This window comes from Lissotriton helveticus, chromosome 2_1, assembly GCF_964261635.1.
Source record: "Lissotriton helveticus chromosome 2_1, aLisHel1.1, whole genome shotgun sequence".
In the NCBI taxonomy this organism is placed as follows: domain Eukaryota; kingdom Metazoa; phylum Chordata; class Amphibia; order Caudata; family Salamandridae; genus Lissotriton; species Lissotriton helveticus.
The window spans coordinates 857,434,858-857,579,036 of NC_136059.1; the positions used below are offsets into that span (position 1 = coordinate 857,434,858).

A 144,179-nucleotide genomic window follows, 5' to 3' on the forward strand; every position below is an offset into this window, starting at 1 on the left:
GTCTTGACCCAGATGTTCGGAGGTCACCATCGGCCATGTGCCTATTTTTCAGCCACCTTAAATCCTGTTGCAAGGGCTCTCCCAGGATGGCTTCGGGCGACCACTGCGGCCCTCCTCATGGTCCGTCAGAGTGCGGGGATCGTCATGAACTCCCCGCTGACTCTGGTGGTCCCCCCCTTCTGTAGATACCCTTAATAACACCAAGACACAGTGCCTCACTAGCGCACGACTCACAGGATATGAACTGACACTCTTTGCCAGCCACATTAACATCAAAAGATGCACTGTACTAAACCCCGCCACATTACTCCCACTGGCTACTCAGGATACACGCTTAGACCCACATGAATGAATATTAAGGACAGAGGAAGAGATGAAGGAACGGGTTGACCTACAGGATACCCCGATAGCAGAACTAGAAGGTACACTGTATGTAGACGGATCATGTCTCAGAGGGCCAGATGGTATCACCTCAGCTGCCTACGCCCTCACGACATTAGGGCGAGTAGTAGAAATAGCTCAGATTCCGCAGTGCTCTGCTCAAGCAGCAGAATTATTGGCCCTCACTAGAGCTTGTGAGTTAAGCAAAGGGATGACGGTAAATATTTATACTGACAGCCAATATTCCTTCGGGGTGGCCCACAACTTCGGAAGGTTATGGAGAGAAAGGAATTTCCTTACTTCCCATGGGACCAAAATTCAACATGGCCCCCTAATTCACCGACTGTTAAGACTCCCTGACACTCCCCAGAAAGGTGGCCATCATAAAATGTAAGGCCCATAAGAAAGTGACAGATGATGTTGGGAAAGGCTATGCCCTGGCTGACCAGACGGCCAGACAAACAGCTCTTAGAAAAAGGGAAGGAATGTATGTAGGAGGTCCCGCTAGGTGGGAGGTAGACGAGGGCATGGTTGAAAACGCAGTAAAGAGTGTGATTGATATTCAGTCCCATACTACTCCTGATGAAAAAAGGGTGTTGAAGGAGCAATTAGCAAAGGAGGGAATTGATGGTTGCTGGGTCCGAACGACTATGGAAAGACAATGGATGTTACCTGACAGTCACGTGCTACCAGTAGTTAGTTACGATGGCCCATGGTCCTGCTCACATCAGTGCAAAAGGGATATGTAAACTGTTGGAACCTAAATGGTACAACTCTAAGATACCAGCATATGCTGACAAGCTGGTTAAAACATGCATGATTTGCCTAATGTATAACCCAGGAAACGGCAGTTACTTCTAAGGGAGGATTCTCTCCTCCTACCTTCCCTTTTGAAGTCCTCCAAATGGATTACATCCAGATGGACAGATGTAACAATTTGAAATATGTCCTGGTAGTGGTCTGTGCCTTCAGCCGATGGGTGGAGGCCTACCCCGTCAAAGACTCCACCGGTATCACGACCGCCAAAGTACTATTAAAGGAGTACCTCCCACGATTCGGTTCGCCCCGCTTGGTCTGGCAATGACAATGGGACACACTTTACAGCCCAAATTATGGAATGTCTGTACAGCATTGGGTATAAAACAAACATTTCATGCAGCTAACCAACCCCAGTCAGCAGGTCTAGTGGAGGTGTACAATTGCATCCTAAAAACTAAAATGGCCAAAATAGTAGCCGAGACAGGTGTCACTTGGGTTGATGCTCTGCCCTTAGGCCTACTGTCCACAAGAACAACGGCCCACACCAGGATAAGGCTATCTCCCCATGAGATTGTGTTCCGGAAACCTGCCAATGTATGGGGTGTCCCGTGGCCTAAGAAACTGTCTGATGTCGAATACCCTGTATTAACTGATTATCTCTACAGTCTGACTAATATCTTTCGTACTCTTTATCACCAGGTGCATGAAGCCATACCTGACAAAAGCGAGGGCCCAGGACATGTTATCCAACCTGGTGACTGGGTCCTGGTCCGGAATTTTCAACGGACTAAGAGGCTTGAGCCCCGCTGGACACAACCCCGTCAGGTGTTACTAGCCACCCACACCGCCGTGAAAGTAGAACGTCGGAAAATTGGGTGCATTCATCGCACTGCAGGCGTGTGCCTCTGCCCCTCCCAAATGATCAGTGGGTGAGGGAAGGACTAGGAGACTCAGAAACAGAAACAGTCTCGACGTTTGTCCCATTCAGTGATGCTAGACTGCATTCTACATCTAAGGAAGCAGAGTGACAGCATACTGAAAGGAAGGGTGGAACCCTCCCTTAACTCTGCTCAACACCAAGAACAATTGTTTCCCGACCATACTGTCCCTACTTCCGACCGATACAACTTGCGCGCCCGAGGGAAGGCTTGCCCTTGACTTCGCCAAGTACCTATAGGCTATAAGGCTGTGATCTTCCCCGACTGAGAGTAGTGCTGGTGTGTCAAATAAGGTAAGCCATAAGGGCCCTTGGCACCTGCGCCCAGTGAAGCAACCACCAATCACAGACAGCCACTAGAGGTCCCTGGCTTAGCACAAAGGCCGCCGTCCACACCAGAATCCAGAAACAAGATGTCAGCCTCCGACATAGTAAATGCTTTATGGTCATCGTGGTGACGCTGTTTGTCTCCCTCATCCTGTCTATCCTTGGTTGGCTGTTACTAATCTACCATCCTGTAACCTCACCAACTCCTACCCCGACTCCTGCAGAACACCAGTATTACACGTTACCAGCCCACGAGTTACCCCGCCATGCAGAATTCTTCAACAACACCTTTATCCAAATGTTGCATCATCACCAGCTGATCATGAACACTTCAAACTGCTGGGCTTGTGGACTGATGCCGCATTCCATGATACACCCATTCTTTCCCTACCCCTTTTCCATCTCTGGGTCTTGTCTTGCATGGTGGATGTTGATACAGGGGGCCTACACTGTCAATAGTACTGCCAATTCTGCCCTTGGAACATTTCGGGATGACTTCCGGCGGAACAGGTCTGGCCAAGTCAATGCTCCTTTTTGCCCGACCAGCTCATCCACAACGCTACTATCACCAGATGTACTCGGTGAGATTGTAGTATTCAACTCAACTAATCGACAAACATTTTCCAGATTCCGCACACGAAGGATACTGTCTGATGAACGAGACACTGTGAATGTCATAAATGTGCAAGGCCGTGTCTGCATTCATGGCCTAGGGACTAAGAAAGTTGGTACCAGTACGTGTGATCTCACAAAAACTTTAAACTCTACATCTCACCCGAAGCTGGTGGCGTCCCCCAACACCTATTTAATCTGTGGCGCTGCCGCCTACACTTGGCTCCCCCGTAACTTGTCTGGTACCTGCTATCTGGCCTTCCTCCTTCCACCAACTTATTCCACCCATGGAGGTTACCACCTGTCAATGAAGGGCGCTCGGCGCAGCTCACGTAGGGGCGTCATATCAGCCTAGGATACCGCAGGCCAGGAAACCGGGGACTTCTTTAAAGGTTTTCTTCCTTTTTGGGGCCCCATGGCCAACAGTCGGGCTGTACGAGGACTGACCAGGGTCCTTGAAGCCACCATCACAGTAACAGCTGGTGCCCTCTCCAACATCACTGCAGAGCTACAGGTGGACCGCCTCATAACGCTTCAGAACAGAATAGTCCTAGATCCTTGCTGATCGTCGTGATGTGTGTAAAATGATCGGCTCCAGCTGCTGCGTGTACATCCCAGACAACGCAATTGTCTGCGATTACGATAGAACTACTCAGGTTGTACACAGTGCCTCGCTAGCACTCCCCATATGGACTTTTGTATGTTTGCAACCCACGCTCACCCTCCGGCGCGCCCCTAGTCACAGCTTGAGTACGGAAATGCCGCCCACTCTCATCCGACAATAGATTCACTGCCAGCGCCCTGCACACCTCGCACCTTCGCTATGATATACTCACTACCTATTAGCTTCGCCGCTGTCTTCTATTCACGGCCAGCATATCAATCTGCTCCACAAACCTCGTTCCTATTTCACCAGATCATGCCACTTGATCCCTGGTTCTACTCTGTCTATCCTTTCATCCCACTGCCTTCACACCTTCATCCCCATACATGGCCAGCTCTCATGCACCTTCGGTTTTATCAATACCGTGCATCACGGTTGGTATCTCATATGAGATAACCTCACAAGAATGTCTGTATGGTTTCTCAACTGCCTCTTTTTAACTTCACGTTTTTTTCATGCTTCCTCTTATTTTTCCATGGTTTTCGCAATTACAGTTTATTAAATATAGGCATGTTACTCTAATGTCCTGAAGATTATCCCACTATTTATTTAAGGGACCGTAACGCCGTTGACACAATGTACACCATATACGTTTACTAAACTGTTATGTTTAATATGTAATGGTGTCTCTACAATATTCTTTCTGTTCCATCTGTATTGTGCTCATATACAGACCCGCTTTTTTTTGCCTGAACCCTTTACTTAATGTTGTTTGTCCGTTCGTGTTAGTAGGCCGCAGGGTGTGGCCCACTTGGATTGTTTCCCTTTCTTTGTGGTATATTTTGATTGCATATTAATTACCTGTCCAGCTGAACAGAGAAATATAGTACTGATCGAGTCTATATTAATTTGTATTATACTAGATTATTGTCTATGGACCACTGTCTTTAGAAATCATGATATTTACTTAGAGGAAAATGTGAGGATAATAGAAGAGAAAATACGTTTTTGAACTGCCCATAATGAAATGATATGCTCAATTAAACAGGAAAAAGGCCTTTTGCGGGAACAGTTAGCCTCTGATTGTATTAAAGTTTTCTGTTTAAAATCATGCTTTAAGACTTTTCGGTGTCAGGAACTCATTGGTGTGCACGGTCTGCCAAGGAGCTCCTCAAAATGAAATCTCTGCCTATTGGCAGTTTTATGGGTATCCACATGCTCTGCCTGCCTGCGTGCCTGTTTATTTGTGTGCTGACATCTACTGTTCCCCTCAGAAAAGAATGGCCAGCAATACTAAAAAAGTGTATACCTACAGCCTGGGGTCTGTGGATAAATCTGTGGTGGGCTTCATTGGCCCATATCCATTGAAGCTGGGCTTTTTCTTGCATTTGGTCTTCTTTGTTGAGGGTACGCCCCATTCTTGTATACTCCTCAATTTATTTTGAAATGTCCTAACCCTTAGCACCCTCTAGCACCATCCTTCCCCTGAACGTGGGTTGCAACATGTTTAGAGCAGGGAGAGTAGAAAGTGTGGAACCCCGGCAGGGGCACAGCCAGCAAACATGCTACACCGGCAAATTGTCTCTGTATCATAAATTCACTGTATTAACATTTCAACATCTTGTGCCAAATCAAAGGAATGACAACACACACTCTACAAAAACAACTTTTTAATTCTGATTGCCAAATTATTTAAGGCAGGTATAAAAAAGAAAGCATTCAATATACATTTTACATAAAATAAACTAGATTACAGCATAAAACAAGTAACCAGGCAATGGCATTAAAGTCTCTCTTCTAAAACTGGATAATTGTAAACATTAAAAAAGACTGCAGGACTATTCAAGTAATAGAACAATCACAGATGTCTTCTGGTATGCAGGCTATTGGGTTATTTGCCATTCAAGATTCTTTTAAAGAGATATTTTATTATTCACAGATGCTAATTATTTCCACATTTTTAATTTATACATAATGTACAACACAGTTTTTGTGGTTCTGGCAAACCCATGCCCTTCAATGTATATTCTTCACAATTCACAATAACAAGGAAACAGTGAATACAGTAACATTTTACACGGATGCATCTTAATAGGCACCACCAAATAGACATCTAAATTGTACCAAAGTGTCATCATCACAGTTAGCCTCTCTGAGAGATTGTGGGCAATATTGGAAGAGTATGCAAGACTCAGGCACACCGATACATAATGTTACCTATTTACAAAAATTTATACAAAGCCATTTGTGGCTAACACTTTTCAACCATGACAAATATATTTTCCATTACTGTGTGGCTTGCAATTTAGCAGCAGACCCTGTGTGTGCACGCGCCTGGTTACCAATACAAAAAAAATAAAGAATATATAAGTATATGTACATGTATATACACATGTACATACACATACATATAAGTATACATATGTATATATATATGTATGTACAGAGGTCTAATTACAGCAACATTTTTTACTCTGTTATAAAATCTGTAATTTACAAAAAATTAAATGACTGGTTTTTGCCTGCCATTAAGGCATCTCAAATGAACACCATGTAACTGATGTCTATAATAAAGCGCTTTTCCATGTGATCCAGTCACATGACAAATGTACATTTCCATTGTCTTCACTCCCTACAAAAAAACAAATAAAATACATGTTAGCTTATTTGAAATACAGTTTTGAAAAAGCATCAGAAAACAAGATTTAACTGAAAGATTGTGGGTTCTTAAATAAGTTAAACAACAAGGAGGCAAGCTCAACGTACTTGAGGGCAAGGGCAAAGTCATGAATCCTAAATCTGTAAACTGTCCGATAATATCTGTAGGACGACTACAGAAGGATGCTGAACAAATAATTGGCTTAAGACCTTTAGCTGAGGACTCCCTATAAAGCTGCCAGCCACAATGGGGCAATAAAGGTATATCTCAGAGTGGGGCTCACTACTAAAACATTGGAAAAACTGCTCTGGATTTATTGTGCTAAATCATGTGAACTGCTCAAATCTGGGGACCTAGATTCGAGTCTCGGCAATGACGCTGAACATCCTGTGATTCTGGGCAAATCACTTAATCTCCCTGCGCCTAACAAAAATGAATGTGTGTCCTCATGTAACGTAACTGGTGCTATGTAAAGCGCTGTGATACCTGATTCGGGTCAAGTTTGCGCTATATATATAAAACAAAAACTCTGCAAAAATTCATCAATCTTAGCACTTTAAAATCAGATGTATAGGCTTTGCCGCTTTTCAATAAAAGTAACAAAAAATATTGATTTCTACACAGAATGAATAAAAGAGATAAAATACTGAAACTGACAATCAGTGTGATGATTGAGATTATCAGATGTAAAGTAGTCCCTCATGCATTCCAATGGAAATACTTTCTAGAAGGCGGAAAAAATACACCAAACAGCCAACAAGAGGTGAGAGGGAAATATTCATCTGGGCTGATGCAAAGCCCACTCTAGATGCACTGGTAACAATATCAATGCGCTGTCAAGCCAAACCTTAAGACACCTATCCACCGCAGCTTATAAATTTGCTGTAGGTTTGGCTAGATATCTAATTACGGTCTCATCACAAACTTTTCTCTGCACTTAAATTGAACTAAGGTACACAACAAAAAGTACATGTAGTAATAATTGCTCAGATCCTGATTCACTGAATTGGGATCTTTGGACATTTACGCCCTTAGCTGTGCAGTTAATCTTACTACAGTCAATATAGTGACTAGCTCCATGACAATTTTTGAGTGCCATGGAAAAAGGCGTTACAGTGGAGATCCAAATTAAATAAAATAAGCACTTGGGCTTATATATAGCTTTTGCAGGCAATTTCGTTCCCGGGAAAAGCATATAATATATACTTTTGCTCCTGTAAAAGTAAGACATTGTTCTCACTGGGGGCTATTTGGTAAGGGTGCAAGGAAAAAGTATTTTCCACAGGGAATAACATTTCCCAGTGTAGAAAAAAGATAAACAAAATAAAACAGCAATTGCATATCTCAAACGAGCATGTGCCAGGAGACAGCACACCGTGCAGCTAAACCCCAGGACTATGCAGGGAGGAAAAGGAGTGAGCTTGGAAATCAGTTTGTCTTTGTATAGTCCAGTTTCAGCTTCTGTCATAGTTTGTAGCATTTAGTATTGTTCAGTAGCTTTAGTAGGTTCAGGTCAAAGAGGGCCAAATTATGCTAAGTCACTCTGTTTAAGCTAGTGAGAAGTATCGGTACTGTTCTATAACGGTGCCATTATTTAAATAAAATGTCCTAAACATCACTAACACTGATGCAACAATACGATTGTTAACAAACAACAATTCGGCATAAAAATTATACTTTGACTATTTTCGTGAATTGAAAATGTATTTGCCTGCTTAAGTCCATTTTTATGTGACAGAGGAGTGACGGCCAATCCCACATCTTTTTCACTTTTAATAATTTTATTACCTTATTTAGTAACAAAAACACATAAAAAAACATTGCATGGAAACGGCCAATGATAATTCTATTGCTCCATTTGCTGTCATTAAATAAAAAAACACAGCGCAGGACTAAATCCTTTTTGCCTTTTTATGAGAACAGGAAACATTTAATCCTTCCCGAACGGGTCACAATTACGGTGGTTATTATTTTATGGCTATGTTTCAAATTTACTTAATTTGCAGCTGGAGGCATATTTATTTTAATAATGTCCTGATATTCCTCGGCAATGCAAAGATTAATATGCTGTTCTCGAAAATCCGAGTAAACAAGTAGTCTGATTAGTAGATGCAATTATCTATATTATGATTACAGTATTAGTTTCACAGCTGTATGTCACGCGCAGAAGAATAACATCACAATAAAAAGATCACAACATTAGTTATCTCAGGCATACAGGCCTCCAATTAAAACAAAACGCGTTTTTCTGCCCTCTGATAAAGCAGCTCTAGCAACAGGACCAAACTGCTGATATTTACCGTCTCTGTGCAGGAAATATACCCGATGCAGAAGCCTGAGCAGCGACCTGCTGGGTTACAAGGGCAGCCGAGGTCAACCCTGTGGGAAAAGGAAATACCCGTAAACACAGAGCACGAGGCTTACACCACGCGAAGGAAACAAATGGATTAGGTGGCAAATTGGTACAGTTTACCTCGCTCTCATTTTTAAATGTTCTCAAATGGAATTTGAACAAAATTAACATTTTCGGATAAGCAACCAATTTTTGTTTGAAACTGCTGAAATACACCCTATGATTTTATGTAAAACAGTGAAAGGGAATAATAAGCGTGGGACTCTAGCTACAGATTATAATAATTTATTGACTTAAAATGATGTTAAAAACTCGTTACATTTCAGAGGTGTAAGCTTCCCTCACAACTTTCTTAAAATGTACAATTCCCAATTGGGGCCTTATCAAAACACTTGACATTGTTATTCCTTTTTCTAACTTAAATACAGGATTTCTAAAATGTTATTATCCTGCACCTATATATGCATAAAAGTCCTTAAATGTCTTTCGCCTTTGACACAAAAGGTAAAGTTGAAAACATTCCCTGTGAGACCAAATAAGAGGGTGTAATGACCTAGTCTATGTGCATTATTAGTATACATGACCATATAAGCTGCATCTCCAACCGCTATATGGTTCGTTCTATAAATATCAGAGCAGGGATCGTCGACCCACCGAAGTCTATAGTCCAGTTGGGTTTTCAGAATGACCACTAAATGTGCAAATAATCTCCAATGGTATTAATTTCATGTGAATGCTTGTCACTATGGATATCCGATGTGGTATTTAAAATACAGAGGTTTGGATGAACCAGTCCTGTGCGATGACCCATCTCCATTTCTTTATCTGTATCATTACCCATTTTTATTCTTCCCTGCACCTAAGATTGTTATTTCACCTGTCTGCACACTAATATATCCATTTGTAGTTCATCCTTCTTAGTACTGTGATTGGTTTCATTCACTTGCTTATCTCATCTACAGACCTGAATAGAATCCATCATTGCCAATCACCTACTTTCTTAACCGCATGCGCGCTAGCCGTTTTCCCGCTGTGCGCGGCATTTTTTAAAAACCCGCGTTACATGACGAGCTGAGCTCGTCATGACTGTACGAGAGGCGTAACTCATGACGAGCTCAGCTCGTCATGAGCGTCGAAGGGGTTAAAGTCATCAGCGAGGAAGCAATGGCGTTCTTACTCATAATGTTTAAGTAGTAATGACTGAGGTAAAATGTAGGCAATCTTAAATATTCACCAACTACTAAAGCAGTGAAGTTCATAGAGTGGTTATTATTCATCTATAATAGGAGACCTCATGCTAATGTTGAATTTTAAGAACAGCCTCAAAAGGTATCTGATTTAAGGAAGAGGTGTCCATGGTACACTAAACTCTGAAGGAATTGACTAATGTTACTTTACAGTGTTCTTAAGTAAAATTATGAAATCGCTAAATGAGATAATGTATCATCACTTTGGCCTTTTAATATTCAGTCGCTCATGAAGTCACACAAAGTTTTGCAGAAATAACATACCACCATGATGGACCTAAGAATGTTCAAATTTGAAAAAAAAGAATTTACCTTACCACAGCTGTACTTTATTAACACCCACATGGCTGTCAGCAGGGGTTGAGCACAGTGTTTGGTCAATAGCCAGACCCTGCGGCCACAGTGTGTATCTCTTTGTGTGCAGTGGGGATTGGCCTATTGGCCAGATCCTGCAGTAATCTGCAGTAGCAACTGGACACCAGTGGCCAACACCCACAGACATGGCCAAAGGAGTTGGCTGCACATGGCACACACACAGTGAGTTGGTCTGCAAGACTTTGCAGTGAACTTTCTCAATGCACAGCCAAAAGCAGGCGTGGGCAATCCACTGAGGGTTGAGCACCGGGAACTATATGTGTGATATATTGTTAGACGAGGCATTTTGGAGTGCTTTCCCCTTTGTTTTTGCTTCTGGCCTCCTGCTTTTGATTGTGTGCTGGACTTCGTTTTCGCTGGTGTTTGGACACTGGGCATTTTAACACTGCTGAATAGTGCTAAAGTGCATGTGCTCAGTGTCTAAAATGCAATGGCATTTGAGTTCTCCATGACTGGTATATCTGATTTACTACTAAGTCCCTCACCAGTTCATTACATGTGTCCAGAGCATGTAAACCAAATGCCATGAGTGGGCTTTCTGCACTGACTGCGCCACCCACGAGTAGCTCTCCTAAAGTGTTTCAGGCCTGCTACTGCAGAGACTGTGTGCGCAGTTTTTAACTGCCATGCCGACCTGGCAAGTACAACTAACTTGCTGCGACCAATCCTTCCCTTTTACTACATGCAAATCACCCCTAAGGTAGGCCCTAGGTAGCCCCAGGGGCCGGGTGCGGTGTAATTAAAAGGTTGTCCTGGTCACTAACAGGAATCCCACCTTTTTAAAAAAAAAACGCATTTTCACTACAGCAATGCCTACCTCTACCATAGGTTAGCATTGGAGCTGCCCAGTACCAGTAGCATTTTACATGGGTATCTTTCAATGGGAAGCTGATAGAAAATTGGAGTGTGGTGCCTTTGGGCTCACAATTTAAAAACACACCTTTTAGTGAAGCTGGTTTTTAAACTGCAGATCTGAAAACGCCACTTTTTAGACTGTTGATATTTTCTTACTTTACCCATTTGGTGCCTCTGCCTGTCCCTAGAATACACATTTGGGTTGGATGACAGTTGGGCTTGTGAATTCACTCTAGACAGTCTCACACAAAGGGAGCCCTGCATATCCAGATGGCCCATCACCAGGCTGATTGGTCTTCTGAGCTAAAGTGGTGGAAGGAGTTCACATTGCCTCAAAGTAGGGCTGTGCATGTCCCCACACAAAGAACTGCTTACCCCCTGTAGTGTGTCTGGAACCATGGCCAAGAGGGGCAGGGTCTTCTTCACTACAAAGATCTTTCTTTGCAGACATGCTTGGTGCGCCATGGGCCTCTGATGTGGTCAGTCGCGGCATGCATTTGGATGCACAAATAGCAATGCTTCTGACAGGATTGTTTGACCATGGATTAACCAGATTCTTAGCCACTCATTTCCCAGAGGGCTGTAATGGATCGCCACCGCAACCGAGAGATCGACCGGAGTTCCGTGTGAGCGGAGCCAAGTGGAGCACAACGACGGAGTTGAGCCTCGGGCCAACTGAACCACTGGTAAGCAGTGACGCCGCAGCGAGCATCGGAAACGGGGGCTTAAGGGGAACAGGTCCGGGACTCCCCAGCGAGTTAAACAGCCCCCAAGTGGTCTGCCTGACTTCAAAATGGCAGCCACTGGGACAAATACAGACGGAGTTGGCTTCGCAGTTCTGGGTCGCTGGAGGGCTGGGAAGTGATCCGCACCGTTACAGAGTGCCCATGACCTGGAAGGCGCCTGAAGTGAGCTGGGGCTGCAATCTGAGTACGTGGGACAGAGGCTATGACATCGTGACTCCCTCTCAGGCTATCTACAGAGGCCCCCCACCCCCTCCCCCGTTCTCTTCCCGAGGCGCAGCTCTGCCATTCAACCCCCTGTAGGGGAGGGCTGCCATAACGGAAGACTGGTGTGCCCGCTGCATGGGTACAGAGAGGCTTTGATCAGTGGGGGAGGGGCCCACACACTGTGTTTCACCACGCTACAGACCTCCGTCCTGCCTATATTTTGTATTGTTACTGAAAGTGAACCATGTTAGCCTTTCGCTTGCCTAATGCAAATCATGCCCTCTCACCTCACAAACCTCCGGTATGCCTGTCCCACATGCTTGATCTTAAGATGGCGGACCTTCCTGCAATCAAAGCGCGATCAACACTAACACCCAGAGGAGCACACATTTCCCTGTCAGGATGGGGGCTGGGGCCAGTAAGGGCCAGTCTTAAAAACCGCTGTGGGGGACTCCCGTGGCTTCGGGGCACTAACATTCTGCGCTGTTGGCACACTACAGCGTCCTTCGGTTACCTCTATCCTCGTAGCCTATGTATCTATTCTAAACTGGTTTTCCCGAACGTTGAGACCTGAGCAACATGGCTGATGCCCGGTGGAGGTACTAGACTGCTAATGAGGAGATTGGCCCTGGTTTCCCAATCGACCGTCACCTACCCAGCCAGACATTGGACACAGTTCTCCTTTGTCTCCCTGTTATGGCCCCTTTCCTCACTCCTTTCCTACTAATTCTCTCATCCTCGTTGTTTGTTGACTGTACCTTACTACGCTATTGTAACTGATGTAATTTGTAACACAATTTTCCTCTTGTACAGCGTTCTGATACCTCTGGGTCGAGCAAGCGCTATATAAACCTTTTTAGATATACCTTGTAATGAAACAATCATATGGTTTTGCGCTCTGATACCTCCGGGTCTAGCCAGCACTATATAACCTTTCTCAAATAAAATAAACTAAAATCTGGTTTTCCTGAATGCTGAGACCTGAGCAACATGGCTGATGCCCGGTGGAGCTGCCTAGACAGCTAATGAGGAGACTGGCCCTGATTTCCTCCTTGACCGTCACCTACCCAGCCGGACACAGTTCTTCCTCGTCTTCCTGTTATGGCTCCTTCCTCCCCTCCTTTCCTACAAATTCTCTCATCCTCGTGTTTGTTTTTTAGATATACCTTGTAATGCAACAATCCTCTGGTTTTGCGCTCTGATACCTCCGGGTCTAGCCAGCGCTATATAACCTTCTCAACTCAAATCAAATGAACTAAAATCTGGTTTTCCTGAATGCTGAGACCTGAGCAACATGGCTGATGCCCGGTGGAGCTGCTAGACAGCTAATGAGGAGTTGGTCCTGGTTTCCCCTTTGACCGTCACCTACCCAGCCGGACATTGGGCACAGTTCCTCGTAGTCTCCCTGCTATTACTCCTTCCTCCCCTTCCACCTACGAATTTGTGAATCATTGTTTATGAGTACTGTATCTTAGTATGCTCTTCCTCGTCTTCCTGTTATGGCTCCTTCCTCCCCTCCTTTCCTACAAATTCTCTCATCCTCGTGTTTGTTTTTTAGATATACCTTGTAATGCAACAATCCTCTGGTTTTGCGCTCTGATACCTTCCGGGTCTAGCCAGCGCTATATAACCTTCTCAACTCAAATCAAATGAACTAAAATCTGGTTTTCCTGAATGCTGAGACCTGAGCAACATGGCTGATGCCCGGTGGAGCTGCTAGACAGCTAATGAGGAGTTGGTCCTGGTTTCCCCTTTGACCGTCACCTACCCAGCCGGACATTGGGCACAGTTCCTCGTAGTCTCCCTGCTATTACTCCTTCCTCCCCTTCCACCTACGAATTTGTGAATCATTGTTTATGAGTACTGTATCTTAGTATGCTCTGTTGTCTGCTGCTTCTTGCCTGGGAGTAAGAGGACTGGACTTTGCTCTCTGAATCGTGCTTTCTAAAGGGCTTAAGTTGAGCTTCCATCTTGTTGGAAGTCTCAGGGCCATCAAAGACTTCACCTACATCTTGCTACCAGCAACTGGGCTCCTCTGCTGAGAGTCCTGACCTGCCAAGTGTTGCCAACTCCAGTTCTGGACCCTTTGAAGTGCTTATTGTGCTGCAAACAAGAAATCGATGCATTGACTTCAAGCGTCACTTCGGAACCGGCGCAAACCTGTGAAATTGATGCACCGCCGCTGCCTGCACTGAAGCGTGATCCCCTGACTTTTGAGCTAGCTATCAAACCTACCCTCACTGAGTGCACAACACAATGACTGTGACTTACAACGCAAGCCCTGATGGTGTAGCAGTGCCTCCGAAGTGCCGCCACTGTGTGTGTCTCGAGCACCGATTCACAGAAGTCTGCGACGCACCACTTCGACTCTGACGCAGCACCTGCAACCTGGTGGTATGTCAAACACCGTAGAATCAACGCACTGTGCTGTGACACTGATGCATCATCGACCCCCAGTTGCCTTCAGGAACTGAGGTCTGGCACCTGGAACCAACGCATCACCTCCCCTGCGCCCCGAATCGGGTCTGGGCGTTAAATGGCTCAACGGTCCTGCATTGCCTCCAGGAACAGACACCCCACTCTGCTACAGTGACGCCTCATCTCCTTTGCCCAATGCATCGTCTCAGAGTGTCAGCATGCCAACGACCTGCATAGCAGTAAGCAATCGACACATCACCTGCCTTCGTGGCGCCTCACCTCCTCTGCACATCGCACCATCTGACTATGTGACGCATCCAACGTACTGTACCAGGATCCATGTGACTCCTGTAGCCAGCCCGTGCTCCATCGCGGTGGACTGAACTTGTGGATCTGTCCTTGTCAAGCAGGACCAAATATCCCGAGTTGGAGCTATGGTTTTCTACACCCTATAACTGCATTTAATATTTAAAGATTCATATTTTGACTTGTGTATGTTGGATTTTTATCATCCTGGTCTCGTTTTAATCAGATAAATATTAGCTATTTTTCCAAACTGAAGTGGAGTACTTTTGTGGTGTTTTCACAGAGTTATTGTTTGCACAAGCACTTTCCACATTGCCTCTTTAGTTTATCATGACTGCTATGTGCCAAGCTACCTGAGGGAGAGCACAGGTAAACTTAGCGTGTACTACATTTACCCTGACTAGAGTGTGGGTTCCTACTTTGACAGGGTGCAAAATAGTGCCATTTAGATACCCCACATATATGATAAAAAAAATAAAGTTCACTGAACAGCCAAAGATAAAGGTGAAGTTCCACCTAAGTAACATATGTTAATAGTAATATGCATGTAATCTTATCAATAAGGTTATTTACAATATTTTTAATAGCATTTAACAGATCACAGTTGAGGTTATCAGCATTGCATTTCATGTGTGAATTGTGAATTGCATCTTTGCTGTGCTAGGTATGCTTTTGTAGTCCTAACCATAAACTGCGAATTTCCGTTTTTTTAAAATTCAGATTCATAACACTCTATGTGTGTGCATGTATGTGTGTGTGTGTGTGTGTGTGTGTGTGTGTGTATATATATATATAAAAAAAATATATATATATATATATAGAGAGAGAGAGAGAGAGAGAGAGAGAGAGAGAGAGAGAGAGAGAGAGAGAGAGAGAGAGAGCGAGCAACAATAACTAGAGAGATATAGAAATAAACACAACCATCATGCACTTTCAGCTAGCTGTCGAACCTAAAGTCAGTGTGTGGAATTATGGTAATACAAACAGCATTATTCTTACTCTGAAAACCCACAGAAACATTCATCTAGCTCAAAGTCCTACACACCTTGAAAAGGATCATATTGGCCTGGTATAAGAGGATAGCCCATTCCAACATGCGTATGATGATGCGTATGTAGGTGTCGCTGGCCAAATGGAGAGTGTCGATCTCTCTCCCGCTCTGCTTCTCGTTCTCGCTCCACTGAAGCTTTTTCTGCAGGCTAATGATACAAAAATACACATTAACATTTCATACTAGCATCTTTCACATAGTGATGGTTGTGGTCCACACATAGCAGTTGACAGGCACAAATTAATATAATTATCTCAAACGAATTAATTTGTAGAAATGACATACAGTGCCTGGAAAGTGCCAAATTCAAAAGTAGCCAGTGATTAAGTAAGGTTTCTTTGGATGCGAACCCAGAATCTAGGACTTGCTCCCACCACATCTGAGGGCAACCTCTGATCCTACGATCCTAGGTAAGATCTCAAAAGTTTTTTTCTAAATATCTCTCCCCCAAACTTGATGAAATCATTCCTTCCCTGAAAATCAATATATACGCAATATTCAGAAATAACAAAAATGTGTGTTATATATATATATATGTATTGTTATATTTAGGTGTGAACCAGGTCAGTCATACTCTCATTAATGCACAAATGTGGATGCGAGGACAAAGTTACATTTACTCTTTGCATACATTTGGTAGCTGTTCCTAAACAAACTTTACATTCATGATGGATGAAAGAGACCTCATGACCAGCACTTTATTTAAGCCCTTTTTGAACATGTACAATGCATAACAGGTCAAGGCCCCACCACACCTTTGAGTGAGAGAGTTAAGACTTTCAGAAATTGCACTGAAGATAAATTAGGACTACATGATTAGAAACCTCAGAAGTCCCCCACTTCACACCCACTTCCCAAGAATTACTTCTCTTGCTGATCCTTGGATACATTGCGCAGAAAGGAGGTGCTACTATAAAGACATGCATTTGCAGCCCATTACCACTGCCCAGGTTAGAGATATATGGGAATCACTGTAAAAGACTCTATTCAATCATCATTTCCCTAATATTTAACCCACTTACTTGCATATTTAATAAATATTTCTACTTTCAGCTATTACTTTTTATTTACGAGCCTACTTCGTAGACCTCCACAGTCTTTCCAAAATCACTGCAACACATGCTGGAAGATTTAAGTAGAAAACCAGGAGGAGTGAGCTTTTAGAAAGTTCAAGCTTATAGTATTGTTGTATGCTTAATACACATCAATATCTGGAGTACAGTTTTCAGGTGGGAGATTGAGTCTGCATCCTCAGTTGTGCCTAACACGGTAAGCACACCTACTATCCATCCATGCCTCAGCCTGCTCTTTGCTGACACGGTACTCAGCCTGCTCTTTGCTGACACGGTACTTAATGTTATGTTAAAACACTTACTAAGAACAATGACGCTTCTGTGCAGGGAACGACAACGCATGGGGAGAGAGAAATAAACCTCACAACCAATACAGTCATAATACCCCTAAGAAGTGAAGTCACGTTTGAACGTATTCAGCACAACTTAGATTCAGGGCAGCCCACGGTGCCAACACTCTTCTTCCATAGTCCTTTGCTACTTTTTCTACATAGGTATAGCGGCATAAATGAGAGAATACTCCCAGAAGAAGAGGTTTTTCCCTGTCCATGGAACTGGACCCCTGTAAGTCAGTGGGGGTGAGCAGAATACGCAGTTCTTAATGTAGTCTTACACTACAATGGGTGAGTTAACTATTATACAATATTCATAATGGAGACATTCATCTAGCAATGACACAACAGGCATATATCACATGTACTTGCCTCGGTGTGTGCACAGATGTATTGTACTGAATGTCACAACTGTATGCTCCCGATACCTCAAAAAGTCTGCTTTATGCTCAACAAAAAATTTACGCATTGCATAGAACTACGACCACGTCAAGAAGAACATTGAAATGTCTGAAAATAAGAAACTGATCAACAACAACGGACTGAGGGGGCAAACAAACAAAAACATAAGGTTACGGAAGACCATTAACTGAAAACATAATGAGCGGTTTTATGTCTGAATGTCGTTAGCAAAAAAGCATGTCCTCAACACAGTATGCACAATATAATTTTGGGCGTAGACTTTCTATGGTGCGATATTTAAGAAGACATCATTTCTGTTGGATGTTAGGTTGGTTACCATATTCTGGCACCATACAGCACGGACTAAAGGTCACCCGCCTAAACAAACCTAAAGTAGACTGGTTAGCTCTGGATTTAGGGCAGTTCACCGCAGTGATGGGAATTGACCTGTCCGCACAGACTATATCCCAGGCCAACACTGCTTCATTTTATTTGAATTAGGTTGCAGGAGTTGAAACATACTACCTGCCCACCGTACAACTGCTAGGAGGCACAATTCATGCTTTTCTTGCATGCATACCTGACCGAGGAGTAACTGGCCGAATTAAAAGTTTGAGAAGAGCAAACAAACTCACTACTGTAGCACTATATATTTGAGATTTGGGTCTAAGGAAACAATCATTTATTCAAGGGAAAATATTAACTTCCACTACACCCCTAGGTAAGGGCCGGAAAAATTGTTCTATTCTTTCCTATCACGGGGTCCAGCAACACATATAAGGAATGTTCTTAGGATTAACCGGAATGTAGCTTACTAGAGGTTTCTAGTTACGCTATTTCTAAGTAAATAGGCAGATATGTAGTTTTTAAAATGCCTTGAATTCCAGTTAATATGAATTCCTTTCTTGAGTTTACCCCTCTTTGTCACAACAATGCATGCAGAAAGAAGCATTTCAAAGGACCCCCAATGGCATACTCATGCACCACGTTCATATCACAATCGCACAGTAGAACTCTTGTATGAAATTCGGAGACTCCTTCCTTACCGCAGGGGACTTGCCGCGATACTGATTCGCATGCTGCTGAAGCAGATCCAGTGCTTTTGATTCGGTGGTTGATTTTGCACTGATGCTGGGGCTGGTGCTGGCCTTCTCCTGCTCTTCTCTTCCTGACATCTTCCCATAAACAGGATAGTGATGAAATCCTGAAGACAGATATGCCCCTGTAGAGAATTAAGAAACGTCATGATTTGCTGGCTTCATGAGAGTTGTCTGTCAAATCAAATTACAATTTAGGATCGCCATATTAATCATAGACGTGACTGGAAACGTTAGGAATCGTCAGACTTCTGGTCAGATAATCTACCCAGATAAATAGAGAGTCTTGCAGGCACTTCCTACATTTATGGGTTTTTCTTAAGTGAAAGGAAAAGCGAGTATAATGGTTTACTAAATGGCTAGGATGTTTTAATAGGGAATGCACTAGCTATTGTCTGTTATTCAACCAACAAAATTAGACTTTTGGGACTTATGGAGACAGTAAAGGGAAACTCTAGCATTTTACAAACACCATGTATACAAACAAGTCTTATTCCTCCATGACCCTTTAGTTCTGTACTGGCTTAATAAAGGTCAACAAGGATTTACATTTGTATTCAACCCCAAAAATCAGTGATGCAACGTATTAAACCTGTGTGCAAATTTTACACAGCTATTACAAAGATCATACCTTGATAACTGTGCATCAAAACAGGAGACACTGCACGATAGGTTGGATGGTTGGGGTCATACATCTGCGTATATGGATAAGAAGAGTGCAAATACTGAATATATGATTGATGCTGGCTCATCGGTGAGGAAACATTCACTCTGGCACTTCGCGAGTCTTTCCAATTTACTGGAGTCTTCCGATCTTCGTTCTTATTTTTGCTGTCCTCCACCGATCCGGAATCCGGCCGCTTTGGCTCTTTCATCTCCTCTTTCGTGCTTGGTAAAGTGACTGGAGGAATAGGCACAATGCTTTCCTTGCTAGGAGTCTTTCTGAGAATCTCGTCTTTTAATTTTTTCTCACGATCCATCTCCTCAGATTTTTGCAGTTCTGGATACTTTGGCTGATACACATAGTGATGCCATGATCTCGATTCTGGCTCCTGCTAAGAATGCAAAAACATTTTGTTTTAAATGTCAGGCTTGTTTATAGCTATGAGGTGCAGAGTACAGGGTTTGACATGAAACTATTTTTTAAAGGCAGAACTTCCTAATTCTTAACATAAATTTGCTATTTTGTGCACTTTAAATGTGCATTGCTGCTACAATAATTGTTTCCTATCACATCATACCCAGCATAATAAAACTGGCCTGACATGGATCCTGCACTCACTGTGCCTTAGGACTCATGCTGCACCATACTGATGAGCCCGAGATAGGCTGACAACTGCCTATGGTTGCTTGTGTTCCTTTCCTGTTCAGAAGAGATGTTGCCTAGCAGTTCAGGCTTGGCTGCTTATATTGGACTAGGATGAAGGCCAATTTACATACAGCTGCTTCCTGAGGAGGCATAGTGGGCAGAAAAAAATATTGACTGCATTGAAGCCCACAGTAACTAGCAACAGCTGGGATTAATCCAAGCAATCCTCTCATTACTGTTTGGTTTTCCTCTGAAATTCAACAGTCATAACTGAACATAATCCGGGGCACAACAGCATAGGTGGGGATTTGCTAGTGACTCCCAAGAAACATTCATGTTTAACTTGCTTGATAAAACAGACCAAACTCTAGCTCATTTTTCTGAACTTGATTCTTATAATGCGGGCTTAAGTCAAATGCTATTGTTAATGATTCATTCCTACTATCGGTCACAGAGGACAGTTGCTACTACCACCATTAGGGAGATAAGGATGTTAAAACGACACACCTTCTAGAGTGTCAGCTGAGAAACAATGTTTTTGGAGGGTTGGGAGGATAGTTTTATTTTTTTATTGGATTGCCTCAAACAGTATACAGTATGTTGGCACAGCAGTATACAGTGTGATTAAGCAAAAGTTGCAACGTTGATCACATATACATGACAGTCGTGAATTTACAAATACTATATCATAAAAGAGATTACACAATGAATATAGAGACAATCTTAACGCATTATTCCGGGAATCCATTAGTCTCGCAGTGTTCCACAGATCTCAGATATTGTAACAGTGGCTCTGGTTGGGAGGATAGTAACATATACAGTTCATTGATTTAAGATCCCATACATTTTAAGAATATGAAATAAAGAAGTTAATATTATTTACCTAAAATAAAAATGTTAAAGTGAAATGAAACCACATGCTGCATTAATGCTCTGCACCGACATACCTACCAATCTGCTTGCAATATCTACCCTACAGCAATACACATCAGCATCCTATTCTATTGGAATATATTGCAAATGTTGCAGAAGTCTCGGTTTCTGAGGTTTCTCGTTTAAGAACAGGTAAGCTACCATGGTTTGCTGTGCTGCAGTGTAATGTTCATCGGTAGGGGAGGTGGAGTGTAAGGGTACTGAGAATAAGCATATAGGCAGAGGACGGGTAGCAGCACTTTGTACGGCTGTGGCAATTTACCACTATCACAACAGGTTTTGTCTAAGAAGATTACACCATATAAAATGATTTGATTAAAGACTTCTGAAGATGTTGAAACTAAAGACATATGGTTCACTGCAGTACCGGATACCATGAATTTATGTTTAAATACAAATTGTGTACAACTGTAGCCAAGATTATTTCAGGTCTTTAATTATTTAGTTACCAGGAAAAAACATTTTGCGGGTGCTAAAATCAGGCTCTGCTCACAAACGACTCATGAAATGTGTGGTTCCAGCACTTAGAAGATTCTTTTACATAATATATGGCGTTTGAAGAGGTATTGATGGCGTTCATACTTCATTCTATGCTTTCTTTAAGTTGATTTGAATACGCCTCGTTCAGCCATTGGATTATTTGGCTTCAGAACCTTCAGGGATTGGCCTGAGATAATCTACTGACTTTGCCAATAGCTCCTTCTTTAAGGCATTAGTAGACTTGGCCCTGTGTTACAAAGGGTTAACTCTGCCTACATCTACGGGACAAGACTGACTCCAGGCTCAATGAGAGAACAGTTGTGCCATTCTCTAAGCACACCCCATGTTTGAAGTGTGGGCCACAATATTGTGCACAGACTGGAAGCTACAATTTCGCATTGGAAGGACAGTGGAATAGCACTAGGCAATTGCGCTAGTGCAATCATGCCCTTCGTGGTTATTAGCACAATTTATCTAAGGGCTCAGCAGACAGAACTCGAGAGGATATCCTTATTCTTCCTTGTTAGCAACGTCTTCCTGTAGTCTTTCTTTTCGTGGAGAATTTGCATCTGCTCTTGGGTTTGGATATATTTAATTAAAATATGATCATTATATTCAAATTACACAAAGTCAAAGAATCAATTGACTACTCAAATGGCATCACTTCGAAAATGGTCTATAAAAAACATCCCTACATTGTCCGACATACTTTTACAAACACAGAGTAGGACACATTAACATTGTAAAAGGCAGTATTACTCCTGTTATAAAATTATACAGAAGTGAAGAAAAATACAGTATTGGCTCTCAAATATGAGCTCAAGAGCAGAGGCACTTGAGATTTGTTAAAACTGGGGGTACGGTTCTGATCTAAGGCTAAAGAAAGGCAAAATAAACTAAATATAAAATCTACAATTATGAAAGGCATTCATTGCTGACCATTTTACCTTAAAACAAGCACGTCAGTTAAATGAATACCAGAAAAATCAGCGTGTACAATTATGCAAAATACGGATTGAGGAAAAAAAACATATATCCAGGCAACTGTAACACAGCAGACTTGCGAGCAGCAACTCCTCATAAAATAGATTAGTTTGTATTCCTTGTGAATGTGCTGATGGGGTTCCATTGTTATTACTTAAAGAAACTGGGTGATGTGGCATTGACTTTAGCTTAAAAAAATATTAAATATTAGCTAAAAGATCTCATAAAAAAAACATTTATTCTCAATGCTCTCGCATAAGCAAATAAACAGTTAAAATACAAGTGTGTCTTTAGAAAACAGATTCCCGTCAAGTAGATTAGGGGTTGCACCCTCTCCATAAATGACGGAATTTGGTGGTGTTCAGCAGTCAATATGCATGCTACAGTTGCACCTAATATGATTAAAAAACACACAGCACACCCTTCATTTTTACCTGCTTATATCTTATGGTAGGATCTACTCCTGTCTGCTTCATAGAGTCCATAACAGGTTTCAATTCCACTGCCTCTTTAATGAGCTGGTGGTTCTCCATTTGTTTGGCTTTGTAACTGTCGGGTTGAAGTGGCTGGTGATGATGTGTCAACATCGGCGATTTGCCCGTGTCATCAGTTTTGTTAGAGACTGCTGACCCCATTTTAGTGTTATTTTTGCTAGGCTCTGGAGTGGAAGGAGCTTTTGAGATGGTAGCAGATGGGATGCTTTTCTGCTTGTTCTCCTCCTTTCCTGGCTCGTTTTGTGGGGGCTCACTTTTCCGTTCACAGTCTCTCCCACTTTGTGCCAATTTCTGCTCGGCTAACCTCTGATCCTCATAGTACTTCTCATACTGCTGCCTGTAGGCAGGGTTTGAAGCCATAAGAGACTTTTGGTCCATATAAAGTCCATACGCATACTGACCGTAGTAAAGTGACTGTGCAAGTGCAGGGTGCCTTTGTGTTATAACTGATTGATGCTGAGGCGGTAGATTGCAAGGATTGCTTTCAGTTTTCTTGGCCTCCTGGGGCTCAAGTTTCTCCTTTTTTTCCATTTCTCCATCAGAATCCTTTTTGACCTTCATTCCTGGAGGAGTGCCATTGTTTGCAGCAGTGGGCATCCCGGGTTGTCCAGAGTGCATGTAACTAGGTGAGTAATATGGGTCATAGCCATGGTAATAGGGAGAAGGAGATTCTTTTACTTGTGGGGATTGTGCAGGGGTACCAGGGAGCCCTTTCACCACACTGTCCTTAGTGGCAAGGATATCTGTTGGAGAACTGGTTTTAGACCTTATACCCTCTGACCTGCTGTCAGAGCCACCATCATCAGCAGCATCAGAAATGTCAGAGTAAGCGGGGCTGTTAGTTTTTGTAGCAGAGCTTTCCCCGCCATTTGGAGTCAAAGCATGTAGTGCTGCTACGGGGGACTGGCCGTTTACCACTGGACCATTCTCTACCCTGCAGCCACTCCCGATGGAGGGACTCGGTGCATTGTCAGTGAAAGTGTAAACCTTATCAGCCTCTGCCTTAATACTTGCCATTCGGCTTTCAGGGGTTTCACACAGTCCATTGGTTAGCACTTCGTTTTTGCTGAGGTGCTCCTTGAGAAAATGCCCGGCTATCTCTTTGCCCGATGCTTTTGAGTCCTCTGGCTTTCCCGGCTTAGCATCAGCCTTAGGGCTGCCCACTTCTTTACTTTCTTTGTCCTTTAACTTTCTTTTCTCTTTTTTCTTTTTGTCCTTGAGTGAGGCAAGAGCTGGGTTTACAGTGCTTGGCTCTCCCATAATCGTAGGCTTTGGTTGAATAGGTTTTAAAGGAGGACTCTTTGGTGTTGCCTGAACAACGGTTGTTGTTAGTGAGGGCAATCCTGGTATTGTCCCTGTAGTGGTAGTTGTAAAGGCTGCAGTAGGTATAGCAATTAGTTGAGGAGGGGTGGGAGCTGGGGCGGGAGCAATGGGCCTGGTAGCTTTAAGTTTTGAAAGGTTTTTATCCATTTTACAGTTACTAGGTTTTTTCACTTTATCTCCCACATTTTTCTTGTCTATTAGCCCTTCGGCTTCCAGTTTAGGCATTTCAGTAGCTAACGTACCTTCCGCCACTGAACAATTTTCCAACGTCACTGTCATATTCGATATAACAGGGAGGCTGTTCAACTCACTGCTCATTACCTTTTTTTTGCCAGAATTCTTACCAGTTTTAGAACTAATAACAGGGCTATGACTATTGTTTATCAGTTCCCTCTTGCCCTTGGGTGTCCCTGGGGTGCTTAGTGAGCTTGGAGATGTTGGTGCTTTTATCTGATCAAAGTTTGTTAAATTTGTGCTTGGCTCACTGCTTTCAAGTGCTGCGTTACTTAGTGCTTCCTCACAGTCTGAAACTTTTTCCTCACTGTCCGGCTCAAACTCCAATTTGCTCTCTGAGTCTAAGTGTGCATGAGCCTGGTGATACCGTAGCCCATTGATGTGCTTGTATTTTTTGTTGCAGTTCGGGTGTGGGCAGTCAATCAGTATTGGCGAGGTACGGCCATGGTCCAAAAAAGTTGTTTCAGTTTTGCCCTGTGGCGTGGTTGGAGTGCTCCTTGAGTTGGTGCGAATGCGCTTTCCAGTTTTAATGTCCTCTGAACTGGAGTTCAAGTCTAGCTCCATTGCAGGCTTATTTTTCCTTTTGTTAGCAGCAGAGGGGCTGGTTTTAACATCCTCAAGTGAACAGGTTGGGGGGGTCCGTCGTCCACTCGTGTTAAGGCTGCCCCGTCTTCCCTTGCCATTAGCACCACCCCGGTTCTTGTTCTGCAGCCCTCTTGACTCACTAAATCCGTTTTCACTTCCAGGTGGAAGTGGGGCTGCAGCGGACCTGGCTCGTTTTCCTCTTCCTCGACCACCTCGCATTTCAAGGTCACTTGTTGGTGATTCGCAAAACCTTGGGGTAAATAAATAACAAAAGTAAAAAACAAAAAAATTGAAGTGGAAAATAATACACTTGACAAGAACAAGTATTTATAGTCACAAATAAAGGGAAAGACAAAATAGAAAAGGCAACAACTGTAAACAGAAGTGTGCTATGTTCAAGACAAGATATTCTAGTGAGCTCTCACCTAATACCTGAAAATAAGTGTGTAAAATAAAATAGGAAGCTATTGATCGGCGTACTTCATAAAGAAGAGTGAGCACATCATCTGGAATATTTAGAAAGGGTGAGTTAAAGACAATATAAAGTTAGTTAAGGTGTAAAAGTGGGAGGCTCAATAACTGTGGAAAACATGTATTTCAGTAAACAATCTTTTAAGAGTCAATGTTTTGTTGAGTTTGTTCTATGTGTTTTAATGCATTGTAAAGATCATAATAATTTGTAAGCAAAGTAGTAAAAGCATATGTACTTAGAAAAAAAGCTTTTGTTAAGCCTAGCCAAATAGTAAAACCACAACTGTCATGAATAATTGGCTGCAGATTTGTGGCAAAAAACGCCAAATGCATCACCTTTACAAAGGATATCAAATATAGATCAAGCAAGGCAGATTACAGCAGCATTTTGGATAGCTATACACACAACATTTACATATAGCTAATCTTAACAGAAATCATGTATTTACTCAGTTGTTTTGTGAAACTGATACCACTGCCCTGGGTAGGTGCTTTGTAATAACTGAATAATTGTGTCTTAACTTTTTATCCAATAATAGCATAGTTTACTCCCTAGAAATCCAGCGATGGAATACTATAGCATATAATCACTATGTGTACTTAATGTTTGCACCTAATGGGTTTTAGAAGAGCATTTTTGCAAAATGATTATGTATTAAATACATTTTATTTTTCTAAACATTGGTTTAGTTACTCTGTCTTACTGTGGTTCTAGATAGCATGTATGGCACAGTTAAGATAATATGTGGATTGCCCCAGTACAGAAATAGAGCAGCCTTTAGAAATAAAGCAAACGGTTGATTATCATCTTCAACACGTATAGCTTCAAAGGACCAGCTTAAGGAAAAAGACTCCAAGGCAAGATCCATAAACAACTCCACGTGTGGGAGGACTATAGTGGTCAGGCGTTGGGGCTGTCCTCGGTGTGGGTTAATATTTCAGATTCGTGTTTAAACTTGATCTTTTTACTATAGGACACTGGCATAACGATCTCACTGTTAGTGCACTATACTACATGTTGAAACTACAAGTCTGCATTACATGCCTTAACTAATATAGCCTACTACAATTGGAGGGCAAGAACTGCATAAAATAAACCAGAATGAAGGAATTAGAATAAATGAACTGTAGATTAATGCCATGTATTTTTTTCATATTTTAATCTGCAACCTTCAAAGTCGGATTGTTTCCCCCCCTATTTTTGACTCTGCTCGTTTTTTCCAATTTCTCTCCGAGCAGAATCCTCTTTTTAACGTGTGTTCCTTTTAATCCACGGTCCCTCCTTTCATCTATTTCCCCCTTGTTTTTATTTTTTTCAGCTGACTTTTTCAGTCTTTTTATTTTTTACATTCTATATCTAGCTGGGAATGTTCACTTGTTTTGCTTTTATTTCTCCTTTCATCTTGTTCTTTTGTTCTTTCCAGAGCTTAATGTGCTCTGCATCTGTCATTCTCTTCCTAGTGCCCTCGTTTTCACCGTTCTACAGCTTAATTTGCTAACTTTTTTAATCATTCGTATACCTTTTCTGGCATTTCTTTCTCTTGTCGTTCAATACTCTCCTTCTCGGTCCTGTTCTTGCTGTATCTAATTTTACCATCTGCTTTTCCCATCCCACCCTATCCTCTTCACCAGCCAAGTGTGATGTACTCAATACTGCTCTGACAGCTGGAATTGCAAAGGCCGCCCCGAAAGTGGGCCTCGAGGGCCGGTGCCATAACAGACTCAGAGCCCTGGAAGGATCCGGTTCTGGGTGCCTTTAAGCTCCCAGACGCAGAATTGAAATAGCGCAGCGCCCCACACAGGCGCCAGGCGCCACCCCCCTCCAGCCAATGGGGGTCTGACAAGGTACAAACCTCCCAATGGGGGAACACTACCGGTAGAGGTGGGAATGTGGGGGGGGGATATAAGTTGTCGCTCCCCCTTGCAGCTTCTATCATCGTGAAGCAGGGGAGTGGTGCAAACAAGTATATGCATGTATTCCTAATAAAACTTCGGCCAACAATTACCACAACGCATGTTGGCTGTTTATTCTAAGGAATACAATGATAGGAGAGTGCATGTACACTGGAGTGGGCACTGTGCGGGGGTTATTGCAACAAGACTTGTATGGCTGAGGTGTCATGCAGAGCACTATCTCACGACACGCAAAATGAGGAAACAATGCAGCTTTCTGGTCTGAAAGCAGGGACGCATTAGCCAAACTGACAGGATTTGGTAAAGTTACCATGTTTTTTTTTATAAATATGCCAATAAGTCCCTAAAATTCAATGTAATCGAGAAAAACTCAAGACTGTAAGCATTTCACATCCTCTCGGCTTCGAAGTGGAAGTTAAAAGGCACTCGTCCTTCTGCCTTGGAGCTGACACCAAAAAACCCTTATGGTATTAACCGCATGCGTGCGGGCGGAATTCCGCCCGTACGCTGGGTTTTGCGAAAGCGCATGTTACGTGACGAGCTGGGCTCGTCATGAGCGTGCGAGGAGGCTACGCCATGACGAGCCCAGCTCGTCATGAGCGTCGAAGGGGTTAAGAGAACTTTGCATATATTTATTTTAACAAATATATTTAAATATGTATATCACACATAAAGCTAACATACATGTTGTGGTCGGTTATATTCTATGGTCACACTAAAATAGTACGAGTGAGGTAAAACTGGCAGCATAAATTAGTGATTAGAAAAAAAACCAGACACTGAGGTTTGCTACATTAAACGTTTGTATAACATTTGCACAACCAAGACAAGCTTATAACCCACTCTTTCCCTCTCGTAGTAGATAGTATTCAACCGGCCGTACCTGGGAGGCGCCCAGTCGTGCTTTGTGCAGTCCAGCAGGGTCCCCACATACGTCTTGTTCCGCCATGTTACATTCACCACAAGGACACCTGCAGATGAAGGGCAAACAGAGACTCATTTTTAAAACCCACTTAACACACAACAAACTAACAAAATCCTACATGCTTTCACGCACTGAGGGCCTTTTTCTTCCTCTTTTCTGGTTTTAGTGACCACAAGTAAAAGCCCACAGGAAATGGTCTCTGTGCGAGTGTGTCTATGTGTATGAAAGTGTGAAAGCAAGATAGCGTCGACAGAAGGAAATGGCTGCTGCCCAGACCCCGCTGTAAAACGGTAACACTCGGCTCTTAATTTTGCTATTATTACACGTGATTGCTTTTGTTTGGCAGCCGGCCAGCACAAACCGAACACTGCCTAGGAGAGGCTAAATCAAGAGGGGCTGAGAACAAAGCATTTTGTTTTTAAAACGGCTGTTGATTTAATGCGTCAATGTATATGACGAAGTGCCTCTCTCGAATGTGCCTGTGCCTTAATACATGAAATACGTGTATACTGAAAAATATATATATATGTATATATATATATATATATATATATATGTATATATAAATGTATATATATATATATATAAATGTATATATATATATATATATATATATATATATATATATATATATATATATATATATATATATATATATATATATATATATACATACATACACACACACACACATGAGAAGTACACATAAGTAGCTGGATATAGCATTCATGCTTTGACAGCTGATTTAATGGGTGGCCCTTCAGAGGAGGCTGCACAACCTTGCCTCATACAAGTTAATTAAGCCGGAATTAAGGTACTGGGGTGCACAAATAGCAGCAGATATCACCTGAAGTCATGCAATCATTAGGTCTCAACTTGTCTAAACAGACAACAGACCGAAACCGCTAAGCCTGGACTCAATTGCGCTCCATTTGATCACCCTGCCCAAAATTTCACAGATCGGTGACAAACTGTTACCACTGAAAACAATTGCTGGCCTGTATTTAACCGGTTCTTAGTTTTTTGTGTCCGTTTGTTTCAGTAAGCATTTTTATTTACCAACGTAATGTCCTTTGTTTTCTACTAAGCACAGATATCTTTTTCAAAAACAAATGGCGCAACTGGCTACAGAAGGAACTTGTAAAGGGGCCTCTGTAATTCTCACCACAGCAAACACATTCTATGGATGGTCACAGCTCAAAATGCAATTGGAAAATGGGTAAAATGCTTTATGGCTGGAAAATGATTACATTGCAGCTGCGTGGTCAATGGACTGCCACTGCATTGTATTTACAGCACGCGCTACATTACCTCAGAATTTAAAAAAAAAAGCAAGTGTTGAAGTGCTGAAGCCGCAGGTACGATGGAAAGAAGTGATTAAGAAGGAAATTATTTTAGACAGGCCTAACTAACATCCATCTCTGCTGCGAGGTGGCAGGCTTCCACATCTCGTTTCTCACGATTTGACACATACATAAAAGCAACATGTAGTGCTTTGCTGACGATCTTAAAATATCAACGCCCAACGTCATACTAAAAAAACAGAACAATTCTGAGGAGCAGTGGAACGTCAAGGACAACGAATTATAAAGATATGATTAACCAAGAGAGTACAGCTGAACGCTTCACAGGTATGCGAAAGTCCTTAGCAGTTCCTCTTTTTAGTTGCCCCATATTCCATTACCAACCACAGAAAAACACATAAATTAAAAGCAGCAGAAAGAAATACTCGTTTTTCAGATTCTGTCTTCTACCATAATCACGAAGCCAGGGATTTTCCCAGCTGTTTACAGATAATAACATTTACTGAACTTGAATATACCACTGCCTGGAGGTTGCTGCAACTGTGCTTGTGATTTAACAGATCGAATGGCCCTGCTGCAAGGCCTCTAAAGTAGCACAACATGTAGTGTGATTAAAAAAATTGTGAAATGCTAATACAAAAGAAACAACAAGGAGTCAATTCCCGAAGCAATAACATTAGAAACAGGCAAAGCTCGCACAGACACTTAACATTTGTCAGCAATAAAAGGCTTTTGTTATTGCTCCCCGCCCCACCCCCCTTCGGGGTTTCGCATTGCCAACAAAAGCTGAGCTTGGATTGGCCAGCTGCGGCAGGGAGCGCGTGCAAGGGATTGGTCAAGCTGCTCAGACTAACAAGTCACTATGACTAGAAAGGGAAAAAAATAAATTAAGCAGCAGCACGGTGTGCAGAGGAGAGGAGGAGGAGGAGGCAGGGTGGGCGAACGTGCATGCATATGCAAACGCGGCCTTATCAGGCAGGCACGCATAATCCGCACAATGAGCAGCTTGTCCAATTCTCCCTGACTCTGTAAATCAAACACTGGCTTGTTTGCACGAACAAGGCCGGTCAAGCGTGCTGAAAGGTTATTGTCTCCCAAACGGCATTTTGCCTGCGCCTAAAACCCCGTGTTATTGTTTGGAATACAATGCAAAGCTTTATAAACCTGCAATGAAAGAAACTATTCAGCCACAAAACAGGTTTAAAAACGAGGCTCTCTTTCCCCCAAAACAATGGCTCGAGATGTTGCTGTGGCCAGTATTAGCACTTTCTGAAGACTTCTGGCCATCACCTCTTAAATCTATCGAGAGCAGACTTGAATTTTGTACAACTCCAGTTAAATGTGGATTAAGGATACATTTGAAGACAGTCCGTAGTAGTGCGTCTTGGAGCATTTAGGCAACTGTAATATCAAATGTCTTCAATATAACATAATAGTAAGTTATGATATGAAGGGAAGATCAGAGTGTTCTAGGTTTATTATGAGGGCTATGAAGGGACGACCAGAGTGTTCTGGTTTATTCGTGTAGCGCAAAGTACACAAACCCTAAACCTTTCTTGGAACTTCTGCAAGGAGGGTATTCAGTGGGAAGTAATGCAAGACAGCTGATCGGTGTTACAGAGACCTTGCCTTGCAGTAGGTTTTATTAGTTACAATGACCTGACCTCACTATCTGGATTTTAGTACTCAGCAGCGGTCATTAAAATAGCTCCCTTCCTAGCCATGCTTGGAAGACTATCATAAACTCTTCAAATTCCCCTTGAGGGTTACTCTCGTGATAGATATGAAAATGAATGTGCCATTTCCGGAGTAAAGTCACAAGAGAATGTTTCATTTTGATGTGGTAAAATGAATGGCAAATTACTTCAGAGACATGCTAGGCTTCATCAGCAAGAACCCAAAAGACCCAGAGCTGACAAGCAACATTTGCTGCTGGCGATAGGACTCCTTGAACCATACAAGTGTTCGTTTTTGGAAACACAGGAGGCTTTCTATCTCTAAAAAATGTCACAGTGGTGATAACCAATTCAAAAGCACCCAAAACATGGGACAGATGGAGTTGTAAGTCAAAACTAAACCAACCTATACAAAGGTAGCCTTTGTGGTCTGTAAACCCTTGCCCATCGGCTTGTCCCTGAAGCCCAACTGCTCAGACGCCGTAATTGGCAATTAGGTTAATAAGTGCTCGCAGACTGAAAATGGGATCAAATGCAAATCAGTTCAGCTTCATTCAGATTGATAGGCAATAAGGTGAACAATTATCTCTGGCTCAATAGTCTTCTACATTACAGTTAAAAGAGTCAAGGCTGCATAGCCTGGTACCAGTTAACGTAAAAACATTGCTTTGAGCAGCACATTGAACTCTAAAACATATTTTTTATATTGAGAGCATTTATTGTAGGAATAATTTCATACAAATAATAGGTGACATGCATTGGTGGTATTATGCGCGTTCTCTGCATCGCTGGACAGACAAACACAATCCATGTTCCAAATCCCTTTCTAATGTCAATCCACTGGACTGCAGACTCAGATGATTAAACAGCCCAACCATCAGGAGGGATGAAGGGCTCTGACCACTCGACTATAAAGCAAATCTGTAAACCAAAATAACATCCTTCGACTCAAATCGAAATAACATCATGTATGTGCGATGGCGGCACAGGCCAAAATAATCTGGTCAATCATTTCAAATATCCAATGCGTTCAGTTTTAAAGGATAAAGAAACGTATTACAAGGTATGTAAATAACACATATTTAATGCGGTTTTCAACTGTGCTGTTCCCACAATTTGGACGTCATCTGGATACCAAGCTTTAACTTGCCACCTTGTGCAGGACAATAAGGAAACACACAGAGATTCTGTTTCACTAAGAGTTGTGTACCACACTGAATTGTCTGCTCGACCAATGAACAAACTCATGTTTGCCACTATCAGATCTTTTAATATTTTCTGTGAAGTTGTGATAACAGTGTGAGCTTCTATTTTGCTACTCGCACAACACTGGGATGACTCACGGCTACAGGAATTTCTCATTTTGTAATTGCTAATAGTAGAAGCATAATGTAATCAGAACACCTAGAAAAGCTGGCAGGTTTGGAAAAGGTATTTCCCCATTCACATTTGTTTGAATCCAACTGAAAAGAAAATGGGCACAAAGGAAAACAAATGAGGGTGGCAGGCCTTCTCAGTCTATGCTCTCGGGAAAGAAAAACAACATTCCTACAAACACCTAAACAGCAAAAAACGTTCTGCAGTTGAAACAAAGCTTGAGAATGATCTCTTCAAGGCAAAGTACCCCATATAATATGAACTCGCATATCACCTGGCTCTGTTGCGATCATGAATTTGAAAAGTTGTGGTACAAAGAAGGAGTGTTTCTGTATTGTTGGGAGGGGGCACTATCCCTCCAGAGCACATCTCTTTAGGCATGAAAACTCATCATATGGAAGCAGCTTTTGATGAGAGTTAATAAAAACACATGCCATGGTAATAAATGCCAGTCAAGGATTTTTGGCAGGTCATGCTCATTACCATATTCCCTTGCCTACCAGCATAGAGCACACAAAGCCAGAACTGAGTTCACCAGTACACATCTGGCACCAGTGGTGTATTATGAGGGATTAAACCAGGCTCCAAGTGACAATATTACAAAGCATATCTAATCAAAGGGTTTCTAAAAGTGCAATTCATGTTCTTGAGGGCATTCAAAATATGTAAAGTGCGTGACTTCATTTTTTTTGCATGAACCTAGGTTGAAAGCAACAGAACGCTGAATAGCGGGCATACCCTAGGGTGTAATTCTGTAACATATGCACACCATTTGAGAGAAACAAGCTGGAAATTGTTCTGGATGTGGATTTCCAGGTAGCTCAACTGGCAGAGAACTATTGCTAAACAGTAATTATTCAGCGCAAACGTGCAACAACTAATATGTGTACAGATAGTAGGCTGGCCTCCCTTCGGAATGCCTCAGTCAGTGAACAGCTTTCATGACCACAAAACCTTGGTTCCGCATAGATGAAGCAACAAAGAAAGCGACTGAACAAGTATGGAACCAGCTTCAAATAACTAGTACATAACGACTTGCCTGGTACTTAACCAGTCACAGCACTGCCAATGCAATGGATTAGGGTGTGATCTTACGACATGCCTTGTTGCTTTTCACTGTGGGTGGTAAAACGTTACCACAAACCTGTTCACTTAAATAAAAGTAATTCTGCAATAAGAAGCAGACTTTACTCTTTTGAGGATCTGGTGTATAAAAATCCAATGTACCCCATTATCAGTGTCTCACCTACACAACTCCGGATGTCTTTTAAACAGCTAATCAAAATAAAACACTTCCTTGCGTTAAGCAAGTAAACTCAAAGAGATGTGTTTCTTCAGCTGTCAAAAAGTATGTTTTTTAACAAGAAGTTCGAAATGACAGACAAAAACACCCACAGCATGACTGTTTACCGCAATCATCAAACATCTTCCCATTCAAGCTGTTTTACATGTGGGCGCAAGGCCAATTAGCCGAAGAAAAGCTTGCTGTGAAATGGAGCGGGGACCCGGGGGCACCTCGGGCAGGTGCCCGTGCCAGGCTCCTGGGCCAGCAGGCCTGGGTGTGTAATGAGTGTCAGGTGACCGTAAACGGCGGCGTGGGGACGTCTTCTGAAGCAGCCCCTCTGCTGGGCCCAGTGTTTGAAGAGTCACTTTAACCACATCCTGTAATCAAACCATCTGGAACACATGGCCGCGATTAGTCACCCTGAACACTGGGCTTTATCTGAGCAAACAAGGCGCTGCAATGGAGCTGAGGGGATGGGGCGGGCTCACAGACGCGGCCTAATGGCAGCCGTTCTGCCCCACTGCACGGCCACAAAAGTCACAGGCCGCAGAGGCATATTGCTCTGCTGTTAATGCAGAACGTTGTGAAGGCGCCTTGGGCGGGGAGATGAAAGGGCGGGGGAAGGACAGAAATTGCTGGTTTCCACAGACAAGCAGCGTAGGTGGCTGCAGCGGAGGCATCTCTTAATTACAGCCCCTCCAACAGGGCAGCCTTCTCGGTTCACTTTCAGGCCATTTCTCTAAGTCTGGAAGAAATACTGGCTGTGTTCGTCAGCAGCGCGGTCTATGCAGCAATGCCACTTGTGATTTACAAACCCTCTCTCCCTTACGGTATTGTCAATTCAGAAACTAAGCCTCAGATGATGAATTATATTGCTCGCTGGGAGCCCAGTGCATGCAAAGTGGGTGCTTTGCATGTTTGACAATTGATGTTTCTATGGAATAAATAGTATTTACAAATGACAACGTTTCATACTATTAATTTGCGACACAAATGGAGGCCCAGCGCTACCCATCTTAATTTTTTAATTTTTTAAAGAAGAGCCCGGGCTCTCACCCGCTCCCCACTGAATCCAGGGGCTGAGCCTGCTGGAAAGCCGCAAGCAGAGCGGCTTGGTCCCCCACGGGCCCGCGTCGCTTTAATACACAAAAGCGCACACCGCGCTTCCATCACTGTCACATGGCCCGCAGCCTTTGTTCTGAAGCCTGATGAGCTGTATCGATTTGGGAAAATCGTTGCACTTCTTGGAAAACTAGACTCCAGCTTATTCACTGCCATTTATTTCTTCCTCATGAAAAGACAGTTGGTCAATACCAAGCGTACTGGTCAGCTAAAAGCAGCTTTTGCTGCATTTCATGCACTTCCCTTGTCCATTAGCACAAGCCCTTCCTCGAGGTAAAGCAGGGAAAAGAGATGCCTGTTCTTAAATGTGGGATTGCTGCTGGAACACGCTAGGGTCAGATTGTAGCCCGAATGCTCATTTTCAAGTTGAAAAGGCACACACATTAATTTTACTGAAGGTGATGGTGCACAATAGCTTGACATACTTTAGACAGAGAAAAAACGAGAAATGTACAACAAAATAGGCGAAATGTATAAAGGCAGGATGAATGCATCACTTTTACTGAAACCCATTACAAGACAGAGAGTATCCTTAATTATTAGTATTTTTAAAACAGCTGGACATTTAATATAACCAAGGCACCATAGGAAGAAATAAAACACTCGAGTCCACATCATCAAATATTTGTGAGTTGCTCTCTTTCATGTTCTTTGTGGCACATAAGGCAGTATTATTGTGTTATGGTCTGTTGTTTAGGCGTGCCAACACATGCTACTACATTTCCAGGCAAAATCAGCGTGAGCCTTAACAGTTTCTGTGCCAGGCATCCATTCACCTCTGATTAAGGGGTTAAATATGGCTGCCTCACCTCTAAGTACTTATGACGCCACTCAGCCTAAAACTGTGACAGAGACAGTGTCTGAACTTAGCGCTCCCACTAGTGGCGTAACATAACTAAACTTGAGGGGGTCCCCTTGAAAGCTACATGGAGGGGCCTGCTCCGGATTTAATCAAGAGCACTTGGGCCAGAGTACTGTGCTGAGGGGTCCCCGCTGCAGCTGTGGTGGTCTCCCACGCGTTCTTGGGGGCTGCGGGGGGACTGTGTTAGCCACTGGCTCCCAGTGCTATCTTTGCGTGTTATAACTCTTACCCTTACGTGCTAAGATTTTTTCATTATGACATAGAATACTGGGAGTAGAATTGCAGTAACATGGCTGATTTCTTAGATGGATACCACAAATCGGAGCACATCCTGTGAATAGCGATTTTAGGTCTCGGAATAAAAACATGCAAAGCTGACTTAGGAAATTGGTAGTAGTCAGGTTTGTTATGTCGACAAAGTATATTTGATCATTTATTCCTTAAAAGATATGTAAAATTTGAGGGCATTTTATCAACGCGGAAGAACTTATACCATGCAATGCAGATAGCTTTTGCGGTTCAGTTACCCATACTACAAATATGGAGGGGAAAGATAACAATAAATAAATCAGGTCTTTAGGCACTGCTAACACTTAAGATTGCCAAAATGTATTGTGAGCGAATATGGAGGTTTCACCTAGTACTGCATCACAAATTGAACCCTGCAGGTGCTGATTTCAAGCACAGGGTTATACCACAAAGTGAGTACTGAGAGCACTAAGTTCAGACACCGTCTCTGTCACAGTTTTAGGCTGAGTGGTGTCTTAAGTGTTAAAGAGGCCAAATGGGAGAGTGGCCAGCAGTGATTTAAGTGGTATGAAAAAGGTGAGGGGGTGGGGCTCTGAAAGGAGTATGGCCTAAGAAACTGGGAATAATTTCCAAGAGGCATGGTGTCAGGGGCGGCTCCTCCACGTGGGCGCAGGAGCGTCGCCCCACTGCTTTCTTGCAGTGGGAGAAGCAGAAACAAAGTGGTATTTTAAATGGGAGAAAAGCAGAAGGCAGGGTTTGGTTGGGGGTGGGCGGTCCTGTTCCAGGCAGGGGAGGCGTGGCTAGCCCACTGTTGTGGGCGCTGAATGTTTTGTTTGGTCGACCAAACCAGTCATGCACACTCTGCATTTTCTCTATGTAAGCTGCATGCAGCCTACATTGAGAAAATGGCCTCCCCACAGACGCCTGTGGGGTCAGTGTCCTAGCCAATCACAACACTGCCATTGCATGGCTTAGGGGAGGAGAGGTAGGTTGCCTGCTTCCTGTATAGAGAGGAGACGCAACGCGGGACCGGAAGTGATGGTAAGTTACATTTAAAGAAAAAAATAAATTAACCCCCCTCCCCCGCGCGACCCTCCACAGCCCCACCCGCGAGTCATGCCGGCCGTGACTGAATGGCGTAAATGTTTAATTGCAATGCCTAAATCATGGGAACCAGAATCCTCTACTTCTCACAGCATGATACCTGACCAGCATTTAGGTGCCTCCCTGTGAGTTTTTTGTGATTGTATCCAGACATATCACACAACAATGAACCTACGCCCAAAGCCTGCCCTTTTGCTTTTGCCAATGCGTGTTAGCAATATCAGTTATATGGGTAAAACTAAAAATATTGCTGTGAATAATTAGAACTGAAAATCTTTAAATTCCGAAAATATGACACTGAATTAAACATTACTAAGGTCTGAGTGAGGAGTAGTGGTCAAAATGTTTATATTAGCCGGAGGAGAAAGTACGTCTAGAATACATCAATGCTGTGTCCTTGTGCCAAACAAACCTGAGACAATAAGCCAAATTAGATTCCAAATGTGAACACATTATAGAGCAAGCTACCAGTCAATAAGAGAGAGAGTAAAATAGCTGCGAACAGCAATCCAGTTACTCTTGCAATGTCAGTCCAACACAAATAAAACATCAACATTCTTCTGACATTTGACTCAAAAACAATTTGCACAAGACAAGGACGTGCAGGATAGACTAGTTTGTTATAGTATAATGGTCCGTTTATTTAGTAGAAAGAAGTTATTGTTGTCCGAAATTCCTTTGCAATGTGTTCCAGAAAAAAAATTATACTCATTGTGTGCCCTACAGGAAGCAGCATATTCACCTCAAGAATTGTTTTGTAGCATTTGTTCTTGTATTCATAATTCAGTATGACTTGAGAGGTTTGACAAGTTCATCTACTGCAAGTGCGCACAGAGACAGATATAGACGAGGAATGCACCCAGTTCAGATCTCTCTCCCCCCTTCTTTACAGCAGACTGAGTCATAATTTGAAAGTGTGGCAGACCATGTTCATTAAAACCGACCACAAACAAACCATTTTTAATTTACACAATTTGTGAGAAAACAGGTATTAAAATCATATTTTTTTGATTAGCATTTTCTGAAACCTTTAAGAATTCAAACATTTTTTTAATGCAATCTATAGAAGCACCACTCTTCATTATTTACACTTTGTTGGTTGCATGTTTGGTTACACAGCACTCTGGTACAAATTTCCATTCCATCCATTCACACAGGTGAAACAAACTGCATCCTGAGCTCCCATACCGGACCTCTGCACTACCGCACACTTGTCATGGTCCTGCCCCACCCCAGCTCCCAGATTATAGGAGGTCGACCTATAGCTTTGTGACCTGGAGCTACAGCCCGGTATGCTACATAGCGGTCTGAACCGTTAACCTTCACCCCCAACTCAGTGGCAAACTCCTCCTCCTCCTACTCCCTGGCACATTGAACAGTGACAGTTCTGCAGAGATAATGTGTTTTAACTCTGCAAGAGCCAAGTGGTCATGCTGACCGTGGTGGAAGCTACTGAAGTATAAGGAACAGCACCAGTCACTAGGACCAGTCAGTGATACAGAAACAAGTCTGAAAGCTAGCTAAAGAACAGCAAAATTGGTAAACAGGATAATGGCAAATCAAAAAAAATGCTGGCATCGATAATCCAGGCTTTGTTAAGGAGACGCAGTTGCTTTCACAATGACCCAGGCCAAAACTAAAAGGAATGCACAATCCTGAATTATCAGTAAAAACAAGCAGCCTAGAAATAAAGTTCTGAAAACCATATTCATCAGCTTAAAAAATAGAAATCAATGTGTGAGTGGACCATACCCGTAATGTGCTGTGGAGGATTTGGACATGTTTTTGCAGAATTTATGTTGAATTTCTTTTTCAAATAATTGCAGTCCTTCTAATGGAGCGCTGTGCTCAAGAATATGGATACATTGAAAACTCACAGATAGAGCAGTGCAAGGAAGAAATAGAAAGATAAAGACAGGAAGTGAGAGTAGAAGAGAGAGAGGGATGGGGGGAGGCAATAAAAGTAGTATGTCCCAAGATAGCACCATTTGGCGTAATGCACCTTGTTTGATTTGATATAATCCTTCTGGAAGTGTACATGTGCAGTACGAGCACAGTGCCACTGTTGGCAGTTGGAGGCCTTAGTTGTGATATTTCACAGTAGCCGTACCAGAACTGACGGCAGCAGGTCCATGCTGTGTAGAGCCACCTGCCTGCGGTTACTGCCTCTAGCCCGGGCTCCCTCTTCCACGGACCGGTAAGCACACATATTATAAGTTCGGGGGACTGCTTAAAACATACATTGCGGAAGATGCATGTGTTTCTTGGATACAAATAATACTTTTTCTTGAGTTTGCTTCATGTGGACCATATTTTAATATACTAATATATTTCTCCTCCACATAAAAAGTAGTTCCTCCTGCACTTTCCTAGTCTCACCTTATTCCTGCTTGCATGCATCTAATATCCATAGTGTCTTGTGTTGGGGTGTCATCTGCCGTGGCTCTTAACTGCTATAGGCACTTGACCCGTGACCTTCACCGCCTGGCTATGTGTCCCGAGTTCTTCCTTCTGGATGCCTACCAAAGTGATCCTTGGACCTTCCCCACTGCAAACCCTGCAGATTCTAGAGGAAGAATTTTACTCATCCTTTCTTTAAACAAAAAACTAAAAAATAGTAAACACATTTCAAAGCCAGGAGGGTTCCTTCCAGCTTAAACACTCAGGTATTCTAGCTCATCCATTGATCTGATCCAATGGTTGCCTCTGATAACTGGTTTTGATGTGGTCGTTCGGGTTTCCCTAGGTTTTTTGTTTTATATGGCACGGGGCGATTAAGTGAGTTGCACACAATTGCAGGATGTTACAGTGACGCTGAGTCTCAAATCAGGTTCCCCAGTTCCAACGTCGACAGCTCTGGCCACTACACCACATAACCTTGTCAATTCAGCAGTAGTGTAAGCAGTAGCATCTGGCATGTTCGTTTAGAAGGGGAAAAATGAATACGTCTTTATTAACTGCAATCAAACTGCTTTTGAGCCATAACCTTCCTGTAGAAGGACTGACGCACCACAGCAGAGGTATGTTGCTTTTGGATTTGCTACGGACAACTTAGCCTGGGTAAGTCGCTTGTAGGCACAGTGAAGTCTTCTTCACCTTTAAGAAAGGGAGTCTTTTAGAAATAAGGTAGGCCCTAGTAAACCCCTGAGTTATGACTGAGGCATGCTGTCAAGCTTGAGAGACAATTTTTCTGGGCACTGTAAGCTCTAAAAACAGACTCAATTTTCAGTGCTGCGTGGTCTTTAATTGTAAAGTGCTGTGTATCTTTGGTATGATGCCTGCATGCACATTGCAGATGCTTTGAGTTTCAAGAGCTTCTGCCTCTGGTAAAGCTGTGCACACATGACGCTGAATCACAACTGCTGCAATGCGGCGTCAGAGCAGAGCTGCCTTTGGCGGAATATACAATATTGGGATTGAAGGACAGTTGCAGCTTTCTTCCACTGGTGCATTTATTTCCTGATTAAATGCCCCCTCAATACAGCCTGCAAACGAGTACAAGCTTCCAGTTTGCGTCTAAGTTCTGCTTTCTCCTGCAGGATGCACATCTTTCAACAGTAATATCGTTGAACAAAGAATACATCTTTCGTTAGTGCTCTGTAATTATGCTGTCCTAGCCTCATCCTCACATTAGCCTGGTTTCTCTTGATGGCACGATTCAAATGTTGGAACTTTTTCCTGGTTATGTAGACATTTTCCTGGTTATGTAGGCATATACAAGGCCTGAATTGTTACTGCAGATTTGAACATACACGCTTCTTTCTTGGAGCACATATTTCTTCATGCAGTTTACAAAAGCACAAGAGCAGAATATATTCTGGTGTAAACCAACACAGCTCTTTTCGTAACAAGGTGTATCCAACTTTGATCACACTGGCCGCATTTCTACATTTTCTGTACCTACCCTGCTGCTGACATTACCATACATGGGCCTGTAATGAGAAGAAAGATTATTCCCCATGTAAGAAGTGTTGCCCCTCTCTCCTCATTCGCCAGAGGGACGGAAGTAGGCAGGTTGCTCGGGCTTGCTTTTCTAGTTGGCGGCTTTTATCGCTCCGAAAGAAATATGCAGGTGTATAACTGCAGAGCTTTTATCAAATACTCCTGTCTATCATACTTCCCTTGCAGGAATGCATTGTAATACCGTTAGAGAATAATTATGTGTCCCTTTTTAGTTTGAGCCTGCAAAAGCATGCCCTAGCACATATGCTCTCGCCTCATCATTGTCGCTCTTCTTTGCGGCCTTCTCCATTGCTCTTTAAAAACAACATATTTAACTTATCTCCACTGTACCCACTTTGATCGCACCCCTCCCACCTACATACCGTCCGTTTCTTCTCTCGCATCCAACCCTACGTGTATCAGTGTATTTTCATGATGTTGCTGTTAGAATTTTTTGTATTTCTTTGTTACCATGCCACACTCTATTGCTTTCTTTACCTTATAATTTTGTTTTCTTTGATACACTGTATCACTCTCTCTCGATTTTTCCCTTAACATCACTCTCAGTCTTTCTCTCCTTCTCCCTTATTCTCCTCTCTTACTTTTTCCCCTCCTTCCCACGGTCTCATTTCCCTCTCTTGTACTTTTTTTCTTCCTCCTGCCGCTCACCTGCCCCAATCTTTGTAATCTCAATCTAAAAAGCGCTATTAAGCGGCCAGCACTGGCCTCTTCATAGTGCTCCTTCAAATTATCCGGTTATGCACCCGTCCTTCACTGTCAGCCACCCCCCACCTGAGGCCAATGTCAAAAGCTCTCCCAAGGGCGAGACCTACTTGCTTTGCCAACGCTTGTTGCATATAATGCTCTTCCAAGAGACACAGCTGTAGCATTTCACTGAGGTGAGTTTCCTGAACCCTTACATCACAACTCCAAGGAAAGTGTTACTGACAGACGGATCATGGACCTGAAGTCAGTGTGCCTTTCTTCCATAGCCATCTAGTCAGAAATGCCGCCAGCAAACACAAAATATAAAACTTGCTACCATATTAAACAGGAGTGGCAGCTGAATGAAAACTGCAACTGACAGGCAAAAAGATGATGGATATGACGGGTTACAGCTATCCTTCAATGGGAAAAGGGAGCTCCTTCAACGTTATGCAGTGTCAAATCAGCTTTCCAACACAAATGATAAAGACGGCAAGCGTCTCAGGATAAACCTGTTTTAATGCATGTAATGAAAGTGCTCTTTAGAATGCATACACATTCAAAAGTAAAAAGTGAGCCAAGAAAATGTACTTCTTGTGCCCATTTTCAGTCATGATAGAACGTGCTCTACCTGGGAACTGAGGCTCCTCATCTGTAAAAGTCATTGTCTGCACTGTGGTCTGTCTTGTAACACATTTACCCCTCCCCCAGTTGAAGTGCTTTTTCCCCAGTGCCACACCCTCCCTTCTCTCGAGAGGCGCAGGGACATTATTACTTTGTACTGAGGAGTGATGTGTGCAAACTAATCAGTCAAGGCTGCCTGACAGTTTTCAACTTCCTTACATTAGGCCTGTACAAATTTATGCCAGCCATTGTTCAAATTTATTTTTCCCTGCGCTCTACTGGGCTTATGGCAAGTCCAAGGTTTCCGTGGGAATGCTACGCTATTGTAAATTGTGCATGTGCCTATTTTTTGGACCATCAGAGAAACAGCTACCCAATGGAGTGAATAGCTACAACTAATGTCAGCATGATCCTCTATACAATAAGGAACTATTTTTTGCATTATTGTAGCCGCATTTTGCTTTCTTAATGGAATTCCTAACTTTGGTGTGACCACTTGCCCTTCCTTCAAAAATACTAGTTACCCTCTGCCAGGTACACACCATGAGCTACTGACTTTCCTCAAACATATTTTTAGCTACAAGGCATCACTGTTGGACATTCCATGGGATGACCGGTGTGAGGGACTCAAATGATTTTTGGCGGAATTATCACAACCGTCTCCTGATAAAACATACTAAACTCCTTTGAGCTCCGAACATGAAAAATCCCCTATTTCCTAGCAACAGTTTCCAGACATGGTCCTTTACATGCAACATCTAAGGGGATGTTGTTTTTCATGCTAGCATAAAATTGATAGAAACTTTGATCCTTCATTTTTTTCTGCAAGTGAGCTTAGAGAACATTCTCAGAAATTGTTGTCTTTTTTTATGTACTCCCAAATTTCAGTTTATTGTATCAGTCACACAAACAGTGGTGTAATCACAATGGTACAGCATGTCAAATGGCATAACCCGGTCCCAATCTCCGTACTCCCCTGCTGCAATCCGATCAATTAATCGAACTGTGTACAATACCGGCTTTCAAATTTACTGAAACTTTATAATCTCACGTTTAATTTCAATTTGTGATATAGTTTGGGTACTCCCATAATGAAGTGATTTGAATAACCCTGTAGAAGGCAGCTCTCTCTTGGTAAATTCATGGAAACAGTGGCATGTCCTTTCAGCTGTCATCCTGCTAGAGAAGCTTACTTCAAATTCAGCGGCCTCGCCATCCCCTTTTCATGTCACCATAACTACACGGTGAACAGCAGCGGGCATTTGTCACTCAGCTCATCAGCATGCACTTCCAAATCAACCGGAAAGCAATAGGATCTCGACTCACAGACCACCACAGAATGACAATTCTACGTACTACAGGCAACTCTTCAAATATTACAAAATGGTTCTGCTTTATTCAAAAACATAAAGAGACATGTCAAAGGACAGTGCATCATTGACATCAGAGCCCATGACCCCGGCTCCATTTCCACTGAGCCTATTATTATGTTCTTGCTTTCCCTAGAAAGATGTGCAGTGAAGCAGGAAATTAATATGTTCTGCTGTCATCACGATCAGCTAACAGAACAGCGAATCGGTGCATGGCAATGCAAACACTACCTTGTTTTACCAAGTACTTACATCAACAAATGCCAGATGAACTGTAGAAACAAGAAACGGGGTATCAAGTGATGCAATTGCAAAAATCGCATTGTGCAAACAGCTTGTAGACTACTTTTTTCAATGGCCTCTGTGGACGCAGACGGTCACATTTAACGCTGCTGCCACAGTCATATCCAATGCTGCTGCCAATGGCATTACTTTTTCACACCACCTCCCCCCTTTCTCTTATCAAAAATACTGGGTAGACAAAGAAACTCATGTGCTCAAACAAGAGACGAATTGGACTCATTGTTGAACCAGCAGGAATCCCAAACTGGGTGCAAACTTAGTGGAATTCCAACATATGCTGGAATTACCACATTCTGCATGCTTTTTACCTACCTTTTTCTGTTAAGTAAAGCCTGAAGACTTTTGTTACTCGGACTGGGGCGGAAACGTGTCATATGACCACCTTATCCCCCATTCTACGATGCAGAACTCAGAACAGTTGGGACACTAAAGCTCACGTAGTAAATACTGCACACTGTTGTAACAACATTACCCAGGTATTGAATTATCACGCTGAAATACAGTGGGTCTGAGATCGAGGGCCACTTTTGCCACTACTCGATTGACTGTGGTGATGGAGGCTATGGTGGCATTAAAGAGGCTTACATCGTAAAGCTGCCAGCGTAGCAGGATATTAAACCCTGCTGTACCTGTCAGGATAGTATACCCTGCTGTACCTGTCAGCATATTATACCATGCTGTACCGGTTAGCATATTATACCCTGCTGTATCTGTCAGGATATTATATCCTGCTGTATCTGTCAGGATATTATACCATGCTGTACCTGTCAGGAATTTATATCCTGTTGTACCTGTCCCCGAATTTACCAAGGAAACTGGACAATACGGTGAGGAGGTATGAAGCGAGTGCTAGCCGCTGTTCAGAAGTCTAAATCCGTGGTTTGTCTAATCGCATTTATATTAGCGGAAATTGATTTCAGTGAGCTTTTAAATTATTTAACCTAATGCTCAAATATGCAGATTCGTTTTATGCAAATCGAGGCAACGCCGTGCGAAACAGAATGATCGTTTTCATTTATACTCTGCTGATAATTAAATCACAAAACCCTGGCCTCACTTACATTAAACATACATTTGAAATGCAGAAACGGCAATTTCTCCACGTATTCTAACTGATAGAGTCCGTTCTTCGAGACATAAAGTGGAAGGCTATTCCAGTACATACGTCTCTGGGCACAAAGATGCTAGGACGCATTAAGCAAGAAGACGAACAGGCAATGCTTCTTCTGGACTGACGGATCAGCAGGGCAGCCGCCGCAAAATGTCTAACAAATGGGCTGCCTATTACTGCAATAACAAAGAAAAGATCGGAGCCTGGATAACAGGCGCTTGTCTGAGACGAATCCCTGCTCTGAAGAGGCCAAATCATTTGAAATCAAATAAATGCTGTGGTGGATGGAGTAAAACACATCTGCATCCGTAATACAGATGTGCTCCACAAAGACGTACCTCTGTTCGAAAGCCATGGTACCTACGGATAGCATCAGTATCCTGGTGACCAACAAACCCCTCACTGGTAACTGCTTTTCAGCAAACAACAAAAATAGGGATCATTTGCTGTCTCAAAACAGTGACTGGAAAACATGCAGTGTGAATGTATACAAATTGCAAAATAGTAGATCTTGCATTGTCCATTTATATTAGTAGGAGAAAGCGTGCCAGCACACCGCTGTCAAAAAGGAACAACTCAAGGAGATGCAATTCTGCACCGACTCCACACCCAAAACACACACGGCTGCAGTGGGCAATGAGCTGACATGTGCCGATGCGTGTGCATGAACATGCAATGCAGTCGATGCCAGTGCTAGAAGTAACCCAGAACGAAGGGCTGTGGTTTCAGATAAGCACTACTTTCATGCCTTCCTCAAACATTAAATCACAGATTCTTACTATCTGCAATTGCTCAGCAAACATGGTGGTTGCTGCAACTGGGAGCAGTGTTTAGGTGCTCCTTCTTAACATACCCAGGTGTCTGAGGTTCTTGCTTGGCATGCTCCCACTGCACAAGCGGGTGGAAGCTGCTTCCTCATAGCAAGATACAGCTCGTGCTCTGATTGGGATCGAGCCTGGAAGTACAGCCTAGGAATGTTTTACCATTAGAGGACAAAGAAGGGATCCTCAGTCTAAGCGTCAAGGATAAAGCCTACCTTGACAGGGTGTGAAATTGACAGGTTAACGTTTGCAAACATCTTAAAATGAACAGAACGATCCAAACATCAAATGTATACTATTAGAAAATATTTTGTACAAGCCAAATACAGAAAAAACAGGCCTGTCATCAAAGATACCTTGAGGCCTGGTCTCTTTTCACATATATACAAAACATATCAGTTTAAATGTGACAATATTGGCTCAAATCGAGTGGATTTTGTATACTGTTAAATATGGCTTGTTTTCAACATTAGAACAGGGAATTCAGGTTTCCCTAAATATCACAGGAGGTGTAGACTTTTTAAACGTTGTCTCACACAAACAAGTCAGAAGCACAATTGTACAGGTTCACAAGTGCAGTGTGATATGATGAGAAATCGTCAAAACGGAATCGCAAAAACATGAGGTCTGCAATGTAGAAAGAAATTAGATTTATTTTTTGTAGTGAATATAGCACCCATTTTTTTATGTAATAAGGAATCAGAGAAAAATGACACTCCTAAATAATCACTGCTGATTGGATCGAGGGTAGTATACATTAGGACATGGATAGGAAGGGAGCCATCAGCAGGGGGCATCAGATTGTCCTCTCAAATATCACATGGTCCTTCAATGCTAACAATTCCAACCTCCATAAATGTTGCTAAATGCTTTTAACAGTCATTTCTATGAACCTAGATGCCACAATGGTGTTTCTTGACAGTACCACAAGCATAGCATTGGGATTGGGCACAGGCAACATCCAAACAGCCTGCAAGGGATCTACAGTTGTAGCCTTTTCCTAGCTGTACAAAGGAACAGTGTCGTAAAACAATAGTATACAGTGTTTACTGTTACTGTTACTGTCCGGCTGAAACATTCAGGCATAATAAATTCATGGTTTGGTAAGGGACACGTTAAGTGAGTCAGCCCTTTCAAAGGGAAGCCAGTAAAGGATATATTTTGATTATTGTTCCAGTCTTTCCTGTACTGAAACTCCCTCCACCCCGAGCCTTTGTTCTTCGCTGGAAATGTGGTAACCATAGTTTCTGAATCCTGCTGAGAGTTGATATGTAGAGCTTTATTCTACCTGCTATTAAGCTGCTGATAGCAGTGTTTCTGTTGCAATTTATGAGAAATGTCAGTTAAAGGCAGAGTGTATTGTACACACTAACTTTTTCCAGCTGGAGATCTACGTGAATGGAAAGCAAAAACACAAATACATATGCGCTGCAGATTTGAAAGAAAAATCAGAAAAAGACAGCGGGCTATGTCAATTATGCATGAGCCGGGTGGCAATCTCTCCCTCATCCCCCTGCTGCTCCACCACCCAATAGAAGCCTTGGCTCCACCAGCCACGGCCATTGACTTGTAAGTGAACATCTCGCCCTCTCACTTTCGCTGCATACGTCATCTTCTCTCCATTTCTCGCCCTCTCATTTGGTCTCCCATTTATTTTCTCACTCTTTTGCTCGCTCTCCGATCTTTAACATGAGGACTCATTTACACACACACAATTCTATAGTCCTTTCTACTTACTATGTCATTTCTGAAACAGACTGTTTCTGAAAGCCAGCAATTAAACTCAACGTTACCTGGTTCAATCAAGGAAAGTGTAATTGAGAGCAGGAATAATGTGCAATTACTGCTCATATTGTGATTCAAAACCTAGTAGAATAAATTGCAAACTGTGTAAAGATAGAGATTTTTGCGGCATGGTTATCTTGACAGCTAGTGTTCTATTTCAGTTAAAAAACTGAATATGTCCAAAGGGCAAGGAGCTTAAATTCTGATCAGAAAGCAAATATGAGAACAAGGGTTAGGCATGAATGCACTGTGATTAAGTTATTAATGTCTGAGGAACGGCTGGGAGCGAAAAACATCCTACACAAATATTTTTAGACATTTTTTATCTTCAAGAGATTTTTGGCACCTTCTGGCAAGAACCTCTTTTTCATTTTACAGTATAATTTCCGAAAATCGTTAGCTAGAAAAACCATAGATTTTACTGGCAGTTCTGAAGAGCCATGAAGTTCCAATACTTCAGGCTTTCGCACAGGAACAACAAACATTATTTCTCAACATAAAAATGTGCTCCGCTTTCTCAGCCATCTCACCACCTAAGTTCCAAACATTTTCTCATGATGCAGTTAATAAATGTTGCATACAAATACATGAAGGCTAAACATGTTTAGATACAAGCTTGTGGAAAGCCACGTTTGATGGCATTAAAATACCATTTGCCCTCTATGGAAGGCCGAGACAATGGCATTAACTTTTGCTGGCGAAAAAGTTGATATCTACCTTCCCCTCTAATCTATAGCTATCGATTAGACAACAGACCACATTTATGGTTTGGGTAGCTAGAAGTCCAAGCTGTAATCGGAGGAAAATACTACTCTATTATGAAGCCAGCAATAGTCGGACAATCAAAAGGCCTCAGTTTTATATTTCAGAACACATATTCATGAAGTGTATGCATGGCATTAGAGGTAAATATGTTTGCTCTGCTCCACCAGTAATAAGTTAGAAATTTGAAAAACAAGAATGTAAAAACCTACAATTTGTTCTAACTGAATTTAAAGTAATGCATGGCAAACAAATTTGTATACTGAGTGGTTGAAAACACATTTATATATTAGGAAACATACAGTGTTGCAAACTACCTTAGCACAATCATACAACAGAGATCACCTTTGACAGGACACCCATTTCATGCGTGATTACAACGCAGATTTTTGTGGTACTTGAGAACAATTATGAACCTGGGAAAATACTTATTTCTGAAGAGAACTTGGAAACTATGTAGCTGAAATCATTACCTATCAGCAATATTGGCTGGAACAGTCGTGACACCTGTGGAGTTGCAAAGGTCTATGGCTGCAGCAGTGGTCTAGTAAATAACCTAGCTAATAGACAGTGTAAAAAGGTCATAACAAATGAGATATAATAACTAGCATAAGCACCATACACAGTATGGATTTCTCTGGAATCCAGCAGGTGCTTGGCAATCGGTAATCCTGTATTGTCAACGTTTGAAATAATAATTCTAGGATTTGCATGGCCAAGGTTGGCACAGCCTCTTGTAATTGACAGGCAATACATCTAAAGTCTAATTGAAATAGCATGTCCCTACAGCTTTTCAAAACCCTTAGCATGACTACATAGCTATCGACTTCAGGGAATAGGACCAGCAGGTGCTAAGCGAGTCTGATCTAATTTCAGCGCCAGATAGTTGTGAGGCATCAAGTTAGAGAAATGTTTACAGCAGTCTGACAAGGTGTGATCTGATAACATATGATATATCTCATAGAGGTCTGATGTACACACTTACGAAGAGAATAGACAGCAGAGAACCTTAGCTTAGGCTAAAAGGGGAAACGATAAACAATGCACAAAAGAATCTAAGCTTTATTGAAAGAAGGAAAGGTTCAACAGTTCCTGAAAGGTTATGAGGCAGTATTAGAAGTACTGAGGGATACCAATGTCAAGGGGAAAGAAAAGGTTCAACAGGATGAAAACATACACCGCTTTTGTTCATGGAACAGTCTTTCAAAACATAGGTCACTCCTGGATGCGCGTCAGGCTGTAACCAAAGAAGTGAAACTTGGGGAGTGAAACTTACAACAGCGAAGGACTGTTGGAAACTTAAAGCCAAAACACCAAAATGAATAATCCATTTAAAAAATGGATTTGGGAATACTTACAGATGTTTACCAAATATTGTCAACTTAAAAAAAAAGTGCTTAGATTGAAAGCCTTCAGCCTGCAAATAGTTACGATTTCAAGCTCAACTTCAAGGTGGAAGCCATTTTAGATTAAAGTGATTGTGTGCACTCATGGAAATTCAAAACAAGCATTGGCAAAGTCAACAGGTCTCGGTTTTATAATATGAGTGCTAAGTCATTAACTTTGCCAATGATTACCTGTAAAACATTATAAGAAAAGTGAAAGAAAAAAATCAAAATACAGAAAGAAAAGTACACACTTTTCTTAATGTGAACACTAAATTCATTATTTTAACTTTTTATCAACGATGCATTTAATTTTCCAGATTACAGATAGGAAACTTTTTAAACTGCATTTAAAAAGCCTATTGCACCTGGTCTACCTATAAAATAAAAGGACTAGTTGACAGCACTAACAGGAACATAACTGCTGACTGAGCAAGAGGCCAGTGCCCTTCCATCGGAACCCCACCACCATATATGTTTCCTTTGCGTGCCATGGGCTTTCACACAACGTGAGGCAGGAGATTAAAGATAAATTCATTAGAAAGACTGCACTGTAGTGGAACCTGCAAAAATATACCTGCTGTTATGCATTTATGAATGAGCTAGGAGGAGTGGGCAGCAACATGGAGCATGCCAGAGCAGAGGGCAGGGATGGGAGGGGGAAGCAGCACATGGCAGAGTGAGCAAGGAGACACATGTACACCCATGGAGTGCTGAAAGAAAGAAAAAGAGTCGTTCTCTGATGTGAGCCATGGAAAGATACAAATGATCCATACAAAAAGGTGGTAAAGAAGCTGTGCACCAGGGGAGGGACAGACTCAAAATGAAGAAGGAAAGCCTGTAAATAAGAAATATGCAAACGAGATTGACAAAGAAGCCAACAAACAATGTGGCCTGACCCAAAGCTCACTGTAAGTATTTATATTGTTTACAATATCTCTTTAACAACAGACAGCTAAAAGCTGTCTCTAGGCAAGACCTTACAACTCCTCATTTATTTTAAAGGAAGTCAATACCCCTTGATGTTAAATGAAGTAAGTGACTGCTGAATGAAGGCAGAACCCACTGGAGTTTTAGTAAAGTCTGACATGACCTAGAATGCCTTAAAAAACGGAAAGGTATAGTCTATTATTTTTTGTAAAGGTTGACTCTGACGGCACATTCAAAACCACATCTTTAATTATGTCATATTGTAAACTACATCAATACAATTTTTGAGATGAATAGGCAGCCTGCAATTCCTGTAGCTGAAAAATAGTCCTGTGAACGAGTACAGATTTACACAGGCGCTCACATCGAAAAGCCTCATCCAAATCAAAATAAAGGATGATTATTCGACTTCCATTTACTGTCACCTGATGGACACTTCTTAAATGCCAAGGTTGTAGAAAGGCACATCGCAAACAGCGTGATGGTGGAATGGAGATGGTTCCACATTAAAAAATAAATGTGCCCTTCAATTTTACAAGTCATGTGAGAACAAGGGGTATTCAAAGCTGTATGAGTGACAACCCTCTTATACATAAATAAGAGGAGGAAGTCAAACTAATTTCCCACAGTCTCCGAAGTCTTGTCATTTCTGTATTTATGTTCTAATAGGCCATGAATAATGAAATCTTGTGAATACTGCTTGAGCCTTTGACAGGTCACAGGGCCTGCTGATGTCACACACAGAGCTCGACACAATGCAGAGTCTGCACAGCACACTGCTTGAACATTTGTTTTACAAGTCTGTATTCCACAGGAAACCAAAGGATTAATTTTCCCAAGCCTTACAGGCAGGCACTTCCAAAAAGGGAATAATAAAAATGTTACATATCCGCACAAATCAAAGTTCACAGAATGGTGGCAGGCAGCCAAACACAGCTATTTCAGGTCTGCTCTCCCATCTGCTTGGCCTATTAGCTGAGGGGGGGGAAAGGAAGGAAATGATTCTGTTTGTAGGAACGACTCAAAAGGAGTCATAGGAACAGGCTTCAAGATTCTACTTTTGTAAACGTGAATGGATAATCATGATCAACACGGCCAGGATTCCAGCATTTACAACCAAATGGAGATTTTCACCAATGGGCAGCTGCATAGTACTGGACTCCGAGTACAAAACCTACCCTTCACTCACACCTTAAGAAGACTGAGGCAAGAACCTTTCCGAGGCCCTAAAATCCACTTTCCACACCGATCTGGGCATGCTAATCCAAGCCATTCTCAACTCACACCGATTACTTTAATGAATTTACAACAGCTTGTTAATTTATGGATTGAAAAAAAGAATCCTTACACAGCATTTGGCTACATATCATAAGTAAATTACACTGACCTAAATCATGTGCCACAGTAGTCCATAAGTCAATTAGTTCTGTCAGATTGTACTGCTTAAGAGTCCCTGTGCATAAAGGCGGCATTAATCATCCAGAACCAAGAATGTGACCTTGTAATGATTTGTTTGGTTGGAGGTTTACACGGCTTTTGCCTGCATATCAAAGACCTGGCTTGACGTTTAACTCATCAATGATATGCAACAGCTACTTATTATGCTAGGTCACCTTGCTAGATGTGATAGCATGATGGCAGTACCTAATGAGCTAAGACAAAGCGTCGAGTCTGGGAAATAACGTTATCAGCAATGAATCTGCAGCACCGAAACAATTACTTCATTAATCTCAATGGGAAATCATCTCGAGATTATTAATATTAGTAATGAGCGCCAAGATATGTGTGAGATTCAACACGGAGTCAGATGTCCAATCAAAGCAAAAAATAATATTGGCTTACAATGCAGTACCAAATAACAATGTGTTTTTAAAGCTATCAGGGTTGAGAAAGGACAAAGGCTGAGTAACTGATGCCTTTCTAAACTAAAGCACAATAAACAAAATACATTTATAAACAGATTTACTGTGTATGACACACACACGTATGCATATACAAGCATGCTCATTTATCAAAGTCATACTAGATTAAAGTTGACAGTAGAAAAAACACACCCATCTCGCCCTAAATCGGGGAACCTTTCGCATTTAACATCTTACGGAGTGGTAGGAGTTCATCACTGCCTTCAACAGCTTTTTATATCTTACCAAGCATAGCCAGCAAGTATGTATCAATATATGTGTGTATCTATCTAGAATTGAATTGGGGCACGATTTCAAACAGAAATTCTCTTACATGAGGTTCGTAACAATGATACAAAAATCAAAATGACATTCAGAATGGATCAACATAGACCATGGTATATTGTGGTGAATGGGACAAGGACAGAGAACTTGCTCATAACACGTCAAATCTGAGGGTTGCTAGCTAGGTGTGAATGCGTTGCGGAGACATTTGAGTTTACACATGTCCTCAGACAGAATTCCAGCTTAAGAAATGGGCCATTACAGCAGCTGCTCCTTTCATTACAGCATTGCTGCACTCTCCACCAAATTTAGCTTAAATCCAATATGTCATACCGCACACTGAACACTTAAGTCTTGCAAAGTGGCCGGAAAGGATTGCCTGCATTTTCCAAACTAATGGGGAAAAGTTTCAATTTTACAGATGATGCAACAAATACGAACATGATGTATCTGAGGTTACATGGGTCCTCCAAAGTTTTCTACCCAGAATCCCAGCAAACCTCAAAATTAGCTCCAAATCTAAACAACGTTTTCCTCACAATTCTGGCTGGGATAACCACGCTCACACAAATTTCCTACCACCCAGTGTTCCGTTCATGCTCCCGATAAAAATGATACCTCACTTGTGTGGGTGCCCAAAGCAGAACCAGCCTAAAAACGTATTAAAAGAAATTGTGCTCATGAGCACGCTGTGATACCCGCTCAATCTCTACATGTTTCTGGCACTTCCCTGGCGCAGGCCACACATGGGAGGTATCATTTTTATCGGGAGACTGAGGGGAATGCTGGGTGGTAGGAACTTTGTGCCGGCGTGGACATCCCACACAAAAATGTGAGGAAAACATCATTTTTTAAGCTAAATTTGAGGTTTACAGGGCATTATGGGGGAGAAAACATTTGGGAATCTCTCTGGACTCCTCAGGGTGTCTAGCTTCCAGAAACATCTGGGAGGAAAGATGGGGAGGTGGAAGTTTGTAGCTCCCCACAGATTCTAGAACTTTCCATCACAGAAATGTGAGGAAAATGTGTTTTTTTGTTTGTTTGTAAAGACAATGTTTGAGTTTTGCAATGGATTATAGGTTAAAAAAAATATGGAGTGAGCCACACAGCTCAGTCCATCCTGGATTCCCCAAGGTGTCTACTTAATGTACAGGCTACTATAGATGCCGGCTGAGCTGGCACATTGCAAAAAAGGGTCCGTTTTCAGTGGAAAAATGTGATGTGTCCATGTTGTGTTCTGGGCCATTTCCTGTAGCGGGCACTAGGCCTACCCACACAAGTGAGATACCTTTTATATCTGGAGACTTAGAGGAACACGGAATTGTAAAACAAGTGTTATGATCAGTTGTCTTTATCTGCATTTGTGCCTTCCAAATGTAAGATGGTGTGTAAAAAAAAAGTCCTTTTGAAAAATGCCCTCTGATGCGCATGCTAGTATGGATACCCACAAATGCAGAGATGTGCAAATAACCACTGCTTCTAAACTCCATATCTTGTTCCCGTTTCAGAATACATAGGTTTGATACCTATTTTTCACTCTTTATATTTTACCAAATGAATTGCTGCATACCCAGTACACAATGAAAAACCACTGCAAGGTGCAGCTCAGTTATTGGCTCTGGGTACTTCGGGCTCTTGGTGAACCTACAAGCCCTATATAACCGAGCAACGTGAAGGGCCCAGCAGATGTACTAGTATTTTGATTTTAAAAATCTGCCATAGTTATAAAAAAACTACAGGTGAAAATGTATGCACAAATGGATGATTTTTTCAAACAAATTTCAATATTTTTCATTTCAATTGTCTATAGAAAAAGCTTGAAGGAGCTACGCAAACGACCCCTTGCTGAATCCAGAATTTTCTACTTTTCAGAAATGTATAGCTTTACGGAGTCCACCTTTGGTTTCACACCTACTTCTACCACTTACTGGAAGGAGGTTAAAAGCACACAACAAAATAGGAAAAACAATAATCGGCTATGTCCCAGTAAAATGCCAAAACTGTGTAGTAAATGTTGGTTTTCTGACAAAAGTCTGCCTGTTCTTGAAAGCTGGGTAAATGGTGATTTCAGCATCACAAACCCTTCATTGATACCTATTGCAGGGGAAAAAACAGGCGCCTTCATCTGCAGCACTTTTTCCCCCCAATTTTCCCCTAAAATGTAGCTGTATTTTGGCCAATTTCTCGGTCCCCTCCGGGGGAATCCACAAAACCAGGGTACCTTTTGAATGACCAGGATGTTGGGAAAAAAGAAAGCAAATTTGGCTTGGATACCTTATGTGGACAAAAGGTTGTGGGGGGCTAAGCGCCAACAACCCCAAATAGCCAAAAACAAAAAGGCTATGGACCTAGCAGAGAAGGCAGAAGGAAACATGCAAACAGCCAATACAATTGAGTGAAAGATGAACACTCAACTGAACTGAGCCAAGATGTGATTGACAAAATCTCAATCAAATGACTCAGGCAGAATGGAAAAAAATTGCATTTGAAAAGAACAGACCCAAAGCCCATGTCATGTATATTGTAAGCTATAGGTCTGTTTCAAAGATGTAAAGTCAAAATCTGCATCTAAAAAGAGAGTGAAAGAAACACCTGATGGGTTTTAAAAGAGGTCAGAAACAAAATCATCTTGAAGAAGGTAGGTTGTACTTTATGAAGAATATTTCCAGCAACACCTTCTAGACAAACAAGCGATACTGCACCTCCGTCAGGGAGACTCTACATTTAATGTACTTTCATAAGAGTTCTCTACACTATTGTAGTTATTAATATTGTTGCTATGTGAAGTGTTTGTTTACACCTCCACCACCTTGATGAAGTCTACACTTCAAGCATGACTATAAATGAATAAAGAGGGTGGCCTTCAAGCATCTTTATAGATGTTCAGGAAATTATTATTTAAATGCTCTGCATGGCTCTGACAGGTAAGTCTATGAGGCTAGTCTGATAGCAACGTTTTTTTAAATGAAGTAGTTTGGGGAGTCTTTGCATTTTGGTGAACATTAGTCTATGATGCTGATTTTAAGGACTTAAACAGATTGATCTTTATTATGCTCAACTCATTAAAGCGGCACATATGATATCAGCCTTGGTATTGACTCGAGGTGGCTAGTTGTAGTACTGTGATGGAGGGTAGCATTGTGGATGGGTTTATGGATAGTGAGTGGGTTCTTAAACATGGATCTTGCAGTAGTGGTTGTGTGGTTAAGGTCTTATCAAAAGGAGACAGTTAATGGGCTGTTCACAAGCACAGCAGTCCATAAATCACAGGTCATTTACTTTAGATGCTGGGCAAAAGTTGCAGTGTGCATTTTGCTTCTAAGATAGTTTTGTCATCTGGCCAGTGGCCAATTTTTATATCTGAGTGTAAAAAGATTCAAAGGCTGACTCATTCTGGTGGCTTGTACAAAGTGATAGTGAGGAACTGCATTACTGTGCTTCTTCTCACTTCCTCTTTCATTACAGTCGTGCTTTCTGCTAACGGGTGCTGTGGTTTCAAGGGGAGCTGGTGTTGATAAGGCAGGCTGGAGATGCAGTTGTCCCTTTCATACAATTTGCTACTTTTCTACTTCTACATCACAGCATACAACACCGAAAGCAGTATTTCTATCACTTCTGCTCTTCCTCTTTCCTATGACACATGTAAGATTAGACTCTAGGCCATTTCTCAATCGGACAATCAAGACCGATCATCTCTGTAATATCGACCTTTTAACATATGAGATCGTAACAGAAATTATACTTCAAATTAAATGTCAAGTGCAATGTAAATGGTCATTACCACCTCTCTTTTTTGTGTCAAACTATCTCCCCATTCCGTCACAATATCCCTCACGCTCTCACAATACTCCTCTCTACTGTTGAGCCGTGCCAGCCTATGAGCATAGAATACTTCCACCTGCACTAACTCCTATAAATATACCTATCTATCAAAAAGTGTTGCTGTTTTGCTTCATGCGGTTGAAAGCTTTCACCACTGTTTATGTGATTATTCTCATCTGACCTTCTCTTCACTGCTTTTCTAAATGCATGTTCAACTGCTGTAAATTGCAAACAATGACATTTTAAATTAATTTGTCTGACCTTTCAAACATGGTCATGTAAATCTCTCTTACAGAATTCAGGCCCTACAATTGATGCCTTTTTCTCATAACTCTTTCATGCCACCAAAAAAATCCAACATCTTTGAAAGTGTGCATTGCATCTACAACACCTCTAAAATCGGATTCATATATACTTTAAAGGTCAGCAATTTAGGTCTACAAAGAGAGTATTCTGGTACCAAAAAAACGCCGACAAAACTGATCTGTAATGGCTTGTCACTGGCATTTAAGTTTAAAACAAAATATGATCCCTCTTTGGCAACAAGTCAAATAAAATGTTTTACAGCTTTGGTATCTTTGGACAGAACTATAATTTCTTGTATTTCGTAGGTCTTAAATATTTTTCACAGGTTTAGCGTATGCTGCAAACCTCCTTATCAGATATTGTCATGCGATCATCTCTCAGAGAACTTTCAAGGTCTAGCCAACCCGGTTTAATTTTTCTACCAATGACCAGCTTCCTATGTTACTGGAATCACCCAATATCCGGATTGTTCTTAGGTCAGATAACCAAGAAAATATATAATTTTAGGTTCACATTCAAGGCGTATTTATAGTAGAGGTGGGTGTGGGGATATTAAAAACAAAAATAGAAGCAGTGGGGGAAAAATTAAAGAAAAATGCTCCTACCTTCACGGCAGCCGGGTCTCCACCGTCCTCTTTGTCCAGGATTCGTGAGGAAGCACCTAGGGTCCCCTAGTCAATCACAACGCTGCATTATTGCAGCATTGTGATTGTCTGAGCGCCATGAATCGGCGCTCAGACTGGGAGCCTGGGCATGTTCCTCATCAGGCTGTGTAATGCAGCCTGGTGGGGAACATGCAAAGGGCGCATTACTGTTTGGCCCGGCCAAGACGGCCGGCTAATCAGTCATGCGTACTTTAGAGTGTGTAAACCACTCCCCCCCCCCCCGCTCTGCGGCCAGCACAGCGCTGCCCACAACTTTACAACGCCAGAGAATAGTGCAAAATAAAATGATATAATTGTTATAATTTTATTTTTCTTTCGGGCGACATTCCTCCACCTTAGCAGAGGAGCCGCCATTGTGTATTTATTGAAAAGTAAACAGAAAATATAAGGCCAGGTGCAAACCACAAAAAGGAGGATTTATTTGATGACTACCATATGCTATTCCTCTTACTCTACAAATCTGTTAATTACAGGGCCACAAATATTTGCTCGACATGTTAGTGTCTTGTTTTGGCACCGTATTAACAAATGGTGCATGTAGAGCATAAAATACACAGTTGATGTGCAAATGCCACATCAGTGCATCTCGTGGTTACTGGGCTGCGGCCTCCAATCAAAAGCAAGCTGTAAGTGAATACTTGAGCTTGAAAAAGGACACCACTTGATAAAAATCAGTATTTGCCTTTCCACTCTCCTCGTGGAGATCGTGTGTTGCTGAGTGACTCAGAGCACCAGACCACAAACGAGTTCTGGTAAAATGAAAATGTGCAATTAAAGCCCACTCATGTGAGGTCAGCAACCTCCAGGCAACGAAGTAGGATCAATATCAAATGCGCTACCAAAAATTTCTAAATGACCTTTCCAGAAAGGAAGCAGTCGTAAATGTTTCACACGCATCTAAAACAATGGGCACATAACGCTTTTGTCAAAGACAACAAAGAGCACTGGGTGCAGGAAAAATCGGGGATACATTACAGAACATGCATGGGAAAACATTGCAGCCATTTGAGAAAGGACCTTGAGAGCATTCAGCTTACAAAACAAATGTCTATTGGACTATTTTATCCACAGATTTCAAGAGATTTAGCCTCTTTTGTCTGCGACCCGCCAGATATCAAAAACTCCACAGTCAAGAAGGGATTGAGAAACTGGAGATGCTGACAAGGGTAGAGAACAAAAGCGCTTCACCGAGAATTGGATTACAGAGAAATGCTGTCTTTAAAAAGCTAAGATTTCCTCTAAATGGCAAAGAGGCAAAAAAGTTGCAAAAAATTATGACAGTCTGAAAAATGCCTAAAAAGTAAACCAGCGAAAATAAGTGTCCCAACAACACATTTAAACTACTGAACTGGCAAACACAGGTTCAGTCATTTATTACCAGAGTACAACAAAACTAACATCATAATAACACGGTTTGCTCCCTCACAGATTGCATTTTACATTAACATTGTACAGAACAACTACTTTATTAACAGTCAAGGGGCTGCCTTAATTTGATGGTACGTCCCATCGTAAATGTAACCTCTTGCATCCTGGTTTTGGCTAAACACGTTTTGTTTTTTAAACCCAAAATCTGAAAACGTAATTATATAAACGATATAGAAAGAGAAGCAAAGTATAATATGATTTTTATTACTAAATGTTGAAGGAGAGGAGGAGCAGCATGATTGGAGTTTGTGTCCCTAATATATCATGGACCCCTACCCAAACTCAACAACACTAATAAATAGGATACGACACTCTGCACATGTGCATATGCTTATATATATAATCTTTTTTTTAAATCAGGAAAAAAAACAAAAGGACACAATGAGGTAGTTATGGTTAGCCCTGGTTGTAACACATCAACATTTTTTTTTTAACTTAAAAACTCACTGGAAAAACCCCCCACAGATAAGTGGAGTTATGGTAACAAATTCAAACGTAAGAAATACTGAAATTCTCAACTTATGGTTAGGACCACATCCATAAAGTGCACACGAGATGTGATTCTCTTAAGCTCACTCTTGTTGCGTCAGATGCAATTACAAATGTTGTAAATATTCTTACGCATAAAGATTACATGTCATATTGCCTGTGACACTGTGAAAGAGGCTTCTATTATCTACTATCATTTATTGGTTGGATCATGAATTGTTATTTAATTAATTTGAGCATGTAGGTGTTGTTATTAATTGAAGTAAATAATGTGAGGGCATAAGCTCTTCATATGGAGTGCGTGTTACGTTTGCATGTCTGCTGCTCGAGTTATGGTTCGCGGTCCTAACTATAACTTATGAATGTGTTATTTTCAATTAACTTTTAAGGATTTCACTTTTCATCACTAAAAGGAAATTGGAGTCATGTGTTTAGAGTTTCATACTGGATACAATAGACCTTTAGGAACCCACTTTTTCAAAACTCAAGGTTGCTTAATAATCATATTATGCTATTTATAGAGCATTCTGTTACCAACAGAGCGACCTCTTAGCACTGGCACCCCAAAGGTGACCATGAGGACAGGCCTTTTTGGGGGAAACAGCCATGTTTCAAGGAGTTTCTGGAAGGTCAGGTGGTTCTTAGATAAACAGATGTGTAGACGTAATGAGAAGTGATCTGCATATATTTTGCTAACATTTTCAATTCAGATATGTAACTATTGTCATATAAACAAGTTACTTACAATTCAATTACACAGAAATATACGATCCTAGCTGCGCACCAACTGCAGAGCACAGTCACCCAAACTCTTTTAAGTGAGTAGAGGGGGCATTCTGTGGCAGAACTTGCCAGTTAAGAAAGATGGCAATGTTTGCTAAGGTGCCTATTGTACTATGCTCAGTGCTTTCAATATGATTGTGTGTTGCACTAGTAGGTTGTTTAAGGTGTGGTCAGAAGGTTCTCTCCTTCCACGTGTCAGAGATCTGGATGTCCTGAAAGAAGTAGGTAAGGTAGCTTGGTATACCTAGTTACAGTTGACAGAATCAAGTTGAGATGTTACCATGGAAGGGATGATTCTGTCTAGTAGTACAACAAGGATTTTGGACAGTGTAGCCATTTATTTCTTTTGGCCTCTGGTGTGAGATAAGAGTCTATCAGAAATGACAGCTTGGGTTTCGGCAAGGTTTAGGTGATGACACACAGAAGGAGAAGGGCTAGGAGTTTGGCGTCTAAAATTTTGCATTTCTGGGCCTAACTTTTTATTAATTAAGATGCTGCAAACTTTGGCACACCAGATTGCAATATCCTTGGGGGTCTGATCATTGGAAATGATCTACAAATGCTGTTTGTAATATAATAGAAATCCATTATTTTCAAGTCATAATTCTCAAAATGATTTTGGCTTACATAAAACACTTCCACCTGTGTTGTTCCGACTCTGCACCATCTCTATATTGTGGCTTTTAGAATTATTGGACGGTAAGGATTTGACCACAATGGACAATAAATTATTTTGATTATAAAATAATTGCATCCTAGAGTTTTAGTCATTAAAGTCGAGCTGCTTTGAAAAACTTAGCAAAAAATATATATTGAAGTCAATTGTTAAAACACAGAAAATCGTTGACTCAGGCAAATCTAAGGAAAAAATCAATTTAATACAAAGAAAACACCAGCTTAATTACACCAGTCATTGAAAGGCATGAGAAACAAATCAGTGAATCCTAGCTCACTTATGAAAAGAAATACCTTTTGCTCAAGTTTGCCCGAAGAACATACAAAGCATGAGAGAAGTTTAAGGTTATTGTTCAATCGAGTACAGATGGACACTTTATACTTGAAAATGAAAATGTCACAGGAAACGAGTCGAGTCTGACAGACAAAAACAGTTACCAGATTAAGAAGAACCAGTTAGAGAAGCAAATAAGAAGGCACTGTTTGACATCTGAATAGCTCTTGTAGCCTCCCGGTTGTGTTTTTGCACTCTGCTCCTTGGAGTCACGCCCAGCTAGCTCCAATTAAAAAGCAATTATCTGCCCCTCACCCGCTCTTCCTAACAACCATTTCCCTGGATTCCTCAACACACTTTCATGTTTATTTAAACAGGGATGTGTTACTGCATCTGGGTGACTGAGGTCCTTCTTTCTAATCCAGGCACCTTAAACTCAGGCGATGGGGGGAGGTGCGGGAGGGTAGCAGGTGTTGGTGGGAAAATTGGGTTATGGTTACTTCAGCTGAGGTTTTTGTTCCCACACACTCTTCTGCACACCGACTCAACACATGTCAACACGGATCTGAAGATTATGACAGGCTGAAATGTGGAGAAAAAATAAACATGGTACGATTTTGTTTTCGGTCCTAAAAATACGACCGCCGGGAAAGCCTCTGCCTCAGTATCTGCTACTAGCTCAAAGCCAAACAGGAGTAAAGGGCAGAACAAAGCGGCAAGCCACAATTGGATTAAAGGAAATTAATTTTACACTGAATGATATAACCATCTTAATCAAATTTCATACACCAATGTATGTGGTAGTATATTAGGGTCATTGCTGTGCACACTGGACAAACCATGTCATAGTCGTACTTGCTTTAAACAATTAGTTTTAATGGCAATAAAATATAAATTGCCTTATAGTCAATTATTTAAATGCACATTTCAAGAAACAACATTCAGTTTGATATAAAGTCTGCCAATAAATCTACTGTACCAAGGTCTGATGAAAATGAAAACCACGTAGTCTAAATTCTGCCTGCCAGAGGTCTATGCAATTCCAAGCAGCACCTCCTGATTAAGGCAACTGAGAGAGGGGCATCCATAGCCCTCCACACTTATCAACGCCATCGAACAATATCCCAGTCCACAATTACACCTGATGGTCCAGCCAACAATATTTAAGGTTCAGAGAGAGAGAACATTCAATTCAGAGTGACTGTGATGTTGCCATTGTGAAATACAGACATGCCAGCATGTTCTACACAAAAATCAGTAGCAAAGTAAGCAATGCTCAAGCTAAGAACACAACATTGTAGACTGTGTCCTCCATTGAAGGTTACTTGTGGTAAGCCATGACTGGCATGCTAAAAACTGCCAGGAAAGTTGTGTGCTAGTCAAAGATGACAGCGTATGAAGTCCCTAAAGGCCACTCTCATGAGATCTTGTTTCCACCATGTAATATGTGAATATGTCACTCAAAATCGTCCCAACATATACATTACTCTAATTCGACACAAGAGAGAGACAAATTTGTCTATACATATTTTCCCTATCAATTTTAGCACTGGAAGGAATACCCTCAAGTTGGCTGGTTATAGTGTGGAGAAAAATATCGATAGTGGATTCAGAACACATGGATACCAGAACCTGTTTGTACTGTCAAACTGGATTAGGATAAGAGATTATTGGGAAACATTCAAAGACGTTAAAGAAGATCTATGAACATGACAAATCTTCCTGTTAATAAAAAACACTCAACCAAAGCTAACATTGGAAAATATGGGCCCAATATGAAATCAAACGTAAAGCAAACATCAGATGTCTTCCCATCAGTTATAAAAAAAAATCAAACTATTTTAAGCAGTAGCTAATCAAAAGCATTTCAAAGTGTAAGATTTAACATCATTTTTTATGCAACACCAGTGAAAGAAGGGTGGCCCAATATAATGCTTTTTACAACATGAATAATAATGCTGGGTAAACTGTTCGGGCTAGTATTTGGTGCAAGTTCATAGTGTCAAGTTCCATTCAAATCAAATCCATGCGTGATGACTGGGGTCTTTGAGGAAGGAAGCAAGGGTCAAAAACAACTGCGTTCCAACACGATATGCCACTTCCACTTTACGCCACTACCAGTTTTTTATATTTGATGACCTCTCCAACAACAATCACATGTTTTATAGAGGGATTTCTTCTATGAGCTTTGCGGGTCAGCTCAGCAAACCTCTTGGAAACCTCCCAGGCAAAAAAGACTACAAAATGTGTTTGCCTTAGATGTCTAACTGGGTGACGGGAAACAGCAGACTTGAAAAGTTTCAGAATACTGCTTCTTTAAAGACAGCGAACTTCTAACAAAAAAATGTATCCATAACACAAGTAAATAATAGGTAGCATTGTTCATGCACTCATATTTCCTGGACAGGTAGACAGTAGCATTAAAAGCCAGCTCCATTTTGTTTGTTCATGACCTTTGAGCTCCCACCAGCCACCCTCCTCTACTTCTAAAGCACCCCAGGATTTGCTACGTGTCCTCCAGGTCTCTCACCCTGGGTGTTAGTCTAAACGACAGGGAACTTATGAGCTAAACAACTGGGTTCGTTATAGTGGCACGACAAGGAGGAGACTTGAATTTTAGGAACTTTTGTACAAGCGGAACCACTAAATCATAGTATAATGGAAAATACTTTACCCAAAAGCATGACTGTAACTATAAGAAATGACTGTTCTCAAGAAAGCCACTAAGCATAAAAACAAAATAGGAAACTTGCACACTGCTACAAGCAAACCCACATAATTTAATAGCAGCACATCTGAAAATAGTTATAACACATAGCAATAAAGTAGCTACAACATACAACAACATCCCACCAGATGTAGCATCCAAGAGCTGATGATAAATCACACCAGACGAATAAGGGAGTTTGGCATACCAAACCAATTAAAAAATAATAACATAGCAAAGCGAGTATATGAAACAGTGTTTACCTTCTTCGGTCTCGTGCCACACGATTCCTTCCAGGTTGACGCTGGTCCCGGGCTCACATGGTCCAAGGCATTCAGGCTCTGTCACTATTCCGACGTCACAAGTGTTGATACCCACTGAACGAGTCCGTACCAAGAGCTGCTCCACTGGTGCAGCGATGTTAACGGAGGATGGAGAAAAATAGGAAGGCAGAATTTGAGGTGGGATGCTGCTGGAAATCGGTGGTGGAGGGGCAGGCACTGTAAACAGAGGGTCAACCTGAAAGAAGAAACACATTTATTGCAAGAGGGCCAGAACACATCAACTGCATGCCAATTGAAATTATGTAAGCGTCAACAAGAAACCATTCTAACAGTGGTACCCCCAAAAGTAACAGTCTTGCAACTTTTGCACAGCATTAAATTTAAAAAAATAGGTAGCAGAAGTAAACTCATTTATTCAAAGGTAACGGCGCCTTGCTGGGAGATTAAGGAAATAGAGTGTTGTTGCCTATAACGGCCAATAACATCCGTTACATTCATGTGGGAAGCTTTGGCTATAGCTGGAGACCTGAGTAGGCAAATGGAAACCCGACGCAAAACAAACCAAGAAAAAAAAACAGGAGTGAAGTCAAGCAGACCCGATGGAGGCTTCAGTCGCACCATGAGAATAGTAAAGTGAGCAAACTGAAATGAATTAAGCGGACCACCCCCAACATCAGAAACCTGGTGGATTTCAGCAGCTGGGACATTTGTAACCGTACTGACGACCCGGGCGTGCCTTTTCCAACAGCCTGCACAGCTGTGACGCAGAAAGGGCCTTTTCATCGACTAACATGATGGAAAATGGCATCGCACAGGCGCCCCACAAATCCAGAAATTCCCTCCAAACTAAGTACTCGCCTGTTTTTGCAGCATTTTAATGCACCTTGACTGACACGTTTCGCTGCTGCTGCTTCGGCGACGGGTCGCTCAGCAGTTTTAAACCCCTCTCTCGCATTCCCACACTCCCCAGCACGGCGAGGGCTCGGCGCTTTCCCGTGAACACAATGTTCTCTTCAGGAACAGAGCGAACAACAGAGGAAGGCGATCCCAATTAGACAGCTGAAGCAGTCAGCTGTGTCGCAGCCCCATTTGTGGGAGCGGAGGGGCTCCCGCGCGCTCATGCTCCCCGTTAGACCGAAATCACAACCCGATGTTCATTTGGCACAGCACAGATACCAAGCTCTGCGCAGCCCTTGATCCGACGGACTGTTTAAAGAACTTCATTTCCTGCTTTCGAACTGGTAATAAAGTGTCGTTAGGCCTCTGCACGTTTTCTCTGGCCTGTTTCCTCAGCCGATGCTGGGAAGATAAATGCCTTTCTTTTACTGATATGGTGGGGGAGGGAAACGAAGCCGATTCTTCTAAAAGCCTGAGGGAGGGCGCATGCTTCTCAGCTAAGGCCACAGTTTAGGCTTATTCAAAGCGTGTTGCAAACGGCTCGGGTGCAAGTAACCAGGCATGCAAATGAAGCAGCTTGCAGCATCCGAATTAAACAAATACACAAATAACTCCTGCTCAACACACCGACTGGATGCAGACATTTCACATCTGACAAATCAAGGCAACACAAACATTGTAAGACACGACCATCGACCCTTCTCCCATCACCAGGGTTATATTAACAAGGCTGTCTGCATGAATGTAAGGAAGGCATGGTGCGAGCAAGGCTTATGAAACTCCGCCATGTTTCAATGTTACACATGATTAGGGTGACCAGGTGTCCCCGTTTTGCCAGAACAGTCCCTGTTTTTAACCAGCTGCCCCAGCAGATTTCAAGAAATTTAGCTCATGTCCCTGTTTTTAGAGAGGGTCGACTAAAAACGGTGGGAGGTGTTTTCTATATTTTACAAAGCAGGGATAGCTAGCAGATGTTTCAAGAAAGCAATGTAATTAACAGGCAAGTTACTGGGTTTAAACATTGCATTTTAATTAAGTTCTTACTGCCTGTTCTGTAATTCTCTGCTGAGGAGTGCTCTCATTGCTTGAAGTAAAATTGTAGTCCTTCTATTTTTGTGAAATGTCCCCGTTTTTGGCTTTAAAATTCTAGTCACCCTACACATGATACTAGTGAGGTCTAGGCCTTAAACCACTACAGCACAGTGTAAAAGCGCCCTTGTTCGCCAGCTCTGTCGTTTGGAGCAAACCTTAATGTAATTCCCAAAAGAAACCCACAAGAGCCTGGGGGATGAAACTCAGGAGGGCTTGGGGATGAAAGGTAGTAGTAGTTTTTCAGCAGGAATCGCAAGTTTAGACATGCTGAATTTTCAATGGGTGGAGAACTCTGCCTACATACCCTGTCTGGACTATGATGCACTTTATAAACAATACAACAGAACACATACTTAAATGGAATGAACACGTGAATTTGCCCATCTAGCTTCTTTTTAATGCTTATTTTTTTAAAGGAAGAACATCGGGGTCAGCTTTGTAGAACCCAACTTCCCCTATAGCGCATATCCTCTCCCAAGACCCCCCACAGAACCTGTCTCGTACACTTGACAATGGTAACTATGCATGCGTTTCAGGGTCTGATTCTACCAACAGGGGTAATGTGATTAATAATAAATTTAACAAACCTATACGTTTGTAGTTGGTCACCTACTTTTGCAGGTATATGCATGAAAGAACACCCATGAACCTGCCAATAGCCTACCTTGAGATAACAGAAATGCCACCATCCTGCACAATTCCCCAATTTGGAAACGCAGTTCAGAAATGTAACATAATGCATGTTTTGCTTCTGTGAATGAGGACTGGGAGTGTCCCCCAGAAGCTACACTAAGTGTGCATAGACTTTGAGAATCCAGTTCACAATATTTAACACTCGTAGACCATGCAACATCAGTGATTTGCAAAATGACACAAATAGAAAAACTCCACCTACAGCCATGCTCAGTTTAGAAACAGTATTTTATATGCCAATCTCTACACAAGAGGACCCGGTCGACCTATATCTAAGGACCACACCCTGTCATGCACATGCGGAAGATGTAGGTTTGAAGATTTTCACTGGTTAGCATCCACTACTTAAAAAACCTCAGACTGCTCTCCTCCTCAAAAGACAGAATCACTTTACATGGGATATGACGGCAGAGCCTGTGTGCTTGGTTGATTTTTACGGGGAATTTATCTTTTGCACTACATTTAGAAAAACACACTGTCATGAACATCATCATTCTTATTCTGGTCAGTGGAACAATGTTTAACGACAACGTTATTAGGCATCTCCACAGCATGGATCAGAACACAGTCAACAGCAACAAAGCTGTCCCCGTCAGAGATCACTGTCGAGATTATTCTTTTGATAGCATCGCAGAGGGGTGCGTATGAGAATCATTAATACCTCACTACAGAGAACAGTACAGCAGGCATCTCCAGTGCAAACGAAAAACATATGACAGCTGGTGGTGGGAGTGAATCAACCAAAGAAAAGATAATGTCAAAAGAAGACGGTCCGCAGCCTCTCACTTTAAATGTTTTGCTGGATTATTCGCATATGCAAGTGTGTACGGGTGGTAGCCACAAATGATGTTCTTTCCAATACGGATGGCACTCTGAAAACATAATAACTCGTTATTTGCTAGGAATACTCCAAGTGGCAGAAATATTCAGACATATCCAAGATCTGAAATCAGTGTGGCTGTGCTGGTCCCAGTTTCATTTCACAAACGTTCTGTAGACGGCAACCTCAATTATACTGTAGGCAAACAGGGAGAAAATCATCCTTCAACTTTATTAGGCAGCAGAACAGACTCATTTCCCATTAAAGCAGTTCTTAACATTTTGACTTCTGTGGACCCTCGCTGAATCACTACGGGTAGAAGAGGAGCGCCGCCTAAACAATTTATATGATTTAAACCTCAAAACAAGACCCCAAGCATAGAACTTAGTATATATAAAAAATACATAAATTCTTAAATATTTTATTCAATTCACAACCAAAACATAGGAGAACATCGAAATTTCAATGGGAAGGCTATAGTGTTTCAAAAGTTTGGTTTTATTTCTAGGAGACGAGGCAACATGCTAGAATTTAGCGTACCGGTTTAACTTGCTTGCTGCTAATGCATGCTCTCTTTTTCTTGGTGCATATCAGTGCTTCAATTGAGGCCACCAATCGACCATACTAGACTCCGTTTGATGCACTTGCAATCGTTCCACTTATCAAGACTCCGAATTCAAATTTCTTCACATTTGTAAAGTGTTTTCAAATGTTACATTTTCAGTTTTGCTTGTTTATTTATATACACTTTATTAATCTGCTAATATTATGTAATTTTCTAAACAGTCAAATTCCATGAGTAGGCCAAGGGGGGCTGTGGAGCACAGATTCAGGCCTGCTAATCTACATTTACACTCATCTGACTCCCTTTTGACCCCCACTTGATAGAGTATTCCCCTCTATAACTACAAAATAGGCAGAATATATATTTGTGCACATTTCCCACTGGAAAACCCTAAACTCAACAGCAAGGATTTAAGCAATGGCTTATCATAATACCATTTTTTACAGGTAGACTGGAAAGCCAAGGAAAACAAAGTTGCAGCACAGTTGATTTCAGCAGATTTAGCGTTGGTGTCATAACACAAGTCTTGACCACAAAGTATTTTAGTCTTGCAGGAATGGGAGCTGTATTGTGTTGGGTGGGCTGTGGGGTTCAAGCGAATGAATGAACATTTTTGTGCTACAGACATACAATACGTTTATTCTGTGTACACCAACAGGGTTGGTGACTTTGGGAGCTAATTCCTTCCAGCACTACCAACCAAATAGCCTCTAACAAGCAAGAGAGTTGCTGCGGCCGCCCATACAATATCCTGCTTTTTGCTATGCTTTTGTCATGCAGAACATTTAGGTATGCTTCAATGTAGCATTGTACTAGTGCGAAAAGAATCGTGCACCGTCATTTAGGGGTACACAAGAGTAATAATACTACCATTCTGTCGCTGCCCGCAACCCAAGTAGTTTACTTTGCCAACCCAGTGATTTTACTAAGTTGATTTCTTTATATACCTGTGTGCATTTTGATTTTGCTGCCATGAGTCGTTACCTATGCTGCTTATCTAACTGTTTAGTGACATGTTGCAGACTCGAGTTTTTATTAGAATCCATTGACTTGTGTGAGACAATTCCTGAAAAGTTACCAGGGTGGAAAGGCCATACACATAGGGTGGAATGACACTGCAGAGAGAGTTTCATTTCAATTCGATGGCATAGGAAGCAAGGCATCTTTATTTGGAAGAAAAGTCCCTATGCACATAAAGAAAGACCACAAAGTAGTTTGAAGCACCCACGTGGCATACATCACTATCTGGTGCCTCACTAAAATGTGTTACAAGTGTGCGATCCATCTCAAAAGTCACCATCAATCACGACCGGTAGGTACATGACAGGAACCACCACCAGCACACAGATCTGGAGTGTACTGTCAATCCAAAGAGCAGCTGCTGAGATAACACCCAGCGGGTCCTTTCATCACATGACACTTCCACGGATTGCTCTGCACGGACTTCCAGTAAAAGCTCGACTTATGATTAACCTGCCTCATAAGCCCAGATTCCCGCACCAGCTACTTTCTCTGGCATCAAAAGGTTATGATAACGCTGGAAAGCACACGCGTGTTCTAGTGAAGCTCCCAACGTCAAGACTTTAAACCCGGCACTGCCGAAAATATCTGCTAATTAGGACCTGATGCGACTCGGAGGGAAGTAATCTGGCATGTTTTTAGCACGGTCTTGAAAACGTTTTGTTTGATGCGGACACTGAACAGTTGAGACAGCTTCAAATAAGCATTTTTTACGACCTTCCGGCCCTTTTCGCCCCAAAATAAAAAAAACACACACACACACACTACTAAACTACAGTTCTCAGTGGAGCAGCACCAGATCCCAGTCTGCGATGCAAATGTTTGGAAAGTCAAAGCCCAGACTACCAAAAGGCATTGGGATCTCTTTCTAAAGACAAAGTGCGCGCTATAACAATGTAAATGAACTACAGCAATAAAGAGCCATTGTTAAAATACACATAACAGGAAGGCCTACATACCACTCACTTCTCTTCTAGCCCCTGCAGCTCCGAGAGAGACTCTTTCATCCCACATGAAGGTACAAGCGAAAGCGGTGGAGATGAAAATATGAACATTTTCGATAGTTTTATATAAAGGCAACAACGGCATTGAGAGTAAACAAAAAAAATTGGCAAAAACATTAACTGTAAGAAGTCGAAGGTACAAGCCTTCATGCATTTGCCAAAATATACTGAAAAAAAGTAAGCTGCGGCAGTGTTTTAAAACCCCGAAATGCCTGGAGCAATTCACAGAAACGGTGGAGACTTGTATGGGCCCTTCGAGGAAATGAAATTGCATTTTATCAAGTCTGGTTTAAAGAAAGGCTGCTTTAGCTGTGGGATAACATCGCCGTCTAATCATTAGTAGTCAGAAAACAGCCATGTAAACACATCAATTATGGGCCAGCGCCAAAAGCCCTTGAGATCCCGGGGATTAACAGCCAATCCTCTGTTTTACAAGCTCACATCAAAAGGAATATTAATAAGAGGAGGGGCGAGGCGAAGGCCTGTCAGCATAATTCAGTCAGTAAAACAAGGCCTCGTTTTCTTCCCTTGTGCTGAAACGGGTCCATGGAAGAAGCTGGCATTAGCTTCAGAATATGGCGCTGCCAATTACACTGCATTTTTCCAACAGCTGAAGCTGGCTAAGCGACCAGGCATCTGCAATAACTGAAGGAGAATGGCCTCATTGTTGAATCAACAGGCACAAGCTGGACAAGACAAGCTATCAAGCCATCAGATAATGGCACGATTTGGCATATCACCTACAAAATTCCAGCGCCCGCTCTCAAAAAATGTTAAGTTAAATGAAAAAATAAGCACGTTTGTGAAAACTTTCTTTAGGCAAAGCTTCCAATGCAGTCTGTTCCTTCACATACACAAACCTCTGTATATTGACCTGTTACAGCATAAACAAAATAACACCACACACACATCCAAAGCCTGTAAAACAGCTAAGATACTCAAATGTGCTCAAAAAGGGTATTTTCCACACGGCTAGCCATACACAATCAACAATCATATGGACAATTAAAGAATAAACCCTTGGACAGTGTCCCAGTATTCAGTCCTATATGCATCGAAAGTGGGCTTCTCCAACGAGAGCAAGTAGCTCTCCAGTATGCCGTCCAGCCTAACAAATTACAAGCTTTTGTTTGGCTGAATTAGTTTATACAAAAATTAATTAACAAAGAGTGTATCTGAGATGAAAATGTGTATACTTCCAAAACAGATAAGCTGATATGGCAAAAAAAGGTTGAATTTCCAAAATAACTTTAAATCTAATATGAAGTGATAAATGATGTGGCAATGGGTAGATTAATTGCTAACATTATCACCTACTGTATCGGTATGCATTACCCAGTCAAAGGCATTCCAAATTGGCAAAGCCTTTTTTTACATTGCTGCTGGAAACCCTGCCTAATGCATAGACGAGTTTATTGCAGATACATTTGCATAGGGTAGCCACTAATGGAATCTTGTCTGAAGTGGTCATTATTACAACACTGACAATATAAGTAGCTCAGGATGATTTTCATTTAACTTAGGTAGCTTTTATTGAGCGGCGGCGGTCATAAGCAAAGGTGGTGAGCAGGAGGTGTCGCGGTGGGGGGGTTTGGGTCAACAATATAAAATAAAATAACATCTTCATCCGCCGGCTGCCTCCAGCATTGTGCTGCCTCTCCTCTTTGTGGGTGATGTCCCAGCAGCCCCTGGGAAGGACTCTCATCCAATCCTCATGTTGCAGAGCAGGGTGGGCATTGGAAAGAGCAGGCAAGAAAGACGTCCTGCTTAGAACCAGGGAGTCTGTGGGGTTTCTCCAGCCCGGCTGCTCAATGCAGCTTGGCTGGAGAAAACCTAAGTGCACATGTGTGTTTTGGTCGGCCTGAGACGGCTGGCCAAATGTCATATGCCACCTCCCATGCCTCAGCCCCGCCCCTCCCAACACCGCTGGCTAAGAGCCAGCAAATATAAAGTAAAACAATGCAAGAACATAGTTTTATTTTACATTTGCTGGCTCTGAGCCAGGCAGTGGGGCCATACTCCTCTGCCATTGCGGACGAGCTGCCACTGCTTTTATTAAGGAAAAGGTTGTAGATCCCTGATCTAAAGCCACTACCCTCCACCGTTTCTTTCAATAAACTCTTTAGTAAGTGAAAGGCAACTACATAGACAATGGTGAATCTCCTTCACAGACTTGTTTCTATTGGAACTTATGTGAGCTAACAGGTGAACTTGTATTTTGAATTAAATGTGCTCTATAGATGCCAGAAAAGGAAAACCACACAACTACTAACAAGTGCTGCACTACCTCGCTAACAGGCTCGAACGTGCTACCAGTTGTAGCACAATACACTGAGCCAGGCGCATTAATTATTTTCCTTTCAAGGCTTCATTACATCTCTTATTACCTTGATAACAGGCTTTGGCAGAGCCAATAGTTCGGGCCTTTAGGATCTATTGTAGGGCTAATCTAGTTTATTTTTTTCTTTTCTTTTCTTTACAAAAGCACTGTGATGTCTCGTCATTTTGTAGTCATGTGCCAACGCGCAAGCATATGCCTACAAAATAAAAGAAGCACCAAAAGTGTCTAAAAATACAAAAAACAGGAGAGTGGGTAGTGGGCACACAGGGGAAGGGGAAATTAAGCAACTTAAGGACTGGTAGGGGGAGATGTGCATGAATAAGAGGACTACATGGAAATCTGGGTGGGGGAGAGCAGGACAGGCAAAAGGACAACAGGGGGGCACTGGGTGGAGGAGGGCATGACAGATATGGTTGGGCGGACCTGGCACAGTGAGAGAGAACAGCGTGGAGTGCTGGGTGGGGAGAGAAGCACACAACAATAGAACAATGTGGATTGCTAGGGTGGGTGGACAAGAACACGAGGAAGAGAGCTGGAAAGGATATGCACTCTCATGGAGAGTTTTATGAAAAAGAAAAGCAAGCAATCGTGGGTAACCAGAAGAGCCAATCTGAGCATAAACAGGCTATGCTCCACGCGAGGGTCATATACATGTTGCACGGGCTAATGCAAAGAAAGTCGAATAGAAAGCAAGCAAATGTGAGTGACAAAACACAAAGCTAATGGTAAGCAATGGGAGGAATTAATTCCTAGGTATGCCTTCGGCATGTCGTCAATATGTCTTTGCAACCGGATAACTGCACTGTCTGGTAGGCTTCGAACTAAGAAAAGAAAAAAAGCACTGCGATGCAGCGTTGTCATTTTGTAAGTGGGCACACCACACATACTTGGACCTACAAAATGCTTTCTTTTCTTTTTATTTACTGATGAGAGTTGGATGGTTCATTAAAAAAAACTGAGAGTGAAAAGATTTCCTCTTTTCCTAAAGTGGATGAGAGGAGCAGCATGGAAGGTGCGGGTGAATAAAAGCAACACAGAGGTCGCAAAGGTGACAGGAAGCAACACAAGTGGGGCGAAGCAACCCAGATGGTAGGGTGGCTAAAGCAACAAACAAGGTGCGGGTGGAGGAAGCAACCCGAAGGGGAGGAAACTGCATGGGCGAGAGAGAGAGGAACGTGGAGTGCAGGGGAAGAGAAGCACATGGGCTAGAGAGGGACATCGAGCTGGGAGTAGATTCACACAGGTGAGAAAGCAATGCTGGGGAAGCACACACATGCGAGCACAAAACAGATGGGGTAGGGGTAACTGCAGAGGACAGAGCAACTCGGAATGAGACAGTGGTGGGAAGAGAACTAAATGAGGGAGACCGCTGGAAAACACATGTACTCTCACTGAGTGCTTAACCAAAAAGAAACAAGTAGTGCCTGAAAAGTGAATAGTGGAAGGATACAAGGAATGAAGCCACGCTGCTGGGGAGGGATAAACACAAGAGAAAGCAAAGCCCATACAAGCTCACAAATAAAAATCAAGCAAATGAGAATGACAATAAAGCCAACCAATGGAGAGCAATGGCCTACCTCTAAGCTAATAATGGGTGTTTTCGCAAAACAGACAGCTTAAACTGTTAGCTAGGCAAGACCTTAAAAGAGCACACCCAAAAACACCACATTCGATGAGTTCCCATTTCGATTTTTTTGGTTGTTGCATATAATGGTACTTTATTTGCTTTTAAAAAAATTGAATTTGCATTAAAAGCTATAGAGAGTTTTTCCAAATCATGTGGAGGGTTTACAATTGTTTTTCTTTCTTTTTTTAAATGTAAAATAATCCAACAAGCCTGGCCTATATAAGTGAGACAAACTATAGGCATTGGGCGATAAAATAAAAATAAACATTTAAAAAAGGAATCATATATCATAATTCTCTAAACAATTTGATAACTAGGTTGTGGTGGTGAAGTCCATGCATTGCACACATAGAATTCCACCACTATAAATAGGTTTGCTGTTCCACAGAGCACAGTTTAAAAAAAAAAAGTACTGTTTAGTGCATCTGCCAACGCTTCCTAATATATCACAATTTTCTTTACACGCCCAGGGTGAAAGGCATATATTAACAAGAGCACTTTGTAAACGTCACAGTTTGTTCCCCGAAGTTCCACTCACTAAGAGGAACAGTACATTAAGAAGCAGAACATGTTGACCATTGGTATGCAAATGCCCATTTGAAGGGCCACAACTCTTGCAGTTTAATCAATGCCACCCTCGGCCTGCCTCCAGATTGTGTCCACATTTTGAAAAAAATCAAATCTCTTGATCACCGGGTGTGGAACATACACCTCTTGCAATGGTTGAAACTGGATTTCTATTTTAAGACCCTAACAATTAAAGGAGTGACTCTAGATTTTCTACTGCACAACTTCACACACTCTGAAAACATGCAAATATAATTTAACAAGAGATCTTTAGAAACTGGCATAAAAAGTGCTTGAAGCACTTGCTGCCATCTCCATATTATATTTGCCTTTAACACACTCTGAAATCATGCAAATATAATTTAACAAGAGATCTTTAAAAACTGGCATAAAAAGTGCTTGAAGCACTTGCTGCCATCTCCATATTATATTTGCCTTTAACACGTTGGTCAGTCAATCCCATTTAGCAAGCACATTATCTGGAGTAGTTAAAAGAATTGTAAATATCAGCATATTATATTCCACATCGTCATATCGCGCCTTGATTTCTCTAACTCCCTCTATCATGCACTCCCGCGATTTCTTTTACACCGCCTCCAGGTTGTACAAAACCAGGCAGCCCGTCTCATATTTAAGATCCCTAAGTGGCAATCGGCGAGGCTTCTGATCCGTAAGCTTCATTGGTTGCCAGTGAAGGAGAGAGCAGCCTTCAAGATGGGCTGCATGGTATTCAAATCCCTTCATTCCTCTTGTCCTGCTTTTTTGAAATCCCTGATCACCCTGTATCAACCCGCTCGCTCTCTCCGTTCAGCTTCCCATCACTTGGTTGTCATCCCCAAATTTAAACTTAATAAATTTGGAGGCCGTCAATTTGCTTTTCTTGCCCCCAATTTCTGGAACTCTCTTTCCCTGACCATCAAATCTAGCAACTCCCTTTTTCAGTTCAGGAAACTCCTTAAGACTTTTTTGTTTACCCTTTCTGAATAGACTTTCTCCGTTCACTTATATGTCCCTTCAGCCAGCGCCAAGAAACCTTCGGGTGTTAGTGCGCTTAATAAGAATCATTTAACATAACATAACATAACATAACACATCTGGTCAAATAGGGTAGCTCCAGGCACTTTGTAACTTACAAAAAGAGTTGAGTTTTCAACCAAGCATCAACAGTAAATAGCCTCACTTTTGACTACAAGTCCGCCGAGTTACAAGGTAGAGAAACAAACGTGATGGATATCACTGTTGGCTTGATTACCGGTGCCCCTACTGGTTTTATCACCAGTGAACTCTTGGCTCTGCTGGTTAGATTGCCGGTGGCTCAGTATGTTTGATCACAGATGACACAGTTGATAGGTTCATCGGTGACTTTGCTGGGTTGATAATCCGTGGCTCTGCTAGTTTTGCCATCAATGGCTCTGCCACCAAAAGTACAGGCCAACTTTATAACATCAAAGAACTCAGATTGATTAACATGTCGAGGAAGCAATAGAAACATGGAGCTTTTTAAAAACAAACTAGAGCATAAGACCTTGCTTACCAAGCCCATACTAATGCAGCTCTTTCCAAACAGTCTCTCTCGCTATCTTAGGTCACATCTCAATGCTTAATGCAAACTGACGTCTGATGTCACATAGCTTAAACCAGAAAGGCTATAAGATAGGAGAGACAGTGCAAGGGAGCCAAAGGAGCGAAGAAACAATTTACTCATGAAATGTGCAGCAGAAGCACTATCCTTACCCCAAACAAAAGCTGAAAGACTAAATGAGCTAAAAAAAAAAAAAAACTAGAAAAGAAACAGAAGACGCAGATCGGAGATAAAACAAACTGTTTAAGAAGCCCACCCTGCTCTGCAGAAGAATTGCGTTAGATATGCCTGGATTTATTATCTGCTTTACATTTTCAGCTTCTAACAGCAACAAGTGAACTGCGGACTGCTCTTTCTCAGGAAATGCCCCCAAAATATGGAACGCCATCCCCCCGCACATCAGAACTCTACCGTCCTATGTAGAATTCAAGAGCCAACTTAAATCCTTGTGCCTTATCCGCTCCCTTGGTTATGGATAACTTGGAGCTGCAAACGTCTCAGAATCCATGCGGTATTGTTGAATCCAGTACCGAGAAGCCCTGCTGTCCGAACTTTTCTTCTTTCCAAATTGTCTCTCGCCGATTGCTTTTATTGGGTTTGTTTCATGTTGTTCTCTTTTTCATGCCCACTACTGTGAAGCGCTCTGATACCTTCGGGTCTTGTTAGCGCTATAGAAAACTTCTAAATAAATAAATAAGTGCTCAAAAATGCTCATTGACAAGACAGAAAGATAACATCAGTTTTCCCAAAGTTAACCTGCATTATGTTACACCAACGCAGTGTGATAAGGCAACCTCCTTCATCTGGAACCTAAAACATTCCAGTTTTAGCACAAAATAAAAGTAATTGTTTGGTTAAGTGTGCAGTGAACCTGTTCAATATAATAAATAATACGATATCAAATGTATGACTTTTGGGCATAAAAGCAATATAACATGTGTACCGTAATAAATCTTTGCATGCCCGTGAAAGAGAAAGATAGGAACAAGAAAACAGCCGTCTAGCATATAGCTGAACCCCTCGAAGATAATCCAGGAAACAGTTATACCATCTGTCCACGGGATATGCAGGGACGGGCAAAGCAAGTAACTAAATCTCTTAAATACTGCAGTAGAATGAAATAATGAGACGTTTGCTTTACAAATTCAATCATTGCTATGGCACTGCTGAATACTTTTTTAGTATCATACATCATACAGTTAACCACGTCAAAAACAAATCATGCACACACACCACCAACATGAAACTGTCAAAAGAGCACCCTTTCTTTGGTTTGGGAAATTGAAATTGCTCAATCACCAATGGGCTTCCTAAACCATGGGGCTGGTTAAACTCATCCTTCACCCTACTTCAGGTCTCTTTATGTGCAATGGATGGCAACAGACCCAGAGAAATTGGGTTCTGATAAGAACACGTCTGGCATACACCACATGGCACCATTCTGAGACCTTGATAGGATCCGACAAGTGATACTACAGCCAGCACAAAAAATGCGGCAAATATATTTTTCCTTTTCCTTATAGTTACTTTAAAGCATTGAATTGTGTTTAAATTTAGAGTGCAATAATCTCGAATTACACAAATTGCAAATCATTAACTTCAAGTTTACATTGATGGAACTCTAGCACTGAGACTAAAACAACAAGTTGCATAAACCTTTGATATTTTTCACCCATCTTTATGTGCCACCCACAGACGCAGAGGATGCTACAATAGGCGCTGAAAACAATACAGTTCTTGTTCTCCTACCCACTTCCAACCCATGATTTCCAAATATTATCACTCCCCATCCAATCTCATAACAAATTGTTGCCTTCTTACTGCCCATGCCAGCTAGCAGTGGCCCTTCTGCTGCACTCTATCGTTGCTCTCTCCATCTGTCCATCGGATATCGTACTTTCCCTGGTGCTCATCGTTCCCCTTGTTCTCAGACAAACAATGCCACAGTTAGTTTGACTGCATACACGTCTCTTGCTTCCTTCCCTATGGCCTTTGTGGCCCTTTAAGAAACAGAGATGGGGGAAACACCTCATTGTTACACAAAGTGAGTCTTCTTTCTATCTCCAATTGTTTTGGGCTGTTGTATTAACTTCATCCTTCTGCTCTGGTGGATGCCACACTTGGCAGCCATTTGCAACTGCCTTCTTTACACACTTTGGAAAGTGATAATGTTCTGAGTGAGGTAAAATCATTCAGTGCAATCACGGATGAGCCAGGATATAGAATTATTGTTTGGGTTTGCCAAGGTTTTATAGGTTAATGTCATAACCATATACCAAGTAGTAAACGTATTGTGACCCCGCTACTGCCAATCAAAGGGGGCGCCAACTTCTGCTTCAGCAACATTTTAGAGATTACCCCAAGTGGCAACACGAAGAGTATGTTTTAAAATGGTCACATCAGACGTGAATAATCCATTCACTATGTGCTGCCCCTACCGTGCTGCCAACTCGAGAGGATCTTCTGTTGGGAGAAAAGGGACTAAAATGCACGGGACGCATGAGTTAAAAACATAAACGAACAGATACAACGTTGCAGAGCACAGGCTAGCCCTGCTGTTGTACTTCCACTGAACGACGGCTACAACATTCTTGTGGCCTTGTGTTTCCCAGAGAACTAATCGCCTGCTGTGTGAAAGGCCAACAGTACTGAAGGGGCACCATGAATGGGAAAAGCAGGCGGTGTCAGCAGAAAGACCCCCCATGGAGAGAAGGCTGCATATGCTTCAAGGGCACAGACAGCTTCTCCCCACCAGGCGATTTCCAAAGCCGCCAATTCACCCGAAGAACGTGAGCAGCAGAAGACTGTATTGACTACCTCACTGTCCTCAGATATGCATGAAAATGAGCAGCCGTGCGCAAAGCACGCAGTTAAAAACACTTTAAAGGCACTGGTGCTGAATACTGTACTCCAATAAACCCTTCATTGATATTCAGTGTTTGGCAAATGAGAGCGCCATCAAAAACTAGGAAGAGAACCGTGAAGAATAAATGCTCTCCGAGAGCGAGGCTTGTACTTATGCAGCGCTAATGACCGTCTTAAAAGAACCATTCTGCACGGTTACATCCTTTTCAGATTCACAGCTGCAGTCTCACCAGAGCAGCCACACATCATAATCTGTGACATCTCGGCGTCGAGAAAGCTGCACGGATTGAGAAGCCATTACACCGCCAGCTAAAGGTCACTGCAAATGCAATTACACTCAAAAATAATTAGCCGCCATGCATAATATTCAGATATGGGTTTCAATGTTAGCATCCCATTGTTGACACCCCCATTTGCCAGGCCATGGTATTAGTGCATATGTGCATTTTTACTTTACCCATAGAGCATTTTGCCGTTTTTTTATAAAAAAAAGTGTGAAATAAACAGCAGTAAGCCCGCCCATCTCACAACTTGCTGGTTAAGAGACCCCACAGCCTCTGAGGATTTGTAACCCGAGGTGCGTCGAACTAAATGGTATAAACACAATATTTAAAAAAAATCCCGAACCAGTTTTCCACGGAATTCCTCTTACTTTTGTTTCCACTTTAAACCGTTCTTCCATGTGGTGTCTCGCTGTGTAAAGCATTTACCCCTCCCCCGCCTTCTACTGCATCCCAAGGCAGCTCTTTTACAAGTTAAAGAAACCATGTGGATACAAATCTTCTTTCAATAAATTAGTCACAGGCCTTGTGGGCAAGCAAAAAAAGCAAATAATCCTCGCTCTGAGATTCCCAACCACATCCTCCACAGAAAAACAATCCTTCTCTCCCCAGTACTCTCTCCAATTATCACACACACTGGTGCACACAGGATGAAAGTTTCTAGATAATGCAAAAGATTATTCTGAGCCTAGCCCATATTTGCTTAGTCATTAAATAAGTCTCCATTTTACTTTGAACATTACTTTACTAGAAAAGCTGAAGGTACACTTCCCAGTGTCACCTAAAATTAGCCACACAATTTCAAGCCTATTAAACAGTTTTATTCCATACATTATTGCAAAGCCTAACAATCAATACATAGAAACCAACTGAGTCTGATGAACCACAATGCAAAAATATTTCAAAGAAGTGACCAAAATATTAAGAAGACTACAACATTATGATAGCTTTCTGCTGTACTGGGGATGTTCGTAGGGGTGTGGAAGAGAAGAGATGGTAGAGGGCCTCACTACATTCAACCTTTCACATTTTGCAACAGTAGTGTTCTTTTTCAAAACCTGGCTTGGGGTTAGGCCAACACAGAGTGAAATTTGCTACAATGGTGGTCTTTTTCAACCCCAATCAATCTATACAATGTCAAAAAAAATCTTTTTCTACACAATGATCCACTGAGTGGAAGCATACTTTGAATCACCTTCATGAAAGCAGACCACATCATTCTAAATGTATGTACAGTTCTTGGATCACTATCAGTAGTCTGTGTCCACTGATAGGGAGAACAGGGAGAATCCTGCACACACGAACAGCACTGCAACTCTCTAGGGCCTTTGAACATCTCATTGTTTAGAGTAATATTTTTATTTAGAGCCTTTAAAAGGTGCCAATTGTTGTTTCCAGGTCATTTTAGGGGTCTAGTTCGTGCTACCGGAAGTTAGTAAGTATTAAGGATGACAAAATAAGTTCAAACCATTCTTCGTAGAAGAATGCAACGTTCTTGCTTTGAATAGCTAGGTTTTAGCAGATTTTCCCATGATATGAAGGGCAATAATTTGCCACCATAGTGTAGCACAGGGAGCCTCACTGAATTACTTTTGACAAAGGTAGCCAAAAGGATAATATTAATGTTAATATTAATATAATGAGGGTAAGCGATAAGGTACATGTAAGCAGCACAGAAGAGGTCAGGCTTGAATTTAACAACTAACATTAATTATTATTTATTTATAAGTTTTTTATAGCGCTACATTGTTTAATAGCAATTGCTTATGCGTTTATCTAGCAATGTATGCAAATTTGACTTATGTGCCTTTTACTACGATGCAACATGTATCTAAAATAAACTGTTTTGTATACCAACCACACAATGCTGTACAGGATGAGGTTTCGCAATTATGTTGTTTTATTGTATACAGTTAGTGGCGTGACACTGGATTAGCTTTCATTTGTCAACATTTTATCAAGCAAACCCACTAAAAAGTTTTTATTTTTTATTTAAAAATAATTCGATTTTTCTGAAAATATCAAGTCCATTTTATGTGTGTAATGGGATACAAGACAAAATATTAACTAACATATGCAATTAGAGGTGGGCTTTTTAACTAGCTTGTTTAGAAGTTATCCGAAAGCCTTTTTTTGTTTTGACAGTGGGTTTTATACTTTTTAAGCTGTTGATTTCCCAATTGGTTGAGAATGCAAAGAAATTGGCTTTCCCCATTTTTATGCCAAATAAATCACCTTACTCTGTGTTCTGGAAGCACAGGATAAAGAAGTCCAGTTTTGGATCAATTTACGTGGAAATATATTTTATGCACTTTAGACGTGACATAGCATGTGAAACTAGGATTTGGTCCTCGCTAAAGGACACATGAAAGCGATTCTGTAGCATTAACTCACAACTTAGCCCGTGTATGACTTAAACAATAGTGAGGTAATTGGTCGCCAAAATAACCAATTATAATGTGATGAACTCTTTTAGAAATGTCGCCATTATTATGAAGCAACTGTCTCAATTGGTCCACTTTGTAAAATGTCAAATATAAGGCCAATACAGCATTCATGCTGTTTTTTTTATTGCAAACTTGCATACATTATCTCTTTAGGGAAAGTGCTGTTTTGCAAAAAAATGTATCTCTTTAGGGATAGCGCTAGTTCTACCAAGCAGACTCCTTGAAATGCTTTAATCTCAAATGCCACAATATCTGGGATTTACATATGTGAACGTTAAGGAGGAGTAATGGGCCATGTCATTGTCAATATAATTTAAAATATTAAACAGCTATTTCTACCATTTGCTTTTGACAATAAAAACTGCGGAAGGCAGTCAGCCCTAAAGATTACACAGCTACACAAAACCCACAAAAAACCTCAGTACAGGATTATACAGAAGGTTTACATTTTTTATCAAAATCATCATGAAACATCGTGCGGAGGATTAATGTAGTAAACGAACAAAAAAAAAGGAGCCACTTTGCAAAAAACATACATTTCTATAGTTGGCAACTTAAAAAATAATATATATAAAATCCATAAAATTAATTTAATGTGTATTGATGATAGTGAAATTCTGGTGACCACAATACACAGATTGGCAAACTTGAGAACGGTAGTCCATGAGGATAAGAATCAACAGGCATTAGGTTTTAAAATAAGAAGGAAGATGTAAGAGTTCCATATCCCCAGTATGTGAAAGACCGTGCTTAAAGTGGTACCAAAAACATGACACAAGTAATCAATGGGGAGTAATCACCAAGAAGAGAATCATATTCTTAAAAGTAAAAAGAAAAAAACTCATACAGAAGAAAGCATAACTAGGAAAGAAAAGAGCATTTAACAAGGGGAAATGCTTCCTAGATGGGATGGTAAAAGCACCAGACTACAAGACTTCAAACATCACCGTGATCAAGTAATGAGAACACCTTTTACAGCAATGGCTCTTTCACCACAGCAGGGGTTGTTCTTTATGGTCCATGGGTTAGCTTTCAAACACAGACTTGTGATTTCAAGAGTGATTACATGAAAGCATCAGAAAAAGGAATCAAAGACAGTTGCCTGTATGCAGCTAATGGAGAGGCAAAAGTCATAACATTGTGTAATATTCAAATAGAAAAAATCTTTACAAAACCTCTATCATCACTATACCTCAATTTACGATCACAAAGGTAGGGTTACTGCCATAGTAGCATGGAGAACAGTCACTACTTAAGGAAATGGGTGAGCGACGAGTCAATAGACAGTACAGTGCACAAAGGCGTAATCTTGGAGTCGTCCTTCAAAGGACATTTGTCTTGTAGGTCTTTATACCGCTATTGTAAGCAATGGTTTGTGAACTTGAAATATTAGGCAGCTGAGGTGCAAATGGTGGACACCAAATTCATAAATTAAACTTAGGGATATTATGAGATTTATTTTTGAGTATTTATGTTTGTACTACCCATATATTGTTTTTCATGAACAAATTACATTTTACCTAATATACTTGCACATTCATTTAATAGTTAAAACTATACACAACTTAAATGCCAGTCAGTTTTAGTATTAAAGGCTGACAAATATAATATCACAATACACTCGTATTAGCGTTATAGTACAGACAAATTCACGTACAAACCTATTTAAAAAAGTTTCATAACCTTTTTTAAGCTCCCCATTCTGCCGTTCCGCCCAGGTATTGGCCTGGAATAATATGTTGTGGTGAAGAAGACCATTTTTTAAAATCTTGCTATTTTTACAAATCACAGCGGTGAGTAAAAACGTTCTTTTCTCTCTGTAGAAATCATTAACAATGGAAAACTGGGAGGTTCAGTTATAACATCACAAAATAAAACGATGGACAAAGTTTTGAAACTTTTCAAACACTCGCCCCCAGTCACAGATCTGTGTTTAATCCACTGTTATTTTGCTTGCGACGTCACCCCAGTTTGGACCCAGCAATATGCAAATCAGTCTTGATCCTGCTCCCTACGGGAACAGTCCAGCCCAAACTGCCAGGTCATGTCCCCCCTGGACCGGAAACAAGAGTCCTGGGAGTAGGGTCACTAATTATTTGCATAAGGCTGGGTGGCAGGGAAAAGACAAAAGTCAGCCAATCACAGAGATATTTTTGTGAGCCCACTCCATTGAGGCTCTGTTGTGCTTTACTTTAACTGTTTTTTTTTTTTCATTTCATTTTAACCTTGTCATATCTTTCTTAATTTTAAAGACAGATAACTGGTAGTGTAAGCCTTTGAAACTAATCACACAACTGAGACAAAAATGGCATTAAAATTGACATTTAAGCTGCATTCAATCAATTGAAGTTCCTCTTTAACACTGGTTGTTCTTTGTTTGAATATTATTTATTCTACACTGGATAGCCGTTCTCTCCTGCGCATGTCCTGTTTATATTGAAAACTGCATGATGCCTCTGAGCCTGTTTCAGGCTGCTTTTCTGCGTGTTACATACAAAATGCACCCAAGACACTGACACTGAAGTCAGGCTGATGCTTCAAGGTCCCAAGGGACCCTCTTAAGAATCCTCTTGTGATACATGTTGGCAACTGGTTATTATTAAATAAGCTTAAATTGAACAACACAGTGGTGAAAGACAGACCTCCCCTTAGGTTTCATCTTGTCTTGTTAAATTGACTTTTGGTCTTCTACTTTGGACACTTTCCCAGCTGCATCCGCAAAAAAAAAAAAAATTAAGGGGTACTACTTGATAATTTTCTTTGCTATAGTTTACTTTTTTGAGCAATCCTGTTGGTTCAATTTTATGACTATAAATAATGGGTTATTTTTATATCTTGACTTTACTTTTTGTGCATTGGGCCTTTAATGAACTTGTCCCAGCATGTCTGGCTCTAAAATTTCATGTTTTTTTTTTATACAAGCTTTTATGCAAAGTCAAGAAACCGTGCACAGCTGGTGCATCACATTTTTTAGGTCTCGCTTACTCGACGGCGCATGTTGTGACATGTATAGCCAGCTTACAGTGAGTTAAGAGTCCGGCATCTCTTTACATTGTTTAGCTTCATTGTCACTCTCATTTCCTTGCCTCTTATTCATTATCTTGGGATGGCTTTACTTCCTCTTCTTGTGTTTGTCCCTCCCAAGAAACATGGAAGGATTACTTGCGTTCTTCAACAACTTATTTTGCAGATGCTACAGTTTCCTTTTTGTTTAGGCACTATATCACAGTGCATGTGTTTTTCAGCCCAACTGTACCTCTCCCCCCGCCCTGTGCTCGATGTTGAGCTCTCTCTCTTCCTTTGTGCTTTTTCCCCTACCTGTTCATGTCGCCTTCTCGCCCATTTACTTTAAATCCCCCACTCTTCAAATTGCACTTTTTTTCCTGTTAGTTTGCTTCTTCTACTCACACCCTTGTGTTGCTTCCACCCTGCATTCTGTCTTGCTTCCGCCACTACAGTATCTGTGATTCCACCACGCCAGCCTTCCGTATTGCTTACCTCCCCTCCACTTTTTTTATTCTCACCGGTGTTTCTCCCATTTGTGATTTACTCCAGAGATGCTGAGGGGATTTGGATATGCATCTCCAGGGAGAAAATTACCTGCACAACTTTCAGATCAACTTTGCCCGGGAACAAAGGGGCACAGTGGCACCAAGATATCTGGGGCCTACAATCGTGGCTGTGGGTGTCACCGTGGGAGGAGGCCAGGCCCTCTTGCTTGCTTTCACTGAAGTGCACACCTCCCCCTCTTTGACGCTTAACACCAGTTGTGTTCCTGCCCTCCCAGTGATACTGCAGAGGAGGAAACCAGTCACTCTTTTCTGCTGCACAAGCTTTAGATTTGACTCCAAGGACTCCAATGTTTTACATCACCACAATTTTTAGGTCTCACCTCCGAGGCTGCTTTTTTAGGCAACTGCCTATTAGAGGAAAGTGTCTGACACATTGTAAGGCAGAAGCACTTTCCTTCCAGGGACAGCGTGAAGCTACTTCTCAATGTCTCCCAAACCCTATATTGCCATGTGATAGCAACTGGTGTTTTCCAAGCATAAAAAAAGCAACAGCAAATACAGTTGCTAACATCAACGTCTTGTCATGGGTAGTAGGCATGGCTATTGCATGTCATGTTAAAAAAGCCTCTGTCTCCATTGTAAGAGTATATTCAATAAGGTAAATATTTTATTTATATTTTCTTAAATTTTCTGCATTCAAGCTTGTTTAAAGAGAAACTGGGAGAAAGGTATTCCTGAAGACACTGATAAACTGAATACTTTTTCCATCACCAATAGCTCAGCAAGGCATCAACATTACACTCCCTGTTCAAAATATGCCAGTAAAACAATGACAGATGGGCTTACAGAAGCAATCCAAATGCTATAATTAATGAGGCAGCAGAAAATAAAGGGTACTTTTTTACTGGCTGCCTCTTATTTTATTTGTTGAACAGTTATGTAGAAATGCAAAAGTACCCTAACGCTAAGCAGGCAAGAGAAATCATTCTACTTGCTGCCATGGAGAAAGAGCATTTCTCTTTACTTGTTTAATTTGGCAGTCAAACAAAAGGCGCCATCTCACCCTGCCAACAAGCTGTGCCCTTTAGCTGGAAGCGGCCAGCTTTGACAGGTTCCCTTCACATTGCTAGGTCATACCAACCCTCCTGCTCCCTGGCCCCCTTTGTTCCTTTAAGAGTCCAGCAATGGGCTCCTCTTCACAGAACTATTGATGCCTTCCATCCCTTCTCTGGTGGGGCAGAGAGAGAGCCCGCAGCAGTATACCAGGCCTCCCAAAAATAAAGGCGATCATTCATCCCCTTGTACCGCAGTGCCTCATTCTTAACCTCCTTGTCCACAGCAATAGACTACAAAAATAGGTCTTAATCTGTAAACAAATGATTTGCTGTACAATTAAACCATTCACGTCCTTCTCCTTTTCTCTAGGTGTTTGGCCGCCTTCCAACCCCAAGGCACTTAGGTTGCTCTATTATTTAATGCTCATGACGGTTAAAAGGCGATAAGCTCATTTAGAGTTTATGAAACCATAAGCTATCAACAAAAGCCGCTAATGCTTCCAAGATGCACTGTAGCTTTCTGCCTTAAGACGCTGAGATATGAAAACAGGAGTAAAAAGGAAAATGTTTGAGGGGTGGTGGAGGACCTACAAGTGACTTACAATACATGGTAATTCTACTCATTATTTTTTTCTGTAATCAGGTACAACCACATGGCCTTCATTCACAAACCATAGTATAAAATGTTTGTATTACATACGGAACAAGTTACAGGAACATGAGGCTTGTGTAAAGCCATCACGGTTTCTTTTAAGGCGGATCGTGACAAGCGTACTTTCATAGCACCAGTGCGAGAAGCACAGGTCTGCAAGAAGGCCGGATCCTCCTTCACATCTAGAATGGGGTTTTGTTTGTGAATGGGGTTTACCAGCACATAATATTACATGCCTACATCTATACGTATCAATGCATGTAAATAATCTACTGAAGAGCACCAGTTATATGGTATTGACATCTCTATAGGGCTTACTACTCCTTGTGAAGTGCTCATGGGTACTCAGTTAGTAGTGTATTAAGTTGTTAGACACATACAGAGATATCAATGTTATTCCAATGTGTAAGGGCATGCAACTGTTAATAGGTTTTGCATAGAAGTTTGTGTAATTCGTGTCATTAATTTCAGTGGGTTATTTAGTTGTACAGACTGGATAAACCTGGTCTTAGGAACACTGTTATGGATTCCATTTCCGGAGAGATAGCATGTTACCTGTGGGTACCCAATGTTAGCTATTAGTCATATATTTGTGTTACTCCAGTTTTGGGGCATGCAATTTAAAACAAATCGCATGTATACCAGTGGTATTCATATATAGAGATTGGTTATGTGTGCAGACAGGTTAATGAATAGCTAGGAATATTAGCTCGGCTGCTTTTTGTCAAAGCTGCTTTTATTGAGGTTGCTATGCCGACCTAGGCAAATTCTTACCAAATGTTTTGTTTAGACTGCTTCCCGATAAAAACTGAGGTGGGCTTTCGTCAAGAGGTATGCAGTGAACATCTTGAATACTACCTATTAGTAGGTTATAATTGGTATATGATGTATAAAGGCATGATGGTGTATATTATGCAATAACAAGACAATCATTCTTATTTAATTGTAGATTATTATTTGTGATCTAAAAGGTAGCACCATTTAACGGATTGAGCATACCACAGATGGCTCCTCGTGGCAGGCTGCATGGGAGGGGACAGGAGAATAGGGATGTGCATATATATATATGTGATAAATATTGAGGGATGGAAAGGAAAGTATTAGTATGGAGGTAAATGGTAGTAGTTGAACCATGAAGTAGGTTTTTGTTGGTGAGAGGAATGACAGTGGATGAGTGCTGGAAGAGCTTATGTGATGATACATGCTTGGTGTATGAGTCTGATGTTTCTTCGGTAGTTGTAATAGGAACGGTTCAGTTGTAATTTTTAAGCAACTGGAGACATAATTAGTGTGTTCATAAGCTCAAGAGTGGTGTACCACTCTGCATTTAACAAGGGATCTGGAACCCACAATAGTGTCCATTGTAGAGTCTGCTCAGGAGTGAAATATGGGTGTCCTGAGCAAGGAGTCCGACGCCACCTTAGCTGTCCAATAAGGTATACCCAGGAGCAGAGTTGATGTAGTTTGATGAAACTCAGGTACAGCAGTTCCTTGTTATAGGATAACAGAGGCTCTTCCCACCTTAGGAAAGCCGGCGATACGGCAGGGAATCGGGGGCCATGCGCACGAGTGAGGTGTAGTCACCCCATCCTACCTGGGGGTGGGCACCAATGATTGGGTCCTGATGGGCACTACCCCGGAAGCAATAAAGTGCTTACCGGGCTGCGCAGGTTGATCCGCCCATATTTAAGCTGCCACGCAGCAGCAAGCAGGACTCTTGTTTCCGGATAGTGGCCAGAGAATATGTGTCGCTGGGCACAAGACGGCCCACCCCCAAAGCAACCACACGCTGCCTGCCGATTGTGGGCCCCTTCCTCGCTACCAGAAGCTGCGCAGGCTCGGGCTTTCACCTGACCCAAGAGTCCTCGATAGGTTGGGACTCTCTGTGGAGGTTTCGGAAGGCGAGAGAGGCCAAGCAGGAAAAGAGGGTTGTGTGGTGATTTTATGGGAGAGTTTGTAGGTGCTTGGTTATTTTTGGTACCCTGGGTGTGAGCTTAGCTCACGGAGGAAAGTTTCTGCTTTGAAGAGATGCTAAGCTTTGCGGCAAGCAAATTGAGCTTAGCACTGACAAGGGAAATGAGCGTGTGTTTTTTTAAAGAAGCATTTGTTTTCGGTTTGTCCCTTTGGGGGGCCACAAGCCTTTACCGAGGCACAAGGGCAAGCCCCAGCTGGGGGGGGGGGGAGGTTTGTTGAGATGGAGGGGCCAGTAGCAAGCACTGCGGAATAGCGCTTATTATTTTGAACACTGAATTGTGAGCACTTTTGAAGGAGAGAAGTTTTTTGAAAGCGTGGTTTTATTTTTGGTGAGCAATGCATCTTGTTTATCAAAGGCTGATTTGTTCACTGTTACTCATGTTGTTTGCATAGCTACCCGAGCGTCTAGGGTTCTAGGGAAAGGAAGGAAAGGAAACTTCTGCAAGGAGACTGCAGGTGCAGTGCAAGAGCAAAGGATACGTGTCTGAGTTAGGATGAGTTTATGTTAGGTGTTTAAAGGACCAGCTTAGAGAGAGAATGACGAAAGGGTGTTTAAGAATGTGTAATCAAGCAGGGTTTGGGAAAGTAGGGAAACTCACGTATTTATGAGAATTTGTATCTGTTCAATGAATAGCAACTGGTGTTTTCGACCAAGTTTCTTGCAATGCCTTTAAGTCGTCGCGCTTTGGCCGGACACCCTGGAAAACTGACTTAAGTATAGTGGAGGGCGGAGGTGTCAGAGTTTAAGCACTGGTCACATTATCTGTCCCTTGTAATGATCCCAACGGCAGGGAGGAGTCAAAGTTCTACTTTTAAAATGAACCAGCACTTTGGACCTTCAGTGCCGCCAGAGAAGAGTTACAAGCATCACAGAGAAATCTGGTTATAATGACATTCAATGATGAGACACACCTTCACAATGTCATTGCAACCAATAGTTAGAGCAGTTAAAGTCTGCTAGTGCAGGAAGCAGCAGCCTTGCGGTTTGGACAGGCTGCTACAGGTCTGTGGTCCCAGACAGAAGTTTCTAGTCTGTTGTGCAAAAAGGTGTGAAACAGTGCAAGCACACTTAACACGAAAATACACTTAAACAGTGTAAACCTCCAGCTTTGGCCAGAAATACTGTGTAGAGCCGTCAACGCAAAGGCAGCAGCAGCTCACTAAAGACTACAGCCATGTATTCTAAGTATTTATGTAATTTACCTTCCATTACAGATCTTTTGAAGGAAATGGCGAGTTGAAAAAGGCGGACCACCAGTACCTGAAGTATGAACAGGGCACAAGTCGTAAAAAAATAAGTGGGGGGACGCTGTCACCGGAAGTGACGTCACGACCGGAAGTGACGTCATCAAAGGTGGCTAGCACCATCAGGCTTGGATTTTTTATTCAGGAAAAAGTGCCCATTAGTGCCACAAATCCAGGTTACATCAAACAGCCCTGAATCCAAATGGTACATCAAGGGGGAGTTCAAAGCAAACACACAATGTTGATTGACACTTCCGTATATGTTACTTCCACCACACACGTAGGATGTACTCTGTATCTCCTGCAAATCGAGCAGCGTGTTGAAATTCAATTAAAACTTTAAACCATGTGCTCACAAATGCAAACATAAAAAATAATTAGACTGTCCTTTATTCCTAGGGCCGGGGTTTGTTGTTGAACAACCACCACCTGGAGTAAGGTACATTGATTTACAGGAAATTGGCCGCTCATTATAAATACTACTGTCGCAGCCAATGAACCCTGATAAGCCACGGCTATCCGAGCCGAGTGTGTCATCAGCGCGTCAGTGTCTGTTTACAAACAGCTCCCTTCCCTCCAACACTCTCTTTTCCCCCTCCGAGTTCAGAAAAATATTTGCTTCGGATTGGCTCGTTTGAACCACACGCAGCCTCCCTCGCGGCGCCTCTGCAACCTGCCTATGTCCTGCTAAATATGTTCAAAGAGGGCATCCGAACAGTCAAGTGGAGCGAGTAGACGAGTAAAGTGGTTTTCCTGGGAAATCGTCTTCTTTAATTAAGAACAAAAAAGCATTTCTTTCTCTCTCCAGCTGTTTGGCAGGGGGGACGGCGTCCCACCCACTGCCCCCGGTAAACTAAGTGGGGGGATGCCATCCACCCGCGTGGTACCCCGACTCGAGCCCCGAGTATGAATGAGCCAGTGGTGAAAAGGAGAGTCACCAAAATATTGTGGGAAAGCACTCAAAGTTGAATTAATTCCCACCTTTTAACATCCAGTGTGAGAAAGCAGACCTCGCTCTACTAGGCTGGTACAGATTCACTGGAGCTATGGATGGCATCTTTACTCCAGATCAAGCAGAGCATGGAATAACCTTCAAATGTTCATTTGTGCGCGTCCTTCAGTCTGCCATCTCAACAAAAGCACAAAGCATTGGACCATTAGTGCATTATTTAGTGTGTTGACAGTGACATGTGCTGCTGCCCTGCGGAAAAATACCCGAGTGCATTAAGCTCCGAACAGGGAAACCCGCACTGGGAATGCCCTAGATTAGTACAGCGGTGTGGCTGGTGGAGCTGCCAGTCTTTCCAGGAACCTTCTTATGCGTTTTATACATCAGGCTTTAATTCACTCACAGGGAATGTTTTATTCTCTTACTATCCTTAATATATAAATGTATCTTCTAGTCATTTAAGCAATAAAAAAAAAAAATCATATCCCGTTAGAATATTAATATTTAACACAAAATACAGAACTACAGAACGGTAAAAATGGAAAAGTTGTACTAGTTATAAAATAAAATCTGTTATAAAATAAAATCTGGAAGCATTAAAATAATAATTGATCGTTTTCTTGTTTTGGATTTCTGGAAGCCAATTTAGTTTTGAAGCATCAATCACACATGCGAAGAGTTTGTTCCCAGTAGATATGAAAAGCAAACAACGGAGCCGGAAAGCATGTCTGTGTTAGAGTTGCAGAAATGAAAGGCCCAGCCTTGGTGTTAAATAAATCCAATAGACCTATCTTTAAACTGTTGCAAAAACATAACATTGCTTCATATATTGTTATGTTTGAAAGTGGACTAACATTGACCCTGCTTCGGCGCACTAAACTGTTACAGTTTCAGATCTCATTTTTAAATAACAGGTGCTTAGAAATCCTGACTTCAACAAGTTACTCACACCGACATCCGGCGAACTCTTCTAAAGTCTATTATTACTGCTGCCATCAATCTGCCAAGCTGCAGAGTGCTAAGCTCCATTAAAGATTTGCACCTATAAGTGTGGCTACTGTCTGCCATCCTTGAGAGCTAAACACACAGCACTGCAGCAGACAGGGTAACGCGCCGCAGATTGGAAATGAACTGTGAACATGGTATGAACAAAAAATAACCTGCAGGATTTATGTTTCAACACACAAACCGCTCTGCAAGCAAAAAGCAGCAAGAATCCCCGTTGCAATTCCCTTTGCCATGTTTTAATGCTGATTTCAAGGCATAGCGAAGCAAAACTTTAAATTAACCAGTCAGTGTCTTCTAAATTTTTCACGCCTCGTTTCTTCTCCCGAGTTCATTCTTTGTCGGGCTAATTAATGTTCTATCGCTGGCAATGCTAGGATTCCCTCAAATTTGAACAGGCATTGGCAAAGACAGCCGAGCTGAAGGATGTTGTTACGTTATGCTAGTTTGCATGCAGGGGATAATCATAGATAAAAGCATATCAAAAAAAATATTCCATAGAAAAAAAGGTGGCTTGCTTTCTTTTTGCGGTAACTGCAAACACAACAATGATGGACAGAATGTGGATCAATGTCACACATTCACCCCAGTCAAAAGATCAGGGCCCAAATCCATCGTTTTTCCACTCCACACCACCCTGGGTTAGACAATGGCGATATGCAAATCAGCGCTGACCCTGTTGCCCCATGGGAACAGTCCAGTCCGAACTACAAAAGCCATGTCCTTCCCAGAACGGAAACAAGCATCCGAGGACCGGCCCGGTTTTGAGGTAACACCTCTCATCAGCCCGGCTAGCTTGATTCCAGTGGTGTGGAGTGTCTGGGACTCACGTCTGAGCATCCCCAGTACACTTAGAGCGGTAACTGCAAACACAACAATGATGGACAGAATGTGGATCAATGTCACACATTCACCCCAGTCAAAAGATCTGGGCCCAAATCCATCGTTTTTCCACTCCACACCACCCTGGGTTAGACAATGGCGATATGCAAATCAGCGCTGACCCTGTTGCCCCATGGGAACAGTCCAGTCCGAACTACAAAAGCCATGTCCTTCCCAGAACGGAAACAAGCATCCGAGGACCGGCCCGGTTTCGAGGTAACACCTCTCATCAGCCCGGCTAGCTTGATTCCAGTGGTGTGGAGTGTCTGGGACTCACGTCTGAGCATCCCCAGTACACTTAGAGCGGTAACTGCAAACACAACAATGATGGACAGAATGTGGATCAATGTCACACATTCACCCCAGTCAAAAGATCTGGGCCCAAATCCATCGTTTTTCCACTCCACACCACCCTGGGTTAGACAATGGCGATATGCAAATCAGCGCTGACCCTGTTGCCCCATGGGAACAGTCCAGTCCGAACTACAAAAGCCATGTCCTTCCCAGAACGGAAACAAGCATCCGAGGACCGGCCCGGTTTCGAGGTAACACCTCTCATCAGCCCGGCTAGCTTGATTCCAGTGGTGTGGAGTGTCTGGGACTCACGTCTGAGCATCCCCAGTACACTTAGAGCGGTAACTGCAAACACAACAATGATGGACAGAATGTGGATCAATGTCACACATTCACCCCAGTCAAAAGATCTGGGCCCAAATCCATCGTTTTTCCACTCCACACCACCCTGGGTTAGACAATGGCGATATGCAAATCAGCGCTGACCCTGTTGCCCCATGGGAACAGTCCAGTCCGAACTACAAAAGCCATGTCCTTCCCAGAACGGAAACAAGCATCCGAGGACCGGACTCGAGGTAACACCTCTCATCAGCCCGGCTAGCTTGATTCCAGTGGTGTGGAGTGTCTGGGACTCCATTGATCCACATTCTGTCCATCATTGTTGTGTTTGCAGTTATTGCTTTCTTTTTGCAGCATCCATTTTTCTGATGCTTTTGTCAATGCTCGCTCCCCAGTTTTACAGGACGGCTTGTGGGTTGTAAATTTTTTGCCCAAGAACTCTAATGGAACGTACGGTACACCTATGCACCAAGAGCAAAACACTGACGCCAAAATACTCCTGAGGCTAACCCAACGAGTGAATATCAGCAAGCCAGTGGCTGAAGGTTCGAAAGCAACGGTCCCTAGCTTAGAGACGGACCCGAACCCCCTTAATGTGTAGAATACAGTATGTGCACCATGAATAGTGCAAGCACAATACACAAAAAAAAAAGGGGGACGGAAGATAAAAATAACATAAATTCACCAGCCACAGTGGAATTCAGTGTGTCCTCACTCTATGATTCCTGGTCATCTGCCCTCAACATATTTCTTCTCTGGCCACAGAATAGAGGCATTCTTTACAGATATATGAGGATTACATTCTGGAAGACAGTACCTTGAGACCCTAATAAGTGCATTGAGACAAGTCAGTATGTCAGTTCTGACTGACTTGACTCACACTTGACATGTACAAGTACTGATTGGGAAAGCCTGAAGTGATAAAAAACCAACAATTATAGCATTGAATGCCAGTTAACCATTCATTTAGGTAAACAGACAATAAAAATGTAACACGGGACGGTATTGGTGGACGCCGGGATTGAAAAACGTGTCAGAGTATGACGCACCTTTCAAAGGGCATTCTGGGCAGCAGTACGGAGAATCACATTAAAAAGCCAACACTTTCTTGCTCCAAAATCCAAAGGCTAGAATTAAATATTCAAGTGCAATGATTTGTTTTTAAATGTACTCGTGAAAGGAAAACAGCGGACCTAATGTGGGAAATTTTAGTCCCATTTTGCAACTAATTGAAAACAGATTAGGACGAGGTCTCTGGGGAGCCCTGTCAGGCTGGGAGCTGGCGCGAGGGAAGAGCGGGGTGAAAGGCTCGCGGAGGCCTGACAGATTTACAGCGCTCGAGGCAATAAACGGGCACTCCATGAAAATGAATGCGTTTCGCTGATAGTGCTCGCAGTTTTCTTAGTCACATATTGATAATAAAAGACACTATAAAAGCGTGAGTTTCGGCAGGTAAGGGAGAACTGAACGGAGCAAAAAAATCCCTGAATGTTACAAGTTGCAAAGTGAGGTTATACGAAGCTTGAAGTTAAAGATTATATAGAGCGCAGATGTGTAAACGTATGCAAAATAACCCTAGATGATCGGATATGTGCAAATATATCTAGACGGAAAAATCTGGCCATCAAACGGAGCCGGTGTAATAATTCAGTGTTGCTGTAATAGAAACAGCTGGTTGGCTTCCACCCTGGTGCCAGACATCTGGAGAGGCAGCATGGGGGCGAGCTGCTGAAAGATTTCAAAAAGAATGTAGACACCAAACTTGCGAGTGTTCCACTGGTCGGGTAAAAGAAGCGATGTTATTGCCCGGCTGCCCTCAAACAAAAACACAGCCATCCTTCATAAAAAAGAATGGATGTAGAATGGGAAATGGGTTTCTTCTTCAAGTCACACAAATAAAATGTAATAAGGAATCCAAAGAGCCTATTATTAAGAATTGATATGGGACTAGTTCTTTTTTTATAACTTATTCTAATCTGGCTCTTGCAAGATATGATGGAAAGTTATTGACCAATGTTATGCAATAATTTTTTACATAAGTTATCACCCAACACTGTTCAGGCTACCTAACTACCTTCCAGAAAACTGCAGCCACCCCTTCCCGAACATTTAAGCGGAAAATGTAGTTAGTTGTAATTCTATTCATATCTCTTTTCTCGAGCCTTACAATGACACGGTTCTTTTGCTCCAATTATCTAACCGTGTCTATAGAATCCATAAACTTTGCATGCAAAGACCAGAACAGAATCAGTGCATGAAGTGTCACCATTCGGATGGCCCTGTTGTCCTTACGACGAGGCAGCAAATCTAAGACGAGATATGTGCAATATCAAGTCCATAAGACTACCTTGCTGTAGCAAGAGTGGGAATGGAAGATTTTTGTGCAAAGAAAATGGTGCTTTTTAGCAATTCTGATTTGTTGATTGCATTAAGCAATCTCTGTGTTGCTCATTAAATTTGCTCGTGAGTAAAAACTAGATTTCAGAATCGGACTTCTATGTGGGTCTTTTTCTGGAGAGTGTACTAGTTTGGTTGGCTCTGCAGTGCTTGGGTAATGTGTTAATCCATCATAAGGCTGACTGTACCTGCACAAGTCCAGAACTCTAATTAGGGTTCAATTCTCAACTTTGTGAAAAGGTTGCCAAACTATTCAACGTTTGTTTCCTCCCACTATTTCCGCTAAAGAGAAGAACATGAACCAGCCCGCAGAAAACAATATATATACATTCCTGAGCGCAGAAACTTCCTTTTTTAAAACATTCTCCAAAAATGTTGTCAGACATCTACAATCTGTGGGAATATTGAGGCTTATTTGTTCACAACTATCCTTGAAATTATATGTGGAAAGGACAAACCTACAAATTTGGGCTATTTACGAAAGTGAAATTTGGCTTGAGATGTATGTTGGCCTGTCCACTGTGTGAGGGCAGGGCCTTCCTTCCGAGCTGGAGAACTAATTGATTTGTGATTCATACCAAAGACAACTGTTTCCATAGTCTTCTGACCGTGATAACTGGCTGCAGAACAGACAAAGAAGCAGACAGCGAACAAAGCCACCCACGACAGAATGCCTTCCCAATGACAGATTTAGTCTAGGATAGGAAGTGAAACTGCAGCTGTGCCTCGATTCAAGACTGTCAACTGTGCGAACAACTGCTCATTGCAGAAAAGGAAACCCAAGAGTTGACAACCAATCTTCCTATTACTAAAATAAATATATTTTAATCTAATGGTAGTCTGATAATCTTGATCTTTCTCTGTCATCTGACTGAAGCAGGAGAATGCATGCCAAAGTAAGATATAAAAAAAAAAAGAACATCAAAACCTCAAAATGAGCTCCCTTCGATACAGGAAAGCAATACAATTAGTATTAGTGAATAATTATTCATCCCATGCTACAGAAACATACAGATGCCCCTTAATTAAACAAGGACAATTGCTTCCACAGGGAACATCAAGCAGAGTTTTAAATCAATCATAAAATGCAGTCTGGGAGGGGCAAAGGTCTACAAAGCGAGCATTTTATTTATGTATCATAAATTCTGCTTGGAGAAAAATAAACTGTTCAATGCAAGTACCTTTGTTTCGGATGTCAAGGAGGCATATGGCAGTATTTTCCCAGTGATTATAAACTGGCATCAATGAAGAACAAATAATGTAATTTAATGTTCTTTTGCTGCTGTGAAGCAAATATTTGAACAAAAAGAGCTGTTTTAGAGGGTACCCTGGGCTTAATTCTCATTATAATAGAATAGTTACGAGAACTTGAATGCATGTCTCATGTTGAAATAGAAAACGGAGCACAATTAATTTCTAGTTTCGCAGGCCAGATGTGCCTTAAGCTTTCCTGGGAACGAAAGCTTGAAACTCTCAGGCCTCCATTCATCCGGAGAATGAAAGAAAGTGGTTTCTAGGAGCTCACAAAAGTGTGACCAATCTAAGCCGCTTCTTTCTGCTGCTAATTGAAGCATGTAAAAGATTCAGTTTCTTAAGGGAAACTCCACATATACACCTTTTATTTCATGGTCGTATGACTGAATCCAGAATTAGAAAGACTTGTGGGAGATCAGTGCAGCTAAGGACCTAAATGTTATTACAAATTCTCGTGAGAGGGCAGGAAAATTGCTAGCAGGTGTTCTCAAGTTACCCTTCAGTCACGGGAAGCCAGCAGAGAAATAAGAAAAGAGAGAACACATCAAAGCCCATAAAGTTCCTTGAACTAAAGCCACCCACTTCTGGGTCACTGCCACTAGCTGCCTGGTTACTTGACAGTGTTATTTATGGATTGCCGGTCATTCTAAAAATAGACAAATCTCAATCCTTTAAAATAAACATTTCTATTTTTTATTTGTGAACGTGAAACTTCTACTGGGATGATGTTGCTGATGTATTCAGTCATACCGTTTAGATAGGTCACATTGCATGACGGGGCATTGCTTCTGCTGATGCTACCCAGAGAGGCGCAGTGAACATACAAAAGAGAGAACTGAATAGTTTGAAGTTTTATTAACTGTACAATTAATTAAAATCTTTACAGTAAAAGGTAAAAGTACATAGAACAATGAATTGTAAACTTCTTTACTTATGAAAGTGTATAGTCCAGTACTGATTAAGAACAGTTTAAAAGAGATGCAATAAAAATATCATGCTGCCCCTTGCTAGGGCCCATTGAACTGGGCTTTTCCCGGCCTTATATGCCTGGAGTTAGTTTTTGCCGCGGGTGTTTCGTTCTTTGGGGGACGTGCAAATGGCATGGTCGATGATACTACCTAATGAGATCGCTACAGCTTCGATCAATGGCCTTTGCAGTGAGCTTCCTAAGTATTAGAATGCTCTCATTGTTGGCTTTTAAGGCTAGCCTGATTTGATGAACAAATTTCGCCGATCTTGCTAAAGTCATTATATTGGTGGTTGACAGGCACAAGGCCGATGCTTCCAAACATGTTGTTATGTTCTGAGTGAGGCAAATCGGACGCAACAATCGTCGGCGTTCGTTGTTGAGATGAGGACAGCAGCAGAGAAGATGCAGCCAGGATTCCCTTGTGTAGGTACACAGCCTGCAGATTTTGGAGTCCCCTCTATAAGCCCACGCGGGATTGAAATCTGCTATTCCAAGCATGGTCTGAATACAAACACTACTGTGTGGAGACTTTGCAGATGAATCACACAAGTGTAAACCGGTCGGAAAAACTGCAGGCACAACATGAAGTGTGCATATTTTGCTACTTTCTAAGAACTGGGTCTAAGGAGTGCAGCTGCCTGCTGAATGCCAATCTTCACCCCTTATATTCCGAGGCATGCATTTACCTAACTTTCAGGAGACTGCATGCATCATTATCTTTGTTGCGTGCCAAGATTGGAATTTGCTCCAGGTTAGTGTTGGAGACTACAGCAGAGCTGTATGTGAAACGCCTTCCATGTTGTCATTTTCATGTAGGTCAAATAGATAGCCAAATCCTGGCAATCTACTCATGTTCAGTCTGTATTTGGGGAGCCCTACCAAATGAACATACCAGCCATATGCAACTGTATGAGGATGGCCAATAAAACTGCTGACAGATTGGGTAACACTATTAGGAAATAACGGAATGAAGCAACACAGAACAACTTCCAACGCTTATGCACAAACACACACACTTTCAACGACTGTGTACAGAATTTCAGTTTCTAATTCAAAGTTACATTAAAATTCTTATTACATCCATTACATACATCACCTGTGGCCAAGGAAGTAACTCTGACCAATCTTGCAAGCCAGTTACACACTTTAGAAAACAAAGAACACAATTCCGCAACTGCCTCCAATACTCCGAAATACGCCTAAACTTTGGTTTGCAGGGACACAGAGAAGTTCAAATATTCATCGGAGTGACAAATGTTTTTCTGAAATAGGTGTTGCACATCACAGCTCCAAACATTAAATAATATTACAGAAAATATTTGAATACTGCAAGTTAACGTCTACAACATGCATGTGTTATTGACTGTGTGTCCAACTGCTGAAGATAAACAGTATTAGAAACATCAGCGGATTCAATAAACGGATAACGCCTATTGTACAGACAAGATTACAAAACTGCATCTAAGCCATATGTTTCCGTATATCAAAGAGCGGTTCGAGTGTTGCCTAACTTACAAAGAGCGGTTCGAGTGTTGCCTAACTTACGTCTACAGTATATCCTACTTTAAACACGAGGGGTGTGTGTCTACATTGTTGAACAAACCTTGACCACAGTGCCTTCCCAGATAAAAGCATTTTCAACAAATAAAACAGAAGTGTCCCAATACAGAATTTACATTTTGAAGGAAATTATATTCCTTCTCCGTGTAAATGAAAATGCTTCATGCTCAGTTTGCTTTGTGATGACTCGATCTGTGTTTCAATGGTTTATGAATAATTCAATTGCAAAAGCAATTTAGAAAGATATGGAGCGAAACTGAAACTGCATCACAAGAACAATGATTTTTGTCTTTCTGACAAGTCCCACGATCGTGCAACCAAAGTGCATACAAGGATCTTACAGTAAAAGCAGACTATAACTTTATAAATATGTATAGGAAGTGATCACCCAAAAATGAGTCATATGTGTAGGTTTGAACCTTAACTGGTGTAAAGCACAGGTCTAGCAGTACACCACATTACATAGTGCATCTCAATATACTCCCTGTAATGCATATGCACGCAAGAATGGTTGAAGCAAATGACACACAATCCAGTGAGGTGATAGACTTGTAATAGTGCCAGATGACAGGGTACATTTTTATGTGGTCTTGCTTTTTATTTAGAACCTGAAATACTGTGTTGTCGTTTCAAAGTGCAGCTTGCATTTTAAGTTTATTTGAAGTGGAATTGACGTGACAAGAAAAAAATCATCAAAGTCCTGCAGCTCCGAGATTTCCAACTGCCTCCAGGAGCAGGCCAAAAAATAATATTCAGTTTGAACGGGAACCAAAAGAGAGAGAACAATATCAGAAAGAGAATCTGAATAAGTTATCATCTACATCTAAAAACTATGCACACAGCACATGGGATTTCTCTTAATTTAGTCTGCAGTTTGACTTTGGAAGCAGTGTTTCTCCATAACGCTTCTCCCCCTCTTCCTTCTTGTAATATTCTGAAGACGGAACTGGGTTTTCCTATTGGGTGACTCAGTATGCTCAGACCTATTTAAATATTACTTCCAAAAAGATCCCCATTTTAAATTGATTGTAGGAGAAATTTTAAGGAGGAACTGAAGAAGCCACAAGCTGGCCAGGTGTGCTTATTGAAAAACCACGCCTTACCAGAGATGAGTCACAATAATCAATCTATTCAAGATCATGTGTGCTAGTCTAAAACCAACCTACCCAGAAAAATATCATACACGTTTACAAAATGACTGCAATAGTAGCATTTTTCTTCTAGACTGGCAGGCCATACCAGTAAGTGTGCCAATCGACAATGCCCCCATTTTGTTGTTCAATGCTGCTTGCAGCCAGTCGCAATCCTCCATTGATAAAAATTTGCAATCACTGGGTACACAGCAGGCAAAAGTGTGACATCTACATGAACAAGCAGAGGCAATAGCATCAGAGCTTAAGAGATATAAATCCACCAAGGGGAGGCAGTCAATGCATAGGCTTGCCTGCGTCTCATTCCTGGAAACCCTTTTAGGCATATCTAATTGCATCATGCAACATACATCAACGGAACGAAAGGAGGGCCTGATGTATCGCCGTGTTTTACTGCTGCTGCGTCTATGGGGACTGCGTTGGTATATAAGGGCCTCGGCTCGGATGCCCAAGGGCTGTGTTTCAGAAATCCTACGTAAGCGCTATTATCGGAGCTTTGATGTGTCAGCGCCGGCATCCGCTGGAGTTCTTGGTTACCATAACAATATGTGATGAGATTTTACAATCACAGCCAGCAGCTCGCGTTATGCTTAATGGATTAAGGACTAAATAACCCAAACTCGCAGATGATCAGCATCTCTGGAGATTGTGTGCACCGCGGATGAACTTATTTGAAGGACGAGGGGCCCTACCCCTCCCCCCTCCCCTGCTCCCCTCGGGGACTGCATCATCCGCACGGACAGCTGCTTTTAGGACTAGTACTTCTTGCTGTTTCATCACAAACGAGAGGCATTTGTCAGGGTACGAAGCACACAATGGTAAACAGAGAAAGGAGGCTCGCGTTAATGCATGCTTTCATTTGCAATGTCTTCAACGCTTAGAATTGGAGAAAGAGTCTTCTGCCAAACCCTGCTATCGCGAGCAATGTTGTGGTGCATAATGCGGGCCTCGTTCTGTAAGGTGCTCCCGTTACCAAGCCGCTGACGATTCGTTTCATATACTAAAACGACGGCGCGGCCTGCAGCAGGGAGGAGAAGCCAGCCTTATCCTAGAGAGGCTGTCGAGTGTTTGTTTGTGGAAAGTGTTTGCCAATAACCGAGCCCGTGGAGAGAGAAGACATTGTGCGTTAATGACACAACCAGAGGGGTCGGCTCCCTTCTTTTGTGGGAGATGCAGAGAGCCCCCTCCCTGGAGCTGCGTCATTAACATGTCTGTTTCCTGTCAGCCATTTGCAGATAATGCCTTTTATCTCAGGGCGGCACAAGACCAGTCATTAGCCTCAATAAAGGGCCACAGACAAAGCCTTTCTCAGGGGCTCAGATGCTGCAGCCACAACCCGTATTGACTTGAGGCTGCGAGGGTCTGTGGACAGACACACTGGGAGGTAAAGGCACATGAGCAGATATGTGATGTGCGCCATCAAACAGCCAGAGCCACTTACGGTTGGGTTTAATGCCTCAAGAACCGAAGCAGGAATCATTTTTAAATGCCCTTTTCATTGAACTCTTACCCTGAGCTGCGTGGATCTCTTCATTTACAGGCACAACTGCAAACAAAGCCAGTGGCCACCGGAGATAGGGTTATCTCAAGTATGGGAAGGCAATCACTGTTTACAAGAAGCTGAACTGCAACCCGGAGCGCAGTCAAAAGCAAAATCAGGGAAAAGGCGAAACATGAGGGCGAGGAGTTGGTTTCAACTCAACAGGATGACCAATTGGGCCCACTGTTCCCACGCTAGCCAGGCTCGAGCGAAGCAAGGGTACAGTTATGTGCTGGACGCAACTCGAGTCGCCGAGGTTGTGACTTAATTCTGGCCTCCATCTATACAAACATACGGGTAGATTGTTTTTGAAGCACAAGGGCTCCTGTCTGTGAGACAGGATGACTACAGTCCTATAAATCAGACATCAACCATGTGTTAATCAGAATAAAAGTTATCACAAACTCAACCCATTCTATTTTTTTAATGACAGAGAAGATGCTGCGTTCTACACTGCGTGAAGCAATAAAGTCACAACAGTACATGATGTTAACTCCATGCACAAAGATTCCTCATTCATGGTTGAACCAAGAAGAAAGATAAAGGCATGCTGTGGAAGGCTTCTTAAGGTGATCTCTCTCTCGAAATTCAACTCAGCCTTGAACCACTCTGATGAACTGAAATGTAGAAAACGTTTTTGATGGCAAAAACAATTCAGTAAGTGGGGGAAAGGGATAAGATTGAAGTTGGTGATTATAGCTAGACATGGACAGGCATGCGTTTAAACTTCCATGAAGGAGAACAGTCCACAGGGCAGATGACTTCAGCAGAAGAGTGGAAGTGGATTCGCAGGTTTCTAAAGTTTTTGATTTCTTCTCCTTCAAGAAGTTTAGGTGGAGCGGGCCTTTACTTCCGATCAGTCTTGAGCTTCCTGAGGAGTAAGAGTTTATAGGTTAGATAACACGGTCTTTATCATTTAAGAAATTTTGATAAATTCTGATTTCACGACCAGCGTGAAGAGGCAGTGAAAGGGACAAGTGAAGTGACAGCACGAAATTGTCTGTTTTCTTCCCCTCCAGAACTAGTCAGGGTTCCTCCTGATGCAGAAGATCAGTTTAAATTATAATCTGGAACAAATGCATCATAACATGCTTTTGTAGGCCGAGGTAAACTTATCAGGAGCCCCAGGAGTTCAGTTGCCTCAGTAACTGTCTATCACGGTCTACATAATGTAGAAAAACGTTTTTGATGCCAAAAACAATTCAGTAAGTGGAGGAAAGGGATACGTTCAGTTGCATCAGTAACTGTCTATCACGGTCTACATAGTGTCACACTCTCAGAATCCTAGACATCTTATTTTGCCATTTCAGCAAAGGCTTCATAATACAGTCAAGATACACATTATAAAAAAAATGGCTCAAGCTCCGACATCTCAACTAAATAGTGCTGCATTATACGTATCATGATCTGGATCGAGAAAGATGGCATCAACAAAACAAATGCACCCAACCAACCAACCAACTGCTGCAAATATAAAAAGAAGCGGTTCAACAAGCAGAACTTGTTTAACCTTGTGAAGCCAGTAGACACCACCTCTTATATAAAAGGATTATTCATTAAGCAATTAACATCATTCAAAAATGTGCAAGCGAATGGTTTGTCAAGAACATCTAATTATCTTTTCACTTCTCATAATCGAACAAAAATTGCCTAACTGAACTGATCGTTTGATATTCTATACTGGCCACCCGCTGGAATTCATTAGTGGAAGTGGAAACACACACATTGAGGTCAAAGGGGTCACCTAAAAAAGCTTGGCCTGGGCAAAGTGCTGCAACCTTTGACCCAGCTTGAATAGCAATGTCACACAAGTGTCCTTTAGGAGAGGACATTAAGAACATTAACAATGCTAATCTGTTCTTGTTCAACAGAACAATAGTTATTAACGCTTTAAAATCTCAATGACTCAAGCAGAGCAGGAAAGTGCTCCAGATGAAACTGTGCTGAAAGGGCCTGATAGCCAATAAGGACCGTATTCCACCATGAAATAACTGTGCCTGGGTTTTTTATTCAAACACACTTTTGGGCGATCTGATATAGTTCCCTCTTTTCAGGGATGGAGAGCAAAACTAAATAAAACCAAAGAATTGGAAATAAAATATGCACTAAGATCAGGCTCAACGAAAAAGTTTGAGAAACGCTGAAGTCTATTAGGGTTATAACCAAGTGTTGGTGGAAACATGGTTAAAATCTGTTAGGTTAGAATCACACTTTAATGTTTAGCACCTGCACTTTAATTGATATTCTTTCTAGGGGAAAACGGTTAAAACTGTTAGATTAGAGTTATACCTAAATGTTTAGCATCTGCACTTTAAATGATTTCTATTCTCTGCAATAGGGAGCTGTAAGCACTATGCACTTTATCCGATAACTTTACAGTTTTGAAAAATGTGGATGAGATACGTTCAATTTCAAAGATCTAGCACCTGTACTTTATATGGTATTTACCTTTGATCTTTATTGTTGCAGTTTTCTTTATACATCTTCTATTGACAATGTAATTTAATGTTCTATTTTAACCTTTTTATAATATGTATTCCATTTCGACAATTCTATGGATTTGTAACTTGTATGAATTCTCAATAAAAAAATATTTAAAAAAAACAAAAAACACACTTTTGGGCAAGTATCTACATGCCTGAATACAATACTTTTTCTTATATACAACTTGCTTTTTCTGAATGATGTTCTATGTATTCCCGACACAATTAAAGGTATCTGGAATATAACAATCCTTTAAGTAGCACGTCCTTTACAGGGGGAAAGAAAGTTCAAAGGCAAAGCATAATGTTTTTACAATACTGTTCGTGTGAATGTAAAAATGAGCAAGGTAGTATTTTATTCAGTATGTTTTATGGTGTATTACTAAAATTTCATACCGAAGGTTGTATCTAATAGATATTTCATGGCCTTGATTAAGCCCAAAAATACATTAAAGACCCTTTGAGCCTACTCAATTTGCATACTTCATGAGCAGGTTGCCAATGGATCAGCAAAAAAGGTACAGAAAATGGAATCAGTGCCTGAATTCTGGCCGAATTTATGAGGGGCCAAATGTACTCCCAGAAACACATATTTATTCTGTAGTCAAGGAATGAACTTTGTGTGTCAGACACAAAAAGTGTACACTACACATGCATTTGGACAGCAACACAATTCACAGCAAGACTAGCATACATGTGATGAAAAAATTGTTAAAGTTGCTATTGTTGACAGGTGGCTATAGAGTGCATAGTTTGTTTTCTCTTACGTTTTTGGCCATTCCACAACAATTTAGAAATACTTTCACAACTCTAGAAATGACAATAAGCATTCTCCTTCGAGGAGCAGGGGTTAAAACACTTTTAGAGTAGGAATGGAAAGGGAGATGCTGTAGCAGTGGCGACTCATCCACTAAGGCAGAGGAGCGTCGCCCCACTGCTCAAAATAAAAAATAAAATGATAATAATGTATCGTTATCATCATTTTGTTTTTCCTACTGAAGTCAGTGGCTCTCATAGTGGGGCTGGCCAGATCAAGGGGTGGAGTGGTTTGCACTCCTTAAGTGTGCATTACTGCTTGGCCAGCCCAAGAAGGGCAGGCCAAACAGTCATGCGCACTTAGCATGTTCCCCACCAGACTGCCTTCCGCACCCTGGTGAGGAACATGCAAAACCTCACAGTCCATGTCTGAGTGCCGAACCAAGGCTCTCAGGTTAATCACAACGCTGCATTGCAGCGTTGTGATTGGCTATGGGAAGCCTGCGAATACAGGTGCTTCCTGCTGCTGTCGGAGATAGGAAGAAGGAAGAGAACTGAGGAGAGAGGGCGGCTGGCCAGCCAGCCCAGGTAAGCGTTTTTGTTTTCATTTCCTCCCCCATCCCCACTCCTGTCCGGTAGCAGTTACTACTGTGTTTTAGGGGGAAAGGGTTTCTGTCTGGAGAGAATAACATATTTTCCCATCCTATGGTGGAAATGCTTTCAGGTACAATGGAACTAGTGTAATTTGGACTTTATTTTGTATCCCTGTATACATAGGGACATGTACATGATAATAATTCAGGGTTTGCATAACAGTTGCAGAGTACACCTGTCATTGGGATCTGTAAAAAAAGTATGGCATTTGGTCTAAATGTAGGAGTAACAAGATAAGAGCAAAATTCCTTTTTTTTTTTTACGTATGTTAGTCAAGTGTGGTGATCCTTCAGTTCCTGGATGAGGCAAGGTTCCAGCCAAAAGAAAACTGTCTGGCATGTCAACTGTTGAAAGGAGAATTCAGCCTTGCATTCAAAAGGGGGGGTGTAAGTCCATTAATTGCTCTAAAGACTGGTGCCTTCTACTGAGCTCTATTCACATCATCTCTGAGAGGAGGGTGGCCTTAGTCCCCAACAGCACCTGTGATCTTTTTGCATAGATTTTGGAATGCATGCATCAATTGGTCTATGAGAATGCCATAGAAACAGCCTTGCAAAATCCATGGAAAGGGAATCCGGTTGGAAATCAATGGAACACAAATGGGGGTCTGTCTTTGGTGCTCTTAGTTGGGTTGTTTGCATGCTAACCAGATATGACTGATATTTCGGTTTGCAGCTGTCACAGCACGACCACTTTGTCTCGTTTTCCACTGCACAGATGAAGGCAGCTGAAGGGCCTCAACAGACTGGATGGTCAGTAGACACAGACATTTAAACAGAGGTGTGTGCTATCAGCATAATGCAGGTATTCTTCATCCTGGCTCCTCTGCATGTCAAGTAGGTACTTGAAGATGCTGTGCAGTATTGATAACAAGCTACGGCAATGGGGAACACTACAAAACTAGCAGGAAGTGGACAGAGGGCAGTGTTAAAGGGTCACTAGATAAATATAAGAATCAGAATCAGTTTTAGAGAAATGTGAAGACGTGAAACTTCTAAACAGGGGAATCATGGATCACTTTCCAACAAGTCAATCACTTGAATACTTCACAGACATTTCTTTTGAGAGCAATCCTTGCAAACATAGCAATAGTTACAGATAGCAAGCAAGCCTTATGATAGCAATACTTCCAGGCAAAAATACTTACAGTGACAGAAACCACTAGTCAACACAGTCCAACAACGTGCAGAAACCTTACACAACCACAGCATGTACAATCTATTATCAATAAAGAGAAAAATATACATAAGGGCAAAAAGAAAAATATATGCAGCGTGTGTAACAGCGAGTGTTTTCTTATTAGTTAACATTCAATAACGTTTTCAAATAACAAAAATAGACTTTATAAAGCAGTTATAACGTCGAAAAAACAGATATGTTCATATACACTACTATCACATCAGCATTCATTCTGAAACCACACACACATTCATGAAAGCAGAGTACAAGAGAAATATGTATAGCAGTGGAGTATTACCCATAGAATATTTAATTGTATAATTAATGGATAAAACGGTCAATATTCCATTCTATTGAACAAATCTCTTGTTATGATTAATCTTCCTATGGCTTGCATTCAATTGGTAAATGGTTTTTCGAGGTAATAATTGCTGTAAAAGTCTTTATTTTTGTTAGTACTTTGTTATATTTTATATACAAATTATTGAATGTTAACTTTAAATAAAAAACTTGCTGTTAGACACCCTGCATATATTTTTCTTTCTGCCCTTTTGTATATTTTTTCTCTTTATTGATAGTATATTGTAAATGCTGTGGTTGCCTAAGGTTTCTGCACACTGGTGTTATTTTCCATGCCTTAGTAACCTGAAGGATTAGCAGGGGGTCCAACACAGTCTAAACAATGCCACGACTGTAAGCACAGCAGAGCACCCCTAAAGATGCTACTGTGTGTGTTACGCACACATCTCACAATACAGAAGTATTACACAAGTAAGATCTAAATAAAGTCACCATGTGCTGATGTAACTAGACTGTTTGTTGAACTGATTTACTCTGACATCTTCAGTGTATTCCTGTTTGAAGAACCTCTGACAAATCAATGAGGGTGGTTATTAGAGATGGCTCACATCCCCTGGTGATGCGAGGAAGGAGGAGTACATTCCTTAAGGCCTTCGGAAAGCATTCATATCCTTGTACACCCCTATGATTCTGAGTAGATCAGACTTACAGGGTGTGGTTTAATTTCAACAAGATAAGAGTATATCCCTTGAAATACCAAACAAGCCACTGTTGAAGAGACAAATGGCAGCTAGTAGCTGCCATTAAAACAACAAATGATTCAATGTGATTGTTTTTCTGCAGAGCATAGCTAACTTTGTTGGCACAGACCTTGAGTCGATGAAGAAATCCCAGACCATAACTAACTTTGTTGGCACAGATCTTGACTGGATGAAGAAATCCCAGTAAATTTCAACAATGTCGTGTTAGGTAGGCATGTAGAGTGCACTGCTGCCCAGAAAAGAAAGTCCTGGCGCTAATTCATTAAGGAAAAGTGGAAACGGACACTATAAAAAGGAAAACAGCCAAGTTGTCATTTTTTTCTTTAACCGTCAAAAACCAGTTTCCGGTTGCAAATAGAAAGGCAGCTCATTCCATCAAAAAAGGGCCAGGTAAGAGAAAGCACATCCTATGCCACAATGAAGTCCGCTTTAGCAGATCGAAGGGTTCTTTTGGGAACATATGGCTAGACGGAGGTGAGCAAATGCTTGAGGCCAGTACTATGTAGATATTTGTGTTCCAAATAGAGTTTTTAAGTTGGCTCTTTTTCTGACTGGAAGCCAGGTTAGCACACGGAGAAAATAATCTATACAGACATGATGGGGGAAGTTTAAAATCATTGTGGCAGTCAAGTTCTGAGTTCTTTACAACAGAGCCAATGATTTAAAAGGAATGCCTAACATTTGAAAATAAATGTAGAAAACTACCTTTGCCAAAGGCAGCATATAAATGTTGAATAATGCAGGGCTCACAAATGAGGCGCACAGAACACCTTGATTGAGTGGCGTGCAGTGCTTTAAATGGGCTGTGACTGTCCGGTAAGGAGTACTGGCACTTTTTTATTTTACGAGGGAGAGTACCAGCACTTCTCAAGAGAAATGCTATACTTGTAATTTTTAGAGTACTGGCACTACTCGGAAACAAGTAGGTACTCTGGTACAGAGTACCTGCACTTCTATTTTTCCATTTCAAGCACTGGTGGAGTGGCTGCAGAGTTGTGGGACGGAAAGCATACAGCTTGTGTCCTTTCAGTTAGAACAGACGCCAGCCCCTTAAGGTTAGATTGGCATATGCCAATTCTGAAACGTCTATCAGAATAGAATTAGATATGGTGTTGAATGTCATAGATGGTCTAAAAGAGCCAATGCACCATCATCTTTCTGACACAGTCAGTGGCGGCGATCAGCATGGTTTCGATAATGCAATTAGCCCAGAAACTGGATTGTATAAAATCCAGAAGAGAGTTGGATTCCAGGTAAGTAGTAAATTGTTTTTAATGATTTTCTACACAAATTTAGCAGTTGAGTATAGGAATTGCCCAGTAATTAGAAAGGAGTAGAGAAAAGGATCCTCTGAGGGTTGTTTTTTTTAACAGCAAAATAATTTGGGCATGTTTTCAGCAGTCAGGGATTACTGTGAATCTTAGAGGAGTTAGTTACAGAGAGCAACGCGATGATGAATAAATAGGTCAGGTAAATGCAAGAAGATCCTAGTTGGGCTGTGGTCTGCAGGGAATTCAGATTTGACGGGTAGCAAGGTATCCTCAATTACATGAACAATATTTTCTGCGCTGGGTTAACCTGGAGGAAATGTGTTCTGCAGATATCCTTCTTTCCTTCCAGAATACCATAGAGCTCACTTTTTATCCACCTATTGTTGACAACAATAAGAGCCAGTCAGGGGAGTTCAGCTACATTTAGGTCAAAAGAATACTGTATTTCTGAATGTTAAATCCACAGCTTAAACTGTTCACTGTAAAGTAAAAATCTTCACAATGCATATTTGCACATTAGTTTGTAAATGTGTACAAATGAAGATGGAACATACAAGGTCTCATCAACAAGAATGACAGCAAACAGAATATATTTACTATGGAACCACTGCATGGATTTTTTTGATGATAGGGAATGATTAGAAAAAATGCGCTTTACTATATAATTTAACGCCACCATTCACAAACCACAGCCAAAAGGAAGTAGCAATTCATGGGCTGCAATTGCCCAGCTAGATATTGAAGTGCATGGATATTCCAAAAACATTCCAAATCGCCATGATAATTGTTTAGGAGGCCACTTCTAATGTTCGAACTTTCACAGAAGATCCCTTATCTGAAATCCCATCACATTTATTGAAATAAAAATCTAAAAAAAGACATCCAACTGCACCAAATATAGAAAGAGAATCAATCTAAAGATTGCAATGATGAAGGCTAAAAAAACAAACACCAAAGCGATCAAGGTCTTGGGAATCAAGGACATGTATCCATCTTCCAGAATATGTGAAGAGTGCTGACTGTTTACCATCCCACCGGTGTTTATTTGACAATCAACTTTAAACCTTACAAAGTGATCATCACTGTTCTGATGGGAACTTCAAAAAAACTCACCCTGAATTCTATTAACAATAACTTAATACATGGAGGAAAGTATTCATTGTTACTGCCAATACCAGTAGATTAAGCAGGACTCTGAAACCTTTCCAAAGATAAACTGTTATTGAATAACAGACTATGCAAAGTTTAGGCTCACAAGCCAACACTGGTACATTAATTATATATACACAATGCTGAAAAGATGAAGTGTTCCACAATGAGCGATCAGTGAAGGGAGTTCTGAAACAGAGCATCTAAAATGCGCAACACAAACTTGTATGGTCTGTTGCTGGTCATGAAGTTTAACTACCTATGGGTTACTTTTTCAGCACAAAAATAACACCACTAGTCTGAAGTGGTGGAGGTAGGCCTTCAAATGAACACATGCCTGTAGCTTACTGGCCCTGCTTTATCGCTATTACATTGCTTCCTATCGTAAGCGGCTTCAACAAGAGATATGATTCAAGGGACACAACAACAATAATCAACAGAATATAGCAAAATAAATCATCAACTAAGAGACACAGAGCCCATCTGCCTGCAAAAAAATCTAGTAAATACACAGCACACTGACAGAAACAACTGTAAATACATCATTAATGCTTCATGAATGCTGAGCCTTAAGCAACGCATTGGTGCTTTGCAGCGTTTATTAGATGTTTCATCCTCTCCTTTCAACCCCACAACACATGTAAGTATCAGAGCTGACAATAGGAAATTAATATAGCAGTCACTGTGGAACATGGCAGAAACATGGCATGTGGCATTCTTGGGAGAAAGGACCAGTGGGACCTCCAGAGCTTATATGCTATGGAAACTTCAGACTCGTTTTGTTGGCCAAATACAGGGACTCTATGCCACATGACTGACTCCTGGAATCCAAAAGCAAACATTAGCCTTCAGTACATTCACACAGAGATAATTAAAACTAATTTGGTGAATAGGCTGATGGCACAACTGATGCTAAATAGAAAGAGATAAAAAAAACTGCCACAATGTTCAATACGAATTAATTTACAAGGTAATCATTGAGAATATACTCATTAATGCCAGGTTTCTTATATGTCTGTATACATCCTCTAGGACAAAGAGAAAGCTAAGGTGACACAAACTCCATAATGAAATTATAATCAAACGTGAAGATGCACATGCATAAGCAATTTGCTAATGGCTGGTTAAATTAGAGTGATTTTTAAAAATCTCAGCACATTAAGATGAATAATTATTACAATATATGGTCTATATAATTCTGACCCACATTTTTTGAATACATAATTATAGCTTGCTGTCTGATCACAGGTGATAATCTCCCACTGCACCTTCAGTATCAGCATGGCAACAACGATTTGCACAGGGATATTCACAAAGAATAAACAAAAATAATAACAGGAGTGAAAATATTTCTAATTCTTAAAAATGGCGACTCAATAGTATACCAGACTCTGAAGGGCTCACGTCCTACGTTGGCCAGCATGCCGTGTGATGCCTTTACTACATACAAAACATTTCCAACAGTTACACTTTCAGATAAAAGGAAAGCACATTGTGCAATCAGTAGTGAATATAGACATAGAACGGTGCCCTGTATCTAAACAAACAAAAGGAAAGGAACACCTGTACTAAAAGGCTGGGCACATTGGGCCTGACCCAGTTGCTAATAACTCACTGATTTGATACCTTGTAAATATTGACTTATATGCGTGTCTTCGTTATATAAGCACCAGGAGACAACCGTGCAACATTACAAAAACACATAATGAAACAAAGCAAATAAACGCCAAGCTCCTTCAAGCGCCATTGACAACCTTTATATAGCAAGTGGCGACCCATCCCCCATTTCCCATCAGGTTTTTCTCATTGACTTGTCGGCACCACACCTGTGGTGTACATTCTGCTCAAAACATTCCTGGGCCATGAGAGATTGGAGAACGCGAGACGTTGTAATAAAAACAAAATGCCAAGTGTAAGCCACTCGAGATGCTTGTAGCAAACGCCCTGCTGCTTATGACGTGACCACAAGCAGAGGAGATATCAGCAGTTCTGAAAGGCTACTTCAAAGAGGCTTTATAAAAGTCAGCCCCACCACTGCAGGGCTGTGCTTGGATTCCTGATGTGTGGCCCCGGGAGGAGGGGTGTGACTTCAACCATTATATGCTCAAAGTGCAATATGATTCATAAAACACCGAATAAAAAAATGCGGTTTGTTGACATTGTCAAACCCTGGGCAGAAATGGTGTTTGCAATAGCTTCAGTCTCGGTTTCCCTTTTTCTGCAGGGTAAAGCCCCCCGCCCCCTCCCCGCAGGAGGCCGGCGGTGTAATCTCTGTTGCCATGCCAGCAGCCGAGGAGACAATGACATGCGCTGACCGCCAGCTAAACAGAACTGTTGAATGTGAACATTTGGCTGGGAGATTAAAAGGCTAAGGGGGGCGAAAGGGCAGTGCCTCCCACATTCCGGGCAGCCAATGAATCCCGTCAAATGACTCTGACTCCTTAACCACAGCCTTTGTGCAGAGTGGATTAGGGCAATTTATCCAGATAGTTAAGGGAGGATTAAAGAACTGCAATTTGAAGACTGCTGGCAACACGAGGAAAAAGCCTACTGTACAGAACGCGCAGGGACGAGAGATCCGTGTGATGTCAGGCATTTTACTCCACTCAATAAGACTAAAGTGAACACGAACATGAAGCTAGGAACAAACAGATGTGCTCGCGGGAAACGGTTTTTAAACAGGGTTTTGGAAAACATATGAAATGGATAAGGTTGTTTCAAGGCATTAGGCACAGTGCATTCAATAGTATCAGATTCCAGAAATACTGTCGACACCTGCCAAAATGAGGGAAGACGACGATCAGGCCCTGCACACCTCCAGAGACGTTAGCGTGACATTACAGACATGAGTAAAAATGCAAACAACAAATTCCTTTCATTCAACGCGGACCGATATTTAAATATTATGGTTAGAAGTAAACACCCATTGGAAAGTACAAGTAAAACTAAAAGGTATCCTACAGATGTGCGGATTTTAGCTGAGCACTGCTTCCTCCACAAAACATGACACATTGTCGGGTGGGAAGTCTACTGCCCACTCGAGTTCCATGCAGCCCAGCCATTGTACCTGGCTATGCGGTAAGCATGGCACACGCGAGGTAACAGCCTGGTACAATGACAGCGCTGCCTCATGGAGACTGCACGCTCCTGCCGAGCCGTCTCCTGAACTGCCAGCCCAGCCGAGGCTGCACTTTTTATTTACACGACAGAGCGCGCCCCCTCCTCCTTCCTCCCTCCCCGCAGGGGCGGGCCGCAGCGGGATAAACACCACTCGGTGTCCGGAGGGGCCAAGCAGAGGGGGAGCTGGCACTCCGCCAGCGGCTGCAGAGCGGACAAGCTCTAATTTGGGGGCGGGGTGGAATGTAAACAGAGCAGCCTCTCCCCTGGGTGCTGCTTACTGAGCTAATTCAGGAACTGAAGCGTGTGAAGGGGAGCGCTGGGAGGGATCGGCGGAGGCGCCGGAAAATCCCACCATGTGCGAACAGGCCGGCGAGAGAGTGGCAAGGACTGAGGCTGCCCCAACCCGGCTGGCACCGGCCAGTACAGACACCCCTAGCAGTGAACCCCCGTTTCCACCCACCACCACTTCGCGCTGCCTGCTGCTCACCTTCTCTGTTTTCTGCTTCTTGCTGCGCCCCTGGCTCTCGTCGTCGCCGTCCTCCTCCTTGACCGCGCCGTTGGTCGCCGGCTCGCCGGGGCTCCTGCCCAGCTCCACGGCACAGTGGAAGGGGCTCCCGCCCGGCTTCCCCCCGGCCCCAAAGCCGTAGAGCAGGTGCCCGTTGGCCGGGCCGGCCGCCGCCCCCACGTCCTGCGGCTTGTCCTTGCGAGACGCCCGGCCCGGCTCCTTGTCCCGGCGGCAGCCTCGGCCCCGGCCGGCCCGCTCCTCCTTGGCCGGCTTGGCCGTGCCGTTGACGGCCGGGGCGGCGTGGCCCTCGGGCTGCTGCCTCTTGCCGCTGATCTCGGGGATCCCGTAGAGGGAGACGGAAGGCAGGTGGTTTTTGGCCTCCTTGGCCATTTTAGTTCTCCTGACTTTGGTGGACTTGCCCGCCTCCTTGTGGCCGCCTCCTGGGGGCGCGAACTTCAGGCCGTCGGGCAGGGCGGGGTGCGCGGCCGGCCCGCAGTCCTTGGGGCCCCCGCCGGGGTGGCTCATCTCGAACTTCTGTCGGTCCTTCTCCAGGTCGGCGTCCAAGTCGATGATCAGATTGCCCACGCCGATCTCCCAGTCATCGCCGCTGTCGTAGCTCTCTACCGCGCCCGGGTCCACCGCTTTCCCTAGAGTGGAGGCGCTCACTGACATCCTGAAGACAGCCGAAGAGCTCCCCGGGCAGAGAGCGCGGACATTCGTCAATCGGGGTTGGTTTGCTCACATATCCTTAAAAAAATGGGAAATAAAACACCCGATTGCAAGTGATTCCTCGCCTCTGATCCCAGCTGTGGTGACAGGGCTCCAGGCCGCCCGTCTTTAGCAGAGGCACCCTTTCTTCCTCCTCTCGGGTGACTATCCCAGGGCGAGATCCAGAGTCCCTGGGCGTGAAAAGAAAGTGACAGTATTACTAAAGTGTACAAATTAAACTGTGTGCACTTACACCTGACATTAATAATGACCTTGTTCTGGCATCTGCCTCTCCCGTCCCAGTTAACAAGTCTATAGTCCAATACTGCAAGTGGCGCCCCTCCCCCACACATTCAAATACGTATGTAAATACAAATCTTAGGCAATATTCAAAAACCTAGGAGGTTATACAAATCAAGCATAGTAAATTCCTGGCAGATTAGATGCAAAAAAACACCCCCCTCCCCCATTTTTTTTCGGCTGCGAAATAACAACATTCTTTGCCTAAAAAACGACCCCATATGATGAAACAAACCGAGAAGACTGCATTATTGTGCTATTTCCAAGCTACACTCTGGTACCTTTAGCATAATTTGCCATTAACCTAGATCTCACGGTGCTGTAAAAACAGCAATCTGACACAAAACAGAAAGGATTAAGACATACACTTTAAATTGGAATGCACCGAGTTGGCCTCAGGCACTGCTGGGCTGAGGTCAGTGTGGGTGCCCCTCCTCCCATAGGCTCTTGACTGCCCAGCATAATGCTCACCTTCCTTCTTTTAATCCCACTTTGACATTTTGTGGTGGGTGTCCAGTCACACCTGCACGCCAAGTAGCCCTTGCTCGGCCCTCGCAGCCGCGGCTATGCGCTTCATTTTAGATCGACACAACAGCAGTGATGAAGGAGAAAGCAAGCACATCCCGGTCAGATAGCGATCGCACACTAGCGCTTCCAAGTGCTCTGCTCCTGAGCCCGCATTCCACGCATTTCCCTCTTTGTGCCTCCTTCCCAATGTCACAGCTTGCGACGGGGGCTCCGCGCTCGCAACCAAAGCCCCAGCTCTGTCGATGATCCCAAATGGAGTCCAATAACACAAGCACCAAAGGAAGAAAAAAAATACCACAGGCAGAAAAAAAGAAATAAATGGTTTGTTTTTCGTATCCTCCACGTTTCCCTTTCCGCGCGGAGCTCCAATCACTTTTCTCCACCAGCCGCACTGCTCAGAGCCATCCTAGCCGCGAGACTAAACGTTCCCAGGAAAGAAAACCTACGGGCGTCCGGTTGTAACAAGACAGAATGTGCTAACATCGAGATAAATTAGTGAAAGGGAGAGGGAGACGGATGAGGCGAGGGTGAAAAAAACAGAAAATCCGGACCGGATTCCTCCTGCTGTCGAAACAGGGAAGTGACTTTTTTTTGGTTCTGCTTCCAGCCCTACACCCCTTTCTTCCCAAAACACACCCCTTTTGTGACAGATCTCATGCCTGCTCCCAGAAAGCAGCCATCGCGAAAACACATTTCCTCTCGGGGGCGTTTGTGAAATGAAGTCATCTTCAAAAGTTATTCATGCTGTTACTGGCTGCCCCCTCGAACCCTCTTGTCTCGTTTTGTATTTCGCAAAATGAGCATTTGTCTCCGATGAAAAACAACCAAGCACCAGGCAGAGACACCCTTGCCCTAATGCGGTTTTTACACCGCACAGTCGAGCACCAGCGACGTGCCAAACGTGTACGCGGCTGCTTCGTGTTCGCTTTATTTAACCTTCCTTGACGGTCTCCCCAAGTTTATTTACGTGTTCGAGCTCTCCCGGACCGCCGCGAAGGACTAGAAAGCTGCAATGTGCTGGAAAGGCTGGGGCAGAGGAAAGAGATGCGAGGGGGATGGGTAGGTTAAGCACCAGCCAACCGTCTAAAAGCAGCTATTTTGTTACACTGCGAGCCTTTCACATCACGTGAGGATCAAAGGCTCAATTGGTTGTCGTGAGAACAAAACAGGGAAAGAAATGGGTGACAAGCGTATCAAGGAAATACCGATCTGCTTAAAAAAAGCACAAGTCCGTGTTTGTTTCCTTTCCAGCTTAGCTTTTGCTGGGCTGCCGAGTGGTGAATGTGAAACATTTCTCAGCGAGCCACCGCAGGGCTGCAGCTGAGCGAGAGCTGAGGAAACGCCAGGGTGGAGCGGAGGCTAATCCATGCTCAAGCAACGCTCCCTGTCTGAAATGAATTTGTGGAATTAAACGTTTTCGTAATAAAATGGCACCGCCTCCCCCCGCTGTACATATGCTGTCAAACTGAAATATATCTTTCTCCGCAAGTGCAAACACATGGTTTGCCAGTCACCACATTGGGGGTTGGGGGACGGCCTCTCTATTCTTCCAAGCCTGGCAGCATGGTGGGCAATACCAGCCCAACAGTCACGGAGCCTCGCTCCAGCGCCCCCCATTTCATGAATGGTAAAATACATTTGAGTTGGAAATCTGCCGTTTTTAGTCAGGATGGCAGTGCCAGTCAGCAGGGATTGGGCAGAGCCAGTTCTTTACCATTTCAGTAGGGTTGACAGAATCTATTAGAAGGCAGGTACTAGGGCTGGATCGATGCTTTCAGATAACAGGTTACCAGGGTTGGGATCAGAATAATCTCACATGCCAACCTGATCAGTGGGGTATCACAGAGCCAGTCTCATTCCAGGTTAATGACTCTGGGGCAGGGCCAATTGCATGCTAGTTCAACAGGGCTAGGGCAGAAGCAGTAAAATGTCATGGGTATGGGTAGAGCCTATTGCACGTCAAACCAGTAGGACTTGTGTAGAGTCAGTCACCTGCCAGGTTAGTGGGGGTGACCAGAGCCACTCCAGTTGCAAGCAGCTGAGGAATAGGAAAAGGGTGTGTGTTGGACCCAGTGGGTTCTGGCTGACTGGGACACATTAAAGCCAGTAGTAATCCCCTGTCCTAGATAGGATGAGTACGATACACATGTCCAATAACCTGTGCTCACTTTGGGTTATCCTTTGGGTCAATGCATAAAGTATTGGCACTATACCACCCTCGCAACTCACTTCATATGCTCCAAAAAGACTCCACACTGTATGTATAAACACTGGTGTTTGTATTACACACACACACATCGAAATCAACACAATATATATTGAAATCAAAACGATCTGTACATTGAATATATACTTCAGTTATATGAAACTGTTAAATGTTCCCATTAGCAGCAGAACGACATAACCACAAATGCCCTATTCAGACATAATCGACAAACACAACATTCCCAATATTCCATACCCCATAATTTCCAATGGTTAACAAATCATAGGTCTTTGACTACGCCTCATGACTCAGCCTCTCAGTCGCTCAACTACACCAGCCAACAAAACACGTTGTCCCTGCTGGCGCCCCTGTTGATTAGACTAGCAGAACCACAGAACACTGAAATAAAGTTACTTAGTTTCGTCCATCTAGATTAGACCTCCAGGCACCCAGCAGCACCTGCACGAGTGTGGGATCACCCCCCCCCCTCTTAGACCAAAAGTGGATACCCAGGCACGCTTCCAAGTCTGGAGAAGTGTTTCCCCCTCAGGCGTAGGTGCGAGCAGCCATAACTCCGACAGCCAGCTGTAGGTGCCCACATGGCACAATGTAACCCCATAACTTGCCGCAACGTTCTTCTTAACAAAGTACTTTGTGGTGTGGGTCTAGGGAGAGGGAGCCAGCGACCTCGGACGGATACTGCGATGTCAGTTACTGTTATCCTCCCGATCTGGAGGTCGAAGATAGTCAGCTCCCAGCACAGATCCACCAAGACTCCTCACACACCACACGCTCTGGTGTACTAGCTAGCACAGTTCCCCTGGTTGCAAACACGGGTCCCTTGGACTCTGGTAAGCTTCCCCCACGCTCCTCAAATTCCTCACATCCCTGCACCTCATGTGGGGTGCAGATCTTTACAAGCACACCCCTCTGCACAGTGTGATGACAGTGTACATCAGGATTGTCTTGTCCCAAAAGCCAATAACTTCCACCGATTCCTCCACATTCTGCACAGTCCTTACGATCTCATGCAAATGGGGAGATCCTTTGTGTCCTTGGGATCTCGTGGACAGGAAGTCCTTAGTGAGTACTTGGGGACACGGGCCATGACAGTCGGCACTTAGCTGCAGGCCAGCAACGTGCAGGCAAAATACACCAAGTGGTAGTTCCCTTCCTGGCGCACAACAAGCTTCAGGCCACCACAAGTCTGGGGATTATCCAGTTGCAGTCCCTCCTGCCCTAATTCCTCCCGTTGATGTCCCAGCATCGTACCAGCATAGTATGGTTCCAAATCCAAAAGCGTCCCTAACTTCTGAGGCCAGAGCTCCAGTAGTTATACCCACAATCACCTTTGAAGATGCAATCAGTTCAATAGGCCACCATTAAAATGCACAGGCCCTTTCTAAATTCTATCCTGTCTACCATCCTACCACACGAGGTTGGATCACTGTCTTTTGAGGGACCAAGACCCTGCCCCTTGGAATGCAGGTGCCAATTCTATCCCCACGTAACAGTCCCAGAGAGGCTTCTCCGAGTCAGAGGTCCACAGTTTCCCTTGAGCCCCTAGTTTATGGCCTTCTATCAGAAATGCACAGACATGGCTGCCCCCCAGCACCCAGATGTGAATTGGAGACAAGTTGGCAGGCACACACAGCCCTGGGTGTTGAAATGGCCACGTTCCCAAAATGACATTTCCACACACGTAATGTCGAATCCACTTGCACTACCGGAGAGGATTCCCCATTACAAACTCATCGATATCAAACACTATAGTGTTACTACTCTGCCCACGGGATTCTGCTCAGTAGCCTTTCGCTACATTCCCCCATGCCAATGCGAGTAGTTGGCCCTGTCATACCGAACGCACCACCCAGTGCTATTCACGACCCTTGTAACTCATCGGCACACATGCCCTACCTCTTCCTAACACACTGCACCCTATCCCCACGGAGAACTTCGATATAGCAGGAGACATGCAGGACAGTGACCCGTTGCTTTATAAATGCCAAGCGAGCAACAGCAATGTGCGCACACGGACCCCACCAAGGCAAACTTTTGGCATGATCGATGAGCTACCTCCATGGATGGCACAACCAGTACTGCAGGCCCCCAGAGGTGCATTCAAGTTTCATGCCCTGGTTATATTTCTTATAGACAAGGGACTTACAGCTAACTCGAATCATCCAATCATGTATTGACCAATCACCAGTATATATGACAAGCACAGCACTTTGGCACTGAATAGCAGTGTCAAACGTGCTCAAAGTCCTATGGCTAGCACCTAGATCAGTGTAAAACTGGGAAGGAGAAAAGCAAAAAGTCGAGGGAAATCACGCTAGAAAGGGTAATTGCCAACAGTTTTCAATCCCGGTCCATCTACTTCTGGTAGAACCAGGCTTGTATCCAGTCAGTGAGGCTAAAGTAAGTAGAGCCAGTAGCTTGTTGAAACTGACCGTAATGCATTGCTTTCTTTCACATAGACTCACATTGTCTACTGCACCAGCTCCTTTCGACTAGAATTGTGAGGACTGACTGTGTGAATAGAGACTCTATAATTGCAGAAGTCCCATCCCCCACCTATGGTAAACACATTTTAATCACACTTGTAATGCATGTAGTCCATCTTGTCCTCTTTGCTCCTTTGCAGTGCGTTTTGTTGAAGCCTGTCTTTTGTTTCTTGACCTCATCTGTGATAGAAGAATCCATATCACCAATGTAACACAAAGCTTTCCAGATGGAAAAATATCACTGGTGCAAGTTACTTAAGTGAGAAAGACATGGGAACTGCTAGGCGGAGGTTGGCTTGGTCTGCTTTATTTATGCTGCTACCTATTAGCCTTCTCTTTACAGCAGAGCCAGTTCGATGTCGCTACGGGTGTGTCAGCAGGTCGAGGGCTGTGGATGGGTGCCGGTCGTTTTATCAGGAACGGCCTACTGGGACACAGTGCCCACTCCCTCTTCCATTGGACCATTAGGACCTTTAGTCCAACACCAGTTCTAACCTTGACTCAGCATACGGACTGAGCATTCATTAAGAGCAAGGTGACACGAATCTCCACACTTTCGAAAAAGAACTCCATTGACACTTCTTCCTCTGCTAACCACTAATAAACTCATATTAAACTAATCAACCTTCGATAAAACAACTATAGAACAGGATTATATTAGCCGGGAAGGTGACCCCTGGACCCCGTTTCCTCATTTGTTCGCCCACATATGCGACGTCCAACTGATCTAAAGCCCTGAAGAAGTCCCAGTTTGGGACGAAACGCGTCGGCTGTATGTGTTTTATTGCCTCTTGAAAATAAAGATTCAAAGAAGAACTTCAACATTTCTGAGGAATATCTTGTTATTTTGCTCAGATATTGTTTGCACTTACTGTTTTGTGTTTTGTGGTGCACCTTTGCTGCAATTTGTTCTGAACCAAAATTCCCTAGGGAATAGGCACGGTGATGATGGGTGCCATTCAGTGTGCACACAACCCCCTTGATTAAACTTAAGGGTTAAGATACCTCACGGGGGATAGTTAGTCAGGTGCTTACTCTAGGCAGGGTCCATCATTTATTCAGTGTTTTTTCCAGTTCGATGGCTCTGTTCAAGTAGATGTGCACCACTATTGGCTTAGTACGACCTGCTTCGCATATTGTGTTATAATCGAAAATCTTCTAGCATTTGTGAACAACAATTTTCTATTCTATTAAGTACACAGAGGAGAAGATTATGCATTCTCTTTATTGTTTTATTTTAACAGCAGCAATGTAAACAAAAAGAAAAGCATGGATATATAATAAACTACAAATCTCAGAGTTCAAACAAACCTATCTCCAGGTCCACTTGGTTTATGCTATTTAGCGGCTGTGACAATTTTTGCATAATTGCATATTTGCCACATAATCCACCATCTGACGCATAATCTACAGATTTTAACAAAAAATGTCTGTTTCTAGCTCAGAGGGCTCAAAAGTTGGTAAAAACGCAGAGACACGTGTTGCTGTGCAGTGGAATGCCCTTTGCAAAGGTTGACTAGTCACCTTTCTGTAGCTTACTGCTATATTTGGGTGTTAAATTAGTACTAATGAGGTACAACTAATGTTAACAAGCTTAAACAAGACAAAATAATGAAGTAATACTATGGCAAAATATGCAGCATAATGCGCATAATGTGCCTTTTATTGCCGCATAATTTGACCCTCCCCTGTCGCATATTTCCAGTGGCCTGCTTATATGTCATAATAGAACGTCCCATAACCAAGCAGCAGTTACATCAGTGAATAAACCAGCTGCAGTACAATAACTCTGCCACTTCTGCTGTGAGGAAATTTTTTCTTGAATAATGAAACTCGAAATATCATTCTGGCTTTTGATCTGAAACTGAAAGGAAAAGAGCTTGTAATTGTACAAAAATGGGGTAGGGAATAACTAAACATTGCCAAGTAAAACACATCAAATAATAGCATCAGCCAGATTTTAACATGGTGGTAAAGAATCCAAAAGTTGAAATCTTTGAGGTTGATGACTAGGCGGAAGCCTTCACCTTTTATGTCTACTAGCAAGATGTTGCAGAGAAATCCCATAGGGCATTGTTGGTAGGGGGCTGTTTTTTTTTTGTAAGAAAGAAGACCCCGGTGGAGGCATCGTCATCGTCCACAACAACACCATCCGTATCACGACCAGCTCCGACGACACCTTCACTTCCAGATACACACCGACCCCAAGACCACCCTCAGAGGTACCCTCATCTACAGACCCCTGGGACCACGCACACTATTCAGCGAAGACATCGCCGACTTCATCAGCCCGCACGCCCTCCCCTCCGCTGACTACATCCTCCTAGGGGACCTCAACTTCCACCTGGAGAATAACAACGACCGCAACACCACCACCCTGCTGGACAACCTCGCCAACCTCGGACTCAAGCAACTGGTGACCACCCCCACCCACTCCGCCGGCCACACGCTCGACCCCGTCTTCTCCTCCAGCAAGCACATCTCCTTCAGCCACGCCACCGGACTCCACTGGACAGACCACAGCTGCGTCCACTTCAACTTCAGAAGGACCACGCTCCACCACCACCTGCAACAGGTTCCCCGCAGAAGCTGGAACAAGATCACAGCCGACCAGCTCGCCACATCCCTAAGCCAGAACCCTCCCGCCAGCTCAGCGAACCCCAACCAAGCCGCCATCAACCTCACAAGGTGGATCAGCAACTGCGCAGACGACCTCGCTCCACTGAAGACCCCCCCCATCAGACCCGGCAACAAGAAAGCATCATGGTTCACCGACGAACTCAAGAGCTCTAAGAAGAACTGCCGAGCCCTGGAGAAAGCCTGGCGCAGAGACCCGACACCAGACAACATGACCACCCTCAAGCTCGCCACTCGAAAACACCACCAGCTGATCCACACCACCAAGAAAATCGCATTCAAGGAACGACTAGACAACAACGCCCACAACAGCAAGGAACTCTTCAACATCGTCAAAGAGCTCTCGAACCCTAGCACCGGAAACAACAACATCACCCCATCGCAAGACCTCTGCAACTCGCTCGCCTCGTTCTTCCACAGCAAGATCGCAGATATACACAACAGTTTCAGCACACAGCCGACGCACCCTACTACCACACCAACGCCCCCTACCACCACCCTCCGCGCCTGGACCCCGATCAATACCGAAGACACCATCCGCACAATGAACTCCATCCACGACGGATCACCAACCGACCCCTGCCCTCACCACGTCTTCAACAAAGCCAACTCCATCATCGCACCCCATCTCCGGGACATCATCAACACCTCCTTTGACACCGCCACCTTCCCAGAGAGCTGGAAGCACGCCGAACTCAGTGCCCTACTGAAGAAACCATCAGCGGACCCCACCAACCTCAAAAACTACTGCCCCATCTCGCTCCTTCCGTTTCTTGCCAAAGTCATCGAGAAGACCGTCAACAGACAGCTGGCCGCCTTCCTCGAGACGAATGGATCCCTCGACCACTCGCAGCCCGGTTTCAGAGCCAACCACAGCACCGAGACCGCCCTCATCACAACCACAGACGACATCCGGGCCCTGCTCGACAACGGGGAAACAGCGGCACTCATCCTCCTGGACCTCTCCGCGACGTTCGACGCGGTCTGCCTCCGCACCCTAGTGCAACGCCTCAGCAACATCGGAATCCAGGAGAAGGCACTGGAGTGGATCATCTCCTTCCTTGCCGGAACAACCCAGAGAGTCCGCCTCCCCCCGTTCAGATCAGAGGCCACCGAAGTCATCTGCGGCATACCACAAGGATCATCGCTCAGCCCCACGCTGTTCAACATCTACATGAGCCCCCTCGCGGCCATCGCACGCCAACACAACCTCAACATCATCTCCTACGCCGACCACACCCAGCTGATCCTCTCCCTCACCAACGACCCAGCAACCGCCAGAACCAACCTACACGAAGGGATGAAAGACGTAGCCGAGTGGATGATGAACAGCCGCCTGAAACTGAACTCAGATAAGACGGAAGTCTTCATCCTGGGATCATCACCCTCCGCCTGGGACGACTCCTGGTGGCCCCCTGCCCTGGCAGTGCACCCAAACCAACGGACCACGCACGCAACCTGGGCTTCATCCCGGACTCCTCCCCCTCGATGACCAGACAAGTCAACGCCGTCTCCTCGTCTTGCTTCAACATCCTACGCATGCTACGGAAGATCTTCCGGTGGATCCCCACCGAAACCAAGAAGACGGTCACCCAGGCGCTCGTCACCCTCTACGCCGGAACCACAGCCAAACTTCAGAAAAGACTCCAGCACATTCAGAACGCCTCAGCACGACTCATCCTGGACATCCCCCGACACGGCCACATCTCCGCACACCTGAGAGACCTGCACTGGCTCCCCGTCAGCAAGAGAATCACATTCCGACTCCTCACCCACGCACACAAATCTCTTCACAACCAAGGCCCCAGATACCTCAACGACCGCCTGACCTTCTACACTCCAACCCGCCAGCTACGATCGACCAGCCACGCCCTCGCCGCCGTTCCCCTCATCCAAAGAGCCAAAACGGGAGGAAGATCCTTCTCCTACCTGGCGGCCAAGACGTGGAACTCACTCCCCATCCACCTCCGGCTGACCCAGGATCACCTTTCCTTCAGGAAGCTCCTCAAGACCTGGCTCTTCGAGCAGTAGTGGACCCCTCCCCCCCCAGTGCCTTGAGACCCTACCGGGTGAGTAGCGCGCTATACAAATGTCCATGATTGATTGATTGATTATCATCGCGCATTATGTTACAAGTGCACATTGCATTGTGGACATGCACTGGATTGTGGGATACGTTTATTACAGTTACCTAGCAACGTCGGAAATCTTTCGTGTCTCGAAGAGAGACTTTGGCGTCCAGCAATTGAACTGGACTTCATATATACATTTCGTTTACATAGAGACCTTGGATTCTCCGATACAAGTATCGTATTAATCATCAAAATGACGACGGTAACGACGTAATTTTTTTTAATGAAATGTCAGGTCAACGGTGACTACATTATTTATGTTAGTTTCTTTTTAAACATGCGAGACAGTACATTGTCACTTTTTATTGTTACATTTAAACGTATATTATATTGCATAATAATTTTACTTGCATAACATTCCCATAATTTTTCTCAAACCATTTTTTTTGTTCTAATATGGAAACTAATTCTGTTTTAGCTCGGCCCAAATTTGTGCAAAATCCAGGCATTCCTCCTATAATGTGGGAGGATTGGCAAGAGTCATTTGAGACTTACCTCGAAGCCATAGGTGGGGAAACCTTTTTAGCTTCACGTAAATTAGCTCTATTAAAACATAATCTTGGTGTTGAAGGGAGAAAAGTTTTAAAAACCTTACCTAAACCTGTAAGAGTAAACTTTACTACCCTAAATGTTACTGATGGTGAGAATAATAATTCGAGTGATGAGGAAGTTGTTTTTGACAGTTCTAAAACTGAACAAATCATTTCTGATGAATATTTGGACGCTTTAAAGCGTTAGAGGAGCATTCCGGTAAAAAAAACGAGCATTGTCATTGAAAGGCATAAATTCTTTTCTAGAGCTCAATTAGCAGGTGAAACAGTGGAACAATATATAGCAGTATTAAGAACGTTAGCTGCAACATGTAAATTTAGGGATCTGCATGAAGAAATTATTAGGGATCAGTTTATCAATAGAACTAATAATTTAAAAATTCAGGAGAAACTTTCAGATTTAAAGGATCCTTCGCTACAAAAAAAACATCAGTGTTGCCAGGAGAGTTGAAAATAATTCACGCTATGTAAAAGAACTTAGCAATGAACATACCAATGATGTTTGTGCCATCAGTAGTCATAAACCTAAATTAGCTAATGATAAGTTTAGCATGCATTGAGATGTAAACGAACCCAAACCTAAAGTCAATCCTGACAATGATAGAAATATCAACTTACGCAGTAAACCCACCAATAGCAGAACACAATCATCTTACAACAAACGTTTTTGTTTCAGGTGTGGCAACAATAGACATTCCGCGGACACTCCACGGTGTCCTGCTATTAATGTTACATGTTTTAAGTGCATGGAAAGAACAAAAGAGCTTAGGAATAATTCTAGACCCCAGCCATCCAGATCAAGTATTTTTCTAACTCAAGATGATGCTGTGTCCAAATGGAGCAAAACGTTTCCTGAATTATTTAATTCTAGGTTAGGGTGTTTGAATAAATTTGAACACCGCATAATTCTAAAATCTGATTGCACTCCTGTGGTTCACAAAGTCCGTAATGTACCGATTGTTTTGAGATCTCAACTAAAAGTTGAACTGGACAGATTATGCAGTGAAAACATTATTGAACCTATCGAGGCATCAGAATGGCTTAGTCTAGTGGTTTTGGCGCGCAAACCCAACGGAAAATTGCGCATGTGTGTGGATTGGAGGGATTTGAATAAAAACATCTGGATTGATCCCCATCCCTTGCCCCGCATTAATGAAATGATTGCTTCTGTTAAAGATGCCAAGTATTTTTCGTCTATAGACTTATGTAATGCATATTATCAGATAAAATGACACCCCGACTCTCGTCACCTTACATCATTTATTACGCCAGAGGGTGCTTTCCAATTTCTGAGAATGCCTTTTGGCTTAGCTTCTGCCTCAGCAGTTTTTCAGAGACTCCTGTGCAAAATTCTTAAAGATATTGATAACATGCTCGTATTTTAAGATGATGTATTCGTCTGGGGCAAAAGTGAAGTAGAGCATAATTGCATTTTGAAAGAAGTATTAATGAAACTACAATTAGCTGGTTTGACCATATCTGCTGAAAAATGCAGATTTGCTACAACAGAAATTGAGTATTTAGGGCATACTTTGTCAGCAGATGGTGTTAAACCCAAGAAAAACTTGATGGATGCTATCAAAAATGTTCCTTTACCTTCAGACAAAGAGCAGTTACGCTCTTTTCTGGGGTTGGCGGAATATGATTTGAAATTTGTTTCTCATTTTGCATCAAAGGTACATTGTTTAAGACTTCTTATGAAAAAGGTGCTAATTTTGTTTGGAACTCTGAGTGCCAATTGGCTTTTGACAGCATAAAAGACGATATCATCAGAGCTGTAACCCTTAAGCCTTTTGACCCCAACAACAAATTCATCATTGTTGTAGATGCTAGCGCTTACAGGTTGGGCGCTGTATTAATTGAAAAAAAAGGACAAGTCTGAATGGGTAATAGCTTTCGCTTTCTGTACCCTGAGAGATGCAGAAGCCTCTTACTCAGTCATAGAAAAGGAAGCGCTAGCTTGTCATTGGGGAATCAATTATTTTAAGACTTATGTTTGGGGCACACATTTCGAACTCAGGACAGACCATAAAACCCTTGTATGCATTTTCACCACTAAAGGAGCAGGTAAAGCAACTCCTAGAATAGCTAAATGGATATATAAATTACAATAGTTTGATTTTCAAATGGTGTATGTACCAGGCATTAAGAATGTTAATGCTGATTGTTTATCATGACTTCCTCTTAGTGACACTTCAATGAGAAATGAAAAGTGTATGGAGTGGTCAGTAGCTACTGTAAATGAAGCATGTAATGGAGCCATCAGTCCGGAAGAATGGAAACAAGCTGTTCTAGATGATCCTGTTTCACAACGAGTGATTTCATACTTGACACATGATAAAAAATCGCAGTATCTGGTGTCACAAAGAACTTTCAGAGTATAAAACTGTTTGGTCTGAATTATCTTATGATACTGTTGTAGGAATTGTCAGGAGAACGGACAAATTAATTGTACACTCCCGTTTACGTTCCAGACTATTAGAGCTCATTTACGAAGGTCATTCTGGCATGTCAGGCATGAAGAGAAGAGCCAGATGTGATTTTTGGTGGCCAGGGATAGATAAAGACATCAAAGATGAGTCAGAAATTGCGTTGCATGCATGTGTGGTGACAAATCTCATGTATCCCAAAACACCGCTATCATTACCGTTGCATTTCCAAAAGAACCTTGGCAAAAGTTAGCCATGGATATTTGTGGTCCATTTAATGTAGGGAGCATTGCAGGGAAGTTTGCATTTCTTTTAATGGATTACCATAGCAAGTGACCTGAGGTAGCATTCGTAAGGGAAACAAAAGCTTTCAATGTGGTCAGTTTTTGTGAAGAAATATTTCATAGGGAAGGTTATCCTGAATCTATCACTACTGACAATGGTCCGCAATTTTTGGCTGGGGAATTTCAAGAATATTTAGGTGGACATGGTGTAAAGCATAACACCACTGCTGTCTATTGTCCAAGGGAGAATGGCATGGTTGAAAGGTTCAACCGTGTATTGAAAGAAAGCATAAAATGATCTGTTTTGGAACATGTGGATTGCAAGTTAGCCGGTAAAAAAATGATTTGGAGCTATCGCAATACCCCGCATTCGGCTACTTTAGAGACTCCTTTCAGTCTTCTCCAGGGACGATCTGCTTGCAGTAAAGTGACTCCTGCATGGATGTGTAAGACTTCTTCTAGATTTGTTTCCAAAGATATTCTTCAGGAGAGGATAAATGAATACCAAAATAAATGCACTCAGAGACATAACAATAAAATCAGAAAACATATGCAGAGTTTTTGTGTGGTAGACTGGTTGGGACACTTCACAGGTTGGAATGTCAAAGGGAAGTTTTTCTAGGTGGTCTAAGCCTAAGAAAATCTTGAAAGTTGTGGGCAATTGTGTGTTGTTGGATGATGGTCATAGATGGAATTTCAATAAAGTAACTTCATGCAATGATTTAGAACGCAACATTTGGTTAGGTAACAAAGATAATACCAAAGTTTCCATTGGGGTGAAGGTCAAATCCTGTTGCTGTTCCGGTGACATCAAATGTTTCATCAAATGTTTCAGTTCCTTGTAATCCTGGATTCAGAAGATTGTCTGGGCGCTTCATTTCTAAACCAATCAGGTTTAGGGATTATGTGACTTAAACTTAAAACACCATATTATCTTAGTGTTTAAGTTATATCATTCCAATATTGTTGTTTTTTATTTTTATTATTCATTTTTATATTTATATTTTAGGAAGGAAGATGTGTTACATTTTTATATGTTTATATTCGACATGCAATTTGTTGTTCGTGTGACTGTTTACATTCCAGTTCTAGCCTGGATCCTTCCATGATTCTGAACTGTAGAGCACGGAGTGGGGCCAGGCAGTTGTGGCAGCAGCTGTAGGATGACTGTTTGTCTCGGGGGTTGTACCTACAATAAAACTACTTAAAGAAGAGCCTAATTAACGAGTCATCTTTATAAAATTAAAGGCCATAACCAAAGTTACTGTGACCACACTAGTTTTGAAGGTTTATTATAGCCTTTAATCTGTTACATTTATGTATTCACTTTTTCTTTTACTTTTTGTATTGCAAGGGTTCTTATTAACTGATGAACATACAGTTTACCTACTTTTTATTTTTCTAGCATAATATAATCCTTCAATTCATTCAAACATCTGCCATCAGGACATATATTAAACCACCATATATTTTGCATTAGTTAAATAATACATTCCGCCATTTTACTCATAATGATTTCATCGTGTTAAAATAGCAAGAGTTACGATCTATGTTCCATTTAGCATCCTTGACCTGGTCTGAGCACCTGCAGTTTTTTAAATGGGGCCTCAAAACGGGTCTCAATTAGGCTCTGTTTTGTGCCCAGGGCGTCCGTTTTTTCCGGACTGCAGTGCCAGCAGTCACATCGATGTGAGCTGCTCACACAGCCCACTACTCACTCGTGGAAAACTTATAGCATGACGTCATGCCAGGTGGTGTATGAATGTACGGGTTGTACCCAACTATAGTTACTGGAACCTGGGTAAGCTAAGTAATAAGAGGAAGGGGTTCCAGCTCATTAGAACAATTTATAAATGAATTTCAATTATTAAGTTACACAGAGACTGAATCTGTCCACATTGTTTTAATCACAATGAGGAAAACATGATATATATCATCTCGTAAACAGTCAATAATTGTATTGAACAGTGCCCCGGTTGAGGGAGGGGGAGTGAGTGATAGCAAGTGAGGAAAAGGTGATGGGGAGTGAATATCGTGACAGAATAATCAATCAATTGAAAATGAGCCATTGAACAGTTACATATTCTGTACAAAGAAGACTTAAAAGTTCAAAACTGCTGTATTTACATATAACATACTCCATAAGTTCCAATAAATGAAAAGTTAGGGCATGGAGTTGTCATACAAAACAAAAATTGTCGACGTTTCGACCCCCAAAGAGATGCAGGTAATTATTATTATCCTTGCCGTGGGGTCTTCATCAGGACGGGTGGTGGGGCAGGTAACCTGTATCGTGAATGGATACGGTATCTTGGTAAGGAAACTCTTTATGCTGTTTCAGGATCAAGCGTTCAAGACGCCTACCTCGAAGGTAATATAATTGATAGAAAGGCGTACTGCAGTGTCTGTCAGTTACGGGTGCCGAATCAATCTGGCGCAAATGACGGTAGACTTCGCAATGTGATGTCTACCGTCATTTGCGCCAGATTGATTCGGCACCCGTAACTGACAGACACTGCAGTACGCCTTTCTATCAATTATATTACGAAACGTCGACAATTTTTGTTTTGTATGACAACTCCATGCCCTAACTTTTCATTTATTGGAACTTATGGAGTATGTTATATGTAAATACAGCAGTTTTGAACTTTTAAGTCTTCTTTGTACAGAATATGTAACTGTTCAATGGCTCATTTTCAATTGATTGATTATTCTGTCACGATATTCACTCCCCATCACCTTTTCCTCACTTGCTATCACTCACTCCCTCTCCCTCAACCGGGGCACTGTTCAATACAATTATTGACTGTTTACGAGATGATATATATCATGTTTTCCTCATTGTGATTAAAACAATGTGGACAGATTCAGTCTCTGTGTAACTTAATAATTGAAATTCATTTATAAATTGTTCTAATGAGCTGGAACCCCTTCCTCTTATTACTTAGTCATGCCAGGTGAGCGTTGTAGACAAAGGGAAATCCTTTTAAGAGAGTAATTTTCTCTTTGGATTTCCCTTCTCTTTTTGAAACCCAGGAGCAGCAACATTGTTGTGGTGTCACCAGGGCTTTAAGTGGAAGCTTTTTCAATATTATATTCAACAAGCCATAGTTGCTGCTTTTTTATCGTATGCAACTAATAAATATTGACAAAGCCAATAGTCCTGACTTGTTGTAAGTATGATGTTACTTGTTATATCATATATCTGGATGCAATGACACAAACAGCAACATAGAAGTCGGGTGGCACAATATGGTAAGCAAAGATTTTTAGCTTGCATGTTTTTAAGCCACGTCCTTAATTAAATTGGCCATGCCCCTTTGAGAGACCCCCCCCGTTTTTCCATCCCTCTTAAAGCATAGCCTACACACAAAGCGCTCTTCAATTTAGAATGTCAAGGGGGACCAAATCTGCACCTCCTATTTTCTAGCACTCCTTCCCATACAATTATGCAGTGCTTTCACCATATTATACATACTTATCAGCCGAGAAAGCTATTGTACTGTAGGTGGATCACATTCCTTCCACACGGTTGCTATTAAAAGACCTGCCACAGCTGTAAAATTACCATAAAATAAATCTGCCCCATATCCCCCATAAGAGCCAAGGCGACCCCACATAACATCAAAGATGAGCTGAGATGTACCTCCCTTCTAAAAAACTATTCCCGCATCCCCAATGCACTCTCTTAGTGGGATTAGTGTTACACAATCATAAAACATGTACCAAATCACCGAGGCTATTCCCACACTGAGGGTACTTGTCATCAGCCCTTCTGCCCTACGTAAACAACTTGGTTGGTGTGCAATATAAACTAAAAAGTTTTTTAAAGTGTTGAGATTTGAGACTAGAAGTCAGCAGTACTTTCAACCCTACCTCTATTGAGATCCAACTATCTAGGCTCTGAGCCTCCAATTTCCCCGCCCATTTAACCCAATGATAATTAAAATCATCCACCTCCATATTGTTCCGTAGTTTATAGATCTGCCTGATCGTGGTACCCTGGCATAGCAACATATCCAAAGGGAGATTTTTCCAAGTGAGAACTGATCATTCACAAGCTTTTTCAAGCAATCTCTAAACTGCAGAAATGTAAAAGAAAGACCCTTTTTGAAGCCGAAAGCCTGCTGTAGATCGGAAAAGAAGCACAATTGGACTTGATAAAACAAATCTGTCACCCGGGTGATCCCTGCCTTTTTATACCACCTGCATATCCCATCAAGAAATACCGCTGGAAATAAAGAAGAATGCCATAAAGGATTAAAGCAATTATACTTAGTATTTTCACTCCTTCTTTTAACCCTGCCACGGATATTCACCACTGCTGAGGCTACATTAAGCATTACATTTTTTCATAATAATTGGGATCAATTTGTCTTACAAAGCACCCCACAGCTTCCCCACCCATGGCTAACGCATACATACATGGGGGATCTCCCACTAATAATCCAGTTGGCTAAGTACGACCTTTGCCTGCAAATAAACCTTCCATAAACTGCAAAATTGCAGCCCAATAATATAATCTTAAATTGGGCACAGCCCACAACTCCCCCAGGCTCATGGAAGAACCAAGGGCCACATGCATCAACAACCTATTTTGCATTCGCAAACAGTGCGAATCGTAAAAATTGACCATTTGCGAATGCAAAATAGACTTTCAACATGTATGAAAGGCTTTGCAGTGCATTTTAGGATATTGCAATTTTTTGCGATTACCTAAAATTGCAACTCCACATAGGGAATCTCAATTTGCGTTTCCCTAAGCACATGTACTAAGCATTTCCTAAATGCAAACTGGCCGTTTAGAAAAAGCTATTACCATTGACTCCAAGTCGGTGGTAACCATGTGCAATTTTTGTAAATGCACAAAAGGTAAGTGCCATGTAATGCACACATGCCCCTAGGACATGGGTACTCACAAACTTTCTCTCGGGGGCCAAATTTACAGTGTGGTTTGTGTCCGAGGGCCGCACCGGTGGGGGCGGGGTCAGTGGGGAAGGGGCGGGGCTAGAGCAACAAAACAAACTGACCATGAGGTTGATCATAGGTCCCTGCAGCGGACGCCTTCGTCCACTGAGCCACCAGATCCGGCATAGACACACATCTCTCTCCCTCTCCCCCTCTCCCCCTCTCTTCCCCTCTCTCCCCCTCTCTCCCCCTCTCTCCCCCTCTCTCTCTCCCTCCCTCTCTCCCTCCCTCTCCCTCTCCATCTCTCTGTCTGTCTCTCTGTCTCCCTCTGACTCTCCGACTCTCTGTCTCCCTCTAACTCTCTCACTCCCTCTCACACCCTCTCTGTCCATCTCTCCCTCTGTCTCACTCACTCTGACTCTCTCCCTCCCTCCCTTCCTCTGTCTCCCTCCCTCCCTCTGTCTCCCTCCCTCCCTCTGTCTCCCTCCCTCCCTTCCTCTCTCTGTCTCCCTCCCTCTCTCTGTCTCCCTCCCTCTCTCTGTCTCCCTCCCTCCCTCTCTGTCTCCCTCCCTCTCTGTCTCCCTCCCTCCCTCTGTCTCCCTCCCTCCCTCTGTCTTCCTCCCTCCCTCTGTCTCCCGCCCTCTCTCTGTCTCCCTCCCTCCCTCTGTCTCCCTCCCTCTCTATGTCTCCCTCCCTGTCTCCCTCCCTCTCTCTGTCTCCCTCTCTGTCTCCCTCCCTCCCTCTGTCTCCCTCCCTCCCTCTGTCTCCCTATCTCCGTCTCCCTGTCTCCCTCCCTCTCTCTGTCTCACTCCCTCCCTCTGTCTCCCTCCTTCCCTCTGTCTCCCTCCCTACCTCTGTCTCCCTCCCTACCTCTGTCTCCCTCCCTCACTCTGTCTCCCTCCCTCTCTCTGTCTCCCTCCCTCTCTGTCTCCCTCCCTCTCTCTGTCTCCCCCCTCTCTCTGTCTCCCTCCGTCTCTCTGTCTCCCTCCCTCTCTCTGTCTCCCTCCCTCTGTCTCCCTCCCTCTCTGTCTCCCTCCCTCTCTGTCTCCCTCCGTCCCTCTGTCTCCCTCCCTCTCTCTGTCTCCCTCAGTCCCTCTGTCTCCCTCCCTCTCTCTGTCTCCCTCCCTCCCTCTGTCTCCCTCCCTCCCTCTGTCTCCCTCCCTCTCTGTCTCCCTCCGTCCCTCTCTCCCTCCGTCCCTCTGTCTCCCTCCCTCTCTCTGTCTCCCTCTGTCCCTCTGTCTCCCTCCGTCCCTCTGTCTCCCTCCGTCCCTCTGTCTCCCTCCGTCCCTCTGTCTCCCTCCGTCCCTCTGTCTCCTTCCGTCTGCCTCACTTTCCCACATAGGTTATAGTTGGCAGCCAGAGCTCTGTAATGTTATATTCCAAAAGGTACTCTGAGTCTAACAAGTAGCACTGGGCAGGGCTGTGCATGTCCTGTGCAGCCAGTTTCATATGCGTAGCGTGTAACTGTCCTTATCACGATACTGGACAATTGCTAAGACAAGAGGAGACATAGTTTCTGTGGAAAACGACAGCACAGCCAAACATTGCGGTTAGGGTATGGGGTTGAGGTGTTATGTAGCTACCATTACTCGTGAAATATAGGCCTTGTAAAATAAGGATGCAGTGTTCTGCCTCAAAGTTTGAAGTGAAACGCACAATATTGAAACTAATTAAAGTCGGATCTAACCAGAGGACCAGTTGAGAAACTCGTATTTGGCAGAGTATGAAAGTTGAAGCAGGATCGATCCACTTGAACTATCGCTCTTCAGCAGATGCACACCCCTCAGACAACACATTGAATCTGCTTCATTCAACATGATGGTGACCTTCAATGGGAAGAAGAGAGCCTATGGAGGAGTTCTGATGCTCGGAGAGACACCAGCAGGAAGTGCAGCTAATGCCTTTGTGGCTGATAGTAAACACTGCTGGCCTAGGTAGCTGGCGGTGCCGGTCACTACAACCGAAGTGGAAGGCCCCACATTATCACATATTCTGTGCACTGCACCCAGGGATTCCAACCGGCAAATCAGGCCCCCTTAACAACAGGGCGTCAGCTGCACAGTAACGCAGCAGTGTGAGGATGCATTCTGTGCTGGGGAAAGGGCAGCAAGGGAAGGAGGGCCGCCCCATCATAACATAAGAGAGTCTATGATCTCTCACCTCCCTGACACGGCGTGCTGAGCCCTCAGTGGAAGGCTCGAGTCCAGGGCTCTGTCGGCCCTCACGCAGCACCCCTGGGCAGCACAGGCTGCTATGTTCACTCAGGCTTCTCCAGCATAGGAACAGGTCAAGAGTATAATGAACTTTCTGCTTGCGCCGCTACGTACTGTTCGGCCGGTGTGAGAAGCTCTGCAGCCCAGGGCTTTTACTCCATTAATGGCTACACCAAAACTCGCGGACACAAGTTACAATAATAAACTGTGTTCACCAAAGTTATACACTGCTTTGCCTGGCGCACACCACGTTGGCCAAAGTACTTACTGAACTTGAGTTGAGTTCAGAATGCTGTCTTTGCGTCCCGGTCAGTGCGGCGGCCGCAGCGTGAGCCGCACAGGGACCAGCAAATCAAACAGCACACTGCATGATACTCTGCAGTGTAATTCCAATCCAGACCACCCGCGCGTTTTGCGCCGCCGCCCGTGATCACCTCGATGTCAACGATGCCTGTGATCCGTGGTGGCTATGACTATCCTGTCGGCGAGTGATTAATTAATCAGTCACTGGTCAATCTGGCCTCCCGCCGGTCCGGCAACGCTGGGGATTTTATTGCGCAGACAGTCAGCATCGCAGGACTCGACTCTGAGTGACCTTATCTCACTTCCTTTTCCTCCAGTGACCCGAGGCACTACGGCCACATTCGGATAATATTCCAGGGCCCCCCATGATGTGCCACAGCCAGTAACAGCAGCTAGGCAAGACGGCCTCACCCCCCCCCCCCCTCCCCCCTCCCTGTGACAGCTTCCAGGCGGGCGCACACAGCCGCACCCAACCATTTCACAGGTCTTTAAAAGACCATTAGCGTGTTAACGAGGCTATTTTCACCTCTCAGCTCCCCTGCAGCCCCACTCGGACTACGGCGGAAATCGCCCGGCCCCCACAGGCAGCAGAATCTCTGAGACGAGCTCTGGTTGCAGACGGCCTTATATAAAAAAAAAAAACTCGGGTACGATCTCTGCAAGGTCCGCGGGCCGCCAGGGAAGGCTTGCCGGGCCGCCAGCGGCCCGCGGGCCGTACTATGAGTACCCCTGCCCTAAGATATGTTTGTGATTTACATGTGCACATTTTTTTTGGGGGTGCTTCAAGGGGGGGGTGGGTGGCCTTAGGACCCCGTGCACCCTTGGTTTTGCATTTCCTAATGTGCGATTACAATTAGGTAATCACAAGTTTGGTAATGCAAAACCATTCACACCTACGGGCCTTTAGGCTCAAAGGAATGAATAGAGTAGCATTTCCTGATAGGGATTCCCTAATTGCAATAGCGACTCTGTACAAATCGCTATTAGGGAATCACTATTTTCTTACATACCATTTTGCATTCCCTTAATAATGCTTACCTAAAATTCGCCATTTGTGGAATGCACAATGGAACTTTGATAAGTATGTCCCTAAATACTTTAAAGCCCATTGTACCCTTGTATATTGCCATAAAATGTGTGCACATACCTTCTAGCTTTTTAAGCCACTGTTCTTCCAGTTCCAGGGGAATAGTTCTGAATACATATACGACTATAGGCAAAAACACAATTTTCAGAACATTGTACTTGCCAGCTAGAGTAAGATGCAGCCCATTATTCCTGCTTAGATCTTGGCTGGGGTTTCCTGACAGCTTCTCTAGATTCACTGTGTAAATGCTATCTACTTGCGCCGTCATGTTTATTCCCCGATATGTGACATTATCAACCCTCCGGTTGTCTAATATGTCAATATTGCTGGCGCATATCATCTGAGTTTTCCACTTATTGAGGTGGTACCCTGAAAGTGCTTCGGATTACTCTGAAAGTCTTTCCACATCTGGGAGGGCGGTCTGGGGAACAGGAGTTAGCGGCGCTGTTATGAGCCCCAATTTATCCCAATATAGGCATAGGTAGCTGCATGACCTTGTAACTCCTTTTGTCCTACTTTGATCTACATAATGGCTTTGGTACTGACCTTATACCTAGTTAGGTACCCGAATTAATGTCATCTGGTTTTCTTTGAAAACTAGCCTAATTCATTATGCCTGACGATTCATAGTATCACAGTGGGATTACCATCTTCTGAATAATAACTCTGTACGCAAGTCGCCGCTATCGTCATCCTTGGACGACAGGCCCACAGTACCATGACACATATAGGTAGAACCCCTGAGGGTACCTTTCAAATGTATAAGTATGTATAAGTACCATACCTTCACTAGGCAAACCAGAGGAGAAGCGTCCATTAGACGCTGAAGTCCCTGCATGCAGACACTCCAGCACCCAGTCCTCTGACATCCCTCGTGGGGTGTCCAACTCGAGACCAAAATGGGGTCCTTCGTTCTCTCCCATCAGGTAATGGGGTTGGCTCTTTCCTTGGGGGTTTCTTGACTATACACCGACATTCATGCTAGGTACATTTAGTTAGAGTTTGCATCGTATTTTTTTAATTTTTAAATGTTAATTAGAATTACGCTGGTACAATAAATGCTTATTGAAAAACGTCCCCTCCATTTATTCTGTATACCTGTCTGAGAACAAGTGAGCACGAGTGATTGAGTGAAAAGTAGTACACTGTTTCAACGATCCCTGAAGGATTAGGGTTGTCATATTCGATAGTTGCCTTAAACTATTTTCTCCTTGGTAAGGTTGTGGGGCTTATAGTGGCATGTGAACTAGCTGGTCTACAGACTAACATATCCTTTGTGGGTGTCTGGAATCAGTCTGGACACCAATCCCCTAGACAGCAATATGTCGTCCGCGTATGCTAAAACTTTAGTATCCAAGCCATTCACCCTAACTGGCTGATTCATCTGATCATTTACCATTTTCCTTATTAGCGGGTTGATATATAAGGCACACAGAATAGGGGAACAAGGAGAGCCCTGCCTATACCCCGCAAAATCTGAGTGTTTGCTGATTCTTGGCCCACAATTTGAAGTTGGGTATAAGGATGCAATATAGTCCCCTCAAAGACTTCACTATACCTACCCCAACCCCCTTGTACTTAAGAGCCCTCTAGAGATACCCACAGGCCAAATGCCTTCTTGGCATCAAAAAGAATTATAGAAAAGGGGGTCCCTGTAGTTGCAGCAATGTCAAATACAGCAATAGCTTGTTTTACATGGTCTGCTGTGCCCCGGCCCAGGATAAATCTGTGTTGCCATGGCAAGACTAACTGGACTATAATCTCTCCCCAAGCGAGTTGCTAAGATCTTTGAGTACACCTTAGTGTCCAAATAAAGCAGTGATATTTGTCTGTAAGACCACCAGTTTCTCTGAAGGCTTTCCTTTTCTAAAAAAAAAACTATAATGTTCGTTCCTTGTCCGGAACTCAGAGGGATCCCTTCCAGTTATATCCCACGGAGAAGCTCCAACACGTCCTTAGTCAATGCCAGAAGAAATGATTTATAAATATCTAAATGGAGGTTTACCCATACCCAGACCAGTGAGTTTCAAAACTTAAGGGCTATGATCAGAGAACATTTTCGGTAATATTTTAACAACTGAGGTGCCGATTATGTTGTCGGGCGGAAAGACTCCTCCTGACAGTCGGAATCTCCGCGACTGCGTCGGAGCCCTTCCAACCGACTTGGTCGGTTTACATTCCGACTGCCCGATTACGATGTTTGCGGTCGGATTGTAAACCACGCAGTCATTCAAAATCAGTTCGGAGCGACTTGCGCAGTATTTGTGTCGGTCAGAAATGCATCATACACCACTATGGACAGTGTTTCTGCCTTTGGGACTACGATGTTGATTTCCAACAGCCTTTCCGTGCTGGCACTTTGGACACGGAAAGGCTGTTGGAAAGTGACTTTGGGGGCCCCCAGCAGGGCCCCCTGGGCCCGCGGCCTACGTTTGATGGCCGAGGGGATTTGTTAGGGACCCCCCTGTAAAACCCTGCACAGTGTAGCAGCCACAATGGAGTGCCTGTGACAGGGTGCAAGGTTTTCCGCAGACACCCTATTTCCCCATAGGAGATGGTGTTATGGCCAGTTGTTGGGTTGAACACAAGCTCACATAGGGAACATGGAATGCCAACGAACAGTGTGCGGTTGCATCCTAATCCACCGGTCGGAACTGACGACTGCGAGTGGATTGGTCCCGATTCTGAGTCATGTCGGGTGGAGGCTTTCCGCCCGACATGGTAATCAGCCCCTTAGTTGGCCACCAACCCTGAGGAAACCAGAAAGTAATCCAAGCGAGCATACTTTTGATGGGGATGTGAGAAGGGTCCAGGGCATTTTTTCCCCCAAATATCTGCCAACTCATGGCTTTTCTTAAAATGAGTTAGTGCTCTGAACCTCAATAGATTCCTCCCCACATACTTATTTGCTTTACTATCACTCAAACCAACTTCCATATGTATATTAAAGCCTCTGCAAACTATCAAGGGTGTTGGCCACTAAGCAAGCTCTACCATCAGCTCTTCTCAAATGGCTGACTCAACTAAGTTAGAGCCATAAACCGAGCAGATGGTAACTCTTATTCCTGCCACCTGACATTCAGGAGTCTCCCAGCGGCCTTGTTTGTCCGTCAGCTTCCGTTTAGACACAATAAGGCATCTTGTTACCAAAATTGCCACCCCTCTAGTGCAGACACTTTGTAATGTACAAGCTGCCAGAGAACACCCCCTAACCTGTAGTAGATCCTTCCTTGCCCAGGGGATATGAGTCTCCTGCTCACAGATGATAGCTGGACCCCATCTTTTAAGTATTTCAGCCACCTTTGACCTCTTATTTTTGTCATTCAGCCCACAGACATTAAATGAACGCATAGACAATATTATCCCATGTATTTAGAGATACCTGAATAAAGTTCATCCTGAATAACCTCAAATAGCCCAGCCCACAAGTAACGTCCCCAATGTTACAAAATTGGATCACCGCCAACGTCCACATGATTATGCTAATTTTGTTCCCCTTTGCGTGCCCCCCACCCATCCTCATCCCTCTTCCTGTTCCAAATTCTTCCCCAGTTCACCCTTCCCCAGCTCCCCCACCCATGTGAAGCAACCAGACCAGCCATGGTCTGCTAAAGATGGTTGAGCTCTCCCTGTCTAGCTCCCAGGGCCAGCAGAGACATAGCCTACTCATTACCACATATCTTCCTGTCCGTAGCTGCCCTGCTGCTATTAATCATACTTTACATTTAATATGAAACGTGTAACCACCATCACATTTTAATGTCTGTACTGAATAAATCAAATTGAATACCCAGCCCAATTCCCCATTACAACATCATGATTCTAGCTGCCTCAAGAAGAGTCCATATCTGTGGATCCAAACTCATACCCCCCATTACAGATGCCCTCCAAAAATTCCTGGACCTTAATCTCGGATGTGAACAGCCATGTCTTATTGTTCTAAATGATTTTCAGTTTTGCTGGATTGATCAGAAAAACTTGCGCCCCCTTGTCCTAGAAAGGTATAATTAACCGCGTAAGCTGCAACCTCCATTCCACTGTTGCATGACAAAAGTCAGGCCGGACAAAGAATAAACAATCGTCCATGGTGCATTTTAGATCTGGGTGCGCTTTCTCAAAAATTCCTTTGTGCAGCAGAAAGTTACCAATATAAACCAGAATTGTTCTAGGTTTCCCCGGGTCCGGGTTTGCCTGTTTTTGCACGATGGGTGTACTTTGGGCCCTCTGAATCTCATGACTAGTCCCAGCACGGAACATTCGGGACGGCCTTCTGAAATAAATTGATCTAAAAAATCTTGCATCTTCTCCATCTTTTCCCTCGGGTACTCCGAGAATCCGTAGGTGATTCCTCCTTTGACGATTTTCCCAGTCCTCCAGCCTCCATTGGATATGTACAAACAATGCATCATGCACCTCTATGAATCCCTTGCTGCAACCACATCTGTTTCAAGCACCGCAGTCCTCAATTCCAGGCTGCTCATTCTATCCGTAATTGCAATTAAGTTACCATGTGCACTGGACTCTGTAATTTACTAGTCACTAGTCGGGCTCTCCGATTATCAGCGCACATCTTACCCTCGTGGGACATGATAGTTTGATAAATGAGTTCCAGAGACTGTGGATTCATGGTAGTGGGACACTCAGGGTCCCACATAGCTTTCCTTTTCAGGTGCGGTGTACTATGAGCGTATTCCCACTTCAAGTCAAATCCAACACCCTGCCTTTTGTTCTTTCCATGAGGTTTGTGGGATAGCTGGACATGTCACTAGACTCTGCAGTTATCGTTCCCTGAGTCTTTTGATTCTGGATCCGAATCATCTTCTGATCACTCTCTTTCATCGGAAAGTGACATAAAATGTTCAGCAGCATCTGGGTTGGGCTTCCCTGCTTTAAGGGGTGCTATTTCCCTTTTGCCCTGTTGCTGTTCTTTAATGCCCTTTCTGGTCAGGTTAGGCATTGCTTGAGTTCGAACATTCAAGTCAATAGGTAAAGGCATCTCCATATCTGCCCTCCCCTAAATCGCAAGGCATATCTTTGCTCTCAGTTGCCATATGGAGAGTAGTACACATTACCTCAACAGTGGCTTCACCGCTAAGGCAGAGGAGCGTCGCCCCACAGGAAAAATAAAATAATAATAACACCCTGTTATTATCATTAAATTTTTCCATCCTGGCTGTAAGTGTGGGGTGCGGCTGGGCTGCCCACACTGCAGGGGGAGGAGTGGTGAGCACTTTCTAAGTGCTCCCAACTTTTTGGACGGCCATCTTGGGCCGGTCATACAGTCATGGGCACTTAGCATGTTCTCTACCCGGCTGTATTGCACAGCCTGTGTGGAAAACATGCACTGGCTCCCAGTCCCTGTCTGAGCACCAAACCACAGCGCTCAGACCAATCACGGCGCTGCTGACATGCTGGTGACAGTAGCGTCATGATTGGATAGGAGAGTCTGAAAGCCTGTGGACTTCTTGGTTTCCTGCGTCAGATGTCGGACAGATGAGAGTAGGCGGCTTGCAGGTAAGTGTTTTTTACCTTTATTTTTACCCCCCTCCTCCTCCTCCGCTACCTGCCTCACCAGTACTGCCCTGTAGCATCCGCTACTGCATTTCTTTTATACCCGGAGTGGACTGCCCAGCTACTCAGGGGGTCTTGGTGCTGCTGTCAAGGGCCGGATCAGCATCTTTATCCAATTCCTTATCCATTTCAACTCCTTCCTGAGCCTTTGTAGGTTTGGTCAATGGAACGACCTTCGTGGGCTCATCTAACAGTCTTATTCCTCCCAATGGTCGCCACAAAAGATCCACCATGGAAGGTCGGTGAGATACGAGGCGGGGCAGGTGGTGTGGAGTTTACTTTTTTCCCCTGCATTTTTTTCTTAGCCACCTCCGCTCTCAATCCAGCCTGC

At 42.8% G+C, this 144,179-nt stretch overlaps 1 protein-coding gene across 4 annotated transcripts; it reads right to left on the reverse strand.

Annotated features, from left to right (window-relative positions):
• Window positions 1–5,275: 5,275 nt before the first annotated feature.
• On the reverse strand, window positions 5,276–118,053 carry ZNF608 (zinc finger protein 608). Of its 4 annotated transcripts, none has more exons than XM_078675584.1 (10): window positions 116,964–118,053; window positions 115,467–116,383; window positions 64,706–64,961; window positions 28,349–28,436; window positions 22,879–25,330; window positions 19,370–19,793; window positions 18,688–18,863; window positions 15,829–15,982; window positions 8,580–8,658; window positions 5,276–6,252 (listed from the first exon to the last, which is right to left on the reverse strand). In XM_078675584.1, exons 2-10 carry the CDS (start codon window positions 116,154–116,156, stop codon window positions 6,246–6,248), a joined length of 4,326 nt encoding a protein of 1,441 aa, XP_078531710.1. In that variant the 5' UTR covers window positions 116,157–116,383; window positions 116,964–118,053; the 3' UTR covers window positions 5,276–6,245. The 4 variants fall into 4 exon arrangements, with proteins under 4 accessions (XP_078531710.1, XP_078531713.1, XP_078531714.1 ...); XM_078675587.1 differs by having other exon boundaries at window positions 6,116–6,252; window positions 19,370–19,790; XM_078675588.1 differs by lacking the exon at window positions 5,276–6,252 and having other exon boundaries at window positions 8,576–8,658; window positions 19,370–19,790.
• Between the last annotated feature and the right edge of the window lie 26,126 nt (window positions 118,054–144,179).

Excerpts from the sequence above, each read along its gene's own strand:
- ZNF608 (XM_078675584.1), bottom strand. The coding sequence starts at position 116,156 with ATGTCAGTGAGCGCCTCCACTCTAGGGAAAGCGGTGGACCCGGGCGCG. Across the intron at positions 19,794-22,878 it reads CTACCATAAGATATAAGCAG|CAGGAGCCAGAATCGAGATC; the intron begins GTAAAAATGAAG and ends TTGCATTCTTAG. Across the intron at positions 18,864-19,369 it reads TTTGATGCACAGTTATCAAG|GGGCATATCTGTCTTCAGGA; the intron begins GTATGATCTTTG and ends AATTCTCTACAG.